General features: G+C 39.9%; 1 protein-coding gene, 1 long non-coding RNA gene and 2 pseudogenes across 2 annotated transcripts; 1 reads left to right on the top strand and 3 right to left on the bottom strand.

The window, feature by feature from the left end:
• Positions 1–12,842: 12,842 nt before the first annotated feature.
• LOC122731822 lies at positions 12,843–32,225 on the bottom strand (annotated as a pseudogene).
• Positions 30,634–94,879, bottom strand: LOC122731821 (butyrophilin-like protein 1). The gene is made up of 13 exons (XM_043972090.1): positions 94,702–94,879; positions 82,798–83,076; positions 66,739–66,855; positions 63,910–63,996; positions 59,294–59,314; positions 52,964–53,112; positions 50,588–50,680; positions 49,612–49,786; positions 48,491–48,561; positions 43,939–44,088; positions 41,838–41,930; positions 40,431–40,605; positions 30,634–32,321 (listed from the first exon to the last, which is right to left on the bottom strand). Exons 1-13 carry the CDS (start codon positions 94,877–94,879, stop codon positions 32,308–32,310), a joined length of 1,602 nt encoding a protein of 533 aa, XP_043828025.1. The 3' UTR covers positions 30,634–32,307.
• Positions 94,880–94,932: 53 nt separating this feature from the next.
• On the bottom strand, positions 94,933–114,613 carry LOC122731445. Its single transcript, XR_006353593.1, has 3 exons — positions 114,561–114,613; positions 114,031–114,132; positions 94,933–95,049 (listed from the first exon to the last, which is right to left on the bottom strand). It is a non-coding gene; the product is annotated as an uncharacterized LOC122731445 (long non-coding RNA).
• Positions 114,614–125,612: 10,999 nt separating this feature from the next.
• Positions 125,613–126,188, top strand: LOC122731820 (annotated as a pseudogene).
• Positions 126,189–130,671: the final 4,483 nt, after the last annotated feature.

Raw genomic sequence — 130,671 nt, 5'->3', positions numbered from 1 at the left:
ATATGAATGAGTGTGTCAATAGTTGACTTGAGAGGTAATGAGATCCTGAATGAGGGAGATGGCAATGTGAGCAGAGAGGAGATGGATCAAAGATAACCAACATCAATTTGCAACTGATAAGGTAAGAGGAGGTACAGGATGAAGAAGTAGTTGAGGATGAATAAGGTTTCAAACCTGCATCACAAAAAGGCTGGTGGTATCCCAAAGAGAAATAAAGAAGTTTGAAGGAATGGGAAATTTATCAGGGAAAAATATGAATTCCATTTTAGACTTGATAAGTTTGAGATACCTATGAAATATTCATTGGGAGACATGAGACTGGCAGCTGGTAATATAAAAGTGGGTAGTCAGGTAGTAAAGTGGATAGAAGTGCTGGTCCTAGAGTCAGGAAGACTCATCTTCCTGAGTTCAAATCTGGCCTAAGACACTTACTTGCTATGTGGCCCTGGCCAAGTCACTTAACCCTGTTTGCCTTAATTCCTCATCAGTAAAATGAACTGGAGAAGGAAATGACAAAGCACTCCAGAATCATTGCCAAGTAAACTCCAAATGGAATCTTAATACTTATACATGACTGAACAACAACAATGTAGAACTGGAGCTAAGTTAGGAGAGTCCTTGGGGTTAGAAGTAGAGATCTTAGAATCACATGAATAGAGATGATAATGCAATTCTTAAGAGCTAAGGAGATTGGAGTGTGTAGAGAGAGAAATAAAGAGGGTGCATAACAGTCTTGGGGAATATACACACATACAATACTAAAAATAGATGTTCATCTTACAAACGGGAACTGGAGAAGGGTCCTTAGAGTCTGGAGAAAATAGTCACAAAAACCCAGTGGGGAGAAAGTCCCTGGACAGAGAGGGAAGCCAACACTTTCCGGTGCTGCAGAAAGTCAAGAGATGTGGGAATAGAGTACAATCCAGATTTAGAAATTGTCACTATTAGAACCTTAGAGGAAAATGTCAGACAAAAGCTTGGGGGGATTTAAGATCAAGTGACAGTTTATTTGTCTGTTTGCTTGTTTGTTTTTTAACTTTGAGCAAGACCTGGAACTGTCTGTAGACAACAGGAAAAGAGCCACTAACTAGGAGAGGTTGAAAGCTACAGAAAAGTGGTGATTGAAGGGACAAGCTCCTGGGTAACATGAAAGTCATTGTTGTTCAGTTGTGTCTAACTCTTTGTGATTTCATTTGGAGTTTGCTTGGCAAAGACATTGAAGTGGTTTGCCACTTCTTTCTTCAGCTCATTTAACAGATGAGTAATCAAGGCAAACAGATTTAAATGACTTAAGGGTCACACAGATAGTAAATATCTGAGGCCAGATTTGAACTCAGGAAGATGAGTTTTCCTAACTACTAGCCCAGTTCTCTATCTATTATTGTGCCACCTAGACAATGAGTACAGTACTTGGCACTGGCAAAGGCAAGGGTTACCTCTTCTTCACAAACTAGAGACAAGGAGGAGAGAAAAGTTGTAAAGTGCAGAATAAAAAAAGAAAGGGGGTTCATGATGTGTGATTTCCATTCTCTTGGTAGAGTTGAAATCCTCTCCTGAAACAGAAGCTAGAGAAAGCAGCATAAGAGCCCTGAAGAGAGAAGAGAAATTTTGGAACTTCCACTGTGGGGAATGCCATAGAGTTAATCAGAGAGGAATAAATAAATGAATTGGGCAGCAGTGAGGACCCATTTGAGATTAGAGAACACAATCGTGTAGTGGACTTTCTATTAGAAGCCAGCAGCAGAGAAGGCAGAGTGTGAGTATAATAAGGAGCTGGCTTTCAGCAAGATGCCAGTCACCACAAGGTAAGGAGTCAAAATCAGAAAGTAGACAACAGTGTCTAGTTGAAATGATTAGGTAGAATAGGATGAAGACTTGGAAGAGAAATCACTTGTGCCAGAGCAGGAGTAACAGACTGGGAAAAAGAGAGAGGCAGAACAATGGAAAGTTATGGCTATTGATGGACAGAAGGAAAGAGGCCCAGCTAGAAAGAAAGCTAAATAATTGTAGGAAATTATAGGAATTTACAAGGAAAACACTAGAATTAAGGGAAAATTGGGAAGGTGTCCTGTAGAAGGTATAATATGAAAAGCCACTTACTGTAGGTCAGGGAAGTCCTAAGGCAGAAATGAGAAAGAAGATCATGCCAATCATGGGGAACAGCCAGAGAAAATGCACAGAGATGGAAGAAGGAATGGCATGTTTGAATAATAGCAAAAAGGCTGGTATTATTTGAAAGATACATATCAGCAGGGAGAGGAATAAAAGGGAGGTGTAAAAAGCTTAAAAAGAGACTTCCGGGGCAGAGCCAAGATGGCAGAGGAAAGGCAGTGAGCTACTGAACTCATGACATGATCACTCCAAAAACATCCAAATAACGCCATAGGAAAATGCCCAGAGCAGCAAAACTCACAGAAGAATGTGCTGAAATCATCTTCTAACCAAGAACAGCTTGGAAGGTCAGAAGGAGGGAGCTGCTGTGCTGATACAAGAGTTGAGCCCAACCCCACCATCACCCTAACACAGATCCAGTCCCAGGAAGGCCTCATCAGAGAAGGAGACCCACCCCCCAGAGTCTCTGAATCAGCTGAAGCACCAGTGTCATCTGGAACTAAGCTCACAGTCTGGTGAGAGGGCTGAGCCCTGGGCAGGGGGGAGACTACAGGGGTCTATGATGGTACTTAGGCAGAACTTGGGTTTTTCACCCCTGCTGGGAACAAGGAGGTAGGCTTGAGTAGCAGAGGCCCAGGTGGAGGAGGGACACAGGCTCATCAGAGCTAACAACCACAACACACAAAGCTGGTTGATTAGCAAGTTGGTCTGGGGCCATCTAAGGACCAGGGAAAAGGCCAGGTGAGTGGAGAACCTGATTCTCCTTAAATCATACCACCTGGGTGTTAAGGGTTAAAATTCTAGCTAGTCTGTCTAAAATATCTAATGATTGGTCGCCAATAAATTATAAGCTTTAGCAAGAGTTAGACTTTTAAGCATTTATTAAGGAGAATAAGAATTTGATAAAGAGAGAGAAAGGCCTAGATTCCTATCTATTCAAGGGAGAGCACATTTCTAGCTCCGCTCTCCACCAGAGTCCAAAGGAAAGAGCCCGAGACTGAGCGCCAGTCTCTTCCTTCCTCCTCCCACTAGCCTGCGTCACTTCCTGACGCCAAAGAAAAGACTCCTGGTCTTGCCCTCAAAGACCTTCGCTTCATGGGCAGAACTCTTCTACAGTAAGTCTCCAGCAGGTGGCGTCATTCCAATCGTTACATGGGACTTCTTAAGCTTGGGATACTGCAGTCTGGAAACAGTGTCCCACTTTAAGGAGCTAAAAGTCTAGTAAAAGAAAGGCAAGATGAGGAGACAGAGAAAGGTGAGGACCATAGAAAGTTTCTTCGGTAACAAGGAAAACTGAGGGGCACCGTCAGAGGAAGATATCAACATCAGGACCCTTATATCTAAAGCTTCCAAGAAAAATATGAATTGATCTCAGGCCATAGAGGTGCTCACAAAGGACTTTGAAGATAAAGTTAGATAGGTAGAGGAAAAAATGGAAAGAGAAATGAGGGAGATGCAGGAAAAGCATGAGAAAAAAGTCAACAGCTTGAAAAGTCAAATTGGCCAAATGGAAAAGGAGGTACAAAAGCTCTCTGATGAAAATAATTGCCTTAGAATGGGGATCGAACAAATGGAAGCCAGTGACTTTATGAGAAACCAAGATACAATAAAGAAAATCCAAATGAATAAAAAAAATAGAGGGCAATGTGAAATATCTTCTGGGAAAAACTGCTGACCTGGAAAATAGGTCCAGGAGAGATAATTTGAAAATTATTGGTCTATCTGAAAACCATGATCAAGGAAAGAGCTCAGACACCATCTTCTAAAATGTTCTCAGGGAAAATTGCCCTGAAATTCTAGAAGAAGAAGCTAAAATAGGAATTGAAAGCATCCAGCAATCACCGCCAGAAGGAGGTCCCAAAAGGAAAACTCCTAGGAATATTATAGCCAAATTCCAGAGCTCTCAGGTCAAGGAGAAAATATTGCAAGCTGCCAAAAAGAAAGAATTCAAGTACTGTGGAGCCTCAGTCAGGATAGCACAAGATCTAGCAGCTTCTACATTAAAGGACCAGAGGGCATGGAATATGATATTCCAGAGGGCAAAGGAAATGGGATTACAACCAAGAATCACCTACCCAGCAAAACTCACCATAATCTTTCAGCAGAAAAAATGGGACTTTAAGGCCCTATTTAAACTCAGCTCTTTCTGGCTTCAGGGCTCTGTGTACTCTACCACCTAGCCACATCTCATATCCCTCAAAAGGAAGAAAAACCATCTTATATTAGCAATGAAGTTACTGGTAATTTTGTAGAGAGTAGTAGTTTTGGTTGAATGAAAGCCAAAGCCAGACTTTAGAGAATTAAGAAGAAAGTGAGTGGAGTAGAAGTGGAGGCTCCTATTGTAGATGCCTTTCTCTTTGAGTTTAGCCACCAAAGGCACTAGAAAAGTGGGATAACAACATACAGGGCTGGGTGAATCAAATGACAGTTTGTGAGAATTAAGGAGATTTGTGGGTGTATTTGTAAACAATAGGGCAGCAGCCAGGAGACAACAAGAGACTGAAGATAAGTGACAGAGGAATGATGATAGTAGAAATGTAGAGCTGGCCATCTGCCGGAATTGGTGAGATAGAGTGGATAGTTTGTAAATGAAGAAGGGTTGACCTTGGGAAGGAGAAGGGCCTTCTCATTGTGTGAGAGAGATGAAAGAGAAGATAGTGGCACAAGACTTCTGGGTGATACGAGATGAGGAGAAAGGGAGAAGAGAGACCTGTGAATGTTCTCAATTTTTCAGAAATATATGAGTCAAGATTCTCAGCTGAGAAGGTTGGGGAGGAAGAGCAAGGTAAGATTTGAGAAAGGTTGAAAATGGTTGGTAGGGAAAAACCTTCCCAACAGAAGCTCCCTAAGCTAAATAAATCCTAGGTCTGGTGCTTCTCCCCAAAGTATATTATTGAGCACAGGTTATTTAGTCATTCCCCTATTATCAGACATTATGTTAACATTTCCAGGTTTCTGTAGTTCCAGATACTACTCCTGGGAACATCTTTGACCAGACTGCTTTTTGTATTTAAAAGCACACAAAGATATATTGCTAAAATGGAATTACTGAATTCAAGTGTAACAGTGATTACATTCCTCCCTCCCATGCAACCAGAAAGCCAGATGAGTTATATATTACCCCTTCCCCAGGTTTCCCCAGTACATTTAAGGAGTTTGGGGGTCTTTGGTTCCATTCCCCACCAATGTTATTTCCTCATTCATAAGAAGAACCAAAACCCAGTTCCATTAAACAAGTGATCAGCTTCTGCAGAACAATGTTTACTTTAAAAGTATATCCAGGGGGCAGCTAGATGGCGCAGTGGTTAAAGCACCGGCCCTGAATTCAGGAGTACCTGAGTTCAAATCCGACCTCAGACACTTGACACTTACTAGCTGTGTGACCCTGGGCAAGTCACTTAACCCCCATTGCCTGAAAAAAAAAAGTATATCCAAAATAGGGACAGCTAGGTGGCACAGTGGATAAAGCACCAGCCCAGGAGTCAGGAGGACATGAGTTCAAGTCTGACCTAAGACACCTGACATTTACTAGCTGTGTGACCCTGGACAATTCACTTAATCCCAAATGTCTCACCAAGAAAAAATGTATATCCAGAATAAATATATAAATATCCCCCTATCACGTGGGATGGCATATTCCCCAAACCCTGTACCACCTCAATATCTGGGGAATATAAACAAGAGGGAAGTCCAAAATTCTAAGTACAGAGCACCCCAAATAACCTGAGTATAGGCACCCTGGCTTCTCAAAGCTTCCCTCACAGGGTGGCTACAACATCTAGACTAGAATCCTTCATCGACAATTGCCATAGTGAAATATCCCAGGTCTAGTAGGGATTAGACCTGAAAAGGGCAAACAAAAGCAAATCAAACAAGACAAAACTACAAGACCAATTCTTGGGACCATGGAATCAAAGGGGAGAGGGTCTCCTCAGTAGCTGAGTTCATACATAGTAGATGAACTTGGTCCTTCACCCTTTCTGGTTGCAGCTGGAAAAAGAGCTACATTTTGAAGATACATCCTGTTCCAACCAGGAGCTCATAGGAAGAGGTTATTTTCATCTATATGGTACAGTAGGGAAATGCAGAATGTCATCTCCAGGCCTCTTCTGTTTTCAGGAATCTGGGCACACACAAAGCAAAGTCTCATTTACACAAAACTACAATTGCTGTTGGTATATTTCCCAGATTGTTCCCCCTTTTAATGTTGATGATGAATGGAGTTTTAATGAAAATGAAGCTGAGCCCTCAAAACCTAGCTGCCAGAATTCTGGTGGCAAGATGGCAGAGTGAGGAAGGAACCCTCTGAAGCTCTCCTAAATTTCCCCTCCAAACCAATGAAAAACTGCCTTGGAATTGGTCCAGGGAAAGCAGCTTCCCAGCCCAGCAGAAAAGGTCTGTCTTACCTGGGTGAGAGGGAAATAAGGTCCAAGAGTAGCAGCAGCAGCTGAAGCAGCAGCAGCCAAATTCACAGGGAGACTGAAGCAGGGCTCTAAGCCCAGGGCAACTCCTGCAAACCAGCAGTACCCTGGCTAAGGGAGCAGTCTGGGCAGCATAGCAGGGACCCTCACCAGCCACCACACCCCTACCACAAACCACCAGGTAGTCCTTTACCCCACTACTGTCCAGTAGTGAAACCCCACCCAAGGATGGCCAATAGCAAGCTCCTGCCCCTTGGTCCTATCAACAGAGAGACTCTTTCTTCATAATAAACCATCATTAGGGGTCTCCAACCCTCAGGCAGTTCTGTAATAAAATTACTCCTCCAGAGCCTGCTAGAAGACTATGTTACCATAGCAATCCAGCAGCAGGGCACCACCCCTGAGACAGACCAGCAACAACATCCCTCCTCCAGGGCCAGCCATCAGCCACCAGAAAGATGCTTTTAACTATAGCAAACCAGAAGCAGGGCACAAACCTGGAGAAGGGCAGCCCACATACAGGGGAGGCCAAAAGGGACAACCAATTCCTCAATACCAGTCAGAAAGAAAGCTTACTCCACAGAGAAAGTCACTAAACCCTGAAGGCCAGTGAAAGCCACCAGTAAGACCCAGAGAATTAGAACAAAAACATGGGACAGTGAAGGAATATAGCCCAATACTCTCATAAAAACACCAAGTCACCAAAAAAGAAATTAAAAATGGGCAAAAAACCACAAAAAAGTGGAGCAGCTAATAGACTCAGTGGATAAAGCACTGGCACTAGATTCAGGAGGACCTTAGTTCAAATCTGGACTCAAACACTTGACACTCACTAGCTGTGTGACCCTGGGCAAGTCACTTAACCCTTATTGCCCACACATACACACAAAAAGTTTGACTACCCAAAATTACTATGATGATAAGGAAGATCAAGGCATACATTTAGAGGAAGACAATAGAACCAAAATGACTACAGATGAAACTCCAAAGAAAAATGAAAATTTGTCTCAGGCCCAAAAATAAATCCTAGAAAGACTTAAAAAGGATTAAAAAAAAGCAAATTAGAGAAGTAGGGGAAAAATGGGAAAAGAAATGAGAGTTATGCAAGAGAATCATAAAAAAATAATCAATAGCATGGGAAAAGATATAGAAAAATTACTGAGGACAATAACTACCTAAAAAATAGTGAGGTAGGGGATGGGATTAGAACTATCAGAATGGTATTGAGAAAGAAATACTGGGCTGGCTGACCTGATTGTTTTTGTTCTTAGTTCCATTGCATGAAAGTGTCCTCTCCCCTAGTAAGGAAAAGCTGAATTATGCAAACCTGTAGGCAGATAAGAATGTGGTTAGAGCCTCTGGAAAATATTGATATCTGACCCAAGATATAGCTCAGCCCAAGGATAGAGCCTCAAAAGCATCATGATATTTGCTAGACAAAATATTCCTCTGACGTGTCACAAGAGGAGGGGCCCAAGAAGTAGGGAAGACCCTATGCATGATTCTTTTTATTTACTCTGTCCTATAAAAAGTTGACAGTTTTTTCACTTCAGGGAGGGTGAGACTTAGAGATCTCCTCCTGGTCAGTTGTTCTATTGCAATAAAGTGATTCCTATTATTATCTAAATTTTGGTGTCTGAGTGTCAATTCTTTGACTGCAGTTACCCATTAACTTAGCCACCTGTGACAATAGAATTAACTGAATGGAAAAAGAAGTATAAAAGGTCACTGAAGAAAATAATTCCTTAAAAATTAGAATTGAACAAATAGAAACTAGTGACTCCATGAGACATCAAGATATCATAAAACAACAGAGCCAAGATGGTGGAGAGAAGCCAGGAAGTTGCCTCAACTTTCCCAAATTTCCCTCAGGAAAAAAAAAAAAACATTAAATTAAGCCTCTAAATGAATTCTAGAACTGCGGAACCTATAAAAAGACAGACTGAAACAATCTTCTAGCTTAAGATAACCTAGAAGGTCTTCAGGAAGGGTCTGTCACACCTCAGTAAAAGGAAGCTCAGCTCAGCCCAGAGGGTGTCTGGGCAAGCCAGCAGAAGGCTCTTAGCCACAGCACAGATTAGCAGATGAGGACCCTCAGTCTGAGTTCAGAAAGCTAGTTGTGCAGCAGGTTAGTTGTGAGGCCCCCAATTTCAATACAGAAGGCAATATGTCAACTGGATTTTCCAGTACCCAACAGGTGCAACTAGACTGAGCCACCCCAGTGCAGTGATCGAGCTGTAAAATGCTGAGGATTCAGAGCAGAAAATCAGTGACTAGGCCCCTGGCCCCCAGAAAAAGAAGCTTAGGACAGTGCATACTGTACCCCAGGAGCAGAGTTCAACTTTAAAAGGCATCAAGTAGGCTAAAATATGAATAAGAAATAGAAAAAAACCCTCACCATAGAAAATTACTATGGTGATAGGGAGCACCAAAACATAAACTCAGAGGAGGACAACAATGTCAAAACACCCAAATGTGAAGCCTTAAAAGGGAAGAGTTCTTGGTCTAAAGACCAAAAAGGCCTCTTAAAGGAAGTGAAAAATGATTTTATAAACCAAATAAGAGAGGTAGAAGAAAAATTGGGAAAAAGAAATGAAAGTTATGCAAGAGAAAGTCAATAGCTTGGGACAAGAACATCCCTCCTGAAAAATACAATTGGCAAGTATGTCTGATAAAGGCCTCATTTCTCAATTATATATAGAAGTGAGTAAAATTTATAAAAATACAAGTCATCCTCCAATTGACAAATGACCAAAGGATATGAACAGGCAGTTTTCAGACAAAAAATCAAAGCTATCTATAGTCATGAAAAAATGCTCTAGATCACTATTGATCAGAGAAATGCAAATTAAAACAACTCACACATAAAATAGTGGCAAATATAACAAAAAAGGAAAATATTTGATATTAGAGTATGTGGGAAAACTTGGAGGCTAATCCACACTGTTGGTAGAGTTATGAAAAGATCTAACCATTCTGGAGATCAATTTGGAACTATGCCCAAATGCTTATAGAACTGTGCATAATCCAGTAATGCCACCCATTACAAATAATACATCCTGATGGATAAATAGGTCATATCTAACAGATAAGTAGTACTTAGATAAGTGGCACTTATCATTTTATGGTAAGCTTCACTTATTCCTATGCTCTCTAATGTTTTTAATAGGAATGAGTGCTGTATTTTATCAAAGGCTTTATCTACATCTATTGAGATAATCATATTTCTGTTGGTTTTGTTGTTGATAAGGTCAATTATGCTGATAGTTTTCTTAATATTGAATCAGCCCTGTATTCCTGGTATAAAACCCACCTTGTCATAGTGTATGATCCTGGTGATATGTTTTTGTAATCTCTTTGCTAATATTTTATTTAAAATTTTTTGCATCAATATTAATTAGGGAGATTGGTCTATAATTTTCTTTCTCTATTTTGGTTCTTCCTGGTTTGGGTATCAGCACCATATTTATCTCAGAAAAGGAATTCAGTAGTACTCTTACTTCACTTATTTTCCCAAATAGTTTATGTAGTATTGGGATAATTGTTCTTTAAATGCTTGGTAGAATTGATTTATGAATCCACCAAGTCCTGGGTGTTTTTCTTGGGAAGTTCATTGATGGCTTGTTCAATTTCTTTTTCTAAAATTGGATTGTTTGTGTATTTTATTTCTTCTGTCTTTTAATCTAGGTAATTTAAATTTTTGGAGATATTCATCCATTCCACTTAGATTGTCAAATTTCTTGGCATATGATTGGACAAAATAGTTCCTAATAATTAGCTTAATTTTCTCTTCATTGGTGGTGAGGTCACCCCATTCATTTATTATATTAGTAATTTGGTTTTCTTCTTTCCTTTTTTAAATCAAATTAACTAATGGGTCATATATTTTATTATTTTCCCCATAGAACCAGTTTCTAGTTTTATTTGTTAGTTCAATGGTTTTCTTAATTTCAATTTTATTCATCTCTCCTTTGATTTTCTGGATTTCTAATTTGATATTTAATTGTGTTTTTAAATTTTATTCATTTTCTAGTTGATTTTTTTAGTTACATGCCCAATTCATTGACCTGATTTTTCCTCAGTCTTATTGATGAATGCAATTAAAGATATAAATTTGCCCATAAGTACTCCTTTCATGGCATCCCATAAATTTTCATATGTTCTCTCATGGTTGTTATTTTATTTAATGAAATTATCAATTATTTCTATCATTTGTTCTTTGACCAATTTGGTTTTATAGGATCATATTATTTAGTTTCCAATTAATTTTAATATCTCTTTCAATTGTCAGTTATTGAATGTAATTTTTATTTCATTATGATCTGAAAAGCATTTGTTTACTATTTCTGCTTTTCTGCATCTGGTTGTGTGGTTTTTATGTCCTAATTCATAGGTCCCATGTGTAGGTCCTATGTCTTGCTGAAAAGAAGGTATATTCCTTGCTATTCCCATTCAGTTTTCTCCAGAGATCTATCATATCTATCATATCTAACAGAATTGTATTGACCCTAACATCTTCCTTGTTTATTTTTTTTTGTTTAGATTTATCCAGTTCTGACAGAGGAAGGTTAAGTTCCTCCTGCAACTCATTCAACTTCCCCTTCAAAAATCTAGATTCTGTACCATTTAATGCATATATGTTAAGTATTGATATGACTTCATTGTCTATAGTACTTTTCAACTAGATATAGTTTCCCTTTTTTATCACTTTTAATTAAATCTATTTTTGCTTTTCCTTTTTTGGAATTTTTTGGAAAACACTGTACTTATGTACAAAAGAAGTCAAGGAGCTATTAGTCACTTCAACTGGACATCACCCCCCAAAAGATCATCCTAACAGCAAAGCACTACCTCCTCCTCCTCTTCTTCCCCATATAACCTCCAACTGGTGAGAGAAAAACCCTAGATGGGTAGAATACTGATCTTGTCCCACCACTGAATAACATTATATTCCTATCTGTACTATAGTTCCAAGGGAAGGAGAGAATAACTGCCAGCTCACACTCCCTAAAGTCCCAGGAGCCACCCCTCATGGGAACCTGGGGTCAGGGATAAAACAGACAAGGGGGAGCCAAAGGAAGGTCACTGTCCTGTATGTATGTTTCAGGGCAGCAGGATTTCAGTTTCACCAGCATTCAGTGCCCCATCAGCCTAGTTTACTCCATTTATGACCTCCCATCCACAGAAACAAGTATCACCCCCTAACTGAACTTCTTTGGTCCTGTAAAACTGAAAGAGTTCTATCTATCCTAAGTAGGCAGGGTGGCTAGCCACACAGGTGATTTTCTCCAATCAGAGTTTCTTGATTTTTTTTTCTTTAAAAAAAGTAAGGATGATGACAAGAATAATGGAAAGAGTGAGACGTCTCCAATTTCTGCTAGCTCCTTTCACTCTGCTTTTGCTCATAGGAAACATTCTCTTCCTGATGCATTTCTTCCCTGCAGACATCATTGCCTCAGTTTATGCCAGTTGACTGCCCCTTGGCTGACAGGTGGAGTTTTTTTCTTTCACACCAATGTCAACTTCACATTCACCAAGTCCCTCTCAGTGCCAGCAAAAGGACCTGGAGGGTATTCATGGTTCTGGAAGTCAATCTACTAGACATTGGATTTGGAAGTAGAGTTAAGGGGGATCTCCTTGAGTTCTGCCCTCATACAGAGGTACTCCACAATCACAACAATCAGGGCGATGCACACAGTATGCATCAGCCACAATGTCAATGATGAGGGGATATGGGAACTGCATCCCAGTAGATGGAAGCATCCCAGTATATCCAGAATCCCAGTAGATGGAATAAATGAGCTGTGACAGTGAAATCCAAATGCTGTTTCTCTCAAGAGATGAAGTATAACAAACCAAGAGCACTGTCATGAGGGACAAAATGGGATGAGATTACTGGGTTGGTCTTACTTTGAGAGAAACATCCAACAATCAGAAGGGAACTAATCTGACAGGTCAATGATTAGACTGAATGAATGACAACAGTTATAAGGACAGAAAATGGGCAAATAACATCTACAAGTTAAAAGATTTTTGACTGTAAAATCAAGGATGCCACCCAGAGAAATAGATTAGGCCATATATTCATAGACAATGGAAGAGGCTGTGAGGTATCTTAAAAGAACACAGAGCAGTAAATAACTTTAGACACTAAGTAGCCTAACTTTATCATTTTAGGTATGATGTTCCTGAAGAAGAGAGAGAAGTGACTTGCCCAGGGTCACTGGAAGTGGTCATAACAGAGGGGAGATCTAGAATCTTCATCTCTTGGGTCTCAATTCAACAGTCTTATCTCTAGACCACATTAGATCAGGTAAGAGAATTGAGAATGAAGGCCATCATGGAAAGACAACCAGGAAGAGTAAAGAAGCCCAGGATCTCTGGGCTGAATATCTGATCCATACAGGGGCTGCTGTGTACCAAGCCCCATCAGGGCCAACCACAGACCCAAGGAGTCATAGTAGACATTCTACATGAGGAAGATCTAGGAGACTATTGGGATGGGGTCCCACATAAAGCTGTGGAACTGGCCAGCTGTGGCCAGGGCTCCAGGGCTCTAGCCTTCAGTTTCAGGAACATTTCTGCCTCCTTCCCCCGGTGGTCTCCATGTGTGTCCAAGCCATGGGAAGGGGAAGTGTGCAGGTCAGAGGATGGGCCCAGCCTTGGACTATGGTGCCAGTAGCTTGGCCCAGTCTTACCAAGTAGCCCTTCAAGCAGCAGGGACAGCTGAAACCATCTTTGTTTTTCCTTTGTCTGAAATCATGATAGCTATCCCTGCTTTCTTTGCTTCAACTGGAGCAGAATAGATTCTATTCCAGTCTCTTACATTTATTCCGTACCTCTCTGCTTCAGATGTGTTTCTTGTAAACAACATATTGTAGGATTTGGGAGTTTTAATCCATTCCACTATACATTTCCATTTAATGAATATATTTATCCCATTCACATTTATATTTACAATAACTGTGTATTTCCCTCCATGACATTTTTCACATTTTTTAGTCCCCTTGTTCACTTATCAGCCCCAACCCTTTCCCTCCTCATAAGTGTTTTATTTCTGATCACTACACTCCACAATATTCTCTTCATTTTATCAGCCCCCCCCCCTTCTAATATCTGTGGTAAAAAAATATGAAAGTTTTTTAACAGTCGGTTAGGATAACTGAAAGATGCCAGTTTTTCTTTAAGGACCACCCTTTCGGGGAGGAGACCAATGGCATGAGCTATGCATGCCAGTGTGCCTGCTGCGCATGTCAGACTGCCTGCTATGCACTCGACTTCCAGGGTGAGAGCTTAAAAGGCAAGGAGAGAATGGAAGTGGAGCTTTTTCCTGCTCTGCTGGTCTCCTGACTGCGCTGCACAGACGGTCTCTCTCTCTCCAAAGGTGGCCTTCGGTTTTGGTGAGTTTTTATAAGGAATATAGACTAAGCTTAGACTTAAGACGATTTGTATTGTGTTTCTACTTTCCTATCCTTCTAATCAACATCACCTTGTGACTACCATAACAATAAAAGGTCTATCTAGAAAACCAAAAGCTTCTTCCATTTACTAGTCTGGGAGATAAATTAAGGGAAAGGTTAAGTAGGGGAGATTTATGATCTAATATCCAATTTTAAATCTCACATATCCTTTTTTTCTTTTACTTCTATTACCCTTTCTTACTTCCTTATAAGGTCTATTTTGCCATCTGGTTCTAATATATCAGGGCATTTCTCTTTGATAATTTTTTCAAGGTTATTATCTAGGCTTCTTTTTTTTTTTATCCTGGCTTTCAGGTAGTCCAATAATTCTTATTTTATCTCTCCTGGATCTATTTTCTAGATCACTCATTTTTCCAATGTGAAATTTCACATTTTCTTTTTTGTTTTTTTTACCTTTTTGAAGTTGTTTTTATCAGATCTTGCTGTCTCATACAGTCATTAGTTTCTACCTGTTCTATTTTAAGTTTTAAGGAATTATTTTCTTCAGTGACACTTTGTACTTCCTTTTCCATTTGGCTAATTCTGTGTTTCAGGGAGTTATTTTCCTACATAAATTTTGACTCTTTTTTCATGATTCTCTTGCATTCCTCTCATTTCTTATCCAAATTTTTTTCTACTTCTCTAATTTGCTTTTTAAAACCCCTTTTAAGCTCCTCCAAGAATTCTTTTTGAGCCTCAGACCAAATTAATTTTTTTCCAAAGATTTACCTGTTGCCATTTTGGCACTATTGTCCTCCTTTAAATGTATGCCTTCAGGGGTCAGCTAGGTGGTGCAGTGAATAAAGCACTGGCCCTGGATTCAGGAGGACCTGAGTTCAAATCTAGCCTCAGACACTTGATGCTTACTAGCTGTGTGACCCTGGGCAAATCATTTAATCCTCATTGCCCCGCAAAAACAAACAAAACAAAAAAATAAATAAATGTATACCTTCATCCTCCCTGTCACCAGAGTAATTTTCTATAATCAAGCTTTTTCTTTTTTTCTTGTTATTTTTATGCCTTTTTTGTGACTTGGTTTAAGGTAGGAGCTCCCTGCTTCTGGGTTTTTGTGGAAAATGAGTCTCTTTGCAGGAAGGTTCTAGGGATGGGATGTCACTGTAGACACTCAGGGTAAGGCTTCACTACTGGTCAGCAGTGGAGTCATCTCCCCAGGTGGCCTATGTTGGGGGTGGGGTTGCTTGCCTGTAGCCTTGCTATGCTGGCCCCAGCTCCCTCTGCCCTGAGGGATATGCCCCACAGATCCCGGAGATCCCGGGCTGGCCTGCAGCAGGAGGGGGGTGGGGGGCATGGCTCCCTCAAGCCCATGGCATGGTGCACACAACTCCCTCAAGCCCCTGGCTGCAGCCCTAGGGATGCCAACAAATTATCTTGCTGTGCATGGATACAGCCAGCCTGAGGTTCAGGGGAAAGAAGGGTTTTATAGACTGTGGGGTAGAGACCTAGAGGGAGGACAGAGAGAGGACTGACTGAGAAAGGAGATGCAGGGAGGCATGGAGCTAAGAAGGACAGAGGCTGCTGATGAGAAAAGAAGAAGGGGTTCATAGTGTATGAGTTGAATGAGGGCAGCTTTTGGCTAAGAGAGGAGCAGTGGTGAGTGCAAGGCAAGCCACTGTAGAGAGACACACCCACAGAGAGAGAGGAGATTTCACAGTGGCAGGGAGAAAGTTAAACTCAGTCAGGTCTTATATTTTACTTACTTTATCCATATCTCTAAGTTTGTTCTTATCAATAAGCCATGTTTTGTTGTTAAATTGAAAGGAGGCTTCTTAATCTTCTTTCTTGTTAATTTAAGAGAAGCAGTTGGGGAAGGGGGCAGGCCCTTATGGATTGGCTAGGCAGATAATAGCCTACAGATAGGCAAACAGGTAACAGCAGTCAGATAGCCATCCAGCTAATTTGAGCTATAGAAATTTTTCAAATGGTGACTGGGGTAGGACTTACAAGCCAGCTATAGGCACCAGATATAATTTTTACACACCTCATGCCCTGCCCACACAGGGAAGACAGACCATTCCTGCTGGGCTTGTAAGCTGCTTCCCTGCTCCTAGAGCAATTCAGAGGCAGTTATCTAGTTATTTAGAAGGAAAATTTAGGAGGGCTTCAGGGGGTTATTTCTCAGTCATATTGGCATTGGAACAACTGTCTATTTTCTAACATGTAAAATGGAACTACAAGACTCCATGGCCTGTAAAGTCACTCCTAACTTTGAATTAATAATCCTAAAATAACCCCAACTACTTCTAGTAACTTCATTTCTTAATGCTTCCCATTCATTAATTTTTCTAAAATTTCCACCATTTTAAAAATGTATTCACATGGATTATTTGTGCCCAACCCGTGGTAGAGAATTCTGAGCTCATATTGGATTGGTCAGACACAGTCAGCCACACTATAATTTGACTCTAACATAGTGATGTCATTTTGGTACTCTTTGAGAATGAAGGATAACAACCAAGCATCATAATCTCTAACACTAAATTATGATAAGACTGTATATAGTATCACAGTATACAAATATTTGGATAATGAAAAGGAAAATATCAGTCATCAGGTTCATCTTTCAGTGGAATTGTAAGAGACAGAGAGAGATAATTAGCTCATATTGATTATCAATTTACAACATCGATGTCCCATTTATCATGTCTATTATCCCAAGTATTGGAGCTTGGTGATGTTGAGGAATGACTACTCATTACAAGTAATAAGATATATTTGGGCCTGTTCTAAAACTAATTCACTGTATGATCTTGGGAAAGCTATTTTTTCATTTTTCCATCTATAAATTGAGAGGGTAAAACTACGTAATCTCTAAGATTCCTCATAATCTAACAATATTTGAATCTATCCAAGCTCTCACATTCATTATCTTTGTGACATGTATAAAATGACACCATCATTGAGCTTCTATTTTTTCATTGGTAAAATTAAATTACAAGGCTTCATGTCCCTGATGGGATTCTCCTGATTAACTTAGTCCCCAGAATTTTGCAGTGGTATATAATTTAACTCTTGATGGAAAATGCTCTCCACATCCAGAAAAAGGAACTGTGGAATCTGAATGCAGATTGAACCATACTGTTTCTACTTTTTTGTGTTTTTTGATTCTTTTTTGATGTTTTTCCCTTTTGTTCTGATTTTTTTTTACAATATGACTAATGCAGAAATAGGTTTGATGTGATTTTACATATATAACCTATACCTGATTGCTTTCTGTCTTGGGGAGAGGGGAGGGAAGAGAGGTAGGGAGAAAAACTTGGAATTAAAAATGTTATAAAAACAAATGTTGAAAACTAGCTTTACATGTAATTGGAAAATAAGGAATTACTTTTATGATAAAAAATAAATGTGTTTTGGAGAAAAAAACATTTCACAAGAAAACTCACACATCCCAAGGTCTCCCCTCTATAACATAAGGAGCCTGGATCGGTGCATTGAGCTGGGGATCTCCTGATCAACTTATTCCCCAGCTCTTTAAAGTAGTATATGGTATCACTATATGCAAATATTTGGATAATAGAAAAGAAAGTGTTACTCACTTGGTTCATTTTTAAGGTCCCCTGAAAAAAAGGAAAAAGGAGAGAAATAAACAGAAAAAGAGTGAGATACAGAGATAGAGAGAGAGAAGGAGAGAGAGAGAATGAGGTCATCTCAATTATCCCTTTACAATATTTAGGATGCCTCATTTGAACTTTCAGTTCTCCTCAGCATTCAGGCTTGTTGATGTTGAGGAATGACTACTGGACTGGAAGTGATTTGGGGTCTCTTCTAAAACTAATTCACTCTATGATTTTGGGAAAGCCATTTGCTTACTTTTCCCATCTGTAAAATGAGAGGCTTGTACTAAATAACCTCTAAAATTCCCCGTAATCTAACAATATTTGGATCTATCTCAACTCTGACACTCATTGACTTTGTGACATGAAAAAAATGTACAACATCTCTGAGCCATTACATGGCCTTTCAAGTCACTTCAAATTTTAAATATCTAATTCAAAGATAATACTAACTTCCTTTAGATGCCTCATTTCTTAGTGTTTTCTATTTGCTAACTTGACTTGGGTGGGGTGGTCTTCTGATTAATTTAGTTCCCACCATTTTTCAACGATATACATTATCAACATATACAAATATTTGGACACTGTGAGGAAATGAGGGATGGTCTCCTCTCAATAAGAATATGATAGTCATCATTCAAATTGCACTCCTCTAGACCTGTTTTAGGACAAAAGTCTCAGGTCACCTCCTCGTCCTCTAGCAAACAAAATCATATGGTTCTAGGAGCCCCGAGCTGGTCTCAGTTACGTTCAACTGGGATCAGCTAAGTCATTAGGATTGGGAACACTATGTTCTGTGGTAAAAATTATTTGTGGTATAGGCAGCTTTTGAAGGACCTCCCCTTTTGGGAGAGAAAAGATTGAACACTCTCTGAAGGGAGGTTAGAGGGCACTTCCAGAACGCTAGCTCTGGAGTCACTTCCTGAACACTAGCTCTCAAGTCACTTTCAGAACACTAGTTCACTTTCTCGGGGTAGCGACTGCTGTCCTGGTGGCGCGTGCTGGTTCTCGACCTGGCGGGCTGTTCAGCTGTTTGGTGAGTTCAATTATGGGAAAACCCTAAATTCCTTTGAACTAGTTAAATTAGAAATGGTCAGGGGATTGCATAGGCTAAGTTTAGAGTTAATAATATTTATCTGTATTTCTATTTTCCTATTTTCTTATCTTTGATTTTTTTATTAGTTTCACCTTTATTGTTTAATTAATTCCCAAGTAATAAAATCTGATCCTTTTGTGAACTAAAGCTTAGAGGCTCCTTTCCTATTGACCTTTGGAGAAATATCTAAAAGGGCAGGTCAGAGGGGAGGGAGAACCTAAAAGGTCCTTCATATTTCTGAGACCCCAATATTAAGGCAAGTCACCCAAATAACACTCCATATACCAAATTTTGGCCCTCACAGTTCTGATTAGCTAGTTTTTAAGCATAGATTGTAACCCTTGAGTAATCAATTAGTGATAAGAAAGGAGCCTGCAAGCCTCCATTGGGGGGGAAGGGGAGAAAGGGGGCAGGAGAGAAAGGGGGGAAGGGAGAAAGGAGGAGGAGAGAAAGAGGGAGGGAAAAAGGGGGAGGGGAGAAGAGAGGAGGGGAGAAGAGAGGAGGGGATGAGGGGGAAGGGGGAGGGGGGAGGGGAAAAAGGGAGGAGGGGGGACCACCAGCTATGCATTAGGTTGACAATAAATGAGCCTTTGACACATCACCACCTCTGAGTTCCAGAAAATTATTGTAGGAGTCATTTTCCTCATAGATCCTGAATAAGAAAATGTTTGTCATTAAGGGTTCCTGTTAAAAAGGAGACAGACAAACAGAGAGAGGGAGAGAGTTAGGTCATACAGATTATCCATTTACAACTTTGAGGATGCTGCATTTGAGAACTTCCATTCTGTGAAGTATTCAGACTTGATGTTAAGGAATAACTTCTTGACTATGAGTCAGAAGATATACATTTTTGGGTCTCTTCTCATATTAATTCACTCTGTGATCTAGGGAAAGCCATTTTCTCACCTTTTCCATCTCTGAAATGAGAGGCTTATACTAAATAAGCCGATATATATTATACTAAGTAAGATTCCCCATTAGCTAGAAATGGTTCAACCTATCTCAGATCTCACATTTATTATTTTTGTGATATTTAGAAAATGACATCATGTCTGAGCCTCAATTTTCTCATGTGTAAAATGAAATCATAGGACTGCATGGCCTGTACAGTCACTACCACATAAAAATCTGTAATTCTAAGATAATACCAATTTCCATAAGATGCCTCATTTCTTAGTGCTTACCCTTCACAAACTTTTTTAAAATTTTTATTATTTTTTTCAGTTTCTTTAACAAGCACTTTACAGGAAAATTCACACCACCCAAAGTCTCCCCTCTCCAACTTGAGGAGACTGAATGGGCACATTGAGATGGGAGTTTCCTAATCAACTTAGTCCCAGCTTTCTAAAAGAGGTACATAGTATCACTATATGCAAATATTTGCATAATAAAAAAGTGTTACTCATGACATTCATTTTTTTTTTGAAGGTGGAGAGGTGCATCTTTTTATATTTTCATCAGAAATTAATCATGTGACATTCATTTTTAAGCTGGCCTGAAAAAGAAAGAAAAGGAGAGAGAAGCAGAGAGTGGGGGGGGGGGGAGGGAGGGAAAGAGAGAGAACTAGTTCATCTAAAATGATCCATTTACATTATTGAGGCCTCATTTGACACTTCTACTTTCCCAAATATTCAAGTGTGTTGTTGTTAAGGAAGGACACCTGGACTAGGATTCAGAAAACATTGATTGGGGAAAATTCTCATCCTAATTCAATATGAATTTGGGAAAGCCATTTTCTCACTTTTTGCTTTGTTTTGTTTTAAAATTTTTGTTGAGCAATGAGGGTTAAGGGACTTGCCCAGGGTCACACATTTAGTAAGTGTCAAGTGTCTAAGGCTGGATTTGAACTCAGGTTCTCTTAAATCCAGTGTCAGTGCTTTATTCACTGTGCCACCTAGCTGCCCCCCATTTTCTCACTTTATCCATTTGTAAAATAAGATGGTTATACTAAGTAATCTCTAAGATTCTGTTACAGGCTAAAATTCTAGCTAGTCTGTCTAAAACATCTAATGAGTGGTCACCAATAAATTATAAGCTTTAGGAAGAGTTAGACTTTTAAGCATTTATTAAGGAGAATAAGAATTTGGTAGAGAGAGAAAGGCCTACATTCATCTATCTATTAAAGGGAGAGTGCATTCCTAGCTCAACTCTCCACCAGAGTCCACACAAAAAGAGAGTGAATCAGAGCGCCAGGCTCCTCCTTCTTCCTCCCACCAGCAAACGTCACTTCCTGACGCCAAAGAAAGGACGCATGGTCTTGCCCTCGGAGACCTTCACTTCATGGCAGAGCTTTTCTACAGTAAGTCTCCAGCAGGTGGCGTCATTCCAATTGTTACAGTCCCTGCTTTGTTTCTTCAAGAAACAGGGCGTTTCCTTGATGAAACAGTCAAAAATAACAGAATATAATAACCTATGCTAACTAACAATATAGAAAAGGGAGAGAGGAAACTTTTGTCCAGAGGGGCGGGTTTTTTGTCCTCATGAACCGGCGCTTTGACATTGGTCTTGAAAAGGGAGGGCCTCTATGCTTCCACCCAATCACAAGAGGAATACATGCAAGAGCAGACACTGAACTGTCACATGAGGGGAGACATGTATGAAGTCAAGGTATGGCCAAGGGAACGGCTTTTGACAAATGTTGAGGTTGGATTCTCTTGATTTAATCTTTTATTTTATTTTTCCCCACAATATTGCACAGATGACTGACCATGAAGAGGAAAGCTGAAACCTTCATCTTCTGATCTTCCAGTTGGGTAAGAAATTTCCCCTACCCTGTCCCTTTAAACTGCTAAGTAACTTTAAATTTTCAAATGGACCTTTTAAACTCCCTAATTACCCTATTTTTGATTTTAGTCTGTTTAACCAGACAAATGGGAGATAAGATCATGTTAATGCTTTGTTTTTGTGGATTTTCGATTTTTATTTTTACTTTTGTTAGAAGAGCCAACAAGGTGCTCACACAAGGGAATAGAAATATTCCCCTCTCTCACAACCATGCTTTTTCAGAGAAGCCTCTGATTCGTGCAGCTTTTCCAAGTTCCAACACTAATTGTTGCTCTAACTTTGTATGCCTGGAGGTAACATCCCAACCTCTAGAAGCTTTTAATCCCCTAGCAGTGGGGGTAGGGCCTGAGTTCAAAATCAAGTCTGATTCAAATTGCCCTGGTCCCTCCCCTCCTCTCCAGACCCCACCTTCTTCTCCTCCCATGGCCAAGCCCATTGCTTCCCCTGCCTGGGAAGTCCAGAGATCTAATGCGAATGCACAGCTTCTACATTTGCAGCTTCAGGAGAGGCCCTTCCCCAGCCTGACTGTGCTTCTGACTCGACCTTAGAAAACCCTTTAAATTCCAGATATGCTCGTTTTATTCATAATTTTGCTAATCTGCTTTCATCCTTAATTAGTAACCTTCTAAAGCACTTGTATTATGAAAGGACCGACAGACAATATAGAGGGGTTAAAGAAGAAAAATTTAAGCTGAATAAAAATGACAATTTTCATCATAGTTCAAGACTCTGCTTCTTTTGCCATGGAAAGGTACATATTTTACAGAAATGTAGAAGTAAGCAGCAAGGTATTGATATGAGTATTGGGGATTTTAGATATCAGAATCAAAAGTGTTCTAAATTCACTCAAAGTAATAGTATCAGTTCACAGGTTACATAGGATTTCTATGTTATTACATCTACATTTTAAAATTAATGGTATGGGTTTATTTTCAGAGATTTTCATGTTTTGAGATTGTGTTTTATACTTAGTTTAAAAAAAAGAGAATGTTGGTAAAAAGCTTTTATAGTCATGTGATCAAGTTTATGTTTTATAATACTCTTATTAATATTAAGTTCATATTCATTTAGATTTCCCTACTTTGAATTTCATTGTCTTTTATTATTCCACGTGTATTTTCTTCTATTCATCTATCTAATTTTGAAACATTGCAAGATGGTTTTGATTTCATAATACAATGTTAATTCTGGGAGTATTGTGCTCCCATATTCTGAGTTGTTTGTTTTTGTTATTTTTTCTCAACTGATTATTTGATCAAACTCTTTAAAGCATTTCCCTGGCAAATTGGTTGCCATGGCAAATGTAAATTGATTCTAGAAGTATTGTTTTTGATCAGCATATTCAAAAAAAAAAAAGAGGGGAATATTTGTAAAAGTTTTCTTTTTTAAAAAAAAATGTTTTCTTTGAGATTGTGTTGTGCTTTAACTTGTATTTAAATATGTTCTGATTTTTCACAAAAGTAATTGTATACTTAGTAAAAAGAAAAGGTATTATTTGAAATTGTTGCATAATTGTATATTGTATTCTGAGTCAAGGTACGTTCACATTTTTTGTGATCATTTATTATCCTCAATTTTTAAATCCATATGAGACTTGGATTATGGGAACTTATCATTTAAGACATTAATTGCCTTTATTCTGAGTTATCAGATGCCAGTTGGCCAAGATGCCATCCAATCACACCTGGCATACTACATGGGCAGTATATATTTCTCAAGTATGGGAATGCTCATATCCCATCATTTCTCTGTTCTTTGATGGTAACCCCCATAATTATCTCAGGTGTCATGATAAATACAGTGTTGAATTTGGCCTTGACATCTGTTACCAATTATATTAGATTTTTTAATTTCTCATAGTGGCATGAAGATAATTAGGCAGATGATGCAAAAAGTGATGAAACAAAGATAAAAAATTATTTGTAAAAATTAATATCACAGAAATTGTCTTCTCAATTAACCCTCCACAAGGGGAGAGTATAGTAATATTAAGTTTTAAAGAATGTTTCAATTTTTATTTTATTATATGTTTCATGTGTAACAACTAAGATTCTGAATTCCCTTAGACATGTTTTTCAGAACTTTCATTGTTTGATTTGACTATTGAAAAAGCTATTTTAAAGTTGTGTTAAGCTCAATTTTGTAAGAAAGATTCCTGGCTTATTACCAGCATCCATACATCAACCCCTGAAAAGACTTCCATTCCATGACTACACATCTGAGGACATCTGAGAAAAGACTTTCAGAGAGTTTAAATGAACAATTTTGTTGTTGTTGTTGTTGTTGTTGTTGTTGTTTTTCTTTTTCTCTTTCTGTTATAATATACACCATCTGTAACATGTACTCTCTGAAGAGGCCCTCCCTGTGCAAGACCAATGTCAAAGCGCCAGTTCATGAGGACAAAAAAAAACACCCCTCTGGACAAAACTTCCCTCTCTCCCTTTTTTATATTGTTATTAACATATTGTTAGTTAGCATTGGTTATTATATTCTGTTATTTTTGACTGTTTCATCAAGGAAACGCCCTGTTTCTTGAAGAAACAAAGCAGGGACTGTAACAATTGGAATGATGCCACCTGCTGGAGACTTACTGTAGAAAAGCTCTGCCATGAAGTGAAGGTCTCCGAGGGCAAGACCATGCGTCTTTTCTTTGGCGTCAGGAAGTGACGTTTGCTGGTGGGAGGAAGAAGGAGGAGCCTGGCGCTCTGATTCACTCTCTTTTTGTGTGGACTCTGGTGGAGAGTTGAGCTAGGAATGCACTCTCCCTTTAATAGATAGATGAATGTAGGCCTTTCTCTCTCTCTTTACCAAATTCTTATTCTCCTTAATAAATGCTTAAAAGTCTAACTCTTCCTAAAGCTTATAATTTATTAGTGACCACTCATTAGATATTTTAGACAGACTAGCTAGAATTTTAGCCTTAACAATTCCTAATAATCTAACAATCTATCCAGATCTCACATTTATTATTTTTCTGAGACTCTATTTCCTCATCTGTAAAATAAAACCATAGCACTACATTACATGTGTAGTCACTTCCAACTAAAAATCAATAGTTCTAAAAAAAGTACCAACTTCCACGAGATGCCTTATTTCTTAGAGCTTGCCCTTCACAGACTTTTCTAAAATTTTCATTATTTTTTTTTCAGTTTCTTAATTAACAAACACTTTAGAGGAAAATTCACAGCTCCCAAGGTCTCCCCTCTACAAGGGGAGGGGACTGAGTGGGTGCATTTAGGTAGGGGTCTCCTGATTAACTTAGTCCTCAGCTTTCTAAAGTGGTACACAGTATCATTATATGGAAATATTTGGATAATAAAAAGCAAAATGTTACTCACCATGTTCCTCTTTAAGCTATAACGAAAAAGAGAGAAAAGGTGAGAGAGAAGAAAGAGAGAGACTGAAATATGAAGAGATTGGGAAAGAGAAAGAGAGAATGAGGTGATCTCAATTATCCATTCACAACATTGAGGATGTCTCATTTGGCATTTCAGTTCTCCTCAGCATTCAGTCTTGTTTATGTTGAGGAATAACCACTGGACTGGAACTAAGGAGACATACATTTTGGATCACTTCTAATACTAATTCACTCTATAATCTTGAGAAAACCATTTGTTCACTTTTTCCATCTGTAAAATGAGAAGCATGTACCACATAATCTCTAATACTCCTCATAATCTAATATTTGGATCTATCCCAGCTCTAACATTCATTGACTTAGTGACATTTAAAAAGTGACAACAGGGCAGCTTGGTGGTACAGTGGCCCTGGATTAATGACGGCTTGAGTTCAAATCCGGGCCTCAGACACTTGACACTTACTAGCTGTGTGACCCTGGGCAAATCACTTAACCTTCATTCTTTTCCAAAGGAAAAAAATATATAACATATCTGAGCCTTTATTTTTCTCATCTGTAAATAAAAATCATTTGATGGGACTGCATGGCCTCTAAAGTAATTTCAAACTTTAAATCTATAATTCAAAGATAATATCAACTTCTGTTAGATACCTCATTCTTACTGTTTCCCATTCCCTACATTTTAACAAAATTTCCATTATTTTTTTCAATTTCTTTATTAAGCAAGTGTTTTGGAGAAACAAACTCTTTACATGAAAAATCCAAGATACAAGGTCTCCTCTCTACACATTGGGGCAGCTAGATGAGGGCATTGAGTAGGAGGTCTCCTGATAACCTTTGGATAAAGGAACTAACAAAAAAATTATTCTTCAATCTGTATTCAGATAACATCTCTTCTCTCTGTAGATGGGTTGCATTTTTCATAAGAACTTCAGAGTTGTCTTGGATCATTGCACTGCTGAAAATACCCAAGTCATTCACAGCAGATCATCTCACAGTTTTGCTGTTATTTCGTGTACGGTACATTTCACTTTGCATCAGGTCATTCATGTTCTTCTAGGTCTTTCTGATAGCATCCTGCTCATCTTTTTTTAAATAGTAAACTACATTTATATAGTACTTTCAAGAGATATTTCCTTACAATAAATCCATGAGATTGATTATTGCAACAATAGTAGATAACATTTGTATAGTACCATATGTCTGACAAAGAATTTTCTTAGAGTAGCCCAGCAAAGTAAGGACCATATGTTTTTGTCATCATCATCAATCATCCTATATCAATCCTCATCTTCATCATTCAATCCTCCTCCTCATTATCAATCTGTCATCATCAATCAATCTTCATCTTCCTCCAGTCATCTTCAACTCATCATCATCATCATCTTACATTATTATTGCCTCTGCATCAAAATTTTTTTCATACTTACCCTTGTTAACTCTTTCCCTACATCCTATTCCCTCCCCATATTTATTCTATTTTCCACCTTCTTTTGCCCTATCCCTCCTAAAGTGTTTTGCTTCGGACTGTCCTCTCACTCACTCTGACCTCCCTCCTTTCACCACTCCATCCTGATCCCCTTCCCCTCCGACTTTCCTGCAGGGTTGGATAGATTACTCCACCCAGTTGAGTGTGTATGTTATTCCCTCCTTGAGCCAACTCTGATGAGAATAAGGTCTTTGAGACAATTCTAATGAGTGGAAGGCTCACTCACTGCCCCACTCCACCCCTTTCTCTCTCCCCACTCCATAACCACTTTCCTGCTTCTTTCATGTGAGATTTCACCCCATTCTACCTCTCCTCTTTCCCCTCCCCCAGTGCAATCCTCTCCCCCATCAATTTTACCCTAAAGATGTCATCATGGGGTAGCTAGGTGACACAGTGGATAAAGCATCCTCCAAATCCAGTCTCTTTCACAAGACACTCACCAACTCAGTGATCCCAGGAATGCCACCCAACCCTGACTGCTCCACAAAAAACAAGGATAAACAAAAAATAAATGCTTTACAGATATCATCCCTTCATAATCAATTCCCACCTGTGCCCTCTGTCTAAATTTATTCCTATCATCTGCCCTAATACTGAGAAAGTTCTAATGAGTTAGATGTATCTTCCCATGTAGGAATGAAAACAGTTTTAATCTTTTAACATCTCTCATGATTTATTTTTCCTATTTACCTTTTTATGTTTCTTGTATTTGAAAGCCAAATTTTCTATTCAGTTCAGGTCTTTTCATCACAAATACCTGAAAGTCCTCTTTTTCATTGGAAGTCCATTTTTAACTCTGAAAAATTATACTCAATTTGCTGGGTAGGTGATTCTTGGTTGTAATCCCAATTCTTTTGCCCTCCAGAATATCATATTCCATGCCCTCTGATCCTTTAACGTAGAAGCTGCTAGAGCTCGTGTTATCCTGACTGTGGCTCCACAGTACTTGAATTGTTTCTTTCTGGCTGCTTGCAATAATTTCTCCTTGACTTGGGAGCTCTGGAATTTGACTATAATATTCCTGGAAGTTTTCTTTTGGGGATCTCTTTCAGGAGGTGATCAGTGTATTCTTTCAATTTCTATTTTACCTTCTGCTTCTAGAGTGTCAAGACAATTTTTCCTGACAATCTCTTGGAAGATGATGTCTAAGCTCTTTTTTTGATCATGGTTTTCAGGTAGTTCAATAATTTTCAAATTATCTCCCTGCCAGGCTAAAATGACAGAGTTCCACCTCAGTCCCAGCAGAGACGCCTCTAATCACCACCACCACACCCAGCCCACCACTCAACCCTCTCACCAGATTGTGAGCTCAGTTAGCCCAAGCTGCAGTCAATTCAGAGGCTCTGGAAGTCTTTTTCACTGGTGAGGCCTGGAGCTGAATCTGTGTCTATGAGACTGTGGGGTTGGGCTCTACCTGCATCCTGATAAAGTAAACCTTTCCTGCCAAACTTCTAAGCCCTCTTTGACTGGAAAATTATCTCAGCCCATCCTTTTGTGGTTTCTGCTTCTCCAGGAATTGTCTTATGGCATTATTTGGAGTTTTTTTGGAGTGATTGTATCAGGAACTCCAAGCGTTTACTGCCTTTCCTCCACCATCTTGCTCTGGCCCCCACTTTTCCCCTCCTTTTTTCCATGCAATTGTTTTTACCCCTTTATTTTGTTTTCTTGGGTGTCATTCCATCAATGTCATTTTATGACAACACACTCTGTCTACATATACTCCTAATTATTCTTATAGTAAAGTTGTTAAGACACAAATATTATCATCCCTTCAATATTACCTTATGACCCCATCCCTTTTAGATATATTCCTAATTGCTCTAATTACTGTTCTTATAATGAAGTTATTAAGACATATAGATATTATCTTATCATATAAAACTAGAAACAGTTTAGCTTTATAGATTTTTCTTACAGTTTTTCTTTCATTTATTTTTTCCCTTTTTATGTTTCTCAGGAGTCATATTTGGAGGTAAAAAAATTTTTATTCTACTCTGGCCTTTTAATCAGAAATGCTTGTAAGTACTCTATTTCATTAAATGCCCAATTTTCCCCTGAAAGAATCTATTCCATTTTTCTGGGTAGGTGATTCTGGGTTGTAAATCTAACTCCTTTGCCTTCCTGTATATTATATTCCAAACCCTGTGATTCTTTAATATGGAAGCTGCCAAATCCTGTGTAATTCTGACTGTACCTCCATGGTATTTGAATTGTTTCTTTTTGGTGGCTCACAATACTTTTTCTCTGATCTGTGAGCTTTGAAATTTGGCTATGATGTTCCAGGAACTTTTCATTTTGGGATCTCTTTCTGGCAGTTACTGGTGGATTCTTTCAATTTAAATTTTGCCCTCTGGTTCTAATATTTCAGGGCAGTTTATTTATTTATTTATTTGGAATTTTCCCCCACCTTACATATAAAAACAAATTGTAACATCAATTTGTATAACTTTGTGTTCCAAATTCTCTTCCTCCCTCCCTACTTACCCTTTTCAGAACTCGAGCAATTCAACATAAGCTGTCCATGTACAGTCGTGCCAAACATATCAAAAAAAATAAATAAATAAATAGATAGATAGATAAATAGATAAATAAATAAAGGGGGCAGCGAGATGGCGCAGTGGATAGAGCACCGGCCCTGGAGTCAGGAGTACCTAAGTTCAAATCCGACCTCAGACATTTAACACTTACTAACTGTGTGACCCTGGGCAAGTTACTTAATCCCAATTGCCTCACCAAAAAAAAATTAATAATAATTTTAAAAATAAATAAATAAATAAACATATCAAACAAAAAATGTTAAAAATAGGAACTACCAACAACAATAAAATATATTTCTATCAGTTCCTTCTCTGTAGATGAATTGCATTTTTTTCATAAGTCCTTCAGAGTTGTCTTGGATCACTGCACCACTGAAAATAACTGTCATTCACAGCAGATCATCCTATAATATTACTGTTACTTTGTATACAGTACATTTCACCATTTCACTTTGCTTCAGTTCATGTAAGTATTTCCAGGTTTTTCTGATAGCGTCCTGCTCACTATTTTTTTAAATAGTAAACTACATTTGTATAGTACTTTAAAGGGAGATTTCCTTACAAAACACCCATGAGGTTGACTATTGCAACAATAATAATCAACATCTATATAGTACCTTATACCTGACAAAGAATTTTCTTCACAATAGCCCAGTGAAGTAATCACCACCACCACCACCATCATCATAATCTTACATTTTTCTTGCCTCTGCTTCAAATTTTTCCAGGTTATTCTTGCTAACTCCATCCTATTGGCTCCCCATGATATTGACTCCATTTTCTATCTTCTTTTACCCTATTCCTCCTCAAAGGTGTTTTGCTTCCGATTTCTCCTCCCCCAATCTACCCTCCCTTCCTTCAAAAGTACCCACCTCATCCCCTTCCCCTCCCACTTTCCCACAGGGTAAGATACCTTACTATACCCACTTGAGTGTGTATGTTTTTCCCTCTTTGAGACAATTCTGATGAGTCTGAGGATCATTCACTGCCCCACTCCTCCCCCAACTTTCCTTCCTCTCCATAAGATTTTTCTTGCTTCTTTTATGGGAGATATTTTATCCCATTTCACCTCTCCCTTTCCTTTTCTCCCCATGCAATCCTCTTACTCCTTACTTTTATTTTAAAGATATCATCATGGGGCAGCTAGGTGACACAGTGGCCAAAGCACCTGCCCTGGAGCCAGGAGGACCTAAGTCCAAATCTGGCCTCAGAAACAAGACACTCACCAGCTGCATCACCCTGGGCATACCAGTCAACTCTGATCAGAGATTTTTCTTTGATAATTTCTTGAATGATATTGTCAAGGACTTTTCTTTTTTGGTCATGGCTTTCAGGTAGTCCAATAATTCTTATATTATCTCTCCAGGATCTATTTTCTAGGTCACTTGTTTTTCCAATGAGGAATTTCACATTTTCTTCATTTTTTTTTACTATTTTTATTTTGTTTTATTTCATCTTGGTGTCTCAGAGACTCATTAGTTTCCATTTGCTCAATTTTAATTTTTGAAGAATTCTTTTCGGGGGCAGCTAGGTGGCGCAGTGGATAAAGCACTGGCCTTGGATTCAGAAGGACCTGAGTTCAAATCCAGCCTCAGACACTTGACACTTAACTAGCTGTGTGACCCTGGGCAAGTCACTTAACCCTCATTGCCCTGCAAAAACAAAAACAAAAACAAACAAAAAAAGGAATTAATTTCTTCAGTGACCTTTTGTACTTCCTTTTCCATTTGGTTAAATATTTGTGGGGAATTATTTTTCTCAGTAAATTTTTGTATTACTTTTTCTTGGTTCTCTTGCATTATCTTTATTTCTTTCCCCAATTTTTCTTCCACTTCTCTCATTTGATTTTTGAAGTCTTTTTTTAAGCTCTTCCAGGAATTCGTTTTGGGCCTGAGATCAATTTGCATTTTTCTTTAAAGCTTCACCTGTAGCTATTTTGTTACTATTGGCTGCCTCTTTGTTTATGCCTTGATTTTCCCTATCACTGTAGTAACTGTCAACAGTCAAGATTTTGTTGTTGCTCTTGTTGTTTTTGCTCATTTTTGTGCCTTGATACTTTTATTCACATTGGGTTCTCTTCCTAAACTGTCCAAAGGTTTGTGCTGAGACTCTGGGCCTTATTGGTGGTTTTCACTGGGCTTCAGAGCTTAGCAGCTTGCTTTTCTTGGGTTGATAAAATTAACAAATTCTTTCTTGTTGTTGGTTTGTCCCAGGGGTGGTACCTTGCTGCTGGGTTACTCGGTTAGCAAGGCCTCTCTGTTAGTAGGTCCTGGAGGAGTAATTTTGTTTCCAATCTACTCAAGTGTGTGTGTGGGAGGAGGAGAGGGGTAGGAAGAGGTCCTGTTGCTGGGTTGCTATGGCACCAGTCACTCTGTTAGAAGGCCCTGGAAGGGTAATTTTGTTGCGATCTGCTGAGTCCCTGAGGCTGGTTTGCCCTGGAATGAGTCTCTTGCTGGAAGATCACAGGGGTGGGAACTTGCTATTGACCAGTGTTTGTTGGAGCTTCACTACTTGTCAGCAGTGGGGTCAAAGCCTCCCTGGCGGTCTGTGCTAGCTTTGGAATACCTGGTGAGGGTCCCTGCTAAGTTGACCACACTGCTCACCTGCCCAGAGAGCTGCTCATTTGCAGGTGGGTAGAGCCTCACTGGTAGATTGCCCCAGGCTCAGAGCCCTGCTTTAGGCCCCCCCTCCTGTGAGCCCTGAAGCATCAGCAGCTACTGCTGCTACTACTCCTGCACCTCACTTCTCTTTCACCCAGGTGAGACAGACCTTTCCTGCCAGGCTAGTAGGCTATTTCCCTGCTCCTTGGATGATTCAGAGAGAGTTCTATGTCAGTTTGGAGGGGAAAATCTGGGAGAGCGACAGTGGGTAGCTTTTTGCTTTTTCACTTGGCCATTTTTTTTTTGTGGGGCAATGAGGGTTAAGTAACTTGTTCAGGGTCACACAGCTAGTAAATGTCAAGTGTCTGAGGCTGAATTTGAACTCAGGTCTTCCTGAATCCAGGGCTGGTTCTTTATCCACTGTGCCACCTAGCTGCCCCCTCAGTTTCTTAATTGACAAGTACTTCACAGGAAAACTCACAAGTCCCAAGGTCTCCCCTCTACAACCATTCCATTTGGCAAAAAAAAAAAAGAAAAGAAAAGGCCTTAAATACTAAACACCATCACCCAAGTCTTCCAAAGAAACATGATTACAATACATTAGCAAATTCTGAGGATTAAACATTCTTAAGAGTATCAGCAAAAATACTGAATATGAAAGCGATATGTGTCGTCTTCTCTCCATCCTCCATGAAGCATGACTCTATTGTGGAGAAATAAGGCTTGTCGACTATGGCATTAAAGCATCTTTGCTACTGTCTCGGCTCAACATAGTTGGCTGGGAAGAGCCCATATCGGCCTTTACACATGCCTCTCCACAAGCCGTCATCAATCATTTCAATGTTGGTGCTGATGTCATCAGGATCAAACGAAATTTAATTGTCACCAGCTAAAAAGGAGAAATTTGTAAAGAGAACAAAATGAAAGCCACGTACTTCTCCAGTGCCTCTTCTCAACAAGGCCACCACTGGGAGCTGAATTTAATTCCCTCAAGCCGAGGCACCACTTCAATCCAGTCTTTAGATCACCAGTGCCCAACACCATGCCTGATACACAGTAGGTGCTTAAATACTCTTGTCGTCTGATGAGAGGATGACAACTTCAGTTAGAAACCACTGGCCTAACCAAGTACTGCTAGTCCTTCCCTGGTGCCAGCATGGCAATAAACCAAGGATCTATAATTATATTAGAATGGGGCTCCACCAAGGCTCAGAAACATATCAGCCTGGTGACCTTGGGTATATACCATTGGAATTTCCAAACCTCAGTTTTGCCAGTCTTTGAAATGGGTATAATAATACTTCCAATAATGACCTCATAGGGTTCATGTTAAGAAAAGGTTTTGAGGGGTGGAGCTAACATGGCGGATGAAAGGCAGTGAGTTCCTGAACTCATGACACGATCCCTCCAAAAAACATCCAAATAACACCATAGGAAAATGCCCAGAGCAGCAAAACTCACAGAATAATGTGCTGAAATCATCTTCTAACCAAGAACAGCTTGAAAGGTCAGAAGGAGGGAGCTACTGTGCTAATATAGAAGTCGAGCCCAACCCCACAGTCACCCTGACACAGATCCAGTCCCAGGAAGGCCTCACTAGAGAAAAAGACCCCCCAGAGCCTCTGAATCAGCTGAAGCACCAGTGTCATCTGGAACTAAGCTCACAGTCTGGTGAGTGGGCTGAGCCCTGGGCAAGGGGGAGACTACAGGGGTCTATGCTGGTGCTAAGGCAGAACTTGGACTTTACACCCCTGCTGAGAACGAGGAGGTAGGCTAGAGTAGCAGTGGCCCAGGTAGGGGAGGGGCACAGGCTCATCAGAGCTAACAACTACAACACACAAAGCCTGCTGATTAGCAAGTTGGTCTGGGGTCATCTAAGGACCAGGGAACAGGCCAGGTGAGTAAAGAACCTGATCCTCCTTAAATCATACCATCTGGGACTTCTTAAGCTTGGGATACTGCAGCCTGGAAACAGTGCCCCACTTTAAGGAGCTAAAAGTCTAATAAAAGAAAGGTAAGATGAGGAGACAGAGAAAGGTGAGGACCATAGAATGTGTCTTCAGTAACAATGAAAACTGAGGGGCACCGTCAGAGGAAGATATCAACATCAGGGCCCCTATATCTAAAGCTTCCAAGAAAAATATGAATTGGTCTCAGGCCATAGAGGTGCTCAAAAAGGACTTTGAAGATAAAGTTAGAGAGGTAGAGGAAAAAATGGAAAGAGAAATGAGGGGGATGCAGGAAAGACATGAGAAAAAAGTCAACAGCTTGAAAACTCAAATTGGCCAAATTGAAAAGGAAATACAAAAGCTCTCTGATGAAAATAATTACCTAAGAACGAGGATTGAACAAGTGGAAGCCAGTGACTTTATAAGACACCAAGACACAATAAAGCAAATCCAAATGAATAAAAAATAGAAGGTAATGTGAAATATCTTCTGGGAAAAACTGCTGACCTGGAAAATAGGTCCAGGAGAGATAATTTGAAAATTATTGGTCTATCTGAAAACCATGATCAAGGAAAGAGCTTAGACATCATCTTCCAAGATATTCTCAAGGAAAATTGCCCTGAAATTCTAGAAGAAGAAGCTAAAATAGAAATTGAAAGAATCCACCGATAACCTCCAGAAAGAGATCCCAAAAGGAAAACTCCTAGGAATATTACAGCCAAATTCCAGAGCTCTCAGGTCAAGGAGAAAATATTGCAAGCTGCCAAAAAGAAAGAATTCAAGTACTGTGGAGCCCCAGTCACGATAGCACAAGACCTAGCAGCTTCTACATTAAAGGACTGGAGGGCATGGAATATGATATTCCAGAGGGCAAAGGAATTGGGATTACAACCAAGAATAACCTACCCAGCAAAACTCATCATAATCTTTCAGAGGAAAAAATGGGACTTTAATGAAAAAAGAAGACTTTCAGATATTTGTGATGAAAAGACCTGAACAGAATGGCAAATTTGACTTTCAAATATAAGACCCTCAAGAACCATAAAAAATTGGAGCTGGGAGACATACCTGGGGTCGTACTGTGGGCAACTGTCTTGTGTCTGAGGCCAGGTTTTGGCTGGGATCCCCCTGGGTCCAGGGGTGATGCTTTGTCCACTGTGTCACTTAGCTAGGTGATGACATCTTTAGGGTTAAATTGAGGGGTGAAGGGAATTCACTGGGGGAGAGGGGAGGGCAGAAGTGAAATCCTACAGGAAAGAAACAGGAAAAGGCTTATGGAGTGGAGGAAGAGATGGGAGAGGAGCAGGGCAGTAAATGAATTTTACACTCCTCAGAAAAGGTTCAAAGATCTTAAACTCATCAGAGCTGCCCCAAGGAGGGACTAACTGACACACCCAACTGGGTGGAGTAATCTACTTAATCTGGGCAGTATGTGAGCCAAACACTCATCAGAATTGGCTCAAAGACCTCAATGTCATTAGAATTGGCTCAAGGAGGGAATAATGTACACACTCAATTGGGTGGAGTAATCTCTCTAACCCTGCAGGAAAATAGAAGGGAAAGGGGATAAAGAGAGAGGGGCAAAAGAAGGAAGGGCAGAGTGGGGGAGGGGACAGACAGAAGCAAATCCCTTTTGAAGAGTGATAGGATGAAAGAAGAGGGATAATAGAATAAATATCATGGGGAAGGGAATAGGATGGAAGGGAAACAGTTAACAATAGTAATCATGAAAAAGAGAAAAGGGGGGGAATTGTACAAAAAATATTTATAGCAACTCTTGGTGCAGGCTAAGAATTGAGAATCAAGGGAATGTCCATCAATTGATGACTGATGTAAAAAGCTGTGCTATATGATTGTAGTGGAATGGTCTTGTGCTACAGGAAATGACAAACAGGATGATCCCCGAAAAACCTTGAAAGACTAATGAACATTGATGTATAGTGAAGTGAGAAGAGCTGGGAGGACATTGTGCATAGTGACAGCCGTATTGTTTAATGAGCAATTGTGAATGACTTAACTATTCTCAGCAATGCAATGATCCAAGACAATCCCAAAGAACTAATGAGGAAGCTTATTATATACCCCTATAGAAAGAACTGATAAAAAGAACACTTGTGAATTATACATATATAACCTGCTTGCAATCATGTGGAGGGGGGAGGACAGGGAGGGAGTGAGGGAGAAAAACTTGGAACTCCAAATCTTATGAAAAATAAATGTTAAAAAGTACCCTTACATGTAACTAGAAAATAAAATAAATGTTTGTTGCTGAAAAAAAAAAAAAGCTTCCACATTCAGTTTGCTGGGGCAGTTCATGGTTGAAGCAGACTTGTGGTGGAGGACTTGAGGAAGAACCAGACCAGGCTGGAACTGTAGGCTAGATAGAACTTTTCTCAACTTTCTGAACTCCACGTGTGCTTTTACTAATACCTAGTATGCTTTAATAAATGTTTAATGCCCAAAGACTGGTGCTAAAGCTTCTAATTTAAGGCGACCACACATTTAGATTTTAAACATCACAGTTGGGGGCATCTGGGTGGCAAAGTCCATAGAGCACCAGCCCTGGATTCAGGAAGACCTGAGTTCAAATCCAGCTTCAGACATTTGCCACTTACTAGCTGTGTGACCCTGGGGAAGTCACTTAACCCACATTGCCCTGCAAAAAAAACAAAAAACAAAACAAAAACAAAACAAAAACATCACAGTTGGCGACCACAAAGGGATTGCTGAATCCCTAAACATACTGATCTTCATGTTGGATAAGAAAGATTATGTTTGTATGTTTCTTCTATTTTCATTGATTTTATGTGCCTGTCCCTTTAAATTTTCAATTGGGTTTCTTCTACTTCCTAAGCACATAAGGACCTGCTAAGTACTTGCTTTTCTCTAACTTTAGTCTGGTTAATCAGACAAACAGGAGATAAGATCATATTACTGCTTAATTTTTTTGGATTTTCAATTTTGATTTATCTTTACCTGCTTTTGTCTTTAATTAATAACTTTATAAAGCATTTGTGTTATGAAAGAACCAACAGAGAAAATAAAGGGTTTAAAGAAAAACAAGAGAAACTTAAGCTGATTAAAAATGTACAAGACAATTATCATATTTCAAGAACCTGCTTCTACTGCCATAGACAGAGATATATTTTACAGAAGTCCAGAAGTAGACAGCAAGATATTAATATGAGATCTAGAGATTTTAGATATCGAAATCAAAAATGCTCTAAATTCACTCAGAAAAATAATGTCAGTTCAAATGTTACATAAGGGTTTCCTTTGTACATTTTTAAATTAATAGTATGAGTTTATTTTCATAGAGATTTTCATTCTTTTTAAGATTGTGTTTTAAGCCAGTTTGAGTTACATTGTCTTTTATTCTTCCATGCGTATCTTGTTCTATTCATCTGTCTCTCTATTTTTGAACCAATGAAAGATGCTTTTGATGTCATAATAAAATATTAATTCTGGGAGCATTGTGCCCCCATATTCTAATAAAAAAGAAAGGGCTTTGAAAGCTTCAGGGGGCTCCAGAAAAGGGAGTCATTATTACTACTCTCAGGCTAGTCATTTGACAATAACCATGCAGGCAGTCCATCACAGGGCTCAGACTCTGCTAGCAGGGTGTATGACATTAGGGGGACTTCTACCATGATCCATGCTTTAAGGCAGGGCTGAGCTGAAGAGATCTCTTCCTAATCTCAGCACTCAACCAAACCAGTTAAGGCAGCTATCAGAAAGCCAGATCTCCTGCTGTCCAAATTAAAATCAAATTCTTGTCTCTGTTGAGAAGTGACCCAAATGGCCAGAATTAGCAGGCTCTTAAGACTGCCCAGAAATTAGGGCAGCTAGGTGGTGCAGTGGATAGAGCACTGGCCCTGGAGTCAGGAGGACCTGAGTTCAGATCCAGCCTCAGACACTTAACATTTACTGGCTGTGTGACCCTGGGCAAGTCACTTAACTCCAATTGCCTCACTAAAAACAAACAAAAAGACTGCCCAGACATGAGGGCAGAGCCAAGATGGCAGTGTAGCAGAAGTATATCAAGGTCCCCCCCAAAACTTCTCCAAACAGATCTGGAAAAAATCAGACCAAACTCCAAACAGGTAATCCAAGAGTAAAACATCACAGTGAGTCACTTTTCTAGCTCCAATTAGCATTAGGAAACAGAGAGGTTTGCAGACACTGGAGATGGACCTGAATACACCAAGGGAAACATTCCAGTTTCCAGGGACTGAAAGAGGATGCACTGGGGCAAGATGAGGTCCCAGACCCATACCAAGACATGGGGACTACATAAGAGTTCAGGAATTGGTGCCAAAGGGGAGTTTTAACACCCTGCACCAGTTTCAGGTGGTTCAGACCCTTAGAAGCAGAGTATGGTCTCAGTTCTAGCTTTTACCCCATTTTGAAGACTGCAGAGGAATGATGAGGCCAGGAATCCCAAACCAAAGAGAAGCCTCCAGTTCTGTCACCCTGAGCCAGCTGAGCTTCCCTGCTGAATTACAGTGGTCAAGCCTAGCAGTATCTACTTTAGCTCAGACCTAAACCCAAGTCAGAAACTTGCAGACCTCAGACAAAGGGTGAAGTGATCACATTTTGCCCCACATCGAGCCCCTTTGGGAGCACTGAAAAGTCACAGGTCCCCAGTCTGAGCTGTCACTGAGATCCTGGAATAATGCAATATTCAATATCCCAAGAAAGCAGCAACAGGACCAGCCCAGACCTTCCCTCCAGAAGTGCCACAGAGCTAGATTGGTCCTAGCATAATCAGAAAACAGACTAAAAGAAGGAGAAAACACTAAAGGATCCCACCACTAAAAGCTCTTATGGTGACAAGGAAGTTCAAGACAATCCCAAAAGAAGAGGACGGCTCCAAATTATCTACAAGCAAAGCCTCAAAGAAAAGCACAATTTTGTGCCTAAAGGCACGAATTCAACCAGAATTTCTGGAAGAGATAAAAAGAGAGGTTTTTAAACAAAGAGCTAAATTTTCTTAATAAAGCAAATGAAATATCACTAGAAGAAAAAAACTAGAAAAGAAATGAGAGGTACAAAAAAAAGAAACAGAACAGGTTGGCACAAGGGGTTGGCAAAAATCTTGCTCAAACAATAAACTCAGTGAAAATTAGAATGGATAAAATGAAAAGGGAGGAATTACTACAAGAGGGAGGGTAGATTCAAGGAGGACTTAGTTGTAGGGAAAACAAACTCTAAAGATGTCCAAAATATTGATAGCTCTATTTGAGGTAGCAAATAATTGAAGTCTGAAGGGCTGTCCATTCATCAGAGAGCAGCTGAATATAAGAGGATATGAAAATGGTATAAAAATATGAGTACATGAAGATGATAGAATCTTACTGTGCTGTAAGAAATGATAGCTTCAGAGGAAACCTTGGAAGACTTGTCTGAACAATGCAGAGGGAAGTGGGCAGAACTGGGAGAACAATTTATAGAATGACAACACCGTAAAGATAAAGAATTTTGAAAGACTTGGGAAATCTGATCAACACAATGATGAGCCATGATTCTAAAGGACTAATAAGGTTGCTCATCTCCTGATAGAGAAGTGAAGGGCTCAGAGGGCACAACGAGGTGTGCGTGTGTGCACATGTATAATGTGGGTCCACATGTACATGTGTGTTGTGTGACTTTTTTTTTCTCTTTGACGTGGCCAGTGTAGAAATGTGGGTTTGCTTGACTATACATGTTTGTAATAGATGATTTGTTTTTCTTTCATTTTCAATTGGGGAATTAGAGAAATAAGGAGAAAGAGATTTTTTCTGACTGAGAAAAGTAAAATTTAATTTAAAAAAGAAAAAGCCACAAAGGTAATGAAGAAGCACCAAGGAAACAATGAATGCAACCAAACCCAAGCCTACATGACACCCCAGTCCCAGCCCCAAACACTGTGAGGTTTGCTTAGCAGCCTGATGATCAGAGAGGGCTGTGGCTGTGATCCCAAGGGCATTTTCATGTTCATCATATGTATTTTCCTCTAAAAGTCAACAAAAAATTTGAATATTAACAGGAAAAAGGGTCATTTAAATTCAGTTTAATTTTTTTAAATCGATCTAAGCTCTATGTTATAAGAAAGGATGCCAATATAAAGCACTCATCCATCCTCCACTCAGCTGCCAAAGTGATCTGCCTTACATACCTTTGCGACCATGTTCCCACACTTCCCCATAAATCCCAGCAGCTTCTTAACACCTCTAGGGTCAAATATATGCTCCTCTGCATGGCACTGGACATCCTTCAAAACTTTGCCCCAACTTGCCATTCGAATGTTCTATTTGCCTACCATTCCCTCACTATATGGTCCAGCCCAAATGGCCTTCTTCCTGTTCTGATCTCCCACCTCTAGGCCCTTCCACTAACTGGTCCCCCTGCCTGGAATGCTTTCTCTCTTCACCTCCTGTCTTTTACAATTCCTGCTTCCTTCTCAGTCAGCTCAGGTACTACCATCTGCATGATGCCATTCCTGGTCCCTCAGAGGGGTGTGGAATGCTTTATCTTCATTTTTTCCCTTTTCTCCATATAGATCATAATGCCACCAATGTACCAGCAAAGCCTTCCCCATGTCTAGATCTGCTTCTCCACCTCCTTTTTGAGCAAGCCAACAAGAGATACCGGTCTTTGGCTCCCACTCCTCCAGTCCCATTAGGTACCCCTAGCGCACCAAACTGGGACAGTGGCTCCATCCATAGAAGCTTCAACAAGGAGCCTGGCTCCAGCCTGGGCTAGCATGGACCTTCAAGAAAGCCCACAGCCAGCACTGCCCTCAAACTATACTCTGAGAGCAGGAAAGCTCTACCCAAGCCCTTGCTACTCTCAGTGGGGAGCAACCACAAACAAGCAATGGCTTGTGATGGATTCAGGCAATCAACAGGAAAACCCAGTATCACAAGAGCACTGACTGACACCCCCCCCCCAAGGCAATGTGGGAGTGTGCAAAGGGGGCCCAGCAAATGCTCCTGGGCAGGGCAGACATAAGCTTCTCCCCTGCTGATCCACTGTGATCATGGGACATCTGGGTGGGGATGGGGCACCTTCTTGATTGGGAGCCATCAACTCTGTGGTCTTATAGATGGCCCCAGGCTCCTGCTGGTTCACTGTCTCCTGACAGTCTGACTGCACTGCTGTGTACTCGGACTCTTGCTCCAGCCCAGAATATGTTGTGCCATGGTCCTTGTAACCTGGCTCAGCCTCATAAGATGCAACATCCTGGGGAAAGGCAAAGGAAAGCTCCTTTGGAATCTTTCTCATTATTATCAATGATAGCATCATCAGTTTTTTCCTCCTGACAATCTTGGTAGTGTAATGATTGGAATGATGCCACCTACTGGAGACTTGCTGTGGGAAAGCTCCACCATGAGGAAAATGCCTCAGAGGCATTGTGGCTTTTCCTTGGCGTCAGGAAATGACGTTTGCTCATGGGGGCTGTCTATCAAGGCTACCAGCCAATCAACTTGAGGAGCCTCCTATGGTCTGGGAGGAGACAGGAAGGAGGAAAGGGAGCCCACACGGAGAGCTCTGGGGCTTTTTGGGTTCCTGACTTGATGGTGGTGGCGGCAGAGGACTTCACAGGAAATTGGAGGAAAGATAGGAATGCCAGGCTGTTGGAATTCTGTTCTTGATCTTTTTCTTTCTATTTTCCAATAAACCCTTAAAAACCTAAACTCGTTTTATCAGTGATTTTAGTCAGTTTCCCCCAAAACTGGGGGAACAGATCAGAATCCACATTTAGAATCTTAAATTACAAAGTAGGTAAAGAGCTATTATCATCTCCCAAATAAGGAAACTGAAGCAGACAGGTTAAGTGACTCAGTCTAGGTCACACAGCTAAGGACATGTCATAGGTAGGATTTGAACTCAAGTCTTCCTAATTTGACCTGGCTGGACTCTTGCAAAACAGGAAGCATGAAACAATACCCCAATACCCAGGCCTGGAGAAAAGGGTATGAAGAGCCCCCCAACCCCTGGCCCTGTGGAGCATGCCTGCATGTTCCCTGTGCTGGCTGAAAGGCAGAGACGCAGCCACGTATTTGTCAATGTCAAATAAAGTAAGGCAACATCATCTGACCCGCAGAGATCGCCACAGGGAACGGCCACCCAGCCCTGCTATGGGGTGCTAGTCCCAGAGCTTCCAGGCCTTCCTTAGGGAGAGCAGCTAAAGCCACAGACACATCATCCTGTTGTTTGTCCCTATCCCCAACTAATGCCTGAGGTGACACTGGGGAGAATAAGCAGAGAAAACGGAGGCAGCAGCAAATCTTCAAGCTCAGGGTCTTGCTCATGTGGGTTGAGATTGGGGGGGTGAGGAGTGGGCAGGAAGATTTAGAGTCCATCCCTTCCAGCACCAGGCCAGCAATTGATCACAGAAGAGTTGGCGATCACAGGGGGCCAGTGACTGATCACAGAGGGGCCAGCTCTCCAGAGCAGAGCTGTGCCCTGACCTCACAGACAGGGCTGGTGGGTGGCCTCTCCTCGGTTGGCTGCTGCGGACTGGGAGGAGGAGATGGAGTTTGCTTCTTGGTTCTGAGTTGTTCCTGCAATTCACAAACAAGGTTTGTCAGAATGCCATCCCCCGGGCCCCCCGAAGGCCAAGCTCAGGATCCCAGCTTTAAGGCAGATCCTTCCTATGCCTCAGGTCAAGGACGACCCCAAATAAGGACAGAAAACACCACTGTGGGGTTGAAGCTGAGGAGAAGGACTAGATGTGTGAGTGTCTTTGAAGAACTGAGGTGGATCCCCCAACACACACCCCCAAGCTAGTCTTAACCTTCTACTCCTGAAGCCGGTGACCTGTGGCAAGGGGTGGCAACCAGGGAAAGGGGAAGCAGCTCATGCTGGGACTTAAAGGAGCTTCCCAGGAGGACAGGATCAACTGGGCACGGCTGACAGCCCCAGGCCACAGGGGCATTGGTGTGTTTATGAGAAGGATGGTCACACCGCTCAACTGGGCACAGGCAAGGAGACCCTTGGGAGAAAGGGCAGGGACACCAGGGCAGCAGCCGACCCTCCAAAGAGGGACAAGGAAGGGTGGCTAGGGATGTTCCCAAGGCTTCGGGCCCCCTCTTCTTTCTACCTAAAGGAGGAGGTCCTCTTGTCCCTATGAGACACAGGGCATGTCACCCAAAGTGCCCCTCTGCCATCAGCACTCAGTGCTGCAGGTGGTCTGCAGAGAGGGGCAGGGGATCCCTAGGTGGGCCTGGCTGGTTTCCTACCTCTGGCATTGCCACCTGGTGGGGGGGCATGGAAAATTCTGGGCAGATTGCAGAAAAGGAAACATGCACCAGCTAGGAAGAAGAGCCAGGTGTATAACCAGACAACCAAGGCCTGGAAAAGCACCTCTGTCCAGTCCACAACACAAGGGTAACAGGAAAAACAATACCCAGCCTGGAGCTGCCAGCCAGGTCAGCCTGATCACAGATCATGGATCACAGTCAAGTCAGCCCTGCTCCTCCCCTGGGACCAATGAGGGAAACCCTGGGTCTCCAGCTGCTGGGGTCTTACCAGCTGGATTAGCAGGTGCATCTTACAGGAAGAAGAAAGCCACATGGAATGTTTTGAGATTAGCTCAGCAGCAGCTGCTGCTTTTAACCCTCCCTAATGAGACCCAGGCTCCAAGTTAGATAGATGCCTGCTTCCCAGGCAGTCCAGTAAATTCTATTCATTCCCTAGGACATTAGGGTAGTCCATGAGCAGGGTCCCCAGCAATCCATGAAGTATGCCAGAGTGGCATCACCTGCTACCTGGCAGGGCCCTTTCTGGACCTTGGCTTCCCCATATGTGAAATAAAGAGGCTGGACTAGATGACCACTATTGTCCCTCCCAGCCTTCAGATTTTCTAACTCCATCCAATTTCCTGGAAGCCAGTGTAGTTCAGTGGAAAGGGCCTTGGGCCTGGGAGTCAGAGGACTGACCACAGGTTCAAACACCAGCTCTGACCCCATACTCAGTATCCCCAAAGGACAGCATGAGACCATGCTGTCTCAGTGCATGAGTGCTTTCCTCTCTCTGGACCTGAGTTTCCATATCTAGAAAATGGGTGGGTGTGCATTTTAGGCTCGGGGGTCTCCATGACCCCTTCCATGACACCCTCCAATCAAAATGACCTTCATAAAGCACTTTAAAATCTACCAAAAACTTCACAACAGGACGGGAGAGACAGGAGGAGGGAGGCGAGAGAGAGAGAGAGAGACAGACAGGATCTCCCCTTTAATCTCAGCAATAGCCACTGTGGCCATCATGGTCCCTGGTTTAATGCTAAGGAAGCTGCATCTGAGAAGAGTAAAGGAACTTGCTCAGGGTCACCCAGAAAATGTCACAGGCAGATTTGAACCCAGGCCTTTTGCACCTCCAAGTTCTGCATTCTAGCCACTAAATCATATTGCCAGCTCCACATGCATCTGCTAAATCTAGATTGGTGTTTGATCGCAGCTGGAAGCTTTTCAACTGAAAAGGCCAAGTGTGGGGTGAGTCTAAAACACAGGACCAAGAGGGTTCCCTCACCCTCCACTTACCCCTCCCCTCCCAGCAGAGATGGCCACTGACCTCCAGCTTCCTGCGGGCCTCCTCCTGCTCCTCCTTCTCCCGGGCCATTCTCTTGGCTCTCTCTGCCTCTGCCTTCCTCTGATCTTCTTCTTCCCTGTGTTTGATCAGGTTCTCAATGGTACCTTGGACTTTGCTCTTTTTGATGTTCGCTAGAGAGGAAAACAAAGTCTATTTTTATTTCGTACATAGAAAAGGACACACACACACACACACACACACACACACACAGGGTACATAACTGTTGGCACACTGCCCCATAAAACTGTGACCCCCTTGAGAACAGGGATATTTTTTGGTGGGACCTTTTTTGGGTTCCTAGTGCCTGGCACATAGTAGGTACTAAATAAAGGCAGATCTGATCTAATGAGCCCAAGGCTCCCCATGCTAACAAAGGGAGCCTCTCTTCCTTTGGGCACCATCTGTGCAAGGCTGTGCTACAAGTGGCTGTCTGGGAAGGCAAGGAGGAGCTCGTGGCTGCACAGCGACTGTGCCTTGCTAAGATTCATCCTGCGCCAGTTTCTCCTGGTACTTAAACCCCACAGAAGATGGGTCCTGCCTCTTGGTTTGGACTCTGAATTTATCTCCGAAACCACTCTTATAATCTGAAAATCCACATATGACAGCGGAGAGAACAATCAAGAGAGGAAAACACACTTTTAGTTACAGAGACACTGCTCAGACAAAGAGAGACCTTGTCTACAGTCTGTACCTTAAGGGTAAAGTGGAATGAAGGTAGGAAGCCCCATTCTCTGGAAACTCAGAACATGGTTGCTCTATATGGGGTCAAAGTTACAGGGGAAAAAGAAACAGTCCAAATCCCCATCTTACCCAAGAGGAAACTGAGGCAGAGAAGTAATTTCACATAGGTTTGTTTAAGTCTGCCTTCAGAGCTACATTTCTAATGTTTCTCCCCACTAAGTACTTCTGTGTGTATATGAAAGACACGTACACATCACTCACTCACTCACACATACACACACACACACACACACACACATTGTAAGTTGTATATACAGTGATAAAACCAAACATGTTAATGTTCAGTGAACTAAGAGTTCTCTTCTGGAAATGACATTAGGGGGACTTCTACCATGATCCATGCTTCAAGGCAGGGCTGAGCTGAAGAGATCTCTTCCTAATCTCAGCACTCAACCAAACCAGTTAAGGCAGCTATCAGAAAGCCAGATCTCCTGCTGTCCAAATTAAAATGAAATTCTTGTCTCTGTTGAGAAGTGACCCAAATGGCCAGAATTAGCAGGCTCTTAAGACTGCCCAGAATTTGGGGCAGCTAGGAAGTGCAGTGGATAGAGCACCAGCCCTGGAGTCAGGAGGACCTGAGTTCAAATCCGGCCTCAGACACTTAACACCTACTAGCTGTGTGACCCTGGGCAAGTCACTTAACCCCAATTGCCTCACTTAAAAAAAAAAAAAAAAGACTGCCCAGACATGAGGGCAGAGCCAAGATGGCAGTGTAGCAGAAGGACATTAAGGTCCCCCCCAAAACTGCTCCAAACAGATCTGGGAAAAAAACAGACCAAACTCCAAACAGGTAATCCAAGAGTAAGTGAGTCGCTTTTCTAGCTCCAATTAGCATTAGGAAAGAGAGAGGTTTGCAGACACTGGAGATGGACCTGAATACACCAAGGGAAACATTACAGTTCCCAGGGACTGAAAGAGGATGGACTGGGGCAAGATGAGGTCCCAGACCCAAACCAAGACATGGGGACTACATAAGAGTTCAGGAATTGGTGCCAAAGGGAAGTTTTATCACCCTGTATCAGTTTCAGGTGGTTCAGACCCTAAAAAGTAGCATACGGTCTCAGTTCTAGCTTTTACCCCATTTTGAAGGCTGCAGAGGAATGATGAGGCCAGGAATCCCAAACTAAAGAGAAGCCTCCAGTTCTGTCACTCTGAGCCAACTGAGCTTCCCTGCTGAATTACAGTGGTCAAGCCCAGCAGTATCTACTTTAGCTCAGACCTAAACCCAAGTCAGAAACTTGCAGAGCTCAGACAAAGGGTGAAGGGATCACACTTTGCCCCACATTGAGCCCCTTTGGGAGCACTGAAAAGTCACAGGTCCCCAGTCTGAGCTGTCACTGAGATCCTAGAATAATGCAATATTCAATATCCCAAGAAAGCAGCAACAGGACCAGCCCAGACCTTCCCTCCAGAAGTGCACAGAGCTAGGTTGGTCCTAGCATAATCAGAAAACAGACTAAAAGAAGGAGAAAACACTAAGGGATCCCACCACAAAAAGCTCTTATGGTGACAAGGAAGTTCAAGACAATCCCAAAAGAAGAGGACGGCTCCAAATTATCTACAAGCAAAGCCTCAAAGAAAAGCACAATTTTGTGCCTAAAGGCACGAATTCAACCAGAATTTCTGGAAGAGATAAAAAGAAAGGTTTTTAAACAAAGAGCTAAATTTTCTTAATAAAGCAAATGAAATATCACTAGAAGAAAAAAACTAGAAAAGAAATGAGAGGTACAAAAAAAAAGAAAGAGAACAGGTTGGCACAAAGGGTTGGCACAAATCTTGCTCAAACAATAAACTCAGTGAAAATTAGAATGGATAAAATGAAAGCTAATAACTCCATGTGACAACAAAAAATATTAAATAGACTCACAAGGAAAAAAACAGAAGAAAAGGTGTTTCATAGCAAAAAATGACCTTGAAAACAGATCAAGAAGAAAAATTTTAAGAACCACTGGTCTACCTGAAAGTCATCATCCAAAAAGGGACACGGACACAAAGAAATCTTAAAAGGAAACTGCCTCTTAGAATCAAAGGGCAAAGTGGAAATTTTTCTACTTCAGTTGTGCGGTGATATCCAACTCGTCATGACCCTGTGGACTATGGAGGTTTTTTTGGCAAAGATACTACAGTGATTGCCATTTCCTTCTTCAATGGATCAAGGCAAACAGAGTAAAGTGACTTGCCCAAGGTCACACAGCTAGTAAATAAATGTCTGAGGTTGGATTTGAGCTCAGATCTTCCTGACTCCAGAGGCCTAGTGGAAATGGAAAGAATCTATTGATCGCTTCCTTAAAGAAACCCCAAAGTAAAAGCTCCCAGGCTTTTCATAACCAAAATCCAAAGCTTTCAGGTCAAAGGAAAAAATAGTGAAGCAATAGAAAGAAAACTCAAGTACTAAGGAGCCACAGATAGGATCACACACAATTTAGCAGCCACCACCATGAAAGAGCAAAGAACTTGGAATATGATATTCTGGAAGTAACAGCTGTAGGCTTACAGTTCAGAATAACATAGTCAGCAAAACTGAGTATAATCCTACAAAACAAAAAATGAATCTTTAGCAAAACATAAAATTTCCCAGCATTCCTGATGAAAAGACCAGAGCTGCTTGGAAACTTTGAAATGCAAATATTTCATTTTTGTAGAAATATTAAAAAGTAAACATGAACAAAAACAATCATAACCAGAATAAACTGTTTACATTCTAATATGAAGAGATGATGTATGTGTCCCCGCTGAAAACTATCATTATCAAGGGTCACAGAGGGAGTCCAATTATACAGAGGACCCGGGAGTAGTTGTTTTTTCTCAATTTTTTAAAAAGAATGGAAAGAAAGGGGAAGAAGAATACACTGGGGAAGGTGGGGGAAGGTTATGTGTGGAAGTAGACATCTATACAAACAAGAAGGGGAGGAGGGAGCAGTTGACACTTGAACCCTGTGCTCATCTGATTTGGCCCGAGGACCACAAAGATGGGTACAGAAACACATTTTGCTCAACATAGAAATAAAAGGAAAAGGGAGGAATTACTACAAGAGGGAGGGTAGATTCAAGGAGGACTTAGTTGTAGGGAAAACAAACTCTAAAGATGTCCAAAATATTGATAGCTCTATTTGAGGTAGCAAATAATTGAAGTCTGAAGGGCTGTCCATTCATCAGAGAGCAGCTGAATATAAGAGGATATGAAAATGGTATAAAAATATGAGTGCATGAAGATGATAGAATCTTACTGTGCTGTAAGAAATGATAGCTTCAGAGGAAACCTTGGAAGACTTGTCTGACCTATGCAGAGGGAAGTGGGCAGAACTGGGAGAACAATTTATAGAATGACAACACCGTAAAGATAAAGAATTTCGAAAGACTTGGGAAATCTGATCAACACAATGATCAGCCATGATTCTAAAGGACTAATAAGGCTGCTCATCTCCTGATAGAGAAGTGAAGGGCTCAGAGGGCACAACGAGGTGTGCGTGTGTGCACATGTATAATGTGTGTACACATGTACATGTGTGTTGTGTGACTTTTTTTTTCTCTTTGACGTGGCCAATGTAGAAATGTGGGTTTGCTTGACTATACATGTTTGTAATAGATGATTTGTTTTTCTTTCATTTTCAATTGGGGAATTAGAGAAAGAAGGAGAAAGAGATTTTTTCTGACTGAGAAAAGTAAAATTTAATTTAAAAAAGAAAAAGCCACAAAGGTAATGAAGAAGCACCAAGGAAACAATGAATGCAACCAAACCCAAGCCTACATGACACCCCAGTCCCAGCCCCAAACACTGTGAGGTTTGCTTAGCAGCCTGATGATCAGAGAGGGCTGTGGCTGTGATCCCAAGGGCATTTTCATGTTCATCATATGTATTTTCCTCTAAAAGTCAACAAAAAATTTGAATATTAACAGGAAAAAGGGTCATTTAAATTCAGTTTAATTTTTTTAAATCGATCTAAGCTCTATGTTATAAGAAAGGATGCCAATATAAAGCACTCATCCATCCTCCACTCAGCTGCCAAAGTGATCTGCCTTACATACCTTTGCGACCATGTTCCCACACTTCCCCATAAATCCCAGCAGCTTCTTAACACCTCTAGGGTCAAATATATGCTCCTCTGCATGGCACTGGACATCCTTCAAAACTTTGCCCCAACTTGCCATTCGAATGTTCTATTTGCCTACCATTCCCTCACTATATGGTCCAGCCCAAATGGCCTTCTTCCTGTTCTGATCTCCCACCTCTAGGCCCTTCCACTGGTCCCCCTGCCTGGAATGCTTTCTCTCTTCACCTCCTGTCTTTTACAATTCCTGCTTCCTTCTCAGTCAGCTCAGGTACTACCATCTGCATGATGCCATTCCTGGTCCCTCAGAGGGGTGTGGAATGCTTTATCTTCATTTTTTTCCCTTTTCTCCATATAGATCATAATGCCACCAATGTACCAGCAAAGCCTTCCCCATGTCTAGATCTGCTTCTCCACCTCCTTTTTGAGCAAGCCAACAAGAGATACCGGTCTTTGGCTCCCACTCCTCCAGTCCCATTAGGTACCCCTAGCGCACCAAACTGGGACAGTGGCTCCATCCATAGAAGCTTCAACAAGGAGCCTGGCTCCAGCCTGGGCTAGCATGGACCTTCAAGAAAGCCCACAGCCAGCACTGCCCTCAAACTGAACTCTGAGAGCAGGAAAGCTCTACCTAAGCCCTTGCTACTCTCAGTGGGGAGCAACCACAAACAAGCAATGGCTTGTGATGGATTCAGGCAATCAACAGGAAAACCCAGTATCACAAGAGCACTGACTGACACCCCCCCCCAAGGCAATGTGGGAGTGTGCAAAGGGGGCCCAGCAAATGCTCCTGGGCAGGGCAGACATAAGCTTCTCCCCTGCTGATCCACTGTGATCATGGGACATCTGGGTGGGGATGGGGCACCTTCTTGATTGGGAGCCATCAACTCTGTGGTCTTATAGATGGCCCCAGGCTCCTGCTGGTTCACTGTCTCCTGACAGTCTGACTGCACTGCTGTGTACTCGGACTCTTGCTCCAGCCCAGAATATGTTGTGCCATGGTCCTTGTAACCTGGCTCAGCCTCATAAGATGCAACATCCTGGGGAAAGGCAAAGGAAAGCTCCTTTGGAATCATTCTCATTATTATCAGTATGGATCAGCATCATCAATTTTCTCCTCCTGACAATCGTGGTAGGTAAAGAGCTATTATCATCTCCCAAATAAGGAAACTGAAGCAGACAGGCTAAGTGACTTGGTCTGGGTCACACAGCTAAGGACATGTCATAGGTAGGATTTGAACTCAAGTCTTCCTAATTTGACCTGGCTGGACTCTTGCAAAATAGGAAGCATGAAACAATACCCCAATACCCAGGCCTGGAGAAAATGGAGGGAGGACCTTGGGGGTATGAAGAGCCCCCCAACCCCTGGCCCTGTGGAGCATGCCTGCATGTTCCCTGTGCTGGCTGAAAGGCAGAGACGCAGCCACGTATTTGTCAATGTCAAATAAAGTAAGGCAACATCATCTGACCCGCAGAGATCGCCACAGGGAACGGCCACCCAGCCCTGCTATGGGGCGCTAGTCCCAGAGCTTCCAGGCCTTCCTTAGGGAGAGCAGCTAAAGCCACAGACACATCATCCTGTTGTTTGTCCCTATCCCCAACTAATGCCTGAGGTGACACTGGGGAGAATAAGCAGAGAAAACGGAGGCAGCAGCAAATCTTCAAGCTCAGGGTCTTGCTCATGTGGGTTGAGATTGGGGGGTGAGGAGTGGGCAGGAAGGTTTAGAGTCCATCCCTTCCAGCACCAGGCCAGCAATTGATCACAGAAGAGTTGGCGATCACAGGGGGCCAGTGATTGATCACAGAGGGGCCAGCTCTCCAGAGCAGAGCTGTGCCCTGACCTCACAGACAGGGCTGGTGGGTGGCCTCTCCTCGGTTGGCTGCTGCGGACTGGGAGGAGGAGATGGAGTTTGCTTCTTGGTTCTGAGTTGTTCCTGCAATTCACAAACAAGGTTTGTCAGAATGCCATCCCCCGGGCCCCCCGAAGGCCAAGCTCAGGATCCCAGCTTTAAGGCAGATCCTTCCTATGCCTCAGGTCAAGGACGACCCCAAATAAGGACAGAAAACACCACTGTGGGGTTGAAGCTGAGGAGAAGGACTAGATGTGTGAGTGTCTTTGAAGAACTGAGGTGGATCCCCCAACACACACCCCCAAGCTAGTCTTAACCTTCTACTCCTGAAGCCGGTGACCTGTGGCAAGGGGTGGCAACCAGGGAAAGGGGAAGCAGCTCATGCTGGGACTTAAAGGAGCTTCCCAGGAGGACAGGATCAACTGGGCACGGCTGACAGCCCCAGGCCACAGGGGCATTGGTGTGTTTATGAGAAGGATGGTCACACCGCTCAACTGGGCACAGGCAAGGAGACCCTTGGGAGAAAGGGCAGGGACACCAGGGCAGCAGCCGACCCTCCAAAGAGGGACAAGGAAGGGTGGCTAGGGATGTTCCCAAGGCTTCGGGCCCCCTCTTCTTTCTACCTAAAGGAGGAGGTCCTCTTGTCCCTATGAGACACAGGGCATGTCACCCAAAGTGCCCCTCTGCCATCAGCACTCAGTGCTGCAGGTGGTCTGCAGAGAGGGGCAGGGGATCCCTAGGTGGGCCTGGCTGGTTTCCTACCTCTGGCATTGCCACCTGGTGGGGGGGCATGGAAAATTCTGGGCAGATTGCAGAAAAGGAAACATGCACCAGCTAGGAAGAAGAGCCAGGTGTATAACCAGACAACCAAGGCCTGGAAAAGCACCTCTGTCCAGTCCACAACACAAGGGTAACAGGAAAAACAATACCCAGCCTGGAGCTGCCAGCCAGGTCAGCCTGATCACAGATCATGGATCACAGTCAAGTCAGCCCTGCTCCTCCCCTGGGACCAATGAGGGAAACCCTGGGTCTCCAGCTGCTGGGGTCTTACCAGCTGGATTAGCAGGTGCATCTTACAGGAAGAAGAAAGCCACATGGAATGTTTTGAGATTAGCTCAGCAGCAGCTGCTGCTTTTAACCCTCCCTAATGAGACCCAGGCTCCAAGTTAGATAGATGCCTGCTTCCCAGGCAGTCCAGTAAATTCTGTTCATTCCCTAGGACATTAGGGTAGTCCATGAGCAGGGTCCCCAGCAATCCATGAAGTAAGCCAGAGTGGCATCACCTGCTACCTGGCAGGGCCCTTTCTGGACCTTGGCTTCCCCATATGTGAAATAAAGAGGCTGGACTAGATGACCACTATTGTCCCTCCCAGCCTTCAGATTTTCTAACTCCATCCAATTTCCTGGAAGCCAGTGTAGTTCAGTGGAAAGGGCCTTGGGCCTGGGAGTCAGAGGACTGACCACAGGTTCAAACACCAGCTCTGACCCCATACTCAGTGTCCCCAAAGGACAGCATGAGACCGTGCTGTCTCAGTGCATGAGTGCTTTCCTCTCTCTGGACCTGAGTTTCCATATCTAGAAAATGGGTGGGTGTGCATTTTAGGCTCGGGGGTCTCCATGACCCCTTCCATGACACCCTCCAATCAAAATGACCTTCATAAAGCACTTTAAAATCTACCAAAAACTTCACAACAGGACGGGAGAGACAGGAGGAGGGAGGGGAGGAAGGGATGTATGGAGAGAGAGAGAGAGAGAGAGAGAGAGAGAGAGCGAGAGAGAGAGAGAGAGAGAGAGAGAGAGAGAGAGAGACAGACAGACAGACAGACAGACAGACAGACAGGATCTCCCCTTTAATCTCAGCAATAGCCACTGTGGCCATTGTGGTCCCTGGTTTAAAGCTAAGATAGCTGCATCTGAGAAGAATAAAGGAACTTGCTCAGGGTCACCCAGAAAATGTCACAGGCAGATTTGAACCCAGGCCTTTTGCACCTCCAAGTTCTGCATTCTAGCCACTAAATCATATTGCCAGCTCCACATGCATCTGCTAAATCTAGATTGGTGGGGGCAGCTAGATGGCGCAATGGTAAAGCACCGGCCCTGGATTCAGGAGTACCTGAGTTCAAATCTGGCCTCAGACACTTGAGACTTACTAGCTGTGTGACCCTGGGCAAGTCACTTAACCCCCATTGCCTCAACAAAAAAAAAAACAAAAAAAAACAAAAAAAAAAAATCTAGATTGGTGTTTGACCACAGCTGGAAGCTTTTCAACTGAAAAGGCCGAGTGTGGGGTGAGTCTAAAACACAGGACCAAGAGGGTTCCCTCACCCTCCACTTACCCCTCCCCTCCCAGCAGAGATGGCCACTGACCTCCAGCTTCCTGCGGGCCTCCTCCTGCTCCTCCTTCTCCCGGGCCATTCTCTTGGCTTTCTCTTCCACTGCCTTCCTCCGATCTTCTTCTTCCCTGTGTTTGGTCAGGTTCTCAATGGTACCTTGGACTTTGCTCTTTTTGATGTTCGCTAGAGAGGAAAACAAAGTCTATTTTTATTTCGTACATAGAAAAGGACACACACACACACACACACACACACACACACACACACAGGGTACATAACTGTTGGCACACTGCCCCATAAAACTGTGACCCCCTTGAGAACAGGGATATTTTTTGGTGGGACCTTTTTTGGGTTCCTAGTGCCTGGCACATAGTAGGTACTAAATAAAGGCAGATCTGATCTAATGAGCCCAAGGCTCCCCATGCTAACAAAGGGAGCCTCTCTTCCTTTGGGCACCATCTGTGCAAGGCTGTGCTACAAGTGGCTGTCTGGGAAGGCAAGGAGGAGCTCGTGGCTGCACAGCGACTGTGCCTTGCTAAGATTCATCCTGCGCCAGTTTCTCCTGGTACTTAAACCCCACAGAAGATGGGTCCTGCCTCTTGGTTTGGACTCTGAATTTATCTCCAAAACCACTCTTATAATCTGAAAATCCACATATGACAGTAGAGAGAACAATCAATATACTTTTAGTTACAGAGACACGGACTGGTAACATAGCTAGAGACACTGCTCAGAGAAAGAGAGACCTTGTCTACAGTCTGTACCTTAAGGGGAAGGTGGAATGAAGGTAGGAAGCCCCATTCTCTGGAAACTCAGAACATGGTTGCCCTATATGGGGCCAAAATTACAGGGGAAAAAGAAACAGTCCAAATCCCCATCTTACCCAAGAGGAAACTGAGGCAGAGAAGTAATTTCACATAGGTTTGTTTAAGTCTGCCTTCAGAGCTACATTTCTAATGTTTCTCCCCACTATGTACTTCTGTGTGTATATGAAAGACACGTACACATCACTCACTCACTCACTCACGCTCACACACACACACACACACATACATACATATTGTAAGTTGTGTATACAGGAATAAAACCAAACATGTTAATGTTCAGTGAACATATCTAAGATTTCTCTTTAGGAAATTACAGGAGGGCCCAGGGACTATTTTAAAGAAAAGGATTTTCCTTTCTGGTATCCATGTTTTTCAGTTGTTTTCTTTAAAGGAAAAACAAAAAGAGTCCTCTCCTTAAGCCTTTATGTTGGGAAACTGAAGGCTTTCCTTCCCTAAGTATTGGGGGGAGGGTGGTTAGCAAGGGACAAGGCAACCCTTTCCTTTTCCCATGCTCTGTAGCAGATGCCAGTCTCAGACCTGACCAAGCACCTTTTCTGTCAAAAATACCAAAATAAGAGGTTGACCCCTGCTCAAGCTGCTGACCCCTGCCCAAGATGAGTTCCCTTGGGCCACCAGGAAGCAAAGGGCAGCTTCAAACAAGCAAAGACAAGAGGCCCCTTTAAATCCCAATCACAGAACAAGAGCTTAATTGACCTATGGAGAAAGAGCTTCCTCTCTGCCCTGGTAAGAATAGGTGAAGGGAGATGTTTGTACCTTTTGGGGATTCCTAGAGTTGAACTTTCTCCTGGTGGTCCCAGCCCAAAGCACACTTGTCTGTCTCTCTGCACACCAAAGTTTCCTCCAAACCCTTTCACATAGTCTACATACATAATAAAAGTCCACAAGAGTCATACATGGAACTGGAGAATGGGCAAAAGGCTGAGCCCCAGCTTCCAGGACCAAATAGGGGCAGTGACAAGGACAGTCAGTCAGACAAAGAGAGTCAGACATACAGGGAGAGAGTGAAAGAGAATGAAAAAGAAGAAGAGAGAAAGAAGGAGAGAGAGAGGGAAAGAGATTTAGCTAATCTACATTAACCATTTCCAACACTGAGGATGCCTCATTCATTGGACACTACCATTTTAACCAGGTACTCAGTTTTAATGAAGTTGAAGAATGACTATGGGACAAGGAGGCTGAAGACATGGATCTGGGTCCCGTTCTCACACTATTTCACTCTATGACCTTGGGAAAGCCATTTTCTAATCTTTTCCATCTCTAAAACAAGACAGTTATTTTATATAATCTCTAACATCCTTCATCATCTAATTATGAATCTATCCAACCTCTCACATTCCATAACTTCAAGACATCTAGAAAATGACAATATCTCTGAGACTCCATTTTCTCATTGACAACATAAAAAGAAAGAACTCCATGGCCGATAAAGTCACTTCCAACTTGGAATTAATAGACCTAAAAGAGTTCCAACTTCTATTAGATATTTCATTCCTTAATAATTCCCATTCAGTAACTTAACACATTTTCTATTATTATTTAAATTCTTAATTAAGAAACCCTTTGTAGACAGAACACTTCACAGAAAAAATCCAAGAAACCAAAGCATCTTCTACAAGTTCATGAGACTGGATGAAGACATTGAGATGGGGTGGGTATCTCCTGATCCATTTAGTCCCTAAAAGTCTCCAGATATATATAATATCACATTATACAAATATACGGATAATTAAAATGAACATATTACTCATGGAGGTCCTCTTTCTGCTTGGCTGTAAAAGAAGAGACAGGAACAGAGAGAGAAAGAGACAGAGAGACAGAGAGAGAGATTTAGTTCATCTAGTTTATGTATTTTCCACATTTGTGAATTGAGCCTCAATTGACATGTCTACTCTCCCAAATATACAGACTTATTGACACTAAAGCATGACGACTTCACAAAAGGCAAAAGACATAGATTTGGGCCATGTTCACATAATAATTCAATCAGAGATCATGAGAAAACAAGTTTCTCATTTTTTCCAACAGTTAAATGACTGGGTTGTACAACATAATCTCTAAGATTCCTTAAAATCTAACAGTGTTTCAGTGTATCCAAGCTCTAACACACATTGACTGTGTGACATTTAGAAAGTGACCACATGTTTAAGCCTCTATTTTATTATTGATAAAATGCAGCCATGGGACTGCATGGCCCTTAAAGTTACTCCAAGCATTCAATCTATACTTCAAAGATAACAGCAATTTCCACTACATACTTCATTTATTAATGTTTCCCATCCAGTAATTCCCTTTAATTTCCATGATTATTTTTCAATTTCTTAATTGAGAAAATGTGTCTTGGGAAACATAGACTTCATAGAAAAAATCCAAACTGCCAAGGCCACTGCTCTACAAAGTGGGTTGACTAGATGTGTGGATTGACTTGGGGGCCTCCTGATCAAATTAAATGCCAGCTCCCTCAAGTTGTTTACATTATTACCAAATACAAATGCTAGACTATTCAAAACAAAAGGGGGGCAGCTAGGTGGCGCAGTGGATAAAGCACTGGCCCTGGATTCAGGAGTACCTGAGTTCAAATGTGGCCTCAGACACTTTACACTTACTAACTGTGTGACCCTGGGCAAGTCACTTAACTCCCATGGCCCTGCCAAAAAAAACAAAAAAACAAATAAAAAACTGGCATCTTTCCGTATTCACTGACTGTTAAAAAACTTTAAAAAAAAAGAAAAAGAAAAGAAAGGATTACTCACCAATTTCTTCATCACACTTGCCTATATAAAAGACAGAATCAAAAAAAAAAAAAAGAAGTAGAGACAGAGAGACCGAGAAAAAAATATTAGTGAGTTTAGATTATCCATTGTCACCATGGCGGATGCCTCATTTGACACTTCTATTCTCCCAAGTATTCAAGTTTGTGGTCGTTAGATAATGACCACTGAACTAGATGAAAGAAAGCATAAATTTCGGGTCTGTTCTCATATGAATTCACTCCACGGTCTTGGGAAAACATTTTCTCAGTTATCCATATGTGGAATGAGAGGGTTGTACTAGATAAACTCTAACATTTCTCATCATCTAATAATGGTTTTGTCTATCCCAGCACTCACATCCATTATCTTTGGGACATTTAGAAAGTGACACCATTTCTGAGCCTCTCTTTTCCTATCAGAAAATGGAAACATAGGACTGCATGGCTTCTAAATGAAATTCAGAATGTAAATTGATAAATTTGAAGAGAATCTTCAATTCTGAGTGCTTCCCATTCAATAACATTTTTACAACAATTGGCATTATTTTTTAAATTTCTTAATTAAGAAATACTATATTGGGGCAGCTAAGTGGCGCAGTGGATAAAGCACAGGCCTTGGATTCGGGAGGACCTGAGTTCAAATCTGACCTCAGACACCTGACACTAGCTGTGTGACCCTGGGCAAGTCACTTAACCCTCATTGCCCCACAAAAAAAAAAAGAAATACTAAACACTTCACAACAAAAATCCAACCTCTCAAGGTCTCCCTTCTACAAAATGGTAAGAGTAGATGGGAGCAGTCTACATAGCCCCCAGAATTCTCTATTGGTATATAATATTACCATTTCAAGAACTAAAAAGAAAATATTGGGGGCGGCTAGGTGGCGCAGTGGATAAAGCACCAGCCCTGGATTCAGGAGTTTCTGAGTTCAAATCCGGCCTCAGACACTTGACACTTGCTAGCTGTGTGACCTTGGGCAAGTCACTTAACCCCCATTGCCCCACCAAAAAAAAAAAGAAAAAGAAAATATTACTCACGAAGCTGATGATCTTCACACATGCCTGTGTGTGTGTGTGTGTGTGTGTGTGTGTGTGTGTGTGTGTGTGAGAGAGAGAGAGAGAGAGAGAGAGAGAGAGAGAGAGAGAGAGAGAAATTTAGCTCATTTATATTAACCATTTAAAACATTAAGGATTCCACATTTGAAACTTCTATTTTAACAAATACTCAGTTTTAATGATGTTGAGGAATGACTACTGGACAAGGACTCAGAAGCCATAGAATTGGGTCCTGTTCTCTCACTAATTTACTCTATGATCATGAGAAAGCCATTTTCTAATCTTTTCCATCTGTAAAACAAGAGGGTTTTTTTATGTAATCTCTAAGATCCCTCATCATCTAACAGGGTTTGAATCTACCCCATCTCACACATTCAATATCTTTGTGACATATAAAAAATAACAATAACTCTGAGACTCCATTTTTTCATCTACAAAATAAAATGAAAGGACTCCATGGCTGATAAAGTCACTTCCAACTTTAAATAAGCCTAAGAGAGCACCAACTTCCATTAGATACTTCCTTTCTTCATAATTCCTATTCAGTAACTTTTTTAATTTTCCATTTTTTTAAATGTCTTAATTAAGAAACACTTTTTTGACCAAACAAAACTTCATAGGAAACATCCAAGATGACAAAAAATCCCCTATACAAATTCAAGAGATTAGATGAAGACATTGAGATGGAGTGAGTGTCCCCTGATCCATTTAGTCCCTAATATTCTCCAGTGATATATAATGTCACATTAAACAAATATCAGGGTAATTAAAAAGTAAAATTACTCACGGAGTCCATCTATAAGCTTGGCTGTAAAAGAGACAGTGACAAGAACAGAAAGATAGAGAGATTTAGTTTATTGAGTTTCTCCATTTTCCACATTTGAGGATTGAGTCTCATTTGACACATCTAGTCTCCCAAATATACAGATTTATTGATGTTGAAGCATGACTACTGCACTAAAAGTCAGAAGTCATAGATTTGGGCCCTGTCCTCATACTAATTCAAAGAAGATTCTCAAGAAAGCCAGTTTCTCACTTTTTCCAACTGTTAAATGACTGGGTTGTACTACATAATCTCTAAGATTCCTCATAATTTACCACTGTTCCAATGTATCCCAGCTCTAACACTCATTGACTTTGTGACATTTAGAAAGGGACCACAAGGGGCGGCTAGGTGGCACAATGGATAAAGCACCAGCCCTGGATTCAGGAGTACCTGAGTTCAAATCTGGCCTCAGACACTTGACACTTACCAGCTGTGTGACCCTGGGCAAGTCACTTAACCCCATTGCCCCACCAAAAAAAAAAAAAAGAAAGAAAGGGACCACATGTCTGAGCCTCTATTTTATTATCAATAAAATGCAGCCAAGTGACTGCATGGCCCCTAAAGTCACTCCAAGCATTCAATCTATACTTCAACGATAATAGCAATTTCCACTACATACTTCATTTATTAATGTTTCCCATCCAGTAATTCCCTTTAATTTCCATGATTATTTTTCAATTTCTTAACTGAGAAAGTATGTCTTGGCAAACATACACTTCAGAGAAAAATCCAAACTGCCAAGGCCACCACTCTACAAAGTGGGTTGACTAGATGTGTGGATTGACTTGGGGGCCTCCTGATCACATTAGATGCCAACTCTTTCAAGTTGTGTATATTATTACCAAATACAAATGCTACACTATTAAAAATGAAAGGATTACTCACCAGTTTCATCATCTCGCTTGCCTGTAAATGAGACAGAAGCAGAAAAAATCAGAAAAAGAGATAGGAAGAGAGACAGAGAAAAAAAAAAAACAGTGAGTTTGGATTATCCATTTACACCATTGCAAATGCTTCATTTGACACTTCTGTTCTCCCAAGTATTCAGGCTTGTGGAGGATAGGTAATGACCACTGAACTCGATGAAAGAATGCATAAATTTGGGGTCTGTTCTCATACTAATTCACCCCATGATCTTGGAAAACCATTTTCTCAGATACCTATATGTGAAATGAGAGGGTTTTACTACATAAACTCTAACATTCCTCATAATCTAATAAAGGTTTAGTCTATCCCAGCACTCACATTCATTATCTTTGGGACATTTAGAAAGTGACACCATTTCTGAGCCTCTATTTTCCTGTGGGAAAACGGAAGCCTAGGAATGCATGGCTTCTAAATGCAATTCAGAATGTAAATTGATAAACCTAAAAAAAAACTTTGATGACAATCTTCAATTCTGAGTGCTTGCCATTCAATAACTTTTTAAAAATTTGCATTATTTTTTTAATTTCCTATTTAAGAAATACTTTATTGGCAAAGCAAACATTTCACAAGAAAAATCCAACCTCTTAAGGTCTCCCTGATACAAAATGGTAAGAGTGGATGGGAGCAGTCTTCATAGTCCCCAGAATTCTCTATTGGTATATAATATTACCATTTCAACAACTAAAAAGAAAATATTACTCACAAAGCTGATGATCTTCACGCATGCCTGAGAAAGAGAGAGAGAGAGAGAGAGAAAGAGACAATGAATGAGTCTGGATTATCCATTTACACCTTTTAGGATGCCTCATTTGACACTTCTATTCTCCCAAATATTCAGGCTTGTTGAGGTTAAGGAATGACCGCTGAACTACTATTGAGAAAACAGAAATTTGGGGTTTGTTCTCATACCAATACAGTCCATGATCTTGGAAAATCATTTTCTCAGTTATCCATATGTGAAATGAGAGGGTTGTATGATATAAACTCTAACATTCCTCATAATCTAATAATGTTTGATCTATCCCAGTATTCACATTCATTATCTTTGGGACAGTTAGAAATAACAAAATCTTTGAGCCTGTATTTTCCAATCTGAAAATGGAAGCATAGGACTGCATGGCCTATAAATATATTTCAAAATTTAAATTGATAAACCTAAAAAAAACCAATCCTGACTAGATACTTCAACTCTAAGTTGTTCCCATTCAATAATTTTTTTAATTTGCATGATTTAAAAAATTTCTTAATTAAGAAACCCTTTATTGGCAAACAAGCACTTCAGAAGGAAAATCCAACCTCCCAAGCTCTCCCCTCTGCAAAATGGCAAGAGTGGATGGGAATATTCTTCATATTCTCTAGAATTCTCCATGGGTATATAATATAATATTTTCAACAACTAAAAAGAAAATATTACTCATGAAGTTGAGTCCCATGCTTGCCTGTAAAAGAGTGAGATGGTTATATGTATATGTATATGTATATGTACATGTATATGTATAAATGTATGTGGAGAGAGAGAGAGAAGGAGAGAAAGAGAAAGAGAGAGGTTGGGGGAAGAGAGAGAGTATTGTTGAGAAGAGGGGGAAAGGAAGAAAGAGAAAAGGGAAAAGAGAGACAGAGAGGGAAACAGAGAGAGAGAGAGACAGAGACAACAGAGACAAAGCAAGAGAGAAAGAGAGAGAGAGAGAGAGAGAGAGAGAGAGAGAAATTTAGCTCACCTATATTAAGCATTTACAACACTGAGGATGCCTCATTTGACACTTCTATTTTAACAAGTATTCAGCCTTAATGATGTTGAGGAATGACCATTGAACTAGGAATCAGAAGACAAAAATTTGGGACCTGTTCTTATACTAATTCACTGTATGATCTTTGAAAGTCATTTTCTCTGTTTTTGTGAGGGAAAAAAACAATCTTCTTCTCAATAATTTTCAGGAACTCAGCAGCAGTGTAACAAAGGCTCTTTTATTTCCATCTCATGAGAAGGAGGCACCCTAGTGTGCAGCTATTGGGTGCAAAGAAAGGGGGCTTGCAGGCCCTGTTTTATACCCTAGTCCCTAATGCGAATGGACCCTCCCCCTTTTCATCATTGATCCAATTACTCAAGGGTTACAATCTACGCACAAAACCTAGCTAATCAGAATGCAGTATTCCCATCCCTCTTCCTTATATGGGCAAAACTCAGGAGTGGACCTTATTCTTCCTTATATGGATACAACTCCGGAGTGCACCTTATTGAGGCCAGGGCTCCTTGTGATTTTGTTAGCCTGAGGAGGAGGGGGGGATCTGAGACCTTTGTCTTACAAACAGGTCAGGAGGAGTATGATTGACTGTTATATCCTCATTGAGAGGAGACAACGACCCATTTTCTCAGTTTTCCATTTTTAAAATGAGAGGGTTGAACTACATAATCTCTCTGATTCCTCATAATCTAACAATGTTTGAATCTATCCCAACACTAACATTCATTAACTTTGTGACTTTTAGAAAGTAACATCTCTTTGCCACTTTTTTCTTGTCTGTAACCTGAAACATGGGTCTGCTTGTCCTCCAAGGCCACTTCCAGCTTTATTTGATAATTCCAAGATAATACCAACTTCCACCAGATGCTTTATTTATAAGAGCTTCCCATTCTCTGCCTTTTCCCAAAATTTCCATTTTTTCCATTTCTTAATTAAGAAACAATTTTTTTTGCAAAACAAACACTGAACAAGAAAAATCCAGGTGTGAAGGTCTCCTTTCTATAAATTGGGGAGACTGGATGGGTGCATTGAGTTGGGGGACTCCTGATCAATTTAATTCCCATTTATTGTGGACAAAATTACATGGGATAAACATTAAATTGTCTCTTTTTTGTTTGTTTGTTTTTGTGGGGCAATGGGTGTTAAGTGACTTGCCCAGGGTCACACAGCTAGTAAGTGTCAAGTGTCTGAGGCCAGATTTGAACTCAGGTCCTCCTGAATCCAGGGCCGGTGCTCTATCCACTGCACCACCCAGCTGCCCCTAAATTGTCTCTTAAAAATTATTGGGTCATCAGACCTTAACAAGGAGAACTACCTTGGAGAAACTTTGGAGTATCTGTAGTCATTTTGAAAGTGATTCCAGTCTACTTGCCATGTGGTGAATGGCAGTGCCTTTGATTGACTACATAGTCGTAGCTGGCAGCTAAGTTAGACAGAAGAGAAAGAGGCACACATGGAATCAGGAAGACAAGTTCCAATCCAATCTCAGATACTGATCAGCTTAAGTGAACCTCAATATGATAATTAACATCAGTTTCCTCAACTGTAAAATGGGATAATATAATAGCACCTATGTCTCAGTGTTGTTTCGATGATCAAATGAGATATTTGTAATATATTTAGTGTAACAATTGGAGTGACGCCACCTGCTGGAGAGTTACTGTAGGAAAGCTCCGCCATGAGGAGAAGGCATCTAAGGGCAAGCCATGAGGCTTTTCCTTGGCGTCAGGAAGTGACATTTGCTCATGGGTACTTTCTATCAAAGCTACCAGCCAATTAGTTTGGAGCTGTGTGTGCTTGTGGACGGGATGTTCCCAGTTTCATAGGAGGCTTGTGGGATGAAGAAGAGGTAAGGCTTACTCTCTCTCTCTCTCTCTCTCTCTCTCTCTCTCTCTCTCTCTCTCTCTCTCTCTCTTTCTGGAGGACCTCAGGGGGGAGAGGAGCTGGAGACATTGGCTCCCTTAGATAGACAACTGAATCTAGGCCTCTTTCTCTCTCTTCACCAAATTCTTATTCTCCTTAATAAATGCTTAAAAGTATAAATGCTTACTAAAGCTTATAATTTATTGGCAACCACTCATTAGATATTTTAGACAGACTAGCTAGAATTGTAGCCCCTTACATCAGCATAGTACCTGCACATAGTAGGTGCTTAACAAAGGCTTATTTCTTTCCTTCTTCAAAAATCACTAGCATACAAAAAACCCTTCACCATTTTCTTTGTGTTATGGGCCCAGAGCACCCCAGAAGTTCTCTGGGGCACATCAAAGAACCTTTTACTCGAGAAACTAAACCAAAGGACAAACACACCTAAAGAGATAGGTGGAACCAGATTGTGACATATCTCGCTTCAGGACCACCACCATCCAGTCTCCCTCACCCCTGGAGAGATAAGATTAGGTGCCACTGCTGCCTTTGTGGCCTGAGGAGCAGAGAGATTGCTTGAGAGATCTGCAGCCATCCCTCACCCAACTCCTCCTGCCACCACCAGTAGGGGAGGGTCCTCCCTCAATAGGGGAACTTTCCATAGTAGGACAATCACCTCATCGGACCACCATCAGACCTCTATAAAAGTATATGCCTGTATCCTGCTTGAAGAGATTGGTATTTCAGAGCTAGGCTCTGTGCCATGCCTTCTCCCCATGAGAAGTCCAAGCATTTCTCTCTTGGTTTCCCTTCCCCAGCCCCTAAATAAACTATTATCCTGTGCTATTGGATTTGTGTGCAAGAGGGTGTAATTCTTTTAAGAGGAATTCTGTAGAGAACACTGAGGACCATCTTTGAATAAAAAAGACCCTCAGGCCATTCACCTCACCCTTGTGCCTTACAAACAGGCATTGCACTTCCTGCCTGAATCAAGGATAAGTGCGAACTTGACCGGGAGCATGCAGCAGAAGCATCTTGGGGCTGGAGATAAACCTTGGAGATAACATAAAGAATGTTTAAGTAAATTCCTTATCTTGTGACTTGAGAGGTGTCAGACATCCTAGATCCTTAGTCTTGCCTCCTTCCTGCCAGATACTGACTTTAGCATGGCTTTGTTACTGTGGGTAGATAAAAGGCAGTGCTTTTGCCTCAATAAAGTGTCTCTCTCTGTGCATCAGAAAGGGTCCCTGTTTTCTTTCCTTTCTAGTCTGCCCCCGCCTGGCTACAGCAGAATTCCTAAGGACCCTTACCCCAACCCCTACTGCTATCCCAAACCCCCTACCCTATTTCCTCACAACATTTGATTGCCCTTTCCTGGAAGATCCCTGTTTTTTTGATACTGTGACAGGGATGTAAAGGGAGAAGCCTTGGACCCTCTCCCCTCCAAATTTTTTTTCCTTTACTTTTCCTTCCCATTTAGTTCTTTTATTTTAAGTGAAAATGTTTAATCTGGAAGTTCTTACCTTATCAGTTTTGAAAGGTCAGAACACTGGGCCTCCAGGAAGTGAAGTCTATTGTCAATTGGGCAGCTAGCCTAGCATCAATGCCCTGGAGCCAAGGAAGAGTCATGAACTTGGGGACCTAGGCTAGTAGGAGCTAAAATGAGGACTCATCAGAAAATAATACTGTTTCTGGGACATGAATTTGGTGGAACCAAGGGTATGTAGAAACTGTGCCAAGAATGAGTCTACTCTCTGGGGCAGCTAGGTGGCACGGTGAATTAAGCACAGGCCCTAGATTCAAGAGGACCTGAATTCTAATCCGGTCTCAGAAACTTGACACTTACTAGCTGTGTGACCGTGAGCAAGTCCCTTAACACTCATTGTCCCACAAAAACAAACAAATAAATAAATAAATAGAATAAAAAGTAAGAATGAGTCTACTCTCCCCAGAGACCACAACAATAGGGCAGAGCATGTGCCCAAAATGTTGAAGGGAAATGTTTGTTCTTCTATACTTAAAATATCTTTGAAGTAAACACTTTATAAAAATTAATTAATGGAAATTGGTTAAATGAAACTAGGATTCTAGTCAGTGGCAATTAATAGTGGTGAACACAATAGAGACATATCTCAAGGGTACCTCTTTAACACTGCTCTAACTCCCCCAACTATGGGCTAGAGAGTTCAGATCATACTCCTTATGTAAGCATAATTCTAGTATGCTCTCCCACCATTACCTTTTATGTAATCTATATTTTTTGCATTTATATAATTTATTATGAAATTAAGAAATAAAACAAACATTTCTTAAACATAGTAGAATAGAGGGGGATTGGCCATGAAATTGCAAAATTGTTATGTACTATTACATATCTGTGTATATGAGTGTATGTATGTATGTATGTCTATATATGTGCATGTACATAGATACACACATATATATGTAATATTATATTATTCCTTTTAAATATACAAGGTGGGCCAAAAGTCAAGAAGGGGTCTTACTAACTTTTTGAAAATTACATTTTCTCTATTTTTGACCATTTATGAGATTTTATTTTTCACACATAATATAAATTCATTTCTTATATATACTGTATGTGATGTTGTGGCATTGTAAATTTAAAACAAAAGTAAGAGTTATTTAATATTTGTGACCTTTGGCCCACCCTGCATGATAAAGTTATGCAACTTTGTTTTTTCCTTTTCTTCCCTCCCCCACTGCCCTAGAAATGGTTACCACTAGAAACAATTATGTGTATATATGCATATATACATGTCTATATGTATATTGTGTAATTTAAAATTCTAAATGTGGGTTCTAATCTGTTCCCCCAGTTTTGGGGAAAACTGACTAAAATCACTGATAAAACAAGTTTAGGTTTTTAAGGGTTTATTGAAAGATAGAGACAGATTGAGAACAGAATTCCAACAGCATGGCAATCCTATCTTTCCTCAATTTTCCTGTGAAGTCCTCTGGAGTGTCTCTCTCTCTCTCTCTCTCTCTCTCCCCCACCACGGTGAAGTCAGGAACCCAAAAGAGAGAGAGCTCTCTGCGCAGGCCCTCCTTCCTCCTTCCTGTCTCCTCCCAGAAAATGGGAGGCTCCTCAAGTTGATTGGCTGGTAGCCTTGATAGACAGCACCCATGAGCAAACATCACTTCCTGACGCCAAGGAAAAGCCGCATGGCCTTGCCCTCAGAGGCATTCTCCTCATGGTGGAGCTTTCCTATAGTAAGTCTCCAGTAGGTGGCGTCATTCCAATCATTACAATATGTATGTAAAATTATTCTATATATACTTCTAGTTATCAGTTCCTTCTCTGGAAGCAGATAGCATTTTTCTTCCTATGTCCTTTCTAGTTAATTTGGGTATTTATACTAATCGCAATATATATTGATGTGTGTATATGTGTATATGCATATATATGTATTTGTATATGTGAATGCATATGTTTATATATTTTTGTATGTGAGTATATTTATATTGTATGTAATTGATATGTTCTCTTTGTGTATATTTTGGAGAAGAAGCATGGAATAGTAGATAGAGAGTTAATCTCAAAGACAGGAATACCTGAGTTTGAGAGCTGCTTTTGCCACATACTAATTGTATGGCCCTAAAAAAGGCCCTTAACCTTTTGGTGCTTTCAGCGATTCTTTAAAACTATGAATGGCCTAGAGGGAGCCAGCCTACATCGATAGAGAGAGTACCCTCCTTATTGGAGCATTCTTTATACCAGCTGCTCAATGTTCTACTTCATGTTAGAACAATCCATCCTGTGCAGATCTTTACCTTTTACTTTTTTTAACTTCCGGTTCTGAAAAATGAGGATGAAAACTGCAATGCTTAAGAGCACCATAGTCACAATCGATGTCACCATCCAGGAAAGGTCATTTGGACACAAACCATCTGAAAAATTCAAACCATAGAGTTATATAATACAGTCAGGTGTGGAAGGGGTCTGTAGTCATCATCTAGGGCAAACTCCTCATTTTACAGAGAAGGAACCTAAAGATGAGATCAGTCTAGTAATTGACTAGGGAGTTGCAGGACTAGAGCTTAGAACTCCCAACTCCCAAATGTCTCCAGTGGATGGTCCCTGTTTGCTGGCCAGTGTTTTCTGGTCAAGGGACTTCCTGAATTCTTGCAGAGGCCTCTCTCCAATCTAGAAATTAGCACAATAAAGAAGACAGCCTACAAGGCTAGGGATGGAGGTTATGTGGCTAATGTTCAGAAGAGGGAGTCTCTTTTTTTGGACAAATGAAAACTATTTTCACCTAATTCTGTTAGACTGTGAGGTGCTTGAGAACATAAATTGTCTTTTGCTTTTCTTTGTATCCCCAGTATCCCCTTGGAAAAGTTCCAGACACATAGAAAGATTTAATAAATGGTTGTTGACTCATTGCAATCACTCTAAGAAGGAAAAGGAGCACAGTTACTGCCCATGTGTGGAAGACTAGTCCTTAAGATATGAAGTATTTCAGAGTAAGAAGCAATTTCAATGTAAGAAACCATGTAAGTAGTGTAAGAAAAGATTATTGGGCTAAATTGGGTTGAAGAGAGAAAAGAAAGGAAGTAGGACTTGGGTTACAATGAGGCACAATGGCACTGGTGGTCTTGGGTCCCTAGGAATATCTGCTCTACAAATGTCTTTTAGCTTCAATGGTAAAGACACCCTTAGAGGAAGACCATCATCACAGCACGTGCTGAGTGTATTCTATCTCCTGTCTCCAGGGCAGGGGTTCTTAATCTTTTGTGTATCCTGGATCACTTGGGTACACTGGTATAGCCTATGGACTGTTTCTCAGAATCATGTTTCTGAAAGCATAAAATTACAAGGGAAATACATTTTATTGAAATTCAGTTATCAAAATATAAATTTTTAAAATCCACATATTACAGATTAAGAATCTCTTACCCAGGGCCTATAAGTAAATGTACATGCCAAATTAGAGTTCAGATAGAGTTAAGACTATTGGAATTAGGATTGTTAAGAGAGCTGGAAGGTACCCTAGAGAGGTCAGTTCCTCAGTTTATTGAGAGAGAAGCAGACAGAGAGGTGAGTGAAGTGAGTTACTCAAGTGAAATATGGAGAGACTTGAGACAGAGGTACAAAGCAGTAGGCTATTGTAATAGCCTAGGCCTGAGGTAACAAAGGCCTGTACCATATATATATAGTAGGCTTCCACCAGTTGCAGACGACTATGGATCAGCGCCTTGAAGAGCCACAGGCCACAGTGTGGCTGTGCAGTCTGATACAGGAGCCGCAGTTCCTGCCACAACGAGGACATCGGAAAACTGCGCTCCCTGTTGCCCATAGGTTCCTGCGTCTCATTCGTTTTTCTTCCTCCCGAGCTTGAAGGCCTATCTCAGCTGCACGCAAGCTGCTCCTGAGTACTGAACTCCATCGGGCATGGTCCTTGGCCATCTCCTCCCAGTTGCCCATGTCTATTACCAGAGCCCTCAAATCTCGCTTGCATACATCTCTGTATCGAAGCTGGGGGTGTCCAGCAGGTCTTTGGCCTGAGGCTAACTCGCCATAGAGTAGGTCTTTAGGAATGCACCCGTCTTGCATGTGGTGCACATAACCGAGCCAGCACAACCGTCTTTGTTTCAGTAGCGTGTAGATGCTTGGAAGTTGTGCGAAGTGGAGCACTTCTGTGTTGGTGATCCTATCTGACCAAGATATGCCAAGGATGTGCCCAAGGCTTGCCTGTCACTTGGAGCGTGAATTGCAGACCTTGATGGATCGCTTCTCCCAAGCTTGCACAGACTTTGGCCTAACCATAAATCTTAAAAAGACGAAGGTCATGTGTCAGAGTGCTATGTCGCCTCCATTGATACTCATTGGTAGCTACCAGTTGGATGTTGTAAGCCAATTCATGTATCTTGGCTCTATTGTCAGTGACAATTTGTCACTTGATTCTGAGATCAATCAGAGGATTGGGAAAGCTACTGCAACCATGGCTAAGCTTGCCAAGCGTGTCTGGGCAAACATTAAACTGACAAAATGAACCAAAATTGCTGTCTACAGACCATGCATCCTGAGTACCTTACTGTATGGCAGCAAAACATGGACTATGTATACTATATATATATGTGTGTGTGTGTATGTGCTTTTGTTTTTTGTGGGTTTTTTTTTTTTTGGTGAGGCAATTGGGGTTAAGTGACTTGCCCAGGGTCACACAGCTAGTAAGTGTCAAGTGTCTGAGGCCAGTTTGGAACTCAGGTCCTCCTGACTCCAGGGCCAGTGCTCTATCCACTGCACCCCCTAGCTGCCCCCATATATATTATTAATTAGTAATAAATGCTTACTGCCAAAACTGGTGAAATAGCCCTTAATTTTAAAAACACAGTTTTAGTAAATTTTAAAAAACAGGCTATGACCAAGGTCAAGGAGAGGTCCCAGAATTATATGAGACATAGTGAACTCATGCAAGATTTAGGAACAAGTGTCCACTGACAGCTCTAAAATCACTCACTAACCAGTTTTAGGACACAGATCAAAGGCAGACTGAGGAGAAGGCCTACCCAAGGGTGGCATTTTGCAGATTAAGAAGTGGACATGGGGCCGCTAGGTGGCACAGTAGATAAAGCACCGGCCCTGAATTCAGAAGGACCTGAGTTCAAATCTGTCATCAGACACTTGACACTTACTAGCTGTGTGTCCCTGGGCAAGTCACTTAACACTCATTGTCCTGCAAAAAAGAAGTGAACACAGGCCCTAGACTATATATTGAACAAGGACCAAGTTCAGAAACAAATAATAATAATAATAATACTTATGAGTCACATGAACAAAACAGCAGCCTAGACATGTTCTCCAATCCCCACACTCTCTCACACTTCTCTAAAACATAAATTGCATGCCAAAGATAAAGCAACTTTAGCTGTCTCCAAGGCCTAGGATACTCCAAATCCAAAATAAAGTAAAAAAAAAAAACCACCAATCCTGAGCTTACTCATAACTTCTCCCCTACCTCCCACCTATCAACAGCTAGACTACACCAGCCGACTGAAGGATCTTTCACATAGATAAGGACTTGCAACCAAACCCACACCCTGGTCCCCCTACCTTATTTCCAGTGCCATGGAGAACATGGCTCCAAACTGTGCAAGTTAGCTAAAGGAAAAGCCTTCAGGTCCTGCAACCCAAAAGAACCAGTGCTACAAAGTTCTGAACTGCTGGTGTTAAAAAAAAGAGCTTCTGAACCACCAACTACAGGAGAGACAAGTGAGAAATAAAGGGAGTCGAACAGGTTCCCAGAACAGAACACAAAGCCTGAATGAGATGAGTCTTTTGCGGGGAGGGGGGTGGCAGGGCAATGAGGGTTAAATGACTTGCCCAGGGTCACACAGCTAGTGAGTGTCAGGTTCTGAGGCCAGATTTGAACTCAGGTCCTCCTGAATCCAGGGTTGGTGCTTTATCTACTGCACCATCTAGCTTCCACCACTCCCCCCCCCCCAAGCCTGAATGAAATAGAAGCAAACCACATCAGTGAGACTAACCCAAGAAGAAAATCAGACACTCAGTTCTAGCTTACAGTCCAGTCTAACACCTGCAGTGGAATAACCAGGGAAGAATCCCAGAGCAGATAGGAGACTGCGATTTTGTCCTCTCTGTGGATGTTTTTCCCTCTTTGAACCAATTCCCATGAAAGTGAGGTTCAATCATTACCTGCTACCTCCCATTTTCCCCTCTACTAGAAAAGCTTTTTCTTGTGTCCTTCTTTTATGTGAGAACATTTTCCCCACTCTCCCTCTCCCTTTACATTTTCCCTGTGTATCCCTCTTTCTCACATCTCCATCATAAGGGAGAGTGTCTGTGTGTATGCTTTCTTTTTCCTGTGACTAGCGAGATGCTCCTGTTTGCCAGTGACAGCATCAAACACAAGAATATTTCAGAGCCTTCTGGAAAACATCCATAAGCTATCAAAAGAATTTGACCTGATCATCTGTACAAGAAGGAGCAAGTGGATATGTGGCCACATTATGCCACATAACCTATAGAAATTGTCCATCAGCGTGTATATCTAGAACAGACAATACAAACAGACAATGATTTTGGCCTTGGGAAAATTTCAAAGCTCCTTCCCCCAGACATCACCTAGAGAAAAAGGACAATCTTTTTTTTTTCTTTTTTGGTGAGGCAATGGGGGTTAAGTGACTTGCCCAGGGTCACACAGCTAGTAAGTGTCAAGTGTCTGAGGCCAGATTTGAACTCAGGTCCTCCTGAATCCAGGGCAGGTACTCTATCCACTGCGCCACCTAGCTGCCCCAAGGACAATCTTTTTAATACCAATATTCTACTGATGTTCCTGTATGACTACAAAACACAGAACACAATCATTTCTGAAGAATTGAAAGTTCATAACACACAGAAGGTAGGAGAAAGGCTCATGGTGGATAATGCACAGACTGCAGCTTAAACCAATGAGAAACAAGAAAGAAGAGAAGTGAAGAATATCATGAGGGAAGCAAATGTTAGGAAAAGAAGACTGATCCCATGGTAAGTGCAAGAGATGGCCAGGAGATAGTCTGAATGCTCTTCTATGGAATGAGAATCATCTTTGTATTGCTTATACCTTGGCATCTTAAGTGCCTAGAAAGGTGTCTTAAATGGAATAGTTGTGTTATTGGCCCAGAGCACCCCAGAAATTCTCTGGGGCACATCAAGGAACCAAAGGACAGACACACCTAAAGAGATAAGTGGAACCAGATTGGACTGAGCTAGCTCCAGAACCCCCACCCTTCATTCTAGTCTCCCTTACCCCTGGGGAGTTAAGTTTGGGTATGGCTGCTGCCTTTGTGTCCTGAGGAGATGGCTTAAGAGATCTGCAGCCAGCCCTCACACAATTCCTCCAGCCACCACCAGTGGGGGGGATGGTCCTCCCTCACTATAAGGAACTTTCCACAGTCAGATGGTCACCCCAATCAGTCTACTATAAAAGTACCTGCCTGTCTCCTGCTTGAGGAGATTGGTATCTCAGAGCCACACTCTGCCATGCCTTGCTCGCTATGAGAAGTCCAAGGATTTCTTTCATGGTTTCTCTTCCCTTCCCTTCCCCTGCCACTAAATAAATTACTATCTTATTCTAATTACTTTTGTGTGCAAGAGGGTGTAATTCTCTAAAGAGGAATGCCTAAGGACCCCAAACCCCTGCCCTTACTCCTATCCCAAACCTCTATCCCCTATCCCTAACCCTGTACCCCATTTTCCCCATGACATTTTTGGCGCCCAAACGTTGAAGGGTATGGGAAATTTCCTCTTTCCTCTTGGCACACAAAACCTGGAGGTAGAAACCTCCTTTCTGGGTTTCCTTTCTCCCTCTCCCACCTGACTCAACCTCCCGTTCGAGTCACAAAGAGATAGAGATGGTCAGCTTTTGCACGCGACAGCAGGTGGGAAGCCTGGTTCTCCCTCCCTCGCCAAAACTTCAGCCAGACATCCAAACCATGCTTGACACACAAAACCTGGAGGTAGGAACCTCCCTCCTGGGTTTCTTTTCTCCCTCTCCCACCTGACTCAACCTCCCGTTTGAGTCACAGAGAGGTAGAGACAGTCAGCTTTTGCACATGACAGCGGATGGGCAGCCTGGGTCAGCTTCCCTCACCAAAAGCTCAGCCAGACGTCCAAACCACACTCAGACCCTCAGACTCCACGTTTCTGGGTAAGAACTTTTGTGCTTGTGTGTCTATCCCTTGCCAGAGCTCTGCTCTTTCATGAGACAGGCAGCCAGTGCTTCTCTCCCTTGAGAAAGCTAGACCTCACATCTGAACCACATTCAGACCATTCTTCTTAGACAGGACAATAACTGGGTATAGTCATGGGACAGAAAGGGAGTGTAGTGAAAGTCTCACCACTGGGGTGCATCCTAAGAGATTGGACTAAACTAGAACTTACAAATTTGAGAAAGAAATGTATGAACTATTATTGTAACACTGTCAGGCCACAGTATCCATTAGGATCTCAAGGAAACTGGCCTGTACATGGAACCTTTAACTATAACACCATTGTGCAATTGGACAAGTTTTGCAGGTGTGAAGGGAGATGGACAGAGGTCCCATACATTTTGGCCTTTATGCCTTTAAGCCAGAAGTCAAAAGGAAGGGATGATGTCCTCTTGCTGGCAGAAAATCACCACAAGTCCAAGGAATTAGCTAACCCTTTGGGCATCTCCTCTGGGATCCTATCCCACCCTCCTGCTCCTCAGACTCATTCCCTACCTGTTTCTCATTTCACTCCTTCTTCCCTGCCTGCTTCCATACCTATTGGTTAACCATTGTCATACCACTCCATGACCGAGACCTCTCTTTGCCCACCAGCTGATCTCAGAACCAACCCCCTGTACCCTCCACAGCTGAGCTCTGGCCACACTGGGGGTGGACGTCGGTATTCTATTTGCCCCACCCAATAGCAGTCTCCACAACCTATCCAGCTATACCCCTCATAGCTGCACCTCTGTCACAATCTGGGGGAGCTCCCGTACGTTCTCTATTCTCCTATTTTTTCCATTCAGCAGTCGCTCCCATCTGCTTTACCTAATCTGCAGTTGCCTACACCCATGCCTCCAGTCTCCTTTACTCCTCCTCCACCCACTCCACAGCCAAAGACTTTTATCCCTCCCCCATCCATTTCGTAGACTAACCTTGCTCCTCCATGCAATCCTCTGCCTCTGCCTCCACCCGAGTTAGCTTCCTCATCCCCTCCCCAACTGGCTTCACCCAGGTCCATACCAGCGTCTTCCACTGCTCCCCTGCTTCCATTAATGGAATTTCCCATTGGGAAGTATAAAACACTAATAATGCATGTTCCTTTTTTCCATGAGCAGTTTATCTCAGATTAAAGAGAAATTGGGGTGTTACTTAGAGAACCCCTCAAAGTTCATAGATGGCTTTAAGTCTGTGACATTGTGGTTTGACCTTTCCTGGACCAATTTGCAAATTATTCCTGCCAGCTGTTGTACCCCTGATGAGAAAAAACTGATTTGGGACCTGGTGGTACAAGTCAGGGATGAATACTCACAGGTTGGAAATTGGGCTGGGGTTCCTGGAACTACAGCTGTTCTAGCCATAGACCCCAGATGGGACTATAATAACAGGGAAGACAGGCCTCACAGAAACCACATGGTCACCTGTCTGGTTGAGGGAATGAGAAGGGGGGTTAAGAAACAAGTCAATTATGAGAAGGTGAAAGAGATCACACAGGGGCCTGAGAAAAATCCAGATCTTTTCATGAGTTGCCTTGTGGACTCTTTGAAGAAATATACCAACCTAGACCCACAAAGAGATGTAGGAATAACTGTCCTCAATATTCATTTTATTAGCCAATCTGCTCCTGATATTAGGAGAGAACTCCAGAAGTTAGACTGGAGAACCCAGACCCCATCCTCACAACTCCTTGATATTGCTTTTAAGATTTTTGATAACAGGGACCTTGTGGTAGCCAAAGAGAGAGAAAAGATGGCTCGTGCCTGCTCCATAGAACAAGCCTCGATAATAGCAGCAGCCACCATGTCTGCTACCAGCAGACCTTCGGGTGTCTGAGATTCTGGCAGCTGCAGTAAACTGGGAAACAGGAGTAGGGGACGCCCCACGAAGGTGAGGCCAGCTCTCCTACCTCTTTGTCCCCAGTGCAGCCCTAGGGATGATTCAGGGGCGACCTCTGTCTTACTCTCTCAGGTCCTACCATTCAATCAAGGCAGAAAGTCATGGGGATCAGGGAAAGGACCCTAAAATGTAGATAGACAATGCCTTTCCCGAACTAAGTTTTGATCTGATTACTTAACTCTTGTAAGGGAGGCCACGCCCTATCTTGCATTCAGCCTTTTCAGCTTCCACTGGGAAAAAAGTGGTCACACTTTTTACTCCTTATCTAATAAAGTTCTTTTTCATTTTTGCTCTGGTCAGTTTTAAATTTTTTTTGTTTAAGTCTGTTCCATCTAGGCTCAAGGATTCATGGCAGATACCTATTGTGCCTATGTGTCTCCTCCCACCCTCTGAACCTCACAGCTTCCCACACTTGGGACTAGACCTTCTCTACTTCTCTCCTCCCCCTCCCCTGCACCGTGATTTCTTTGACCCTGCTCAGCATGAAGCAGTTTCAGAAGAATTGTCATCTTCTTTCCTTATATAGAGAAGCGGGGAATATTATGGGCCTAGAGCACCCCAAAAGTTCTCTGGAGCACATCAAAGAACCTTCTCCTTGAGAAACAATCCAAAGGACAGACACACCTAAAGAGATAAGTGGAACTAGACTGGACTGAGCTAGCTTCAGGGCCTCCATCCTTCATTCTAGTCTCTCTCAACCCTGGGGAGTTAAGTTTGGGTGTGGCTGCTGCCTTTGTGTCCCGAGGAGAGAGATGGCTTGAGAGATCCATAGCTACCCCTCACCCAATTCCTCCAGCCACCACCAGTGGGGAATGATCCTCCCTCACTATGAGGAACTTTCCACAGTCAGATGGTCACCCCAATCAGTCCTCTATAAAAGTACCTGCCTGTCTCCTGCTCGAGGAGATTGGTATCTCAGAGTCACACTCTGCCATGGCTGATTAACTAGCAAGTTGGCTTGCGGTTACCTTTGGACCAGAGAACAGGCCAGGTGAGAGAAAAATCTGCCCTCCTTCAAACCAAAACACCTGGGACCCTCTAAAGCTTGGGATAGTGTAGCATGGATATAGGGCCCTACTGTAAGAGGGAGTCAAGTAAAAGACAGCAAGATGAGCAAGCAAAGAAAGTTGACAACAATAGAAAGTTTCTTTAGTGACAAGGAAAATCAAGGTGCACCCTCAGAAGAGGGTAACAACCTCAGGGCGCCTACATCCAAAGCATCAAAGAAAAATATGAATTGGTCTCAGGCCATGGAAGCTCTGAAAATGGACTTTGAAAAGAAAGTAGGAGAGATAGAAAGAAGATGTAGAGAGGTGGAGGAAAGAATGGAAAAAGAAATGAGAGCAATGCAGGAGAGCTATGAGAAAAAAAAAAAGTCAACAGCTTGAAAAGCCAAATGGAAAAGGAGATAAAAAAGCTGTCTGATGAAAATTATTGCTTAAGAACTAGGATTGAACAAATGGAAGCTAGTGCCTTTATGAGAAACCAAGACACAGTAAAGCAAATCCAAATGAATAAAAAAAAAATAGAGTGCAATATGAAATATCTCTTTGGAAAAACAACTGACCTGGAAAATAGATCCAGGAGAGATCATTTAAAAACCATTGGACTACCTGAAAACCATGACCAAAATAAGAGTATAGATAGCACCTTCCAAGATATTGTGAGGGAAAATTGCTGGAGGGAAAATAGAAATTGAAAGAATCCACCAATCACCTCATGAAAAGATCCCAAAAGGAAAACCTCCAGGAAAGTTAGAGCCAAATTCCAGAGCTCCCAGGTCAAGGAGAAAATATTGCAAGCAGCTAGAAAAGAGGAATTCAAATACTATGGAACTTCAATAAGGATAAAACAAGATCTAGCAGCATCTATATTAAAGGACTGGAGAGCATGGAATATGATATTCCACAGAGCAAAGAAACTGAGACTACAGCCAAGAATCACCTACCCAGCAAAACTGGATATAATCTTTCAGAGGAAAAAATGGGACTTCAGTGATAAAGAGGACTTTCAAAAATTTGTGATGAATAGAAAATTTGACTTTCAAAGACCCTGGAGAAGCATATAAAGGTAAACAGGAAAAAGAATTCATGAGGGATATTAAAAGATTAAACTGTTTACATTCCTACATGGGAAGATAATACTTCGAACTCATAAGAACTTTCTCAGTGAGTAATTCACAGAGGACACAGGTTTGAACTAAATATGAAGGGATGATATCTGTAAAGCATTTATGTTTTGTTCATTGTGGGGCAAACAGGGTGGGGTATCTTATATCTGGGGCCAGATTTGGATTCAGGGCTTCCTGGGTCCAGGGCTGGTGCTTTGTCCACTGTGCCACCTAACTAACCCATGATGACATCTTTAAAACAGGGTTGGGGGTAGGAGGAATGGACTGGGGGAGGGGGAAGTGGAGAGGTGGACTGGGAAGAGGTAGTTCACATGAAGGAAACAAGAAAAAAGCTAATGGAGGGGAGGGGAAGGAGCGGAAGGAGTTGGGGAATGAGTGAACCTTAATATCATCAGAATTGACTCAAAGAGGGACTAACATACATACTCAAGTAGGTATAGTAATATATTTTTGCCCTGAGGGAGGAGAGGGAGATAAGGGGGGGTGGGGAGAGGGGAAGGAGGGAAGGGCAGATTGGGGGAGAGAGCAGTAAATAGCAAAACACTTTCAAAGAAGGTGAAGATGTTTCAAAGAAGGTGTAGATTACTACACAAGTGTGACATATTGAATTGCTTGATTTCATAGAGAGGGTTGAGGAGGGAGGTAGGAAGAAAAACTTAGAACACAGAATTAGCTCAAATACCTTAATCTCATCAGAGTGGGCTCCAGGAGGGAATAACTTTCACAGCCAATTGGGAGGAACAATCTATTTAACTCTACAGGAAAGTAGGAGGGGAAGAGGATAAGGCGGGAATGGTGAATGAAGGGAGGGTAGAGTGGGGGAGAGGGCAGTCACAAGCAAAACACTTTTGAGGAGGAGTAGGGTAAAATAAGATTAAAAATAGAGTAAATATCATGGGAAGGTTATAGGATGGAGGGAAATAGTTATGATGATTGACTGTAATGACAAAATGTATGGTACCTACTTTGCTGGGCTTTTATGAAGAAAATTCTTTGTCAAGTTTAAGGTACTATATGAAACATGATGAACAGGATGCAACCAGAAAAACCTGGAAAGACCTACATGAACTTAAGCAGAGTGAAATGTACTGTATACAAAATAACAGCAATAGTGTAAGATGATCTGCTGGGAAGCATGTTATTCTCAGCAAGGCAATGATCCAATATAACCCTGAAGGACTTATGAAAATTGCAATGCAACTACAGAGAAAGAAGTGATGGTATCTGAAAACAGATGTAAACACATTTAAAAATTTTCCCCTTTGACAATTCCCTAATCTGAAGTTTTGTTTTTTGACTGTTTTCTCTTACAACCTAGCTAATATGGGGATGTTTTCCATGACTACTCATTTATAACTTATACTGAATTGCTTGAGTTCTTGGGGATGGGGGGGTGGGAAGGGAGGGAGGAGGAGTAGTTAGAACACAAAGTTTTAAAAAATTGATGTGAAAATGTTTTTATACATATATTTTGGAAAATAAAATTCTAAACAAATGTAAGCTCCCAGGGGCAGCTAGGTTACACAGTGGATAAAGGACCAACCCTGGATTCAGGAGGACCTGAGTTCAAATCTGGCCTCAAACAATTGACACTTACTAGCTGTGTGACCCTGGGCAAGTCACTTAACCCTCGTTGCCCCACAAAAGTAAATGTAAGTTACTGTCTTTTTGCTTGTATTCATGTGCCCACAACTCAGCACAGTGCCTAACATGTAGGAAGCACTTAATAAATGCTTGTTGCCTACCTGGCTCTCATAGCCCAAGAAGCAAACAAGTTCTTTTCTATAGGACTACATAGAGCTGAAGTGCTAGAAACTCTTACATTCTGGTTCAGTCAATACACTGAATGACTCTACTTAAAATAGGGAAGAATCAGTCTTCTTTTATAAGAGCTCTATGTCTGTGCATAAATTGTAGATGCCTCTTTCATCTCTCTTCTAACCAGGAATATTCAGTAATGCCTTCTTCCACCATATGCTGTGGGGTGCCACACAACCATGTCTATATTTTATTTTTCTTGGCTTCCTTAAAGTCCCAACTAAAATCCCAACTTCTACAATAAGCATTTACTAAGTACCTACTATATGCTAGGCCTTGTGATAAACACGAAGAATACAGATCAGAATTTAATGGGGGTGACAACAAATAAACATAGAAAACAAGCTGTACTATATTCAGGATAAGCTACAGATAATTGATAGAAAGAAGACACTAGAATTAAAAGGGGTTGGTAAATACTTCCTGTAAAAAGTGTGATATTAATTAGGACTTAAAGGAAACTGGGGAAGTCAGTAGGCAGACGTGAGGAGAGAGAGTATTCTAAGCATGGGGATCAAAGGGATGGAATGTCTTTTCCTGGAACAGCCTGGAGGCCAGTACCACTGGATCAAAGAGTACAAGTTGAGAAGTAAAGTGTAATAAGATAAGAAAAGTAGAACAAAATTTAGTTATGAAGGACTTTGGATGCCAAACAGAGCATGATGATTTTGTCCTGAAAATGGCAGGGAGCCATTAAAATTTATTGAGTAGGAGATTGTTATATTCAAATGAGATATTTTTTTAAAAATCATATCGGGATCTGAATGGTGGATGCATTGGTGTGGAGGGAGGTTTGAGGCTAGAAGCCCACCCAGCAAGTTATTGCACTAATCTAAGCATGAGGTGATGAGGTCCTACACTAGATCAAGGCTTCTTATACTTTTTCCACTCATGAAATCTTTTTGCCAAAGAAATTTTTATGTGACCCTACGTATATAGAAATATAGAATAGTTATGCAAAACCATATACTGTTGCCAAATTGTTCGTGATCCCCATATTCAGCTATGCAACCCCATATAGGATCAAGAACCTCAATCTAAGTAGATAGGCATTAGAGTAATGGTAGTATCAGAAGATACAAGGGGACATATACAAAAGGTGTTGCAGAGCTAAAATAGGCTCCAGATTGGATTTGGGAGTGGGGAAGGTGGAGTGAGAGACAGGTAGGAATCAAGGATAACTCCTAGGTTGAAAGCCTGGGGGACTGAGAGAATGATGTTGCCTGCTACAATAATAAGGAAGGGGGAGAACATGGGGAAAATATAATAAATTGTGTCAGACATGGTTCATTTAAGTTGACTACTGAAAATCCAGGTGAGATTTCTGAAAGGCATTTGGAGATGTGAGATTAGAAGTCAACAGAAAGGTTGAGGCAGGAGGAGCAGAATTTTAAATCATTCACACAGAGATAGTAATTAAGTCCATGGGAGCTGATGAGAACAAGTAAAGTAGTATAAGCGTAGACTAGAAGAGGGCCCAAAATATAACCCTGAGAGATACCTACAATTAGAGGTCATGATCTACAGGGGGATCCAGGAAGGAAAGAAGAGAAAAGGCTACGTAGGAGAAAGATATAGGTAGAAGGAGAATCAGAAGAGGGTGCTATTCCAAAAATGTAGGGATAAGACACCATCGAGGAAGAGAGGGTGATCAATGGTGTCAAAGGCTACAGAGAAGTCAAGGAGAATGAGGACTGAGAAAAGGCCAGTGGATTTAGCAACTAAGAGATTACTGTGGAGAGAGCAGTTTTAGTGAAATGATAAGGACAGAAGCCAGTTTGTAAGGAATTAAGAAAAAAGTAAGGCAAAAAGTAGAAGCATCAATCATAGATTGCTTTTTCAAGGAATTTGGCTACAAGGGGCAGAATAGATGTGGGATAATAATTGCTGGGGATAGAAGGATAAAGGGAGAGTGTTGGGTTTTTTTGAGTGAGGCAATTGGGGTTAAGTGACTTGCCCAAGGTCACACAGCTAGTAAGTGTTAAGTGTCTGAGGCCGGATTTGAACTCAGGTCCTCCTGACTCCAGGACCGATGCTCTATCCACCATGCCACTAGCTGCCCCAAGGGAAAGTGTTTTAAGGATAGAGGAGATGAGTATGTTTGTAGGCAGCAGGGAATGAGCCTGGGACAGGAAGACAAGGAGACAGAGAGATAGAGAGAGGTTGAAAATGTGATTGAATAGGGATGACAAAAGGGGTTATCTGTTGTAGGAGACAGAATGGAATGAGATCATTTGAACAGGTAGAGGGTTCATAAGGAGTATGGCTACTTTATCATGTGAATCAGAGGAAGAAGAGATAGTGGCAGAATGCATTTGAATGATAACAAATGAGGAAAAGGAGAGAAGAGGGAGTACACAGAGAGTGGCCATATTTTTTTCTGTAAAATATGATGTAAGGATTTAAGATGAGTGACAGTAGGGGGTAATGGGAGGTGTGAGAAAGGATAAAAAGGTTTGAAAGAGCCACTTTTGAGAGTGGGACAGCAGGCTGATAAGGGAGCTATAGAAGAATTGCCTATCATCAGTCAGGGTCCAGTTGAAGTTGTATAACATAAATTTGTTTGGGTTGGGGAGAAGAGAAAAATAGTGAACCATGTGCCTAACTCACTGTGGAATGATGGGGAATGACTTGGAAGTCTGTAGAAAATCACTGCCAGGAATTTGATTGAGTGGTAAGTATTAATAGCATGAAATTCAAAAGAAGAGAGGTTACTGAGAGATACAGGTAAGGGAAAAACCTGGAAGTGGCAATGTGAAACAAAGAGAAATCCAACTTGCCCACCTCAACAAGTGAACCACAGGTAATAAGTGAAGGTAGAGCTAGTATTGGAAATGGTAGCCAAGGAAGCTGTGTCATGTAGGGGCAGACAGATATCAGCAAGATCTAATAGACAGAAAGAGTGGTAGAGGAAAAGGTTTAAGATGAAGGGAAGTTTTTTGCCTGTGGGACAGGAATTCCAGAAGGCACAGTGGAAGGTCTGGGTCATATTTAATGAAAACTTTGGGATGGGAGGCTTAGTGAGCTAGTAATGAGGGCCTGGGTCATATGAATGGTGTGGGGTTTGAAAGATGATTTATAGAAGTTCAGAATCCCTAGTATGTGAAGGGTATGACCAGGTGTGAGAATGTTCATTGAGTGGAAGGCACCCCTCTTCTTTAAAAGAAGTTAGATATTGGGCTAGAGGGAAGTGCAGCACAATATGGATGGGAAATAGTCAATTGGTCAAATGGTCAAATGCTTGGCCCTGCTTCACTACTCTTCTTACCTCATAAGGTTGGAGATTAGGCAAGAAAAGGTTATAGTAAATGAAGAGTGAACCTGTACACTAGGAGAAGGTAGTCCCACTGCCTACCAAATTTTCTATTCCTCTTCCCTCAAAGGACAGATACAGCAGGACTGAAATCAAAGAGTAGGTTGTTCCTCTATGCACCAGAGTTTCTCCACATACCAGTTAGGAAATTGGGCAGGCAGCAAGAAATGGAAGTTATCTTGTGCTGGCACAAATCTTTCCTATGGGGGAGGGAGTTGTCCTTTGGGGATATGGAAGATGGAAGGCTCCATGCCATTTTTCCTCATGGGATACACTTCACCCAGCAGGAGTTGGAAAGCATAAGACCCATGATCACAGAAACTTTTAGCCCCTCATCACCTGAGATGACTGGTCAAGAGGTAGTAGCAGCAAGAGATAAACTCCCTGAAGAAGGGAGGCTTCCTACAAAACCTTTATCATGTTAGTGCTTCACTCTCTAGTTATCTCTGATTTACATAGATGTTCACATGTTGCCTCCTGCCCCCCAATAATCTGTGGGCTCCTTGAGAATAAAGGCTGTTTTGGGGGCTGGGGGGTTGTTTGTTTTGTTTTTCCTTTCTTTGTACTCCCTTAGAACTTAGCAAAGTGCCTAGAACATAGGAGGCATCTAATAAATGTTTATAGACCAATACCCTAACTTTCCTCCTGTTAACCTCAGTGTCCTCATATGTAAAATGAGAGGGTTAGATTGCATGATTTCTAAAACTCTTTCTATCTCTGAAATCCTAGAATTCCTAAAGGAAGAATTTTGGATTTTATAAGAAATGGATAGGAGGAATATTTGGAAATCCTGGGGATTTCCCCTACCCTTGCACTGGCCCTGGATTCAGGAGGACCTGAGTTCAAACCCAGCCTCAGACACTTAACACTTACTAGCTGTGTGACCCTGGGCAAGTCACTTAACCCCAATTGCCTCACAAAAAAAAAAAAAGTCTTCCTGTTCATAAAGTTGTCCCTAGGGCTTAAAGAGGGAACTAACCTGCTAGAGAAACACTTGCTTCCAACTCTTGGCTGAGGAAAGGGTTCCAAATGGAACAAGAAATATGGTCTTTGGAATTGGCAGACACTGAGATCGATGTTTCAACAGAGAATAGCCCATTCTCTTTCTTCTTGATCATCGTCCCTGATGACAATAGATTTTCCTGGTTTTTCATCCATTGCACTTCAGGCTCTGGGTACCACCCTGTAGATGTGCATACCAGCCGAAAATTTTTATTTCCATCTTCCTCAATGTATATGTGAGGAGCAGAGCCTGTGCCTAGGAAAGGGAAACAACACAAAAGTAAGATTTCCTAGAAACCAAGAGAAAATTTTACCTGTCTTATTCTTCCTTATTACATCTATCTATCATTGTTATTGAGAAAGCATCAAATGAGAAAAACACAAAACAGGCCTCTATGCCTAGGGTGACAATATATATTTATAATTCAATTCCATAGTAGGAAAGCAAAGACAAAAACAAAATAGTTCCTGACCTCAAAGAGTTTATATTCTGTTGGGGGTTGTGAGAGGGGTGAGAATTACATGTACATCTATTTATAAATAAAAAAATAATTTCAGGGAAATGAAGAGTACAAAGAACACTTTAAAAATATATATTTTATACAAAACACTTTTCACACAAATCAAATGAGATCTAAATAATTGGAAAAATATAAATTGCTCATGGATAAGCCAAGCTAATATAATAAAAATGACAATTCTACCTAAATTAATTTGCTTATACATGCCATACCAATTAGACTACCTAAAAATTATTTTATAGACCTAGAAAAAATAATAACAAAATTCATCTGGAAAAACAAAAGGTCAAGAATATCAAGGGAAATAATTTTTAAAAATGCACAGGAAGGGGGGCTAGCTGTACCAAATCTGAAGCTTTACTATAAAGCGGCAGTCATCAAAACTATTTGGTACTGGCTAAGAAACAGAGTGGAGGATCAATGGAATAGGCTAGGCACAGGAGACACAGTAGTAAATGACTTTAGTAATGTAATGTTTGATAAACACAAAGACTCCAGCTTCTGAGATAGGAACTCAGTATTTGACAAAAACTGCTGGGAAAACTGGAAGATAGTATGGCAGAAACTGGGCATAGACCAACATCTTGCACCTTATACTAAAATAAGGTCAAAATGGGTATATGATTTAGACATAAAAGGTGATACCATAGGTAAATTAAGAGAGAAAGGAATAGTTTACCTTTCAGATCTTGTAAAGGAGAACAGTTTATGACCAAACAAAAGATAGAGAATATTATGAAATGTAAAATGGATGATTTTAATTACATTAAATTAAAAAGGTTTTGTACAAACAGAAGAAATGCATCCAAAATTAGAAGGGAGACAGAAAGCTGGGAAATAATTTTTACAGCCAGTACTTCTGATAAAGGTCTCATTTCTAAATATTTTGGGAACTAAATCAAATTTATAAGAATCCAAGTCATTCACCAATTGAGAAATGGTTAAAGGATATGAACAGGCAGTTTTCTGATGAAGAAATCAAAGCTATCTATTGCCATATGAAAAAATGCTCTAGATCACTATTGATTAGAGAGATATAAATTAAAACAACTCTGAGGTACCACCTGACACCTATCAGATTGGCTAATATGACAAAAAAGGAAAATAATAAATGTTAGAGAAGCTGTGGAAAAATTGGAACACTAATTCATTGTTGGTGGACCTATGAACTGATCCAACCATTCTGGAGAGCAATTTGGAATTATGCCCAAAGGGCTATAAAGCTGTGCATACACTTTGAACTAGTAATACCACTATTGGGTATTTTTCCCAAAGAGATCATAAAAAAGGGGAAAGGACCCACATGTACAAAAATATTTATAGCTGTTCTTTTTGTGGTGGCAAGGAACTGGAAATTGAGGGGTTGCCCATCAATTGAAGAATGGCTGAACAAGTTGTGGTATATGAATTTAATGGAATTAATTCTGTTGTGCTGTAAGAAACAATGAGCAGGCAGATTTCAGAGAAACCTGGAAAGACTTGCATGAACTGATGATGAGTGAGATGAGCAGAACCAGGAGAACATTGTACACAGTATCATCAACATTATATGTTGATCAACTGTGATAGACATGATTCTTCTCAGCAATACAATGGTACAAGATAGTTCCAAAGGACTCATGATGGAAAATGCTCTCCAAATCCAGAAAAAGAACTGTGGAATATGGATGCAGATTGAACCATACTATTTCTTTTGTTTTTGGTGCTGTTTTTCTTTTTTGAGGTTTTTCTTTTTTGTTCTGATTCTTCTTTCACAGCATGACTAATGCAGAAATATGTTTAATGTGATCGTACATATGTAACCTATATCAGAATACTTGCTGTCTTGGGGAGGGGGAAGGGAGGGGAGGGAAGGAAAAAAATTTGAAACTAGAAATCTTATAAAAACAAATGTTGAGGGGGCAGCTAGGTGGATGAAGCACCAGCCCTGGATTCGGGAGTACCTGAGTTCAAATCCAGCCTCAGACACTTGACACTTACTAGCTGTGTGACCCTGGACAAGTCACTTAACCCTCATTGCCCTACACACACAAAAAAAATGTTGAAAACTATCTCTACATGTAAATGGAAAATAATAAAATACTTTTATTATTTAAAAAAAGGGGGGGAGGCCTGCAAGTCCTCACTCTCCACACTTGCACTTGCTGGCTGTAGCACTTATTTGCAAGTGTCCATTCTTGAGAGAATGAAAATAAATGAGCCTTTGACACATCACTGCTGAGTTCCAGAGAATTATTGAGCAGGGATCATTTTCCTCTCAGTGAAGGCTCTCTTTCTCTGTAAATTAACACTCCAAATCCTACAAAGTTAAGAGCTGCAAGACAATGAGAAGGGAAAGTATTTGATTTTTTTAAAACTGTTAAGTAGATAATCAAGGGTTTCCTGGGGAACGCCTACATTTTGTAATAGGCAAATTCTTTTTTTTTTTTTAATTTTTTTTTTTGCTTGGTTGGTTTTGGGTTTTTTTGTTTGTTGTTGTTTTTTAGTGAGGCAATTGGGGTTAAGTGACTTGCCTAGGTTCACACAGCTAGTAAGTGTTAAGTGACTGAGGTCAGATTTGAACTCAGGTACTCCTGACTCAGGGCAGGTGCTCTATCCACTGTGCCACCTAGCTGCCCCAATAGGCAGATTTTGAAGAGAGTCCCCTAGGATTAAGTTTGGAAAAATTGGGTATTTGAACAATTGGCTTCATAGTAGTATATGCAGTCTGAGATCTTTTGGAACATAAAAAGGAAGTAGGCAGCCTGAGTAATGGGTTTGAAATTTTAGGAAAACTTGAGGGAAAATATGGAAGGGGAAGGATTAGGGATAAATATAGGCCACATCTCACCCTCCTCTCCCCCATTCCCTGTAGACTTGTTGGGATGCCATCGTGCCAGTTTCAGATGGTTTCAGCATGTTGAGAGGGTGGAAGGAAGTTTGTTTTTGTTTTAAGTAGAAAAATTGAGAATGAAAATTTTGTGTCTTGATTTGAAAGCCAAGAGACAAAATTATAGGGAGTTAGGATTAAAATGGAGGACACCTTATGCCCTAAGCCCCTCTCTTGTTCCACTTGGCAGTTTCTGCTATGGGGTAAAGGACGATTCTAATAAGAACTGGTTCCTAAGTGTAATATGAATTATTATAGTTGAAATCTGTTATATACTGATACTTTTAAAGTCTTTTGTAGAGGAATAATTTAAATTCAGGAAATCCTGATGGAGGAAGCTAAAAGGGGTTAATAGAGAAACTAAGGTTTGTGTTCTTACAGTAACCAAGAGGGTTTGTCCCTATCAACCCTTACCATCAACAGAGACTGTAGCTATGGAGCATCAACCATTAATAGCCATTAATGTTCCTAGATGATAGGACACCTAAAAACCAGATCTTAAGTTAAGAGATATCATAAACACCGAGACCCTCTGGGTCTGACAAGTTTAAGCATGTCTTTAGAAATATTCACAGAGAAAGCCAAATGTGTCTTTACTTTTACCTAATGATGTATAAACCCTAAAAACACACCTCCAAAGTAAAATGTGCCCACCTTGGGGGTTGTCTTAGGATCCCAGGAATTCCAAAGCAGGAAAAGACCTCTCATGTATCTCCTTAAGGAGAAGATTAAGATAATGAGGAGATAACCTACTTTTTCTCCCTGTAAATACAACCATTTTCCTCTTCCTATTTGAGATACCTTTTCTTTTCTCTGATGGTAATCTTCTCGTGGCCTCACAGTATTTTAATAAAATTTGGGAAACTGAGTCACTGAGCCTTGTAATTCTTTTGGGAGGCCTCACGATCAATTTGTTTAATTAAATCCACTGCTGCTATCTCAGCTACTAAAATCCTATAATATTAGATGCTTGGAATAAATAGTTCTTGGGTAAAATATACTACTAAATAATTAAAGTTATAAATTAAGGTTTATAAAGAATTAATTGTGATTTGGGGTTTTCATAACCCTATCTTTGCTTTATTATGGTCAGACTAAAAAAATGTAAGTTTTTAAAGCCTAAGAAAGGATGGGTATCTACTTTGGGAGATAACTGAACAAATGGGAGGAACTCTGAATACAGGGAACATTTATTGAAACTAAGTAAGTAATAGCTCCTCTAATAGCTTTCTCACACCCATGTGGGTCTGGCCAGATTATAATGGGGTGTAACAATTGGAATGACGCCACCTGCTGGAGACTTACTATAGGAAAGCTCCACCATGAGGAGAAGGCACCTGAAGGCAAGACATGTGGCTTTTCTATGGTGTCAGGAAGTGACGTTTGCTTGTGGGAGGAAGAAGGGGCGAGGCTGACTCTCTTGCTCTCTTTTGTCAGGACTCTGGTGGAAAGTGGAGCAAAAAATGCACTCTCCCTTCAATAGATACATAGATAGATAGATAGATAGATAGATAGATAGATAGATAGATAGATAGATAGATAGCCTTTCTCTCTCTCTCTCTCTTCACCAAATTCTTATTCTCTTTAATAAATGCTTAAGGGGGCAGCGGGGTGGCGCAGTGGATAAAGCACCAGCCCTGGATTCAGGAGTACCTGAATTCAAATCCAGCCTCAGATACCTGACATTTACTGGCTGTGTGACCCTCAACAAGTCACTTAACCCCCATTGCCCTGAAAAAAAAATTTTTTTAAATAAATTCTTAAAAGTCTTAACTCTTGCTAAAGCTTATAATTTATTGGCAACCAGCCATTAGATATTTTAGACAGACTAGCTAGAATTTTAGCCCCCTGCAGGGGACATCCAAAGTGGGTGTGCTGAGTCAATCAGAGACTCAACATGGCTAAGAACCATCCCTCCCCTTCCTGGGGGAGAGTCAGTTAGTTACAGTTGGAGTTTCAGTTAGAGGGAGTTAGGAAAAAAAGGCAGTTAGAGAGGGTTCTGAGGAAAATGGGGAAGGAAAGCAGATATTTAGAGGAGCTGCTGGTGTTTGACCTTCAGACAAAAACAGAAGAGACAACAAAGCTAATTCTCCTTAGAGCTACAGATTTCTGGTGTGGTGAGTTTGTTTTGTTTTTGAGGCAAAGCTAGCTCTGTGGAGTTAGCTGGGCTGGAGGCAGGTTCGGGTGCCTGGGGCCTTTTTACCCCAGAGATTTATATATTGTTTCTAGTTCTATTAATCTCACTTGTGTGATTCAGATATTGTTCCCATTAATAAACCTGTTTTGTTTTTGAAAGAGGCTGTTTCTTTTCTTACCCAATATTAAGGTGAGCTGCCCAATTAACTCTTCCTATACTAAATTTGGCCCTTACAGGTTTTATATGATATCATTTGGAATATAGATCCAAGTGTGAAATTTTAAGTGAAATGTATTGTTTGTAATGTGTAAAAATGCCTAATAGTTTAATAATTCATTGTATTAGAGATGACTTCAAGCTTAGGACATATCAAGGAGTCAAGCAACTATTAAAGTTTAGCTTTCCAACTAGATAGCAAGACTCACACACCTAAGAAATAAGGAGAGAGAAAATTCTACAGCAGGAAAGTCAGGAGTCACTACTACATGAGCTAGGAGACAGAGATAACTCCAGAGGTCAGGACTATCATTCCAAAAAAAGAAAATCCCTCTTACTCTCAGGAACCTTTCCCCACCCCGCCCCCAAAAGGAACTTTCCATTGTCAGGTGCTCACCCCATCTATCCTCTATAAAAGCTTTGGCCTCCCTTCAGGCTAAGTCTTTGACTTCCCTCAGTCACTTTCTCTAGCATAGAATAAAGGACCATTTTAATTCTAATTGGACTGTGTGCAAGAGGGTAATCCTTTACAGAGAAATACCTAAGAACCACCACCACCATTTTCCTTATGACAGAGATATTGTTAGGATGTGAATTCTTCTTCAGTTCTTTTGGATTATGCGTTTAATTGCTAAAATACTGATGTAAAAATGTCTTAAATTTAAAGAAAACCTCTTTAAAAATATAAAATATATTAATAATTGTTTTCTGTGAAGAAGTCATAGCAAGGAATGCCTTAAAATATCCTCATCTGTATTTTAAGATTTTTTTTTGGGGGGGGGTGAGGCAATTGGGGTTAAGTAACTTTCCTAAGGGTCACATAGCTAGTAAGTATCAAGTGTCTGAGGCCAGATTTGAACTCAGGTCCTCCTGACTCTAGGGCTGGTGCTCTATCTTCTGCACCACCGAGCTGCCCCCTGTATTTTAAGATTTTAAGATCTAACCACATGCTTAGGAAAGTATATTGATTTGGTTTTAGTTAAAAGTGAAACATTTCCAAAAAAAGGTGAGATGTTTCAAAGAAAAGATTTTTATTCCTATAAAAAATAAATTAAGCCATCTGGTCCTAAGACCAGCTTTTAGCTTTGACTTCAGTTTCAGCAAGATTAGGTCATGTGATTAATTGCTTACACCCAACTTTTAGGATAAATCTCTAGGAAAATCATATTTAAATCTAAGACTACATGAATATAGGATATAGTAAAGATAGTGGTTATTGGTTATGATGATTATAATATAAAATCTTAAATCTCCTTGTCCTATTCAAATTGAGAATGATTTGACTAACTCCTGTGAAATGGACCAAGTCCTGTCAGCGTTAAGTTAAATTCCTTAGGTCCCTTTACCAACAAATGCCAGAAAAGGCACACTGCTGATGCAAAAGAAAAAAGCCTGCGTATTTTAACTTCAATTTGTTATCTGAGAAGTTTCAAAGGTAGGGGAGAAGGTCTTGGCTCTTTACAGAAATGGAAGAAACAAAGTTATACATAGCTGGGAAATTGTCGCTTTGTATCTTTAATAAATGTATTATATTAATTTATGGGTAATAATCTTTTCCTTTTAAAGTTTTAAAGCATTAAACCTTACAAATTAAAATGTTACCATCAGGGATTATAAATCCAGTTTTGATTCGGCCCTTAGAGGAAATAACATGGCATTAATTGTGTAGCCCCAAGAGTTCTATTTACTGTTGCACAAGGGATAATGATAGCACCTACCTCCCACTGTTTTAGGGATCACATGATTGTAAAGGACCTTACAGAGGGAAAATGTTATAGAGCAAAAGTACATGCAACTAAATTAAGAACACCTAATTGGTAATTAATTGGTTTTGTTTCAAGTTTTGAATATTTCTAATATTGTTTTAAAGTCTTATGCTTCTAAATTTTCTTATACTGTATAATTTGGTATGTAAGGGGCTAAAATCCTAGCTCATCTGTCTAAAATCTAATGAGTGGTCACCAATAAATTATAAACTTTAGCAAGAGTTTAGACTTTTAAGCATCTATTAAGGAGAATAAGAATTTGGTGAAGAGAGAGAAAAAGAGGCCTAGATTCAGCTATCTATCTCAGGGAGCCAATGTCTCCAGCTCCTCTACCCCCTGAGGTCCTTGCGAAAGAGAGTGAGAGCAAGCCTCACCCCTTCTTCATCCCACAAGCCTCCTGTGAAACTGGGAACATCCCATCCACATGCACACACAGTTCCAAGCTAATTGGCTGGTAGCTTTGATAGACAGTACCCACGGGCAAACATCACTTCCTGACACCAAGGAAAAGCCACATGGCTTGCCCTCAGATGCCCTCTCCTCATGGCAGAGCTTTGATACAGTAACTCTCCAGCAGGTGGCATCACTCCAATCATTACAGGTAAACAATTGTATCAGCTATGGCAATTTTTCATAAAATCTAGATGTTTTTAAAAAATATAAAAAGGAATGAATGGGTTAGGAAGCTATTGGCCCTGCCTACCATGTGTTCTGAAGAAGTACTGTAATTAAGAACATATATTGTTAACTAATCTTTTGGGAGTTATTGTTTTAATCAATTATTTAGATTAATATTTTTTAAAAGGAAAATTAGTAATTATACAAAGAATATGCCTTGTAAAATCTCCTTCATAAATCTATAAGTATTCTTAGGACCATCTAGTCATAAATTCTTACCAACCTTGTATGTGTGTTTTTCTGTGTGATGAAATGGGAGTAAAAATTCATCTAAGGAGTAAATTTTATCTAAGGTTATTGTCTATCATTTGTGGAGGTTATATACATTGTGAAGTTATATACATCTTTGAAGCAACTTAGTACTGACAAATTCCACTACTTTAAAAAGATTAATTTTGTTTTAAGGAGTAAATGTGAAACTCCTTTAAAGAGAGATATATGTGTATATTTTAATCCTTTTCCAGGGGTTTAAATAAATTACCACACATTCACTATGTGGGATTCTGGAATATAATTTCTTTTCTTGATTTCCAGTGATATAATTAAATGCAAAAGGAAAGAAAAAATATTAAGCAATTTTTTAAAAAGCTAGTTTAATTGGGTGTTTTCCTTTTTGGCTTTCAAGAAATGAATTCCTTACCATTCCAAACACCTTTGATGAAAGCAGGATGGTAAAAGAAAAACTTATTTTCTTATAATACTTTTAGGATTTATTTAGGTTAAAGATAATTTACCCCAACTTAATCTTGATAAATTTTAATTTTACAGATTTATTTTTGCTTTCAAGTTGAACAAGAGGTAACTGTCATTCTAGTTTCCAACTAATTTACTACATGAAAGCTTACTGGTTATTCCTTTTGACATCAGGATAGATTTTCAGCTGTTTTAAAAAGGAAATGTTTTTAGGAAGAAGTGTTTATGTCAAAAAATATTTTGTAAAAAAGTGTGTGTATGTTTAAGTAAAAGATCTCTGTGATTTTTAGAAGGCATATTAAACTTTATTTGTAAGCTAATTTATTGCCATTATTACATATCTATTCCTGGAAATAAGGCAGGGAAATACCACAGGAAAGCTTGACATTCCTATACTAGAAAATCTGTCCATCTATTATCAGGGTACACTAAGTGAAAGGCTGCTATTGTAATACTGAATCCATTAGTTGTTGAGTTAATACTAAAGCATCTGAATTACTGAACTTGCTGTTTTGATTTGAATTTGTGGGCCTAGGCAATAGTTGAATTGGTGCTAAAATTTGTCACATGTGTAAAATACAGTTGCTGAAGTATCTCATTCTTTCAAAATGATATAACTATAATTAGACAAAAGTAAACAGACTTGTGAAGCAAAGATGTGAATCTAAATTGTAAGGTTAGAGTGAGAAAGCTCTCTTGCTTTTGTTTTAAGGATAGAACTTCAGTAGTCAGCTATGTTAGTGAACAATATAATTTAGGAATTGTTATGAATTTATGAATTTCCCTAATGGGAAATCTGACTATGTTTGTGACTAAATCTGGGATTCGAACATGTGTAGAAATATATGCAAACGAAGTTAAGAGTTGTCCTAAAGATCTTCCCATTGTTTAAAGGAATTCTGAAGGTAGTAGCCTATGTTTATGTTTATGTGGTTAATAACTGAACTTGCTATTATAAGAAACATTGTCTAATCTGTTCCCCATATACAATTTGGGATTATTAGTTTTATACATCTCATACCAAAAATTTTTTTTTGGTCTGTTATTAAACATTTTTAAGCAAATTCATTTGTGTACCATTGAATTTAGAGATGAAAAAAGACCCATTTAACATCAATAGTAGCTATATAAAGATAAAATGTGATTTTTCTGTAATGAATCTCTTACTGTTATGAGTATGAGATTGTAGGCAATATTTATCTATAATATATGATCCTTGAGAGGTGCTTTCACCAAAAACATTGCTTATCGGTACTTACTATTTAAGACGTTATGGGACTGTTAATTGATATTGTTCTGAATTGTCCAGGTAAGATCATTGCAAAATGCTATTGAGCCAAAGATCCATGATGCTAGCAACCCTATGGGAATTTACATAAATTGCATGAATTTCAGGTGGAGATGTCATGGGAAAGGCTGGGAGAATGACATTTGGAAAGGGCTGAGGTATGATTCTTCTGACTAAATTTCCACAATATGAATTCATTTTTTGTTGTAGTCCATCTTATAAAAGGTTCCACATGATAGCCCTTCAAAAGTCCCTGAAAATCCAAACCATATCTTATCTGGGTCTTTTCTTCTCCTGTTACTCCAATCCATAATCCCAAGGTATAGTGTCCAGTCCATTCCCCATGCTAGTCATCTTTCTTTGAACATGCCCTTATTTGTTAACATGACTTAAAAATGTGACTGAGGAGGCATAGCTGTGATTATAAAAATACGAGGCAAATAGTTGCGGGGTAATCTAATCATTTTATTAACATGCTGGGCAATTTCCCTGAGAGATACATATCTACCTTACTGAACAGGGTGTACCTCTTTGCCATCTCCTGTTAGTGTTTGAAGGGCTATCATGTGGAAGAGGAACTGGTTTTATTCAGATTAATTCTAAAAAGGAGAAGTAGAAATAATGGACTGGGGGGAGAGGGGGAGCAGAGATTGCAGATTTTCATTCTTATAATAAGAGCTGTCCAAATGGTGGATAAACTGCCTCAAGAGGCAATGGGTTTAACTTCTTTGGAAAGTTTCCACAAAAGAGGCTATCTGATTCTTTGTTAGAGATATTATAGTGTGTTGCTTAAAAATTTAAATGTGGGTTCTAATCTGTTCCTCCCCAGTTTTGGGGGGAAACTGTCTAAAATCACTGATAAATTCACCAAGAGTTTAGGCTTTTAAGGGTTTATTAAAAGATATATAAGATAGTAAAGAGAGAGAAAGATTGAGAACAGATTTCTTATAGCATGGAAATCCTAGCTTTCCTACCAGCACACGTGAAATCCTCCCATCATGCTGATGTCTCAAACCGAAAGAGGAAGTAAGCCCTCAGCCATCATGGGCTTCCTACTTCATATTCTCCTCCCAGAAATGGGAGGTTCCTCAAGTTGATTGGCTGGTAGCTTTGATAAACAATAGAGAGGATTCCTGTTCAGGTGAGGGTTAGACTAGATGAGCTTTGAGGTCCCTTCTAGCTCTGGGTCTTACATGACACACACATACATAGAGGCATACATAACTTAAGTCCAAGAGTTCATTCAATTTTGTCTTTATGAAGTTTGAAAATTCTTCTCTCAATGGAAATGGAATTGAATTGGTCAACATATAGTACTATGAGCAGAAAATATCCTTTAGGAAATATCCTAAAGACCCCACATTGCCAAAGTGTCATTCCAAAGATTGCTCTCCCTCTGGTTTCCCAGAAATGTTCTTTGTCTGTGTTCATATACCCCACTTACTACACCTGAGCTACTTGTCTCTGCTCTAAATTGCCCTCCACTCTCTTAACTCTTCTTTAACTTTAACTTCTTTGTTGATTAGTCCTTCAGATACTCTCAGTTCAATCAGCCTACCTACAAGAAGGAAAACTTTACACCAAGTCTGCTCTAAATAGTTTTGTCCCTCTTGCATGATGTTGAGGGTTGTTTATTCCCTTTAGGCAAAAATGTGATTGTTCTCCTACCAGGAGGTGCACCTCATGGGGCCAGAATACCTGGCACACACTCACCTGTCACATACACTTGGAACTCGGCTTCTTGACGATCAGTAACACTTGCGAAGGAACACCGGTACTTTCCTTCATCAGAGGACCGGATATGATGAAGCCTCAAGGCCACACTCCCACTGGAAATATTATTGTGAAAAAATTCTGTTCTCCCTTCATAGTCATGGTACTGATATTGCATATAATCCTGCCCAGATTTATAGTGGTGTACCAGATCTGAGGACTCGCCATGATACCACATCACCTCCATATTCGAGGCATCCATCTGGGGAGAAAGGTGGCATGGAAATGTGGCCTCTCCATTCACCAAGGCAATGATTGGTTGTTGTGGTCCCGTCACAGTGAACTTCCCTGGAAAATGTAGACAGAGTCAGGGGTGAATACAAGGTTAATTCAAGAATGGGGGCAAAAGAAAAGGCCACTTAGTATGACAACATAATAAGTAATTAATTTTTACATCTGGAAAAATAAATTGAGACATCATCCAGTCCAGTCCCTCACTGGATAAAGCACAGAATCTTACCATCTAAAGGAAACTCAGAAACTCCCTATCTTATACTGTAATCACTTCCACATTATCTCTGAAGAGTAGTTCTCTGTTCGCTGGTTGGGAAGACCCAGCAATAGTGAACTTTCCACGTTACTTCTCAGTGAAGGAAATGGGGAACAAAGACAGATGAGATAATAAACAATGCCCTTTGTGTCTAGAGCCAAGAAGATACAAATTATAATAGACATGCATACAGTTAAACTAGGGTGACTAAGAAATGTCTTCTTTGTTCCAGTTTTTCTTAGATTTTATGTATACCAATACATAGCCAAAACAGCACCTAAAAATGAAAATGAGTCTATCATGAAATTTATAAAATACTTGTTTTAACCTTAAACCAAATGCCATAAGAAGTTGCAAATGGATACTTGACTTAAAAACATTAAAGATAAACTAAAAATAGAGGAAAATGGATATAGGAATATGGCTAGGAAGCAAATCCTTAACCAAACAAAGGATAACAGAAATCACAAAAGATAAAATTGATATCAAATATAAGGTGCAGCCAGGAAGACCTGCGTTCAAATGCTGTCTCAGACACTTACCAACTGTATGATCCTAGGCCGGATACCTGACCTGTCTGCCTTGGTTTCTTCATCTATAAAATAAGGATCATAATAGAATCTACTTCCCTGGGTTGTTGTGAGGTTCTTTGCAAACCATAAATGCTCATTAAGTCATTTGTATTACATGTTGGGCAGCTAAGTGGTGCAGTGGAGAGAGCACTGCTCCTGAAGTCAGGAAGACCAAAGTTCAAATTCAGCCTCAGAAACTTACTAGTGTGTGTGAAAACCCTCAGCAAGTAACTTAATCCTGTTTTCCTTAGTTACTCATGTATAAAATAAGATGGAGAAAGAAATGCCAAACTCCAGTATTGTTGAGAATATCATCTGAAATGTGGTCACAAAGAGTTGGACACAACTGAAATGATTGAACAACAAGAAGTAAATGACCTTAAAAAGGTCCTAGGAGAGAAGTAATCAAAGTACAGTTGGGGTGGGGGAAGGTCTCAAAGAATTTCAAATTCAACTACTGATTTAAGATTATCTTCAATTCATTAATAATAAGAAAAATACCAATCAAAATGTCTACAAGGTTTTACCTCACATTCAGAAAACTGGCAAAGTTGAAGAAAGGTGGAAATAGGGGCAGCTTGGTGGCGCAGTGAATAAAGCACTGACCCTGGAGTCAGGAGGACCTGAGTTCAAATCCGGCCTCAGACACTTGACACTTACTAGCTGTGTGACCCTGGGCAAGTCACTTAACCCCAATTGCCTCACCAAAAAAAAAAAAAGAAAGAAAGAAAAGAAAAGAAAGGAAGGTGGAAATAGCATTAAAATGGCTTCAGGAAGACAGAGATACTGAGAAAATATTGGTGCAACTGAGAACTACTCCAACAATTCTAGAAGACGATTTAAAATTATAATCAAATAGTGATTAGAATGTGCTTAGCCTTTGACCCCAAAATTCCACTGCTTGACCCGCACCACAAAGAGATCAAAGGTGAGGTATAAAATGGATAATTTCAATTATATTAAATTTAAAATGTTTTCTACAAATAAAACAGGTGTGGCCAAGATCAGAAGGAAAGAAATAAATTGTGAAAAAAATTTTAAAGAGAATTTCTCAGATAAAGGTCTCATATTTAAATATATAAAGAACTTTGACAAATCTATAAGAATATGAGTTATTCTCCAATTGATAAATGATCAAAGGATTTGAACAAACAGTTTTCAGAAGGAGAAATGAAAACAATTTATCGTCATTATAAAAAAATGCTCTAAATCATTATTGATTAGAGAACTGGAAATTAACCTTAAGATATCATTTATTGTTGGTAAAATTGTGAATTGATCCAACCATTTTGCAGAGCAATCTGGAATCATGTCCAAAACTGTCTATACCATTTGACTCAGCATTTCCACTGCTAGGTCTATTTCCAAAAATGATTACAGAAAAAAGAAAAGAGACTATGTGCAATGTAATAATTATATTATGGAATTATAATAAATAAATATAGCATTAATTATTGATTATAATCATAATTACTTACTGACATTAATAAGTCATTTTCACTATTACAAGTACCCAAATGAACTACAAAGGACCTGTGAAGGAAGATGCTATTTGCATCATGAAAATGAACTGATAAATAGAATAGTTATGTATAGAATGATTTTACATATATACATATTTGTGTCTAATTGTAAATCTTGGACTGGGAGGGATGGTGAGAAGAGAAGACAAAAAGGGGGGAAAAGAAATGTACATGATAACTCCATTATATATTTTAAAAGAATAGAAAATTAAATAAAATTGCAATTTCCTGTGCAATCATCTTTTTTATTAAACTGTTATGGAAATGCTTGTGTTAGTCAATAAATTAAAAATAAAAGAAATAAAAGAAATTGTCTTTTAGAAATTGAACCCAACAAGATTGAGATAAAACTATTAAAGATCATCAATAAATCCAGTAACTAATACTGAATAAAAGCCTTCTGTGTGACAAAGCAAAATGCTGTGTTATTTCTACAAAAAAGAACAAAGTGTTTAGATAGCAGATAGTCACTGCCCCCAAAAAGCTTACATTCTGGCTGGGAGATAAGCAAGAAATACAGCAGGGTAAATATCATCAAATGCCACATGATAAATGCATACTAGAGAATTACAAATCAAAGTGCTAGGAAAAGTCATTCTCAAGAGAAGAAAAGATCCAAACATTCTGGAGAACGATTTGCAACTATGCCCAAAGGAACATAGAACTTTGATCCGGCAATACCACTGCTAGGTTTATATCCCAAAGACATCTCCCCCCCCCCAAAAAAAAAGAGAGAGAGAGAGAGAGAGAGAGAGAGAGAAGACCTATTTGCACAAAAATATTTCTAGCAGTTCTTTTTGTGGTGGTTAAGAATTGGAAATCCAAGGAATGCCCATTAATAGGGGCATGGCTAAACAAGCTGTGGTATGATAATAATGGAATATTATTATGCTATAAGAAATGACAAGCAGGATGATTTCAGAAAGGCTTGGAGAGAATTGTATGAACCGATGTATAGTGAAGTGAGCAGAACCAAGAGAACATTGTGCACAGAGACAGCAATTTTGTTTGATGAAAAACTGTGAATGACAACTATTTTCAACAATACAATAATCCAAGATAATCCCAAAGGACTAATGATAAAGAATACTATCGAGGGCGGCTAGGTGGCACAGTGGATAAAGCACCAGCCCTGGATTCAGGAGTACCTGAGTTCAAATCCAGCCTCAGACACTTGACACTTACTAGCTGTGTGACCCTGGGCAAGTCACTTAACCCCCATTGCCCCGCAAAAAAAAAAAAAAAAAAAAAAAAAAAGAATACTATCCACCTCCAAAGAAAGAATTGATATTGATGGAACACAGACTAAAGCATGCTATTTTTCACTTTCTTCCACTTGTTTCTTTTATTCAAGTTTTCTTGTACAAAATGACTAATATAGTAATGTTTTACATAATTGCACATCTTTAACCACCTCAGGGAGGGGTTAGGGGAAGGAGGGAGGAAAGAGGGGATAAAAATTGGAACTCAAAACTAGAAGTAAAAATGTTTATTACTTTAAAAAGAGAGAGGGGGACAGCTAGGTAGCTCAATGAATAAAACCCTGGCCCTGAATTCAGGAGGACCCGAGTTCAAATCCAGCCTCAGACACTTGAAACTTACTAGCTGTGTGACCCTGGGCAAGTCACTTAACCCTCATTGCTCTTCAAAAGAGAGAGAGAGAGAGAGAGAGAGAGAGAGAGAGAGAGAGAGAGAGAGAGAGAGAGAGAGAGAGAAAGAGAGAGAAAGAGAAGGAATGTTAGGGAAGTCTTCTTGGAGCATGTGAAGGAGCATTTGAGTTAGGTTTTATAGGATATGTAAACATTCACTAAGTAAACGTGTAGAGAATATATTCTAGGAATAGAAGAGTGTTTGTAAAAGCCCCCAAAAGGAGAAATAAGTGAAAGGAGTCCAGGATAAAGAAAAAGTCAGCGATATCAAAGTACAAGGTAGGTTTGTTGCAAAATGGAATGAGGGAGAATGATCCAAGGAGCAAAGAGAGATAAGATTACTACCGGAAGTGTCACTCTCAATATCTAACTTGTGCTTAAGGTATTGTGCTTGAATGGCAAAGGTTCAAGGTATAAGAGTGGGGGGTGGCCCAAAGGAGCTTTGACCATTAGGGAAGGGGGAACACTGGCCAAAGAGAAAAGCCTGAGAATCTCAGTAGCACCAACAGTGTCCCTAATCAGTTCTCCTCAAGGAAAGTTAGCCTGTTGATTTCCAGGAGGCCATGTCTACAATGGAGCTGGAAGGAGTGTGTGGTAGGATAAGAGAAAGAAGGCCTGAGGTAAATGGTAGTGTCCACATTATGACTCTCCTTTGGAAAAGTTTCACAAGTAGTCAGTCGGTCAACAAGTGCTAAATGCTAAGGATTTCCTATATGCCAGACACTGTGTTAAACCCAGAGATTAAAAAAAAAAGCAAAAGCATAATCCTTGTCCTCAGAAACTTACATTCTAAAGGAAGAGCTCATATCTCTTTGCAATAAGAACCATAACCCAAATGACTACGGTCTTCTTGGAGACCCTCAAGATGGCAAGAAGAAAGGTTTTATAAAATCACTTTTATGTAAGATTATTCAGCCTGATTGGAGGCAATGAAAACCTAGCAACAACTTTCACTAGTAAAATGAACCAGGCAAAGAGGGAGGTAGCACCTTTCCCAAGCAGCCCCAAGGGCACATGTTTATGACTTTATTTCCCCTTTAAATGTGCCCTCAGTGCTAATTTTAAGGTGAATAATGAGACTGGAAGGTAAAATAAGGCACATGACCCTGTATCCCTTTCAGGATGGCCCTGGGAAACAAATGAATGGGATTGATCAATAAGAACTAATCGAGTTAGGTCAAAATCACTTTGAAGTCCCATAGTCAAGGGCAGTTTTATACATGACAGGATTTCATAAAGGCATTGTGGGAATGTAGTGGGACACCAAGAAATCCAGAAGATTCCCACCCCCAAGGAATCCTCAAAGTTTCCTAAGGGAAAAACAGTTCTGTGTGCCAGAGCAAGACCCTAGTCACAGGTGTGTCAGAGCAAGACCCTAGTACACAGTTACACAATACTAAGGTCTACAGGATAATAAGCAGAATATGGATGGATGCCATATGTCCTACTGATACCCTATTATTCAAAGATCCCCTCCCAGTTTTCTTGCCTTTTACATTTTTTTACATTTCCTCTTGCTTTGTAATTTGCTTCCATTTGTTTTATAAACATACAAAAGACCAGGTCTTCTCTCACTCCAGCAGGACAGCACCTCTGATTCTGTTCCCCATCCATATATTCCTCTCTCCTAATAAATCCCTTTTTATTTTACAAGATTTATGATAAGCTTCTAATTCTTTGGGTGAGCTAGCCCCTGCCCTGATCCAGGTCACAAATACCCCCAACAAAGCTATAAAGACATTGACTTGATAAGAATCTGAAATGGAAATGTGAAAAAAACATAATTATTCTTCCTTAACCACCCACATCCTATTTCTCTTAGAAAAGATCCAACACTAAGGAAAGGAAGAAAGAGATTTAGAATAGAAAAACTATAGAGAAGTCAAGAGACGCAGGGAATCTCTCCCTGGAAGGACCAGCAAGGTGTCTATGAACTCAGCAATGTCTATCATCTACCTGAGACTGGCCAGAAGAGCAGAACCAAGAGGATGAAGGACAAATCTAGAAGAAAGAAGTGTTCCATCTCAACAAAGTCCCATCAGAGTTATGGATTTGTTTTCAGAGGACCTGGATTTGAATTTGAACTCTGCTGTCACCTCTAGCCGTGACTGTGGGCAAGTCAGTTAATTTCTCTGACTTACTTTCTTCATCTGAATAAAAAATCGATTTGATAACTCCTGAGGTCCCTTAAATCTAAACTTGAGTTGGAGATTCTACTATTCTTCACCAGAAAAGATTCCTCCTCCTCAGAGACCTGGTTCCTATGATGATATCAGCAAACTGTCCAAGCTGTCCTGATACACAATATCTACCAAGCTCCAAAGGAAAATGAAAGCAGCAAACTTGTAGACTAGATAATCTGGGACCTTTGTGACTATCATAAAGGTTCTGCCCAAGTTTTTTTTTTTTTCTTAAGAGAAAATGCATGCTATTTTTCCCTACTTAATCAATTTTAGGGATCAATCTATATAACTTTAGAGGTATGCTTAAAAGTCACCATTTCAAACCTCAGTATATAATGTTTGCCTGATGTCGAAAAAGCACTTTGTATACTTGAGAGCCCTGTAGACAAATAGATTGTTATTTTACTATAATACTTGTAACTAAATAGCTTTACAGCGCTGTTCCTAATCTTCTGGACTTTGCCACCATACCTCAGCTGCCATCCAATCTTGGAATAGGTTATATTACCTGGACTGTCCTAACCCAGGAACATCCCTCTGCCATGCTAGTCTCCCTTTTTCCAACAAATTGTTCCTGGAGCCTCCATTTTGGGGAGAGGCTGATTCTGACTAATCTCCTTTTCTTTCTCAACTCTGCTTCTGACTTTCCAGATACTGACAATAAACCCCTAAGTGGCTACCTCCTCTTCCTGCTTGACTCCCTTTGATGATTTCTTTTTCCCCATTGGGGACTAGGCCAACTAGCTATCAGGAGGGACGCACATAAGAAGTAAGGGAGAAAAGCCCATTAGGTGTGATTGCTGCCTGATCAGTGTCTGTGGTGGGAGCAAGATGTCTCTAAGATATCTCCTCCCCTCGAGGGAAATCTTTGACTTCCTTCTTGGTCACTTTCTCCAGCACCCAAATAAAAGACTATCTTATTCTAATTGAATTGTGTGTGACAGAGTATAATTCTTTAAAGAGGAATGCCTAAGGATCCTTACCATCTCTTCCCCGCCCCCCCCATGACAATCTCTTTGAGGACAGCAACTCTTTTTTGTGTTTATATTTGCACCCCCAGTTCTTAGTACAATACCTGAAACATTGTTGTTGCTGTTGTTCAGTCATTTTAGTCATGTCCAACTCTTCTTGACCCTATTCAGGGTTTTCTTGGCAAAGATATGGAATGCTTTGTCATTTTTTTCCAGATAATTTTACAAATGAGGAAACTAAGGCAAACCAGGTTAAGTGATTTACCTAAGGTCACAAAGCTAGTAAGTGCCTGAGGCTAGACTTGAACTCAGATCCTCCCGATTCGAGGGCTGACACCCTATCCACTGTGCCACCTAGCTGCCCAACTAAGAACATGGTAAGCACTTAATAAATGCTCATTGCTGACAAGGTGCTTAGAATAACTCAGAAGTTTCTCCTGTGAGAAGCAAAACCAAAGATGACCACATAAAAGGAAAGAGATATTGAGGAATCAAGGGACTATTAAAGTTTAGATTGACCAACTAGGCATTGATGGAGGAGGCTAAAAAGGGTTAACAGATAACCTAAGACTTGAGCTCATATCAACTGTAGCTAAAAGGGTTAATAGAGAAACTAAGGTTTGTGTTCTTATCAACTATACAGTAACAGAGGGTTTCAATTCCCCATCAACAAACAATATCAACAGAAGCTTAGGGCAGGTAACCAGGGACCATTAACCACTAATAGCCTTTAATATTTGTGACAATTGAAGTGACGCCCCCTGCTGGAGAGATACTGTAGGAAAGCTCCACCATGAGGAGAAGGCATCTGAGGGCAAGCCATGTGGCTTGGAAGGACAGTTCCTTGGCATCAGGAAGTGATGTTTGATGTTTCTGGTTGAGACAGGAGGCTTCTGGGAGGAAGAAGGAAGCACTGGGTACTTTTTGTTCCTGACCTCACTATGGCAGGTCAGATGATGGGGTCTCTTAGAAATAGATTTTTACCTTTCTCTCTGATCATTAGATCCTAATGCTCTCTAATAAATACTTAAAAGTCTAAACTCTTGCTAAAGCTTCTAATTTATTGGCGACCACTCATTAGATTTTTAGACAGTATAACTAGATAGTAACAATAGATGGCTCACAATGAAGAGAAAAGCTGAACCTCGATCTTCTGACCTTCCAGTTTGGTAAGAATTTTCCCAGATTTCCCATGTGCTTGTCTCTTTAAGTTTTAAATTGGCCATTATGTATATACTTTAACTCTTATGTACTCTTAGCCTCCTATTTTCAAGCCTTGCTCCCTTTTACAAAATGGATCGGGGTCTGTGGGACCAAAAAAGTCTTCCAAATTTTACCTTTCTAAGCCTCTTCTCCTGGCTTTTCGACCAGGTCAAGACTGACCTCGTGTTGAAGTTCAGTCCTTATGAGTTCGAATGTTCTATTCCTATTTTAATTTTTATTCTTACTTTCCTTTCTGTTATAGTGAGGAAATTTTTGAATTATAAAAAGGGGACTGATGATACTATAGAAATTAAAACACTAAGAAATTTGTGAATTACAGAAACGGGGTGGAAGGTAGTACATTTTATATCATTCAGGACTCCCCCCTTGAGAAAATAATTGCAGCATGGGACCCTTACAAGCTACTGATTCAGCCAGGCATGACAAAAGCAAGGCTTATCAAACTGTGTTTTATGTGGCATAAAAAATATTCTAGCTTGCTGGAAAACAAATGGTTAGAGAATGGATCTTTTGACTACTTAACACTGAAAAATTTACAAATAATGCTGCACTTTGAGTCCCCCAAAGATTTAATTTATTGGGACCTGTGGAATAAAGCCAGCAAGTTTATACAGGAAGAGAAGGCAGATTTTCCAAATTCTAACACTAAGAGTTTCTCTCCTTTTGCATGCCTGGAGGCAAAGACCCTGTCCCTGGGAGAAGGGGAACCCAGGCCTGAGTTCGAAATCAAGCCTGATTCAAATAGCCCTAGTCCCTCCCCAGCTGTGTAGCATGTGGGAGAGATGGTGTTGCTCCCTCCTCTCAGGACCCCACCTCCTCCCCCTCCTCTGGTGCCACCTCCTACTCCTCATAGCCCTGCCCCTTAATCCTCCAGATGGGGAGGTCAAGAGATCTAATCCACCCTTCTCAGGTTCTGATCTTGTGCATGCACAGCTTTCTCTACCTGAGTTTCCAGTTTCTACTCTGTTACAAGAGCAAACAGCCTTAGCCCTACCCCAGCTAAGCTGTGATTCTGACTTGACCTGCTGTAATTCTTTCAAACCAACCTCAGAAAACCCTTTAAATTCCAGATATGCTTGTTTTGTTCATAATTTTGTGAGTCTGCTTTTGTCTTTAATTAGTAACCTTATAAAGCATTTTTATTATGAAAGGACTGACAGGGAATATAAAGGTGTTAAAAAACAAGAGACACTTAAACTGAATAAAGTTGTACAAGACAAGCCTCATCATCATATTTCAAGATTCCACTTTCTTTGCCATGGAGGAGTACATATTTTGCAGAAATGTAGAAGTAAGCAGCAAGGTATTAATATGAGTATTGGGGATTTTAGATATCAGAATCAAAAGTGTTCTAAGTTCACTCAGAGAAATAATGTCAGTTCAGAGGTTACATAGGATTTCTATGCTATTACACCTACATTTTGAAATTAACAGTATGGGTTTATTTTCATAGAGATTTTCATTCTTTTGATGTGTTTTATACTTAGTTTAAAAAGGGGGGATATTTGTAAAAGCTTTTTATATTCATGTGATCAAGTTTATATTTTGTAATACTCTTATTAATGTTAAGTTCATATTCATTTAGATTTCCCCAGTTTGAATTTCATTGTCTTTTATTCTTCTGTATGTATTTTGTTGTATTTATTTATCTCTACTTTTGAAACTATGAAAGATGGTTTTGATTTCATAATACAATGTTAACTCTGGGAGTATTGTGCTCCCATATTCTAAATTGTTTGTTTTTTCCAACTGATTATTGAATCAAACTCTATAAAGCATTTCTCTGGCAAATTGGTTGCCATGGCAAGTATAAATTGATTCTAGAAGTATTATTTTTGATAAGCATATTTTTAAAAAAAGAGAACATTTGCAAAAGTTTTTTTTCTTTTCTCATTTATTTAATCTAATTTATTATTGCCATAAATAGGGATATATTGTATAATATAATAATATGCTATTTGGGTATTTTAGATATTAAAAATTTTTAATAAAAAAGAGTCAGTTTAAATGTTACATAAGCATTTCTTTTATGCTATTGTAAAACTACATTTTGAATTCAATAATATGGGCTTATTTTCATAAAGATTTTTATTCCTTTAAGATTGTGTTGTTTTAACTTGTATTTAAATATGTTCTGATTTTTCACAAAAGTATTGTATACTTAGAAAAAAGGTATTATTTGAAATTATTGCATAATTGTATATTATATTCTGAGTCAAGGTACATTCACATTTTTTGCGATCATTATTATCCTCAATTTTTAAATCCATATGAGACTTGGATTATGGGAACTGTGGTAAAAATTATTGGAATTTAGCTGACTCAATTGGGAGGGGCCACACCTGGCCCACCCTGAAGTTATGTATGCTACTGAGGTCAGAAGAAAAGTTCTCCATAGGCAGTTTTGAAGGACCTCCCCTTTTGGGGGAGGGAGATTGAACGCTCACTAAGGGGAGGCTCTCCTGCTCGCCCACTGGTTCTCTCTTCTCGGTTTCCTGGTGATGCGAGAAACTAGCAAATATTCCAGGTGTGGTAAATAAACACAATAAACCCTGCATTCCTTTTAATTAGCTTAATTGGAAATGATCTGGGGATTGTATAGACTTAGGATAGAATTAGGAGGATTTATCTGTTTTTCTTTTTCCCTATTTCCTTATCTTTGATTATTTATTAATTTCACCTTTGTTGTTTAATTAATTCCCAAGTAATAAAATCTGATCGTTTTGTGGAAAAGAAGCTGTAAGGCTCCTTTCTTATTGGCCTGAGAGAAATATCTAAAAGGACAGTTCAGAAGGGAGGGAGCTTTGAATCTAGAGGTCCTTCATTATTTCTCAGACCCCAATATTTCGGCGAGTCACTCAATTAATGCTCCACATATTACATTTGGGCCCAACAGAACTTATCATTTAAGACATTAATTGCCTTCATTCTGAGTTATCAGATGCCATTTGGCCAGGATGCCATCCAATCACAAGAGGAATACACATGCAAGAGCAGACATTGAACTGTTACATGAGGGGAGACATGCATGAAGTCAAGGTACAGCCAAGACAACGGCTATTGACAAACGCTGAGATTGGTTTCTCTTGGTTTAATTTTTCCCCACAATATTGTACAGATGGCTAGAAGTTTTCATCCCACCCATCTCATTCTACACCTGGCTTCTATGACCCTTCTTATATGCCTGATGCCATGGACATCTCAATCCAATGCATCTGTTTAAGTCTGATTCAGTTTCCTCCAATATGTTTGGTGGCATGGATGTATATCCCATCTACCTATTTTAAGCCTGGCATACTGCATGGGCTGTATATATTGCTCAAGTGTGGAAATGCTCATATCCCATCATTTCTTTGTTCTTTTATGGTAACCCCCATAATTATCTCAGGTGTCATGATAAATACAGTGTTGAATTTGGCCTTGACACCTGTTACCAATTATATTAGATTCTTTAATTTCTCATAACGGCATGAGGATAATTAGGCAGATGATGAAAAAAGTGATGAAACAAAGATAAAAATTATTTTTTAAATTAATATCACAATTGTCTTCTCAATTTACCCTCCACAGGGGGGACTGCAGTAATATTAAGTTTTAGGGGACTGTAGTAATATTAAGTTTTGGAGAATGTCTCAATTTTTGTTTATATTATATGTTTCATGCATAACAACTAACATTCTGAATTCCCTTAGACATGTTTTTGAGAACTCTCATTGTTTGATTTGATTATTGACAAAGCTATTTTAAAGTTGTGTTAAGCTCATTTTTGTAAGAAATTTTCCTGACTGATTACCAGCATCCACACATCAACCCCTGAAAAGACTTCCATTCCACAACTACACCCAGAGAACATCTCAAGAATCATCTGAGAAAAAACTTCCAAAGACTTAAATAGACATTACCCCGTTTTCCTTTTCCATATTGTAGTAGTAGTAGTAGTAGGCTTCTACTAGTCTCAGACGACCATGGATCAGCGCCTTGAAGAGCCACAGGCCACAGTGCGGCTGTGCAGTCAGACACAGGAGCTGCAGCTCCTGCCGCAATGAGGACATCAGAAAACTGCACTTTCTGTTGCACGTCGTTTCCTGTGTCTCATTCATTTTTCTTCCTCCTGAGCTTGAAGGCCCATCACAGCTGCACGCAAGCTGCTCCTGAGTACTGAACTCCAGTGGGCACGGTCCTTGGCCATCTCCTCCCAGCTGCCGATGTCTATTCCCAGAGCCCTCAAGTCTCGCTTGCATACATCTCTGTAGTGAAGCTGGGGGCATCCAGCAGGTCTTTGGCCTGAGGCTAACTCGCCATAGAGTAGGTCTTTAGGAATGCACCGGTTTTGCATGCAGTGCACATGACCGAGCCAGCGCAGCCGTCTTTGTTTCAGTGACCTCGCTATGGCAGGTCAGATGATGGAGTCTCTTAGAAATAGTCAGATTTTTACCTTTCTCTCTGATCATTAGATCCTAATGCTCTTTAATAAATACTTAAAGTCTAAACTCTTGCTAAAGTTTCTAATTTTTTGGCAACCACTCATTAGATTTTTAGACAGTATAGCTAGATAGCAAATTTACATATTCATGGATGGCAGGAAACAGAAACTGTACCTTGAAACCAAATCTTAAAGTAAACTGATATCATAAATAAAGAGACCCTCTGACAGACAAGTTTAAACACGTTTTAAGGAACATGTTCAGAAAGACCAAATATGTCCTTAGGTTTACCTTATGATATTTAAACCCCAAAAACACACCCCTAAGGAAAAAGGTATCCACCTTGGGAGACATCTTAGGACCCCAGGAATTCCAAAATAGAATGTGAACCTCCCATAAGGAGGAGATTAAGATAATGAGATAACCTACTTTTCTCACTATAAATATAACCATTTTCATCTCCCTAACCAAGACACTTTTCTCCATGGTGTCTCCTTGTGGTCATCACAGTCTGATAATTGAAGTGGGGGATGGGTTTAATTGATCAGATTGATCGTGAGGCATTCCAAAGAATTACAAGACTCAGTGACTCAGTTTCCCAAGTTTATTAGAAGACTGATGGCCACAAAGAGAGAGCACCCAAAGGAGAAAAGCAAGGTATCTCCAATAGGGAGAGGAAAAATGGTTATATTTATAGTGAGAAAAGTAGGTTACTTCCTCATTATCTTAATCTCCTCCTTGTGGGAGGTTCAGATCCTAATTTGGAATTCCTAAGACATCCTCCAAGTCGGGTACCTTTTTCCCTAGGTGTGTGTTTTTAGTATTTAAACATCATAAGTGGAACTTATGGACTCATTTGGTCCTTCTGCATGTGTTCCTAAAGACAGTTTTAAACTTATCAGACCCCAAGCATCTCTCGGTTTAGGATATCTCCTTATTTTAAGGTCTGGTTTCTAGCTACAGTTCCTGTTTCTTGTCATCCAGGAATATTAATGGATATTAATGGTTAATGGTCCCTGGTTACTGTCTCCTTAGGCTTCTGTTTATAGTGTTGCTTGATAGGGACTCAAACCCTCTAAGTTACTATACTGTTGATAAGAACACAAACCTTAGTTTCTCTGTTAACCCTTTTAGCTCCTATTGATAACTCAAGTCTTAGTTTCTCTGTTAACCCTTTTAGCTTATTGATAACTCAAGTCTTAGGTTATCTGTTAACCCTTTTAGCCCCCTCCATCAATAATAAAACTTGGGAAACTGAGTCACTGAGTTTTATAATTATTTGGGATGCCTCATAATCAATTTGATCAATTAAATCCATCCCCACTTCAGATATCAGGACAAACATACCTAAGAAGAAAGGGGAGATAAAGGAAAGTTGATTTGGTGTGGCTACTACCTGACCTGAGCTAGGAGACAGTGAAAACCCCAAAAGTCTGGACCATCATTTCAAATAGGACTCCATGCCATAGATTGCAAGGATTTATATACAGTTTAAACAAAGGCCTAGTCCCAAAGGGAGGGGTATATATGAAGAATTCCAGGGATGGAGAATGTAGCCTTTGCTACACAAATCAGAAGGCATTGTTGATGATGGGCAGTTCACTTCAAGACTTGATGAGATCTCTTAAAAAAAAAAAAAGGATTATTATAAAGTTGGGGAACAGCTGAAGATAAGGTTCACATCCATAGACACATAATCTACAATCAGATAAATCTTTGACTGGCTTCAGAGTTACTAATTTCCTGCATATCCAGCTGTGTCTACTATCACAAAAATTGCAAAGGATTGTTGGTGAAGACAATTGTTCTAGTTACCTTGATAACTGAAGTATGTGTGTGCATGGAGGGAGAATAAGGGGGGATTACCAAGAAAATCAAGGTATCCATTTTCACAGCTTGTTTGTCAAATTGTCTCCACATCTTACAATGGCTCTAAGTCTCACTCACAAGAGATATTACAAGGGCTCTTCTTTTTTATTTGCCCTTGCTCCTCTCACCTGCTCTCTCTCTCCAACCCTATGCTAATTCAAGATGCCATAATAGCATGCATATCCTATCTTCTCCAGTATCCCAGCACTGGATGTCCCACATAAGTCAGCACTCTCTTCAAATTCTGAAGTGGAAATCTAAATGCTTGCTAGCATTCTGCTCTCTCACTGGTTTTCACACCTTCCCCTGGGACAACTGGGATGGGTCATTGCCTAGGGCTAATTCCCAAAATGTTTCTTTGTTGTTTGTCCCTCTTTCTCAAGGAGGAGCATGACACTTGGGTGATATCATGACTTGTACTGAATTAGATTTTTTTTCTTTTTTTTAGGCAATGGGGGTTAAGTGACTTGCCCAGGGTCACACAGCTAGTAAGTGTCAAGTGTCTGAGGCCGGTACTCCTGAATCCAGGGCCGGTGCTTAAACCATTGCGCCATCTAGCTGCCCCCCTTGTACTGAATTAGATTTTAAGTGAGGGATGGTTGTACAAGGTCACCAAACCTACTCTCTCATCCAGAGACATCTGGCTCCAGTGACAAGGTATACATCAGGATGACTGGAGATGGCCCTAGATGTTTAAGGCAATTGCGGTTAAGTGACTTGCCCAGAGTCACACAGCTAGTGAGTGTCAGAGGTGACATTTGAACTTAGATCCTCCCAAATTCAGAGCCAGTGCTTTATCTACTGTGTCACCTAGCTGCCACAAATTCCCAAAATAACTTGGAAAGGAAAAGGAGTCACTTTCACTCAGTGCCATTAATAAAGAGATTTGAAATTCCTACTAATGTAAACCAAGGCAAATATTCTTTTAATGCAATTTAGATCTCTCTTTCTCCCAGGGGGAAGACTAGAGAACGCAAAAGCCAATTCTTAAGATTTAAATCCCCTTCTTCCTAAAAGAAAAATAAACCAGAAAAAAACAATGCCTGTAAAAATTAGAAGAAAGGTTTTATTAGGCAGAGGAGAAAATTTAACATTCATGATGTTATCTAGCCTATTGCCAAATAGGACAGCATGCAATTGATTGCATGAGTTTATATACTGTGTGAGATTAAAATTGGATATTAGATCATAAATCTCCCCTACTTAACCTTTCCCTTAATTTATCTCCCAGACTAGTAAATGGAAGAAGCTTCTGGTTTTCTAGGTAGAGCTTTTACTGTATGGTAGTCACAAGGTGATGTTGATTAGAAGGATAGGAAAGTAGAAATACAATACAAATCGTCTTAAGTCTAGGCTTAGCAAATGCTACAATTGTATCATTTCCTCCCCACTTTCCAAATTTCTTTAATTAGTCAACATATTCCTCAAAAGGGGAGTCATTTTGTCCAGAGGGGTGATTTTTTTTTTGTTCTCATGAACCGACGCTTTGACATTAGTCTTGCAAAGGGAGAGCCTCTGCAGAGAGTACATGTTACAGATAGTGTATATTATAACAGAAAGGAGATAGTAAAAACTAATAAAGCAAAACAGTTCATACAAAGTCTCTGAGTTCTCTTGTCTTCTTGAAGTGGTAAGATGTCATCAGGAGGAAACTGGATTCTGGTCTGGAAAATTGGATTCTGGACTCTGGTCTGGATTCTGGTCTGGAAAAACTGAATTCTGGACTCTGGTCTGGAAAGCTGGATTCTCTTCTTTAACTGTTTGAATTGCTGTATTTTTACTAAACCTTAGCATAGCATTGTCAATGATCAAATTAATAAATTCCATTACATTCCCTCCTTTATATCCTTAGACTTCTAATAGAGGGTTGAGGTAGTTATGCAATCTGTAACACTTTTTACCACTGTATGGAGCAAACTGCCTCAGTTTACCCAAATAACTCGAGGAGACCACCAAGTCAAGCAGAGACAGATTTATTACATCCTCATGAGGACGGGCAAAACCCAATTACACATTGAAGTCTTGCAAAGATATGCCCAATCCTCTAGGTTTTTATAGTAATCTTGAAAAGGACTGTCCCCACGTACACCTAGGGTGGATGAGCTCACAATCTAACATCCAATCCTGTCTCATCCAAGGTGCGTGTTCAGCTCGTGATCAATGTATGGAGACATGCATACGTGTTCCAGGAGCAAGGGGGAAAAGGGGAGGGGGAACAAGGTCAAACCAAAGGAAAAGGAAACAGGGGAGTGAGAGTCAGATGTTTCAAATCTCACAGTTCCCACTGACTCCCCTCTCCAGGCCCCTGTCTCTAAAGATAAGGATGACAGGGTTAAAATTTATCTTCGGCTATGTTGGGAAGTCAAAGAAATAATTGGCAATTAAACTTAAAGGAGACAGTGAGAATTTGACAAGCAATAAACTTCTAAACAAACTATATTGGGTCAGGGCTGGGTACCTTCCAGACCCCATCCTCAGAGTTTAATCTGACTCAAATCCATAATCATATCATACACCACCATGTGTCTGGATCAAAGCCAAATTTAGTATGTGTTCATGACACCTGAAAATGTTATGGAAAGGTTATCATAAGACAAAACTGATGCTAGAGAACTCCACATTTTCTATCAAAATGATACAAGTGTAGCATTTGCTAAGCCTAGACTTAAGACGATTTGTATTGTATTTCTACTTTCCTATCCTTCTAATCAACATCACCTTGTGACTACCATACAATAAAAGCTCTATCTAGAAAACCAGAAGCTTCTTCCATTTACTAGTCTGGGAGATAAATTAAGGGAAAGGTTAAGTAGGGGAGATTTATGATCTAATATCCAATTTTAATCTCACAACTGTGAGGGAAAAATCCATCCTCTTCTCAATAATTCTCAGGAACTCAGCAGCAAGGTGTCAAAGGCTCTTTATTTCCTTCTCATGAGAAGGAGGCACCCTAGTGTGCAGCTAGTGGGTGCCCCGAAAGGAGGAGGATCGCAGGCCCTTTTTTATACCCTGTCCCTAATGCAAATGGACCCTCCCCTTTTTCATCACTGGTCCTACGAGCAAAAAACTAGCTAATCAGAAAGCAGTATTCCCACCCCTCTTCCTTGTATGGGCATAACTCAGGAGTGGACCTTATACTTTCTTATATGGACACAACTCTGGAGCAGACCTTATTGAGACCAGGGCTCCTTGAACCATGTGACCTTGCTAACCTGAAGGGGAAGAGGGGATCTGAGACCTTTGCCCTACAAACAGGTCAGGAAAAGTATGACTGACTGTTATATCCACGTTGAGAGGAGACAACTACCTATTTTCTCACATATACATTTAAAACAAAGACAGGCAAGGAATTTGAAGGAAAGGGCTTAGAAAGATCCACAATATGAGGACATTCTGTGTTGGCTAACACACCAACAATCCTTTGTTGGTTACCTGAGTAAACCTAGCTTGAAAATTAGTAACTCTCAAGCCAATTAAAGCCAATTAAATTCATACCAGCTTTTTTTTTTTTTTTGCGGGGCAATGGGGGTTAAGTGACTTGCCCAGGGTCACACAGCTAGTAAGTGTCAAGTGTCTGAGGCCTGATTTTGAACTCAGGTACTCCTGAATCCAGGGCCAGTGCTTAATCCACTGCACCACCTAGCTGCCCCTCATACCAGCTTTGAAGCAGATCTTGAACTATTTGGTGGTGATGGTTGATGGACCTTCAACATACATCCCTATCTTCAAAGACTTACCTGACTGCAAGTTATGACTATGAACATATCCCATTTATGGTATTGTTGTCTTTTGCACAAACAAAATTAATGCAGTTAGTATGAAAAGGGAAACAATCAAATATCTCTGGTAAAGGTCTTCTATCCAAATCTATATAGGGAACTAACTCAAATATATAAGGCTAAAAGCCATTCTCCAAAGGATAATAACAAGCAATTCTTGAAAGAAGTGGCAATTATAAACAGCTTTATGAAAGATTTCTAAAAATCGGTAATAATAAAAGAATTGTCTATCAGTACAAGTCTCTCACCTGACACCAAAAATATTGACTAAGAATACAAAATATGTGAAAAGATAATGTTGGCTACAAGTTTCAAGAAAATATATAAATTGATATGCAGTGGGTATGTTGGTAAACTGGTGCAATGCTCCAGAAAGTAATTCAGAATAATGCTTTATTTATTTATTGGGGGGGGGGCAATGAGGGTTAAGTGACTTACCCAAGGTCACACAGCTAGTGAGTGTCAAGTGTCTGAGACTGGTTTTGAAGTCAGTTCCTCCTGAATACAGGACGAGTGCTATATCCACTGTGCCACCTAGCTGTCCCCCCAGAATAATGCTTTATTAATAGCAACTAAACTGTTTACCTTTTGATCCAGAAGTAGCTCTGCTCCTATACTTCAAGGAGGTTAAAGAAGTCACATATTAGCCAAGAGAGTCACAGCAGCATTTTCTGTGATGGTAAAAATCTGGGGGGAAAGGATCAATAAAATATCTGTGAGTTGGGAAAGTATAAAGCAAATGGGAATTCATGAATATAATAAAATTTTAGTTGTTGAAAACAATAAATATAAAGAAAATAGGAGAAACATAGAAAGAATTCTATGAACTAGTGCATAGTGACAAGTAGGATCAAGAAAAGAATATACACAGATGATAGGAACATAATTGGGAAATACAATAAAATGAAATCAAGCTCTGTATTTACAATGTCCCAGCTTTGACCCAGAAAAGAGTAGAGAAAGTGAATCTTGCTTCCTTCACTGAAGAGGTGGTAAACAATAGGAGTGGAACATTTTATATTCTGTCAGATACACTTAATTGTATATCATAGTAGAGAGAGGGCTAGAGTTAGAGTCAAGAAGACCTGTGCTTGAATCGTGTTTCATATACTTACTAGCTAACTGAAGTGAGGAAAGTCACTTAACTTCTGTCTGCCGCAGTTTCTTCACCTGTGAATGGGAATAATAATGAGTCCTTACCTCAAAGGGTTGTTGAGAGGGTCAAATGAGATATGTATAAGGCATTTTGAAAACCTGAACCAGGGGCAACTCTGTATAAGTAATACTCTAATGGGAGCAATCTCAACTTCTAAATTAGAAATTCTGTTCATTCTAAATTCAACTAACATAGTGATTACTGCTAGAAAGCTTTCTGAGGAATAACTGGTTCCTCTATTGAGAGAGGAGGAAAGCAATAAAAGACCCCCATAATAATAGATAGAATTTTTATAAGTCATTAAGGTGGATAAAGTATGTTACATATATTATCTCATTTCATCCTAACAACTACCCTATGATGAAGGTGCTATTATTATGTCCATTTTGCAGAAGAGGAAACCAAGGGTCGCAGGTTTTTCCTGATTTGCTGAGGGTCATTTTTTTTCAATTATTGAGTGTATGAGTCATGATTTGAACTCATGTCTTCTATACTCCAGTACAGCACTCTATTCACTATGATACCTAGTTGCCAAAAGCATTAACTATATCTTGAGCAAGACCCTCTTTCCCTGGTATTAATTTTGTGGGGAGAGAATACCTTCCTGATAGGTAAATAGGTCCCACATTGTCCTAGAATGGTCCGATTTCAAGGCAGAGACTTTTCAAAGTCACTTTCTTTACCTTGGTAGACTACATGAGCCAATTTGGGGTGATCTGACACCCCACCTTCATAACCCCCACTTACATTACTTCTGCATGTGTAGACATGGTAAGAGAACATATTTATATATTATTTGCTATACACAAAATTCATGAAAAAATATACTTACAAAAACATAATAAAGAGAGAAGGAAACAGCTTTTCTTTCAGTGACATGTTTTCCTCCTTGATACTATGATTTGAGATCATTTTGAGCTGGACTGAGAGGTTAAGAGGGAGAAATTAGGGTTTATTGATACTGGATCTGGCACCCCTTCAGATTATCCAGGAAGATAAAATGAATAAAATAATAATGCAATAAGTGAAAGCAGGAAAAGGTCACTTTGTGGTTCCATTATTAGGGGCAGCTTCATACAGGACATAGAATCTTATTTGGGTCCTGAGAGACAAACAGGATTAGAATCCAAATTGGAAATGTGAATATACCCAATTCTTCCCAGTATTCTCTGGTCTGAAATATCCTACCACACCAGGAAAGGGAGACAAAGAAGATGCAGAAAAGAGAATGTCAGAGTAGCCCATAGGTAAGGAAATCCCTCCAAGGTGGAGCCATCCAGGCAATCAGGGCTCAACGACAAGGTCCCACCCACCTGAGAGGAGCCAGGGGAGCTGGGAAAGGAGAATAAGGGCCACTTCCCTAGAATAGAGAGACATCATCTTGCCCAGTTCCACCACAGGCCTGGATTTTCAGTCAGTGGCCTTGAAGTAGGATTCCAGCTTTGCCACTTACTGCCATCAGGACTTTGTACCAGTCACTTAACCCCTCTGAACTTCATTTCATCAGCAGTGAAGCAGATCCTCTAGAAGAGCTCTGATGTCTCTTCCAGCTTTCAATACAGGATCTTATCTGTCTCTGAAAACATGTCCATATTTGGGGACAAGACCCAAATGATAAAGTCACAGAGCTTCCCAGGCTACCTGGGTCACAAAGGCCACCATGCCTTCTAAAAGAGCCACTTTCAGAGCTTGGAAATCCTGTTTCCTGAAACTATCATCTGACTCACTGGGAAATGAAAGTGAAACAATTCAACTATAACCTTGGTTGATGATTGAGCCTCTCATGTGACAGAGTACTCCTAATAATTACCTTAGAGTGATCTAAGGGGAAAGTTTCGTGGATAGAGCACTGGCCCTGGACTCAGGAAGACTTGAGTTCAAATCCAATCTTGGATACTTACCAGCTGTGTGACCCTGGACAAGTTATTTTGTTTCTCTTATCCTTAATTTCCTCAAATATAAAGTGGGGACAATGATCATACCTACCTCCTATGGTTGTTGTGAGGATAAAATGAGATAATATTTAGAAAGTTCCCAGCACCTAGTAGGTGTTTATTAATTGCTATTTCTCTTTTCTTCCCTAGGCTGGAGTTTTTTGTCAGAAGAAAAAAAATCCATTCTGTGTATTCTATACTTAGCAAATCTTATAGATCATAGACCATAGATTTTCAGAATTCCTAAAGCACAAGTCAAACCATGTCAGTTCCTTGATCAATAATCTCCAATGGATCCATATTAGTCTTAGGGTTAAATATGAACTCCTCTTTCTGACATCTAAAGGATTTATTTAACAGCTTGGCTCCAAAGTCTTGGGTTGTTCTATTAGATATCATTCCCTTCTGTGTATATAAACATATATGTATGTAAATGTATATACATATAACTATATAGATAGAAATATAAGGATTTGTGCATGTATCTGCATATACATATATAGATAAATATAAATGTATGTGTGGATTCTGTTTGCACATATATGTTGTATATATTTATGCATATATACAAGAAGTATATATTTATGAACACATATAAATTTCCTATGCATAATATATGTGTAGATACACACTAATATATTACATTTCATTTATATGATACTTTTGGAGGTTTAGGGAGAAATTTGATATACTCAGCAAAAAAAAATCAATCATTTAATGGAAATAACAAATCATATATAGATAATGTAGGAGTATGAATGAGATTGTTTCAATAGTTGACTTGAGAGGTGATGAAATCCTGAATGAGGAAAATCACAGTATGAATGGAGAGGAGGTGGATACCAGAAAACCAATATTAATTTGCAACTGATAAGGCATGAGGAAGTGCAGGGTGAAGGAAGAGTTGAGGATGAATAAAGTTGCAAACCTGCATCACAAAAAGGCTAGTGATGCGCCAAAGAGAAATAAAGAAGCTTGAAAGAAGAGTAAGTATGGGGGGGGGAATGAATTCCATTTTAGACTTATTAAGTTTGAGATACCTATGAAATATTCATTGGGAGACATGAAACTGGCAGCTGGTGATGTGGAAGAGAGAAGTTAAGTGATGAAGTAGAAAGAGTGATGGGCGATTTAGGCATAAGAAGTGATACCATAGGTAAATTAGGAGAGAAAGGAATAGTCTACCTATCAGATCTTTGGAAAGGAAAACAGTTTATGACCAAACAAGAGATAGAGTATATTATAAAATGCAAAATGAATGATTTTGATTATATTAAATTAAAAAATGTTTGTACAAACAGAAACAATGCATCCAAAATTAGAAGGGAGGCAGAAAGCTGGGAAACAATTCTTGAGGCCAGTACTTCTGAGAAAGGCCTCATCTCTAAAATATATAGAGAACTAAATCAAATTTATAAGAATCCAAGTCATTCCCCAATTGAGAAATGGTCAAAGGATATGAACAGGCAGTTTTCTGATGAAGAAACCAAAGCTATCTATTCCCATATGAAAAAATGCTCTAAATCTCTAATGATTAGAGAGATGCAAATTAAAACAACTCTGAGGTACCACCTGACACCTATCAGATTGGCTAAAATGACAAAAAAGGAAAATAATAAATGTTGGAGAAGCTGTGGGAAAATTGGAACACTAATTCATTGTTGGTGGAGCTGTGAACTGATCCAACCATTCTGGAGAGCAATTTGGAATTATGCCCAAAGGGCGATAAAGCTGTGCATACCCTTTGACCCAGCAATACCACTTTTAGGTCTTTTTTCCAAAGAAATCATGGAAAGGGGAAAGGGACCCCCATGTACAAAAATATTTATAGCTGCTCTTTACGTGGTGGCAAGGAATTGGAAGTTGAGGGGGGTGACCATCAATTGGGGAATGGCTGGACAAGTTGTGGTATATGAATACAATGGAATACTATTGTGCTGTAAGAAACTATGAGCAGGAGGAGTTCAGAGAAACCTGGAGGGTCTTGCGTGGGCTGATGATGAGTGAGATGAGCAGAACCAGAAGAACATTGTACACAGTATCATCAACATTGAGTGTTGATCTACTGTGATGGACTATATTCTTCTCACCAATGCAATGGTTCAGAAGAGTTCCAAGGGAACTCATGATAGAAGAGGATCTCCAAATTCAAGAGGAAAAAAAAAAAGAACTGCAGAGTATAGATGCTGAATAAACCATACTATTTCTTTTGTTTCTGATGCTGTTGTTTTTTTCTATTTTGAGGTTTTTCATCATTGCTCTGATTTTTTCTCTTATAACAGGACTAATGCAGAAATAGGATTAATGTTATTATGTGTATATATATGTGTGTGTGTGTGTGTATATATATATATGTATATGTATATGTATATGTATATAGATATATAGATATAACCTATATCAGATTACCTGCTGTCTAGGAGAGGGGGGAGGGGGGAGGGAGGGGAGGGAGGGGAGGGAGGGAGAAAAATCTGAAATTGTAAAGCTTGTATAAACAAAAGTTGAGAACTATCTTTACATGTAACGGAAAAAAATAAAATACCTTATATGTAAAAAAAAAAAGAAAGAAAGAGTGATGGGCCTGGAGTTAGGAAGACATCTTCCTGAGTTAAATCTGGCCTCAGACACTTACTAGCTATGTGACCCTGGGCAAGTTACTTAATCCTGTTTGCCTTAGTTCCACTTCTGTAAAATGAGCTGGAGAAGGAAATGGCAAACTACTCAAGGATCATTGCCAAATAAACCCCTAATGGAGTCCTAAAGAATCAGACATGACTGAACAGTGATAATGTAGAACTGGAGCTAATTTAGGAGAGTCCCTGGGGTTAGATGCATGGACCTTGGAGTCAACTGAAAGGAAATGATAATGAAATTTTTAAGAGTTGGGGCAGCTAGGTGGCGCAGTGGATAGAGCCCCGGCCCTGGAGTCAGGAGTACCTGAGTTCAAATCTGGCCTCAGACACTTAACACTTACTAGCTGTGTGACCCTGGGCAAGTCACTTAACCCCAATTGCCTCACTAAAAAAAAAAAAAAAAAAGAGTTAATGAGATTGGAGGGTGTAGAGAGAGATATGAAGAGGGTCTAGGACATTCCTGGGAGATAACCACACTTAGTGGACTGAACATAGATGTTCATCTTACAAAGGAGACTGGGAAAAGGTCATTAGAATCTGGAAAGAATGCAATCAGAAGAAGCCAGTTGGAAGAAAGTGCCAGGGCAGGGAAAGAAGCCAACACTTTCCGAAGCTGCAGAAAAGTCAAAAGATATGGGAAGAGAGAACAAGCCAGATTTAGACATTGCAATCATTTGTAACCTTAGAGGGAAATGTCAGACAAAAGTTTGGGTGGATCTTAAGGTCAAGTGATTTTTTTTAAGTTTGGGGAAGACCTGAGACTGTCTGTAGACAGTAGGGAAAGAGCCACTAACTAGGGAGAGGTTGAAACCTAGAGAAAAGTGGTGATTGAAGGGATGAGTTTCTGCATAATGTGAAAATTGTTGTTCAGTTCAGTCCAACTCTTTGTGACCGCATTTGGGATTTTCTTGGCAAAGACCCTGGAGTTTTATGAGAAATATTGGTGGATGTGAGAGAAATAATAATTCTCTTGATCTGTAACTTATTATATGTCAATTTTCTCTGAACTCCAAAATGGTGAAGAGCAGAACAAAAAGGAGAGTGACTACAGTTTATTTTTTTAAATGCTTTGTAACTGAGTTTGGGAACAGCCAGCACCCCATTATTGTATATAAGCCACTGCACATCTCTTAGAAGTTGTTGTAATTACTAAAAAAAATCTTAATGGATTTCTTTTAAGTATTTGTCCCACAAATGTCTTTTTCTATTGGGACAGTTTAGTTTTTTGATTTCCTAGAGAACACCTGATTTTTTTAATAGGCAAATTAAGACAGGCAGAATCTCCTGGGTTGAAATTTACTTGGAAAAATAGGACTTTAGTAGGATATTAGCAGTCTGAGATCTGTTAGAATGTAAAGGAAAGTAGGCAGTCTGAATAATGGGTTTGAAAGATTAGAAAAGAGAAATAAAAGCCTGAGGGAAAATATGGAAGGTGAAGAAGGATTAGGGATTAATACTGTTAAAGCTAAAATTCTAGCTAGTCTGTCTAAAATATCTAATGAGTGGTCGCTAATAAATTGTAAGCTTTAGCAAGAGTTAGGCTTTTAAGCATTTATTAAGGAGAATAAGAATTTGGTAAAGAGAGAGAGAAAGGCCTACATTCATCTATCTATTAAAGGGAGAGCACATTTCTAGCTCCCCTCTCCACCAGAGTCCACATGAAAGAGAGAGAGTCAGAGCACCAGCCTCCCCCTTCTTCTTCCCACAAGCAAATGTCACTTCCTGACGCCAAAGAAAAGACTTATAGTCTTGCCCTCATAGACCTTCACTTCATGGCAGAGCTTTTCTACAGTAAGTCTCCAGCAGGTGGCGTCATTCCAATCGTTACAATACCATAATGCCAGTTTCAGATAGTTTAAGCGTGTTGAGAAGGTGTGAGAAAGGTTTATTTTGTTTTAAGTAGAAAAATTGAGAATAAAAATTTTGTAGCTTGATTAGAAAGCCAATAGACAAAGTTACAGGGGAAAATGATCAAAATGGAGGTTGGCATGTGTTAACCTCTCTTATTCCACATGATACTTTCTCTTATAGGGGGAAAGAGGAATCTGATAAGAACTGCTTCCTAAGTGTGATAGGATTTATTATAGTTAAAAATCTATTGTATACTGCCACTTTAAAAATCTTTTGTAGTGGAATAGCTTAAAAACAGGAAATCCAATAATGTTAGATGCTTAGAATAAATAGCTCTTGTGTAAAATATAATACTAAATAATTAAAATTATAAATTAAGGTTTTATATGATAATATTTGGAATATGGATCCAGGTGTAATTGAATTGATTCTGGTATCATTTTAAGTGAAATTTATTATTTTTAATATGTAAAAGGGTATAATATTAGTTTAATAATTCATTGTATTAGAGATATTGTTAGGATGTGAACTCCTTAATTCTTTTGGGTTATGGATTTAATTTCTAAAAGACTTGTAAATATGTTTTGAATTCAAAGAAAACCTTTTTAGAGATAAAGAAGATAGTAGTAATGGTTTTCTGTGAAGTGGGCATAACAGTGAATCCCTTAAAATATTCTCATCTGTATTTTAAGATTTAAGATCTTGCTACATGCTCAGTAAAGAACAATGATTTGGCTTTAGTTAAAAGCTAGAAATTAACACACACACACACACACACACACACACACACACGCAAATATTTTTATTCCTATAAAAAAAATTCAGTCTCTAACCATTGTACATACTGTCCTAAGAACAGCTTTCAGCTTTGACTTCAGTTTCAAACCAGTAAGGAAAAGTGTATAATATAGAAGCAATCTCTAATTATTGATATTTACAACATTATTACAACTCCCTGAGAGGAAAAATAACTCTATCTAAACCTAAGTTGTGATTAATGAAACATGATTTTAGGTAAAAACTCTTAGAACCATAGCTGACATTGTTTTGAGTTTTGAATTCAGGTATAGTTGTCTGATAGATCAACTTTGGTTCTTACCTGGAATCAAACAGAGCTAAAGATACTCCATCCTGGCATGCACATGTTGTCATTCTGTACCTTAGCCCTAAGCCTGAAGGATTACTTTGTCACTGTTCCCTGCTTTTCCCTTTTATAACAAGTTTCTAAATGTGTAGTGAAAAAGCATCCACTTAGCATAAGTACTAGTTATAACAAGATAAAATGTGATTTTTCTGTAGTGAATTTCTTATTGTTACCACAATGGGATTATAATCAATACTTATTTAAGAGCAGTGATTTCACCTAAAACACTGATTATTGGAACTTACTATGTAAGACATTATAGGACTGATAACTGATATCGTTATGAGTCTGATGTCAAAAAAGCACTTTGTATACTTAAGAGCTCTGCAGAAAAATAGATTTTTATTATACTATAATACTTGTAACTAAATAGCTCTACAGTTCTGTTCCTGATCTTCTGGGCTTTGTCACCATACTTCAGCTGAATGGAAGAAGAAGGAGGGGGAAAACTGAATGGGGTAAACTTTCCCACACAAAAAAGATGCATGAAGTAACTATTATAATGGAGGGGATTATGGGGGTGGGTGGGCAAAGATTAAACCTTACTCTCATCAAAGTTGACCCAAAGAGGGAATAACATAAACACTAAGTTGGATATAGAAATCTATCTTACCTTACATGGAAGTAAAAAAGGGACAGGGATAATACAATGGGGGAAGGGGCTAATACAAAGGAGGGGATATTGGAGAAAGCAGTGATCAGAAGTAAAATACTTGTGAGGAGGAAAAAGGTGTGTGGGGCGGTAAGAGTTGGGGAGGGGGATAAATAGGAAAAAATAGCATGGAGGGAAATAAATAATTAGTCATAACTATAAATGTGAATGGGATGGACTCACCCATTAAATAGAAGCAGATAGAAGAATGGATTAAAAATGATCATTCTACAATATCTGGTGTACAAGAAACACATTTGAAGCAGAGCGATACACACAGGGTAAAGGTAAGGGGCTGGAACAGAATCGATTATTCTTCAGCTGAAGCAAAGAAGCATAGCAGTCACGATTTCAGACAAAGCAAAAGCGAAAGTAGATCTAGTTAAAAGAGATAAAGAAAGAAACTATAGCTTGCTGAGAAGTACCATATACAATGAAGGCATATCAACAATACATAACATATATGCACCAAATGGTATAGCATCTAAATTTTTGAAGAAGTTGAATATGTTACAGGAGGAAACAAATAATAAAACTGTACTAGTGGGGGACCTTAACCTTCCCCTCTTAGAACTGCATAAATCTAACCAAAACATAAACAAGAAAGAAGTTAAGAAAATGAATAAAATTCTTGAAAAGTTAGATATGATAGATCTCTGGAAAAAATTGAGTGGGGATAGAAAGGAATATACCTTCTTCTCATCATTACATGGGATCTACATGAAAATTGACCAGGTATCAGGGCATAAAAACCTTACAACCAAATGCAGAAAAGCAGAAATAGTAAAAACATCCTTTTCAGATCATAATGCAATAAAAATTACATTCAATAATGAACAATTGAAAGATTAAAAATCAATTGGAAATTAACCTGATCCTAAAAAACAATTGGGTCAAAGAACAAATTATATAAATAATTGATGATTTCATTAAAGAAAACAACAATGATGAGACAATATATCAAAATTTATGTGATGCAGACAAAGTGGTATTAGGGGAAAGTTACATCCCTAACTGCTTACATCTAAAATAGAGAAAAAGAAGATCAATGAATTGGGCATGCAAGTAAAAAAAAAAAAAACTAGAAAATGAACAAATTAAAAACCTCTAATTAAGCACAATACTGGAAATCCTGAAAATCAAAGGAGAGATTAATAAAACTGAAAGCAAAAAACCCATTGAATTAATAAATAAAACTAGAAACTGTTTTTTTAAATAAACAACAAAATAAATAAACCATTGGTTGATTTGATCAAAAAAAGAAAGAAAGAAGAAAACCAAATTACTAGTATCAAAGTTGAAAGAGGTAAAATCACCACCAATGAAGAGGAAATTAAGATAATAGGAAGTATTTTGCCCAATTGTATGCCAATAAATTTGGCAGTCTAAATGAAATAGATGAATACCTACAAAAATGTAAATTACCCAGATTAACAGAAAAAGAAATAAAATACTTAAATATCCCAATTTTAGAAAAAGAAATTGAACAAGCTGTCAATGAACTTCCTAAGAAAAATCCCCAGGGCCAGAAAGATTCACAAGTGAATTCTACCAAAACTTAAAGAACAATTAATCCCAATTCTATATTAATTATTTGAGAAAAAAAGTGAAGAAGTCCTACCAGATTCCTTTTATGAGACAAATATGGTGCTGATACCCAAACCAGGAAGAGCCAAAACAGAGAAAGAAAATTATAGACCAATCTCCTTAATGAATATTGATGCAAAAATTTTAAATAAAATACTAGCAAAAGAACTGGATATCAAAGGAATGCCCATCAATTGGGCAATGGATAAACAAGCTGTCATATATGATGGTGATAGAATATTATTGTGCTATAAGAAATGACAAGCAAGATAATTTCTGAAAGTCCTGGAAAGACTTGTATGAAGTGATGTATAGTGAAGTGAGCAGAACCAAGAGAATGCTGTGCACAGAACAGCAATATTGTTTGATGAATAAGTGTGAATGACTTAACTATTCTCAGCAATATAATGAACCAAAATAACCCCAAAAGACTAATGATGAAACATATTATCCACCTCCAAAAAAAGAACTGATATTGATTAAACACAGACTGAAGCATGCTATTTTTCACATTATTTCATTTTTTAATTCAAGTTTTCATGTACAAAATGACTAATATGGTAATGTTTTACATAATCATTCATGTTTAACCCATATCTGATTGCTGAAAACCTCAGAGAGGGGAGAAAAGAGAGAGGGAAAGAGGGAAAAAATTTGGAACTCAAAACTATAAATAAAATATTTATTATTTTAAAAATAAAATACTAGCAAAAAGATTACAGCATCATATCACAAGGATCATATGCAGGACTGGTTCAATATTAGGAAAACTATCAACTTAATTAATCATATCATTAACAAAACCAACAGAAATCATATGTTTATTTCAATAAATGTAGAAAAGCCTTTCATAAAATAAAGGAGCCATACCCATTAAAAAAAAAAACACAAGAGAGCATAGGAATAAATGGAGTTTACCTTAAAATGATAAGTAATATTTATCTAAAACCATCAGCAGGCATTATCTGAAATTGGGATAAGCCAGAAGCCTTCCCAATACAATCAGGGGTGAAGCAAGGATGTCCATTATCACCTCTATTATTTAACACTGTGCTAGAAATGTTAGCTATAGCAAAAAGAGAAGAAAAAGAAATTAAAGGAATTAGAGTAGGTAACGAGAAGACCAAACTATCACTCTGTGCTGATAATATGTTATCCTTAGAAAATCCTAGAGAATCATTCACAGTGATCCCGGTTTCCCTGGGTGATGATGGCAACTAGTTTTGAGTGGCCATGGCAATACTGCTTCCCTCCCTTCTTCATGTTACAGCCGAATGTGGACACCTGACATAAGCAGCTGGTGGCCTCGTGCTCCCTGGTCTTGTCCTTCTGCTGCCTGCACCAACAGTCCAGCATGACAGTGACAGAGGCTCAAGAAAGCCCTCTTTTCAACAACAAGCTGCAAAGGAAGCTTCCCATGGAATCTATCCAGATTGTGTTGGAGAAACTAAGGAAGAAAGGAAAGCTGGAGTGGCTGGATAAGAACAAGTCCAGCTTAATCATGTGGCAGAGACCAGAAGAATGGGGGAAGCTCATCTACCAATGGGTTTCCAAGAGTGGCCAGAACAACTTTGTATTTACTTTTTATGAACTAACCAATGGAGATGACATAGAGGATGAGGAGTTCCATGGGTTGAATGAGGCCACACGTCTTAGAGTTCTGCAGGCCCTACAGCTGGAGCACAAGGCTGAAATCATCATAGTCAGAGATGGCAGAGGAGTCAAGTTCTTTTATTGGACCCCCTTCCCATACCCCCTTCCTCAGTTTTCTGAAGGAGATAGATAGGCTCTGTCCCCACAGATTGGAGTTTAGACCCAAATGTAACTTAAAGGAATTTTTCACCTCTCCTGCCTCTCCTCCCCAGTTGTGGGCTGGGAGAACCATAGGAGAATTTGGAAAAGAATTCCTCTTACCCCACTGTTCTGCTCCACGAGTGGGTTGAGGTAATAGCCCCAGAGAGAAAACATGTGCCTAGTTTCTCCTTATTCTTTTTACTCCCTTACTCCAGACACTTCGGCTGATCCAAGGTCAGTAAACCTACAAAACAGTCACACATATCCATAAGTACACAGTGTCTACTGACTTCTCCCCTCAGGTTTAGCCTGGATCCTCTAAATATGGGTAGGGGTTACATAGAGGACCTGTCTGCAGGCAGCCCACAGAGCATCATAGGAATAGGAAATTGGAGAGGGAGAACTGGCTGCCAAATGCCAGGCATGGCTCTGATCTGTTATTAAAGCTGGATTGTTCAGCTCTCAAAAAGAAAAAGAAAATGCTAGAGAATCAACTAAAAAGCAACTTGAAATCATTAACAGTTTTAGCAAAGTTACAGGATACAAAATAAACCCACATAAATCATCAACATTTCTGTATATTATCAACAAAGCCTATCAACAACAGGTATAAAGTATAAAGGCCAAATGAGTCAGCTAAATTCTAATAATTTTACCACAAAAGAGAAATTCCATTTAAAATAACTGTGGACAAGATAAAGTACTTCGGAGTCTACCTGCCGAGACAATCCCAGGAACTATATGACCAGAACTATAAAAATCCTTTTCATACAAATAAAGTCAGAAATAAACAAATGGAAAAATATTGATTGCTCATGGGTAGGCTAAGCCAATATAACAAAAATGACAATCCTAATAAGTTTATTTTTTAGTGCTATACCAATCAAACTATCAAAAATATTTTATAGATCTAGAAAAAAATAACAAAATTCATTTGGCAGAAAAAAAGCTCAAGGATATCAAGGGAATCAATGAAAAAATGCAAAAGGTAGTCTAGTGGTACCAGATCTCAAACTGTATTATAAAGTTTTGGGGTTTTTTTTTTTTTTGGTTTGCTTTTTTTTTAGTGAGGCAATTGGGGTTAAGTGACTTGCCCAGGGTCACACAGCTAGTGAGTGTTAAGTGTCTGAGGCCGGATTTGAACTCAGGTACTCCTGACTCCAGGGCCGGTGCTCTATCCACTGCATAACCTAGCTGCCCCATAAAGTTTTAATTATAAAAACAATCTGGTACTGGCTAAGAAATAAAGAAGTGGATCAGTGAAGTCAAATAGGTTGAAATTACACTATAGTAAATTATGATAGTAACCTGGTATATGATAAACCCAAAGAGCCAATCTTTTGGAATTAAAATTCAATATTTGATAAAAACTGCTGGGAAAACTGGGAAACTGTATGGCAGAAACTAGGTATAAACCAACATTTCACAGCATATATAAAAATAAGGTGAAAATGAATACACACTTTATACATAAAGGATGATACCATAAGCCAATTAAGAGAGCATGGAATAGTTTATCTGTCAGATTTATGTTTAGAGGAAGAATTTAGGACCAAAGAAGATATAGAGAGCAATACAAATGTAAAATAGATAATTTTGATTATATAAAATTAAAAAAGTTTTACACAAACAAAGCTAATGTAACCAAGATTAGAAGGGAAGCAGAAAACTGGGAAAGAATTTTTAAAACAAGTATCTTTGATAAAGGCCTCATTTCTCAAATATATAATGAACTGAGTCAAATTTATAAAAATACAAATCATTCTCCAATTGATAAATGGTCAAAGGATATAAACAGGCAGTTTTCAGACAAAAAAATCAAAGCTATCTTTAGTCATTTGAAAAAATATTCTAGGGAGGCAGCTAGGTGGCGCAGTGGATAGAGCACCGGCCCTGGAGTCAGGAGTACCTGAGTTCAAATCTGGCCTCAGACACTTAACACTTACTAGCTGTGTGACCCTGGGCAAGTCATGTAACCCCAATTGCCTCACTAAAAAAAATAAAAAATAAATTAAAATTTTTTTTAAATTTTTGAAAAGATATTCTAGATCCCTATTGATCAGAGAATTGCAAATTAAAAACAACTCTGAGGTATCACCTCACACCTATCAGAGTGGGAAATGTAACAAAAAAGGAAAATATTGAGTGATGGAGGTAATGTGGGAAAAGTGGAATGCTGATCTACTGTTGGTAGAGTTGTGAAAAGATCCAAGCACTCTGGAGAGCAATTTGGAACTATACCCAAAGGGCTAAAAACTGTGCAGACCCTTTGATCCAGCAATACTACTGCTAGATTTATATCCCAAAGACATCCCCCCCAAAAAAATAGAAAAATACCTTTTTGTACAAAAATACTTACAGTAGCTTTTTTGTGATGGATAAGAATTGGAAATCAAAGGAAAGCCCATTAATTGGAGAATGGCTAAACAACCTGTGGTATATGATAGTGATGCAATATTGTTGTGCTATATGAAATGACAAGCAGGATGACTGGGGGTGGGGAACATAGGAGGGAGGGAAGGAGGGTTAAAATTTGGAATTCAAAACTTTAAATAAAAATATTATTTTTAAAAAGATAGGTCAAAATCACTTTGAAGTCCCAATCAAGGGTAGTTTTATTCATGACAGGTCTAAGGAAGGTTTTGAGACATTGGCATGACTAGAATCTTAAATGGAAATGTAAATAAACACAATTACTCTTCCTTAACCACTCACATCTTCTTTCTCTTAGAAAATATCTGACATGGAGGAAAGGTATAAAGAGGCATTCCATCTCAACATAGTCCTGCCAGGCTTTTGGATTTGCAATCACAGGAACTGGATTTGAATTTGATCTCTGCTGCTAACCAGAGCTGTGACTATGGGCAAATAATTTAACTTCTCTGACTTATTTTCTCCATCTGAATGAAAAGGGAAATGGACTAGATAAGCTCTGAGGCCCCTTCAATTCCACATGGAAGTTGGGGATTCTATTAGTCTTCACTAGAAAAGAATCCTCTTTTTCAGAGACCTGGTCCCCATGATGAGACCAACAAACTGTCCAGGTTGTACTGAGGTACAATATCTACAAAGCTCCACTAGAACATGAAAGCAGCAAACTTGTAGATTAGATAACCTGGGACCTTTGTCCCATAAGAGGAAAATAATTCTACTTATCATGAGGTTTAGCCCGTTATCTTTTCTCAAGGGAAAATCCATGCTGGTTTTTTTCCTACTTCACCAATTTTAGAGATCAATTGATATAACTTTAGAGGCGCCCTTAGAAGTCCCCAGTTAAACCTGAAGTTATAAAATGTATGCCTGATATTGTCAGGAAAGCACTTTGTACATTTGAGAGCTCTATAGAAAAATAAATTATTGTTATACCATAATCCTTTTAATTAAATAGCTCTATAGCTCTGTTCCTGATCTTCTGGACTTTGCCACCATACCTCAGCTGCCATCCAACCCTGGAATAGGCTATATTACCTGTACTCTCCTAACCCAGGAAAACGCCTCTGCCATGTTAGTCTCTCTTTTTCCAACAAGTTGTTCCTGGAGCCTCCATTTTGGGGAGAGGCCCAATCTAACTAACCTCCTTTTCCCTCTCAACTTAGCTTCTGCCTTTCCAGATATTGACAACAAACCCCTAAGTGACTACCTCCTCTTGCTGCTTGACTCCTTTTGGTGGTTTATTTTTCCCCATTGGGAGTTAAGCCAACTAGCTATCAGGAGGGACAGACATAAGGAGTAAGGGAGATAAGCCCACTAGGCGTGATTGCTGCCTGATCAATGACAGGGGGCAGAGATAACTCCAGAAGTCAAGACCATCACCCTATTCAAGCTTTCCCCACCCCCAAAGGGAACTTTCCATACTCAGGTAGTCACCCCATCCTTCTCCCCCACCATCTGTCCTCTATAAAAACTTTTGCTTTTCTTCTGTGGTGGGAGCAAGACGTCTCTAAGATATCTCCTCCCCTCGAGGGAAATCTTTGAATTCCTTCTTGGTCACTTTCTGTAAGCACCCAAATAAAAGACTATTTTATTCTAATTGAATTGTGTGTGACATGGTGTAATTCTTTAAAGAGGAATGCCTAAGGACCCCTACCTTCTCTTACCCCCCATGACAATCTCTTTGAGGACAGCAACTCTTTTTTGTGTTTATATTTGCACCCCCAGTTCTTATTACAGTACCTGAAACATTGTTGTTGCTATAGTTCAGTCATTTTAGTCATGTCCAACTCTTCTTGACCCTATTCAGGGTTTTCTTGGCAAAGACATGGAGTGCTTTGTCATTGTTTTTCCAGATAATTTTACAAATTAGGAAACTGAGGCAAACCAGGTTAAGTGATTTGCCTAAGGTCACACAGCTAGTAAGTGCCTGAGGCTAGACTTGAACTCAGATACTCCTGATTCAAGGGTTGACACCCTATCCACTGTGTCACTTAGCTGCCCAACTAAGAACATGGTAAGCACTTAATAAATGCTTGTTGCTG

The sequence above is a fragment of the Dromiciops gliroides genome, chromosome 6 (assembly GCF_019393635.1).
Source record: "Dromiciops gliroides isolate mDroGli1 chromosome 6, mDroGli1.pri, whole genome shotgun sequence".
NCBI lineage: Eukaryota > Metazoa > Chordata > Mammalia > Microbiotheria > Microbiotheriidae > Dromiciops > Dromiciops gliroides.
Note: the sequence above shows the minus strand (reverse complement) of the source record. Positions and strands in the feature narration are given on the sequence as shown.

Bases quoted from the DNA above. Each gene is read 5' to 3' on its own strand.
- LOC122731821 (XM_043972090.1), bottom strand. From the start codon at position 94,879: ATGCAATATCAGTACCATGACTATGAAGGGAGAACAGAATTTTTTCAC. The intron at 83,077-94,701 runs GTGAGTGTGTGC...TCCCTTTCCTAG, and splicing joins GTTCCAAGTGTATGTGACAG to GCACAGGCTCTGCTCCTCAC. The intron at 48,562-49,611 runs GTGCCCCATCCC...GTTGACTTTTAG, and splicing joins GATGGCTCCCAATCAAGAAG to AGGAAAATACATATGATGAA.